Source organism: Elaeis guineensis, chromosome 14 (assembly GCF_000442705.2).
Source record: "Elaeis guineensis isolate ETL-2024a chromosome 14, EG11, whole genome shotgun sequence".
Lineage (NCBI taxonomy): Eukaryota > Viridiplantae > Streptophyta > Magnoliopsida > Arecales > Arecaceae > Elaeis > Elaeis guineensis.
In genome coordinates, this window is record NC_026006.2 from 53,992,238 (window position 1) to 54,130,833 (window position 138,596).

Consider the following 138,596-nt stretch of genomic DNA (forward strand, 5'->3'; position numbering starts at 1 on the left):
GACTCAGGAGGATGAGAGACGATATCACATTGTCAGATTCTTATTACCGCACGAGGATACCCCAAGCAGGTCTCATGTCAGGAAGAGCACAGCATACGATGGAGATAAGATTGAGTGGCCTGACTCGACTCTCATATTTGCCCATCTATGATCAGCAGGAGATTGCCCCAGGACATGGGGGTGAAGAGATCTAAAAGCTTTCAAAGTTAAGAGATGGTCGTATGTCGAGTCGAGATGGAGATTATTAAGATTTGATGTCTCAAAATTCGATCTATACTGAGCTCACAGCGAGATCCAGAATGACGAAAAGAGTCCAACGAGCCCAAGAACAGCCCAAACAGAGTCCAAACGATAAAGTTACACACGAGAAAATCTAGCACGGCCCATGGAGCGACGGAAGCCGCGACGGTGCACTACCTAGGCCCAGGCGGGTGCATGCAAGCACGGCCCGTGCAGTTCTCTCATGCAGTCCACGCACCATAGTCCATGGGGACCCTTGTGGATCATGGGGCATTTTCCATGGATTTCTCACAGTCTGCATGGATCGAACATGGTTTCCATGCATTTCCAGGGGTATTTGGGCATCATATCATGTCAGATTTCGTGCGGGATGCATGATTGAGGGTCTGGGATACATGCGGCTAAGATCCAATGGACAGAAGTCTATTTGAGCTGTGATAGGACTCCTACATCGAGTCTAACTGGGATTCAGGTCTTTAAAAGACCTGTGGTAGAACAGAAGGAGAGCTTTGGCGTGACGTGGTGTGTTCGACCGAGGACTCAGAGTAGTAGCAATCCAAGCAGAGCCATCAGAGAGCAAAAGCAGGGATGCTTCAGGCAAACTGTCAGGTAACAGACAGCAATCACTTCAGATGTTCAGGGGGTCTTCGTAGAGAGAGAGCTTTTGTGAGGAAGAGTTTCTTGTGAGAGAGAGATTGGATGTACGAGAATTGAGGATGTGATCTCTTCTTGTAATTTTTTTTTTCATAGTGAAGTTTATATGTCCCGTGAAGATGAATTTTTCAGCTGATCCACATATTTGATTGTTTCTGTTTTATTTTTTATTTCTTTCTGCTGCAATGTGCAGTATCGAAAAGATCCTGTGATGATGGTGTCCTAATCAGACATCCTCAATATTTAAAATTTTTTGAAGTATATGTTGCTTGCCTCTTTATCATCGTAGCATAGGAATCACTAGCTCTAATGGAGTTAGAGCCTTTTGGCAACCAAACTAATCTAACAATGCAAAAAAAATATTTCGACAATAGATAACTTTCACCTGCTGCACCAATTTAATAGAAAATAATTACTCTAGCATAATTTGCTTCCAAGATGTATTATTGCCAATCAAGTCTGAAGCCATCCATCGTGGAGCTCTTTTCTTAAATAATATAAAAAAAAATATTTATAAAAATAATTCAAAATCTAATTTTTTTATCAAAGTAATACAAAAGGGAAAAACGTCATTTTGAATGGTGTTTTTTCCCCTTTCACGTCACCCCTTTTCCTCCACGATGGCATCGTCCGAAAAAAAAAAAAGAAAACATCATTTAAAATGGTATTTTTAAAAATGCCATTTTGAATGGTATTTTTAAAAATGCCATTCAAAATGGCATTTTTATTTTTTCCATCAAAAAAAAGAAAAAAATCAAGAAAGAATGGGAAAAAATAATTTTTAAAATTTTAAATTAATAAATAAATTAAAATTTTAATTTTGATTAAAATTTAAAATATAAAAATTTGAATTTGTAATTCAAATAAAAAAATAATTTTAGATGATTTTTTTATCAAATTATTTTTTTAAAAAAAATGTCTAAAAAAATTTTTAAAAAATAAAAAGTGCCATTAAAAAATCAAAATTTTAAAAAAATTGAGAAAAAATAAGAATTATAATTTGAAATTTAAAATAAATAAATTTTTTGAAATTAATTAAAATAAAAATATCATTTCAAATTACTTTCTCAAATTAAAATTAATTTATTTAAAAAATATTCGAAATAAATAAAAAAATAGCCTAAAAAAATTTCATAAAAATAGAAAGAAATGAAAAAAATAAAAAAATAATATAATTGTAAATTTGAATAAAAAAATTAAATTTTTAATTTGAAGTAAAATTTGATAAAAAAATAAATGCATAAAAAAGTGAAAAAATGAGGAAAAAATATGAAAAAAGAAATTTATAAATTAAATTTTTAAAAAAATAAGAATTTTAACTTTAATTCAAATAAAAAATATAATTTTAAATTACATTATCTATTTTAAAATATTTTTAAAAAATTATCTCAAAAAAAGAAAAAAAAATATTGTAAAAAAATAAAAAATACCCTAAAAAAGAAAAAAAGGAAAAAATAGAATTGAAAAAAAATAGAAATTATAATTCTAATTGAAAAACAAAATTTATAATTTTCAATTTTAAGAAATAAAAATTATAATTGTAATTGAAATAAAAAATAACATTTTAAATAACCAAATTAATTTAATTATAATTATTTAAAAAATATTTTAAATAAAGAAAAAAAAATGTAATAGAATGTCAAAAAGATAAAAATGGAAGAAAATTAAAATTATAATTTCAAATTATAAAAATTATAAATTAAATTTAAAAAAAATATCATAAAAGAAGTAAATAAAAGAGAAAAAATGGTAATAAAATAGAAATTATAATTATAAATTAAAAAAAATAACTTTAATTTAAATTAAAAATTATCATTCAAATTACTATCCTCATTAAAAAATTTAATAAATAAATTTTAATTAAATTTATTTATTAAAAAATCATAAAAAATAATTAAATAAATTATGAAAAAAATTTAAAAAAACTAAAAAAAGGAAAAAAAATGCTGAAATAAAAAAAATCATTTCAACTTACTTTTCTCATTTAAAATTAAAATTTTTAAAAAAAAATATCAAAAAAAATAAAGTTAAAAAATAAAAATTATCAGAAAGAAAGTCAAGAGGTCGACTCACAGAGTGTGCCAGCCAAAAATTTTGCGTGCCGTTCAGCCCTTTTAGCCATGAGTCGATTCATGGGATCGACTCAAAAATATAAACCTATTTTTCTTATAAAATATACTTCCAAAAATATTGAAATTGCCTCCAATATATTACACATCTTTTGTTCTTGCTCTTGAGACTTTCGAATCAGATCTGATAAAATTATGATTTTACCCCTGAAATACAATAAATCTTTTTTCAAGTCAAATCATTAGTAATCCCCTCAAATACTTTGTAACCATCAAAATCAATTCAAAGAGCAACATTCGATATATTATTATTTATGTTATAATTTTTATAGTCCTTTTAGCATAACTTTTTCTCTCCTAATGTTCTGAGACACGTTCGAGTATGTGTATCCATATGCACAAATCATAATATCCGATCACTTGAAATTAAATAAAATAAAATAAAATCAATATTTAATATTATTAAATAGAATAAAAATATCAAATGTATAAAAAAATAGTACAATAAAAATATAAAAAATACTAAATACAAATATAACAAAGACTAAGTCCCACAAGGACGTCGCAGTGCCCGTGGTCGCTTGGACCTTCTTAGGAAGGTCCTCCCGGCTGCTTCTACTGTGATGGCTCCTCCCCTATATTAGTGGAGGAGATCTGCTGATCATGCTGCTCAGGAATAACTGATGTTGTCGGATCATCTACGGACTGAGAGACCCGTTCAACTCTCTCATCTGGATACACGGATGGACCTGAAAAGAAAGTATCATACTCATATGGCCAACTGGTACCCGATGATGTCATCTGAGGGATGTAGAAAGAAGAAGGCGCTGCCATCTGTGGATCAAAAGGCGGTAGCATCTGTGCAGCATCGAATGATGACATCTGCGGAATATGCGGTGATGGCATATGTGAAACATATGGTGACAGCGTATAACTCATATCTGGGGCCGGAGCTGCTCCATACCAAGGCGCACAGGTATATAGATCAATACCAATCGTCACCAATGTTTCGGAACTTGTTCTCTCTATCTCCCGCAGTATCCGAATCCGCTCGTCCTCATCAGTCGTAGATAAAGCACGACGAGCGTCCAACACGAGATCCGACATAAAATCAGTCTACAAAATAAAAATAAAACAGTCAGTATAGTGTAAAATATAAAACAAAAATATAACACAAATAACATAAAATAATTTTTGTAATCTTACCAAAAGACGCACAGTAGAACTCTCGTCCTCGTATCCAGAAACTGCATACTGAGACTGTCCAATGACTCGCACCGTAATGCTAAAAAACTAAGCCATGTAGTCATCGATATATGAACGGCCTCTCAAAATAGGATCACCATGAACAATATGATCTCGACGTGCATCCCAAATATCGATGTACTCTGTATGTTTGATACGCCAGTCAATACGAGCTCTCCCTCATCGATCAATACGATGAAGTCTCTGGCTGGTATCAAACTGCTCTGGGATGCCCTGAGTCTGACCAAACTGTCGCAGGACACGATCGGAAAGATGCCACTCTACCATATCAAAACAAATAAGTGGCACCCTAGCAGTCCATATATCGTGTCCAACTGTACACATCTGCGGCAGTATAGCCAATATCCCATCTGTATATGGCTCCCACAAAAACTGATATAGTTAAAATAAAAAAAATTAGTAAGCTAAAATTTTAATAGATTATGAATACTGTAAAATGATATTTGCAAAAAATTCAAAATTTATCCGTCTAGATGTATCAACTAATATATCCAACTGGCACCTATAAATCCGTGCCACTCTCGTCGATACGTGATGAACATTGAATGCAACGTTCTATCTATTTCACAATGTATTAATATTAAATAAATTTAAAATAATAAATTTGAAATAAAAAAAATAATATTTCGATGCCTGTATCCCAATGGTCCGTCTAGTCTGAATGAAACATCAGGATCCTGCTGCTCTGATGGCATCTCGAGCAACTGTCATCGTAATGGACTGATAGTCGGCATACGCTCCCATACCCAAATCTGCAAATTTCAAAAATTAAATAAATGATATATCCAATATAAAATATAATTAAATATTAAAAATAAAAATTTTTAATTCACATACCTGTAATAATACGAGATAACCATCAATCTCGCTCTGATCAGCATAAGAACCCCGACACATAGTTTTGTATAGGCAAGCTAGTACTGCACTATCCCAACTGAGTCGACGAGTGAAGTCTAAATCCTCTAATAATGGCAAAAACATCAACTTCATCTTATTCGATGAAGTATTGGGTAACATGACACCACCTAACAACCGCAGCACCTGACCCCTAACATACTGCTGCACCATCTCCTCGATGCATCATCCGCAATATGAAAATGTCGATAACGATCATCCAAACACTCAATCCTGAGTCGTGAATGATCGAAAAAATGTGCGTCGGGCTCAAACCCTAGCAATCGCAAGCACAAAGCCTGCCACTCTGGAATGGTAAGCGTGGGATCAACTCTGATAACTGGATCTCCATCAACTGGTAGTCCAGTAAGGATGCTGACATCCTGTAAAGTGATGGTCGCCTCACCAAATGGAAGATGAAATGTGTGTGTCTCTAGACGCCATCTCTCAAGCAAAGCAGTAATAAGACCAACATCCATATGTATACGACCAATCCGATATACTCCATAAAATCTCAGATATCGTAAATAATCTAACACTCTATGTGGGATGTCCTCTGTCCTCTAAAAATCAGCATCGGATCGTCGTAGACGAAGGTGTCTGGGCTCCTGCAATAAAATATAATAATTAGATAATGTATATGACTTTTAAAATAAAAATTTCAATAGTAAATAAGATTGTAATGCTTACGCCGCCATCTAAAATAGTCTGTGATCGATGGTGCTCCTGCAATGTAAGAATACTACCGTCTCGAAGATCGGGATACCACAGATCGTAAGCCATAATACGCTGTCTCAAGCAATATTATCACAGATGTATTAAAAAATAAGATAATATATTTTTTAAAAAAAATTTTAAACACAATATTGTCACACAATACAACTTAAACATAAAATTCAGTTCATCTCAAGATATTAAACACGTAAATTCAAATACAATCTCACAGAAATACATAAAACAATGACAAAAATAAATCTTCGAAGCCTTTAATTTCTTCCACTGCTTGAAGTTGAAGTATATTGAAGTATCCTAGGACAGTGACGGCGGTCATGACCCTGTTCCCTATAAATGCCACAGTGGTTCTTACTTCTTATTTGCCTATCATCCATCTCATTTCGTAGTCTCATTGACTTTGATCCACTTTTCTGCTTGGGTCTCAAATGATGATGATCAGGAATACATTTGAACATACGTGTATGCATCCAATAATCTTCATGTGGTAATAGATTAAAATCACCGCTCCAAGCATTCATATATGCTGTAATTGTATATGTATCATCCACAAAATCACTAAAATGTACAGCAATTTCTTGACACAGCTAAAACATGTGAACATGGATATTTGTACATGCTCTACTTTCCACAAGAACATTTTCTTTCAGCTAAAGTAACAGTATGGGAATTTCCTCCACCTCGTAACCCTCCGCTTGCTCTCCTCGTAAGCACTTCATATATACCTCTTTGAAGGTTAAATGCTGTTACTCGGTCTGTGGCCGACGGCCAAGGAGAAGGGAGAGAGAGAGGAAGAGAGAGAGAAGGGGGTCAGAGCCCACTGCCCGGATGCGGGGCCCGCCGTCGGGGCGCGCGGCCTACTGCCGGCCGTCTGTGGCTGGCGGCCAAGGAAAAGGGAGAGAGAGAGGAAGAGAGAGAGAGGAAGAGGGAAAAAAGGGGGTCGAGGCCCGCCGTCGGGGCGCGCGGCCCGCCGTCAGGGCGTGCGGCCCGCCGCCGGGGGTCTGTGACCGGCGGCCAAGGAAAAGGGAGAGAGAGAGGAAGAGAGAGAGAAGAAGAGGGAGAGGAGGGGGCCGGGGCCCGCCGTCGGGGCGCGCGGCCCGTCACCGGCCGTTTGTGGCCGGCAGCCAAGGAAAAGGGAGGGAGAGAGGAAGAGAGAGACAGAGAGGAAGAGGGAGAGGATGGGGCCGGGACCCGCCGTCGGGACGCGGGGCCTGCCGCCGGGGCGCACGGCCCGCCGTCGGCCGTCTGTGGCCGGCGGCCAAGGAAAAGGGAGAGAGAGAGGAAGAGAGAGAGAGAGAGGAAGAGGGAGAGAAGGGGGCCGGGGCCCGCCGTCGGGGCGCAGGGCCCGTCGATGGGTCGCGCGGCCCGCCGCCGGCCATCTGTGGCCGGCGGCCAAGGAAAAGGGAGAGAGAGATGAAGAGAGAGAGAGAGGAAGAGGGAAAGGAGGGGGTCGGGGCCTGCCGTCGGGGTGCGGGACCTGTCGCCGGGGCACGCGGCCCGCCGCCGACACGAGAGAAATGGAAAAAGAGAGAGAGGGGAAGAGGGAGAGAGAGAGGGGAAGAGGGAGAGAGAGGAGGCAGCTCACCGCCGTTGAGAGTTCACTGTCGTGCCGTCGGAGAGACGCCGGAGAAGAGGGAGAAGGAAGAAGGAGAAGAGGGGGAAGGGAGAAGGAGAGAAGAAGGGGGGAGGAGAAAACGCCATTCTCTTTGACGTTTTCTTTTTTTTTAATTTTTTTAATTTTTTTTAATTTCTTTAATTATTTTTTTGTAATTTTTTAATAAATAAATTTAATTAAATAATGAGGATAATAATTTAAATGATAATTTTTAATTTAAATTAAAATTAAATTTCTTTTTTAATTTATAATTAAAATTTTTATTTTATTACCATTTATTTATTTATTTATTTATGATATTTTTTAAATTTATTTTAAAATTTTTATCATTTAAAATTATAATTTTAGTTTTCTTCCATTTTTATCTTTTTAGCATTCTATTACGTATTCTTTTCCTTTACTTAAAATATTTTTTAAATAATTATATTTAAATTAATTTAGTTATTTAAAATGATATTTTTTATTTCAATTATAATTATAATTTTTATTTTTTAAAATTAAAAATTAAAAATTTTATTTTTCAATTAGAATTATAATTTCTATTTTTTTCAATTCTATTTTTTTTCTTTTTTTCTTTTTTAGAGTACTTTTTATTTTTTACAATATTTTTTTCTTTTCTTGAGATAATTTTTTTAAAAAATAATTTGAAATGGACAACGTAATTTGAAATGATATTTTTTATTTGAATTAAAGTTAAAATTTTATTTTTTTTAAGTTCAATTTACAAATTTTTTTCCATATTTTTCCTCATTTTTTCACTTTTTTATGCATTTATTTTTTTATCAAAATTTAATTCAAATTAAATTTTTTTTAATTCAAATTTATAATTATATAATTTTTTTATTTTTTTACATTTCTTTCTATTTTTATGAAATTATTTTAGGCTATTTTTTTATTTTTTTCGAATACTTTTTAAATAAATTAATTTTAATTTGAGAAAGTAATTTAAAATAATATTTTTATTTCAATTAATCTTAAAAATTATATTTTTTTTAAATTTTAAATTATAATTCTTATTTCTTTTTGATTTTTTAAAAATTTTTATTTTTTAATGGTACTTTTTATTTTTTAAATTTTTTTTTAATTTTTTTACAAGCATTTGAAATGATGTTTTTCAATTAAATTTAAAATTTTTATTTCTTTCGTATTTCTTTCTCTTTTTTTTCTTTTTCTATGATATTTTTAAATTTTTAATTTCTTAAAGTTTTTTTAGACATTTTTAAAAAAAAATGAAAAAAAATATCTAAAATTATTTTTTTATTTGAATTACAAATTCAAATTTTTATATTTTAAATTTCAATCAAAATTAAAATTTTAATTTATTTATTAATTTAAAATTTTAAAAATTATTTTTTTCCATTCTTTCTCGATTTTTTTTTTTATGAGAAAAATAGAAAACGCCATTTTGAATGGCGTTTGTAAAAATATCATTTAAAATGACATTTTTAAAAACATCATTTTAAATGACGTTTCATTTTTTTTTTTTTGAGACGATGTCATTGTGGAAAAAAGAGGTGACGTGGCAGGGAGAAAATGCCATTCAAAATGACATTTTTTTTACGTTATTTTGATAAAAAAATTAAATTTTAAATTATTTATATAATTAATTTTTTTATATTATTTTGAAAAAGAGCTCATCCATCGTGACTTTCAACAGACAAACACGGCCGGTATCCGTACCCTATAAATAATAAAATAAATATAAAAAATGAGAATAAAATAAATAAATAAGTATATAAGTATATGATTATAAAATAATAAAAAATAGTAAAAGAAGAGAAGAAAGCATCTCTCAAACGGCAAAGAAATTAATCCTTTTCTTCAAAGAAAGAATAATGATCTTCTTTCGCCACGTGAATCCCTGGATCGCGCCCGCACAGCGCTCAAAGCACTACGAGCTCTCTGATTCATCCGCCCGCACTACTATTAAAGTGACCATTGCGCGATCCGACGGTGGATTCGCGCGAAGGAACGTGAATAGTTTTTTCCCGCGAAAGATACAACCCCCGTCCTCATCACAAAGCGTCAGAAACTCAAAAATAATAAACAAAACAAACCCAAGAAGCGTCCACACCTCCTCCTCCCATCCCCTTTTTTAATTTTGTTTTCTTCCTTCCATTTTCTCTCTCTCTCTCTCTCTCGTCGTCATCACCGAATGGTGTTGCTTCTCGAGAAGGTTAGTTTGCCTTTGGGACGAGAGGGAAAGATTCATCGAAGCCCTTCTCCGATCACCTCTCCCTCCCGCCATGGAACGTAAGCGAAACCCTCTGCCCATCGACTCCAGATGGCTTCTTTTCTGAAAATTTTTCTTTTTGGGTTTTGATTACGAGAGCATGTTGCGAAATGTCTCGATTTTCTGTTGGCCAAGAACTCTTTTTTGTCTGCTTAGTCTAGGTTAATTGTTCGATTTGTGTGCACGTTCGGATTCTGATGGTGGAATAATGGATTTGTTTGGAATTTGATTCTTCTAGGGATGTTGTAATGAAACGTTCTTTTTTTTCTTTTTCTGTTTGATAAGAAGTGTTTCTTTGTTATAGGGAACAATGTTAATGTTGCAAGAAGTGCGCTTTTTGGCATTAATTTTGTATATGGTTGTTTGGTAATACAGAATGCATTGTGAATATTGTGATTTTCAAATGAAGATTGTCATTTAATTCGGTAACACATTGCCTGATGATGCATTAATAATGCTAGTAAGATGAAAATGGATTCTGGAATGGTGCTGAATTTGTTTGAAATTAATGGAGTCATTGTCAGGAAGCAAAGTCTTGAGATTGGGATTGGTGCTTTTATGAGTATATGAAAAAATTTTAGAGTGTTTCTTTTTTTCTTTTATTGAACAGAGAAAATTTCATGTTCTTTCAGACTCATAAGATCACTAGAAAATCTACTTTGTAAAGGTATATAATGGATCCATACCGAACATTGTTACCTGTGCTTAGAGTTTAGGAGAAGATGTTCAAGCCTATGGCCATATGTATGTATGTGTGTGTGTGTGTGTACGAGCATCATATAAGAAACAATAGGCAGAGTTCAATCCTGGAGTTGTTTTATCAGCATATTTCCATGTTCATATGATTGATATTTTATGTTCTGTTGTTTTCACGATCTTCAATTATCGGCCTATAAGTGGCAGTTTATTTATTGTAAAGATGCAATCATACTCTTTTCATTTACACTTGAGAGTTGAGAGAGAAGCAACTTTATCCAGAAGCTATATCACACTTATCTCATCCCTTTATTTGAAGAGTTTTTAGATAATTAGTGGTCACTATCTTGTTATTGTTGTATTTGGATTGGTCAGGGAGCTTGATAATTAAAAACAAAGTGAGTTAATATGTTTCCATTGAGGATTTTTTACTTTTCTGATTGTTATCTCATGGCATTATGCATGAGAATTCTATAATTATGTAAAATGAGCACTGAAGTGAATTTTGAGTATGGATATCTTGTGTATTTCTTTGCTGGCCACTAAGATTGAATCGTATTGGAAGGCTATGGCTTCACCTTAGTAAGTTGAGCAGCATGGTGAAAAAACAGTGTATTAAGGCTGCATGCGAAGTTGCTTATGGGCATGACTTGTTTCAGTATCTGCCCAAAAATTAATTAAAATTGTTCTGTATGTGCATATAATAGTGCTGCATGGATTATTTATACACTGCTTTGTGTGCTATATGTGACTATCCTAACAACAAATAATAAAATAATGCATTTCTGTATTAAGTCTAGCTAGATATCAGTTTTCATTTTTGACTTGTAATTTTTGACTGGAGTACTACATTCTATTCTTCTTCTTGCATATGTAAAATAACAAAAAGGATGGAAACAAGCAGGCATCTAAGAACTTCTATTATGCTTGGATTCTCTCCTTCCAAAAACAGCTCCATATAACGTATGTATACATGCATATGCACATGTGTAAATGTACATAGAGTATAAATAGAGATAGAGTTACTATACACCAACCATTAAAACTTTTTTCAAGAGAATGTACAATATGGTGATCTTTTTCTAATTACCTTTACCGCTTAAAAAAAAAAGGCAGCCCAATGCATGAGGCTCTTGCCATCATAGGGTTTGGGGAGGATTAGATGTATGCAGCCTTATTCTCATGGACAGGGAGGCTGTTTTTGTGTTTCGAACCTATGACCTTCATGTCACAATGTAGCAACCTTACCATCGTGCCAAGGCTCATCCACAATTGCCTTTATGATTCATTTCTTTAATTTTTAGGGGCACAATCTGTTAAGCTCTTATAACTTGTGTGACCACAGTCACAACATTGTGGTCCCAATTATAGCTGCAATTTATCTTTTGGGGTTTTCATAAATAACCATTGGTTAACTCCATCAAATTCTCAGGATTCCAGGATGTGTATAACGAAGAGAAGGCACTTTCTTCTGAAAAACCCAAGAGAAAGATGAAGACTCCAGCACAGGTTGAGGCATTAGAGGCATTTTATAGTGGTATTGCTGCTGCTCCTGTCACATATAAAAGTGCCCATTTTTTTTAGGAAAAAATCATTAAGAATGAATATCTACATTTGCCAGAGCACAAATACCCCAGTGAATCAATGAAGACACATTTTGCAAAGCAAATAGGATTGTCAGAAAAGCAGGTCTCTGGATGGTTCTGCCACAGAAGGTTGAAAGACAAGAAAATAATGGAAGGTGAAGTTTATGCAAATGGAAAACATTACAATGGTCTCGTACATGATCACACTAGTGGACTTAGACAGGAATCCTGCAGCAGCACAAAACAGGGGGATAGGCATTTTGATCTGAAAGAAGTCGAAAGTAAAAGGTCTTTTGGCCATAGTTCTTCATCTGCTGTTCCTGCTGTTGAGCCAAAGGATCGGCAGATCAATGCTGGATGTTATGCTAATGCAGATGACAGATCTTCAGGAAGTAGCTCAGCATCGCAAGAAAGGTTACCACAGCACAATGGGGATCCTTGTGCTTTGGCATCCTTAAGATATTCATACTGGGATGACAATTACATGTTGATGAATACAAGGGGTGTAATGAGCAGAGGATCCATGATGGATTCCAGATACTCATATTTTGAGGTTGAGAATGAGCATCCAACTATTTCTTATGTTAAGCGGAAATTAGGAAGACATTATCATGAAGATGGCCCTGCCCTTGGTATCAAATTTGACCCACTTCCACCTGGTGCATTTGATTCACCTATTTGGGATTCAAATTTTGGTAATGCATGGTATCATTTTGCTAAGTACAGTTTTATTGTTGTTGGTGTTCCTTTGCTTATATGTCTGTATGCTTATATTTGGCTTTGTATTCAGTTTTTCATGGTCATGACTCATTATCAACATCATCTTCACAATAATGCTACAGATATTTTAATCATTCTTTTTTTTTTTTATCAATATTTCATGTTTCATTGTTAACATGCTTAGAATTAAGCTACTCAAGTTTTCCCTTTTTTTGTATACAAGAGTTGCATTCTACATACATTATACCATGCAAAGGGCTAGTTCATAGTCAAAGGTGTTCTCATGCATCTTTACATTGTTTACATTATATTACATGTTTGTTTATAATGAACAGAATAGTCAACAAAACCATAAAAATTATAACGTTGTTCAAAGTAGCTCTTCTCTGCAAATATTGGCTAATCCTGGAGTTATTTGTGCAGCTTATAATATACAGGATCATCAAATTGATAGTTTTGATTTTAACTTCTGCAATTTTGCTACAGTGATAGGATATACCCTCCAAAATTAGTTGCTATTCTATCACCATTATATTGTTCTTGATTTCAATTTGCAGTTTACTTGATTTATCCAACCAAGAGGTAAGCGGTAAGTCTGACTTTAGAGTAATGGGCTTTGTGCACAACCCTTTCTTTTAGTTGTGGAAATCATTTCTTAGGATTGTAAAAATTAATGGGTAGAATCTTCTATGTTGTAGTTTTAGCTCTTAGCTGCCTTCATGGGTCTCTTACTGTTGATGAGAATATTGCCATGATTTTTGCTGTAATGGGCCATGAAATCCTCAAAAGAAGCTTTCTGTCAGCTCTACTCGACACCTGTTTTGCATATAGAAAGGTATTATATAGGTCTGCCATTTCAATTGCTTGCCATTTATTCCAAGATAAACGTGATACCTCATGGCTTTAAGCCCATCATCACTTTTGTGGGCCTGGTGTTGTTGAGAACAGCTCCATTGTTATCACTTGTCACCATGCACAAGGGATGAAATTCTCAAAACATTTTCTTGGCAGCTTCTCTCAATATTTTTGTCAACCTCTTCAAATAAACACCATGCTCTGCAGCCACTTAGTGTGATTGTTTGGTGCCCTTTTATGCAAGTAAATATTGGAAACGTGTTTGATTGATTTGACTGTGTGGCACAAGATCCGCTATCTCGGTACTGGATACCGTATCTATACCTTACCAGTTCGGTATAATACGGTTAGTACGATAAGGCATTCATCCTATGCCAAAATAGCTCCAAAATCATTTTTCTCATTTTTTATCTCAATGCATCTTGGTTTAGGTTGATACACCTTGATATGGCCAGTACGGGACTTGTGTTGACTCGAAGTGGGGTTTCGTACCGGTTTCCTCCTAACACGGTATGCTATGCTCCGTATTGGACAGTATGAGGCAGAATGGCAAATCATGACTATGGCATCTTAATTTAAAAATTGGTCATTTATCATTGTTTTTGGCTTTTTGCACGATTACTGTCATGCTTTGTTTTTATACCAAAAATAAAATGTCATACACTTTATCTAGTTGGGAAGAATGGAAAAATTTGTTTATTATGTGGAACTATGAACGAATAATCAGTTTATTATACCAAGCTCAGTTGATCCACAAAGTGGAGCTTAACTTTCCTAAGGATGGCTGATGCTCACATTTAACTATATCAAGCCAAACAACCTCATAGTGTTAGTTTAGGAGGTTCCCACTTAAGGTCTATTTGGGTAATCCAGCAGGATTTAGACTGAATGTTCTACTAGATTCTTGGACTGAGAAGTCCATTTGAGCATGGCCCATATCAACCCAACATCCGCGAGCCCGAATTCTGTGGGAAGGAAAAAAGGACCCCATTCTTCTTGCAGACCAACAGATCCACAGGCTGGGATTTAGGTTGGGTTTTCAGCAGGCTGTCGGAAGATGCTGGGCTGTGTAGGTCAACAGGCCCAATTAGTACATGATATTCCTGCAGGAATATCCAAGCAGGCCCTCAATCCTCTCATTTCACTAGACTACCTTTGGCTGGAAATTACTGTTTTTTTAATCATCAACCCCAGGGAATGGAAACAGTTGTATGTTGACTCTCTGCTTATGGCTTCAGAATGACGCCCGTTGTATATGATCGATTAGCCAACTATATTCTGATGATTTATTGCAATGTCATGGTTTTAAATGATGCTAGCTGTATATGGTCATTTTCCTCTTCTGATTTATCATTCTCTCATGTTAAGGTGTAGGTCGTTGGTAATTGATTATTTAGGATGCTTGTTTAATTTAGATCATATCTCATTTCTTTTCTAACTTATTTGCAGAACCATATCATGTAGGAGATTCTGTGCACCATGGTGCTAGTAGCATCCCTAGGATTACCAGGGAAACTAAGGTAAATTTTCCATTTTTCTAATTTCACTCTATTAGTTTGCTTTGGCACGTAGAAAAAGGAACTTTGTATGAAATCAAAATTTGATCTTCCTTTTCAATATCAACAAATGGTTAATTATAAGATTTAGACATCATCTTTGTGGTAAAGAAAGGAGTTATTAAGTTTCATTTTAATTTTTTTTTAATAGACAAATTAAATACTTATTTTCTTTTTATAAAAACATTGTTCTTAGCTAGCCTAGTAATGACGCCAGTCCTTTTTGACAGGAGGCAACTTGAGAGAATTAGTGTATCTAATTGTTGATTGCTGTTCAACAATGAAGATGGTGTTAATCTCAGGAGTAAAATACAATAGTTTTATTGTGGGAGACTATCATCAAGAGAAAAGAGCCTCTATTTCCCTGACCTGATTTTCATATTGGTGAAATATGCACGTTATTGGCCTAGGAGCAAACTTGTTTGTGCAGATATGAGCACACATAATGCGGATCTGAAATTTATTACAGATTTGCTGTATCTACAAAAATCTAGTAAAAAACACAGATCCATACAAACATCTGCTGCGAGGATAATTCCATGTTACTGGAGTGATTCCTCAAGCTCAAAAGGGCAAGAAGTGGGGTAGAAGACATAAATTATAAATTAAATAGAAATAAAAACGCAAAAATCCTTTTTTTCTCTCAATTCACTAAATTCACTGCTTATAAAAAAAAAATGGAAAAATGTATGGCCCCTTTGTAGGGATTTCAATCAGCTCTAATCGGACTTCTAGTTCTCTCACCCGTGAACAGGCCTCTGGATTTTCTATATCTAAAGTAACAAAGGTATTATTTTGCTCATCACTTTTTTTTAAAAAAAAAATCAACTAAATAACTAATAAGTTTGGCCTAGTGTAGCTGGCCAACTAAGTGGTTCCTAGTAGGGCAAGATACTTTTCTCTTCTTATATCTCAGTATTATTTCCTAATTTCTTCCTCTCCACTTCCTTTTTCCCCTTTTTTCTTGCATCTTATATTTTTCTCTCTTCCTTTTCTCTTCTTTATTGTCTTCTCTCTCATGCTTTATCTCTTCTGTCCATGGTTGTCAAATGCCCAGGTGGTCCTTTAAAGGCTTAGGTAGAATGCATAGGTGGCCAAGCAGGTGCCCGAGTTAAAAAAGTTCCTAAAAAATTCTACAATTGTATGATTTCATATGTAAAGTCACATTTGGTTCATTAAAAGCACATCCAAGAACATGATATAGATAAACAACATGGTTTTATCTACTTGTACAATAATGAAATATCTAATTTAAATGCTTAAGTTTTATTTAATAAAATTTTTAACACATGATTTAAAGTGTTTAAAGCTTTTTAGAAACATAAAATGTCCAAGCATCAAATAGTATGTAAACGAACACCATATAAATGGGTCAGGTTTAGATTTAGGGTCGTGACCTGTCTAGCCATTTTTTACCCATTTCATAATTGGACGGGGTTGGCACAGTTACAATCTATCCCATTTAAGGTCCACTTAAACTGTTTGGGATCTGTTTACTCTGTTATTACGAACCTGACCAAGTCTGACCTGTATATTTATTGGGTTATGTAAGACAGGTCAAGCTACCTGTTTAATAAACAGGTCAGATTCGGTTTTGGATTTCTGACCCATTTAAAAGCTGGGTCATGTTCATGTTGATAGGTTTTCCCTAATGCTTATGTTTCAATCCAACCAGTATATATACATTCATACATACATAAAAATTAGCAATTTAGCAGGGTATACCTGCTGCTAAGTTTTAAGTGGGAGATTGCAAGATGGAAATTTTACTATTGGATAGGATATACAAGGTCAAAAATGCCTATAAGCAAAGAAGTCATGGTTTGGAGATACCTGTGCAACATACATACAGGGTACGCCTGCTGCTAGATTTTAAGAGGGGGATTGCGAGATGAAAATGTTACCATTGGATATGATCTACAAGGTCAAAAATGCATAAAAGCAAAAAAGTCATTGGTTTGGAGACGCCTGTGCATCAAATTATTCCATTTGAATGATATGATACAACATTATATTTTTCATTTTTGGGGCAACTTGATGTATGGGCAACAGGTCTCCAAAATCCATGATTTTGTTTTTTGTGCTTATAGCAAGGCTTCATGTCTTGACTGTATCGACACATCACTCTGGTATCATACCATTTCAGGAAGAAAATGGTACCTGGGACAGGTGCAAGATGCCAGCTGTCTTGTGAATTGGGGTGTCTCAACTGTCCTGGTTGCATTTTTAACACTTGGGTTACACCTGGATGGTCGGGATGGACTGGGATGCAATTTTTCCCTTTTTATTTTTGTTGTTAATGATTCTTTCAATCAATCCAAATAGCACAGTCCCAAAGCAAACTAAGATGGGTCCAGGTAACGAGATCTAAACTTATGGCTTAGAGACATTTTACACCTTGTATATCATATCCAGCTGTTTCAATATTCATTTTGCAACCCCATCTTTGAATTGAACAATGGGTGTAAAATCCTCTCACTCCACCATATATTATCTTTTCCTCGTCCAACACTTGCAATGCAGTCTTAGAGTATTACTTATATGTTTAACTTCAGACTTGTTATTCTTGTTATCTCTAATTGATAAAATGCCTTCAGTCTTCCTACTATTACTCTTCTGAAGCATGTAAACTGTCACTGAGTGCCACATTGCTTTTATCCACTTGGTCTACTACAGGCATGCCATATGGATTCAACATCATACCCAATAAATCAATGCTTCTTCCTATTAAATTGCCCACATTTCAAGTGGTGCAATGTTGTTTCCATCGTTTGTAGGATTAGTTCTTTTACTGGCCACATTTTATTCAAGACTCCTTATTCATAAGCATATACCTAGGTGTCATTGCACTTCCAGAGCTTGCTGCTTTTATGGTGCACCCTAGGCAAGGCTTCAAAGTTTATAGCTTGATTAAGTTGCAGAGCATCTCTTAATGGAAGGCATTGCTCAAACATTATTATTACTGAGTCCCATTTGGGTCATGTACTAGTATTGTTGTTTTCCTTGAATAGGCTAAGTTGTTCTTATATAAACACGCACACATGCTTGCCCACATGCATGCACGCATATATGTATATAGGTATGTATAAATGATTGACAATTTTTCTAGAAGATCATATTTGCTCTCTATATATATGTACATGTATAGATCATTGTCAATTTTCCAGAGGATCATACTGTTCTTTTTTTTTTTTTTCTCTCATCGGCAATGTAGCCTATATAATTTGTAATTTTCTACTCTGATTTTTTCTAGGTTTATGATAAATATAGGCATGAGAAACCTTCAAATGGCCCATGTCCAGAAGCAATTGGCTTTAGAAAAAGCGTGCAAAGATTTCTTGGTCAAGATGGCTTGCCTGGCTACCAGTTAAACTCAAGGGCTTCACCGAGCAAGCAGAGTGATTGTCTCCCAAAACAGACCTGTCTAGTGGAAAAAGTTGAAGATTTTACAGGCAAAGCTTCTGACTATAACAGCCAGAGTAACGAAAGACATGCTAAGTACAGAACTAAAGAGGGTGAAAGTAGTGTTGGGCATCGCTTTCATATAAATGGTCAAAAAGCTTATACCAACAAAGCATGTGATTTTAATCATTATAACTGCAGTTATTGATTATCTCAGAGAGAAGAATTCAAGGAATCCAAGTTTTCAAAATCAGCATGTAAAAGCAATGATTTTCTTGATACTGAGGATGTATTGATGCCTAGGAGACCAGTGAGGGTATTTGTACCACCCTTCTCAGTGGAAAACTAGGGGTTTTACAGTACCGACCATCTGAATACATTTTTATTTTTATGTTTTTTCTTCATGAAAATGTGTCCCTAGAGGTTATCTTATTTATGTCCAGAAGGAAAAGATTTGCAAGGAAAAGAAAGTTAGTGAATGTTCTAGTCCGGTGCAACCAATGGAAGTGAGTGGGATTTTTGTATTCAAAGTCCTCTAATTACCATTTACTCATTTTATTTTCATAACTTCTATATCATCATTTTGCAGATGGGCAGGAAGATGAACGGCCTACAATTTCAACAGCAGGATTACGTAACAAAAAGTTCTGAGAAATTTTCATTGAGAAAACCACTCATAAGGTTTGTATCATTAACATAACTAGAAAAGGGGCATCCCACTGCACAAGGCTCTCGCTACTGTGGGTTTCGGGAGGGTTAGATACGTGCAAAGAGGCTGTTTCCATATTCCAAACTCGTGATTCCTAGATCACAATGGAGCAACCTTACTATTGCTCCAAGGCTTGCCCTCTTATCACTGACATAGGTAACATGGCAAAATAATTCTTTTAAGTTTTTGTATGTAGATTAAGGTGGTTTATATTTTCTTTTCTAGAAGAAAATAGCTTATAATAATTATCCATTTATTGCACCTTCTTTTGTAATGTTCATGTAGCTTAATTTTGGTGGTTGTATCTATAGTCATCATTAGTACACAATCCCATGGGATAAAATCATGCAGGTGGATACTTCCTAGATGTGATATATCGTTGATATTATATCCTGGTTTCTCGCCGGATGTTATGCTAATGTAAGCAGGGTTACCCCCTTTTGTTGGGAAAGGCAGGCGAGATGCCCTAATTTGGTTATCTTTGTGATACTACACTCGGCTGTGGGGAGCCAAGTTTTGGTAGAAATGGTCCAAGGTTGGTTGGGCCACCAAACTTGGTCCTAGTGTAGTATATCTCCTTTTTCCCTTCTAGCAGGGGTTGGATGGATGGAGTGAGGGATGAGGTGTGGCGAATGATGGGTGTGGATGCCAGAAGAGTGAGATGGTTCACAAAACATACACTTGAATATGAAATATTGAAAATCTTTGAGATGCATTATAACTTGCACAAGCCCTCTCTCTCTCTCACTCACTTTTTTGTTTGTTCTTTTTATGACTCAAATGCAAATGTTCGGATGAGCATGATCCTCTATCAGTAAGCCCAAGCACATACATGGGAATTTGCCTGGACCTAATCATATTAGTAATAGTCAATACTACTTTGGAATTTTCATGAGAATGGTGACATCATATTGCTTATCTAATAGGTATAATGGAGACGTGGCGACTAGTTTAAGTGAGGATGAAACTGGTGGCACTACCTCTTCCATAGATTAAGAAGAGTGGCACTTGAAATGGGATACATGCCATTGTTGTGAAAGATAAAGAAGCTAAACTTGTAGATGTACAATGCCCAGAAAGCTGCATTTGACTTTCAAGCGTCAGACTTAGGCCACCCGTTTCAAGAAAACTATTGTACGGATATACTCCCAAAAGTTGCATATGAAAAATCTGATAAGAGGAGAACTTTCAGCCCAAAATCTGTGATTTGATCTATGTTCTCTGCTCTGGTCCTACAATGACGAAGCTTTTGCTATGCATGGTGGCTGCCTCTCGACTCCTAATGTGGACCCTCTCAGATTCTAGTGGAGGAGCTATGTTGATCTTATGTTGTAGAAAGATTCTGATCGAAGTCAGCTGAGATGCTCTTTTGTATAGGTGTCCAATAGATGCAGGCGGCTTTAACTATAAGCAGATAAGTAGTGGCATTTGCATTTGTTTGTAGCATTGTAGATGTGGAAAAGCTTTTAAGATTGACTTGAATGATGAAAGTAGAGCTATTAATCTTGAGTTTGTTGTTCTGACTCACGCTACTCTTGCGCATCTTGTAAAGGATCATCTATTTGGCTGGTAATGGCAATGGAAATGGGATGTATACTTTCTCGATACGATTTGGCTACTCTTCAGTATTGTACATCCAGATACAACTTAAAGGTAGATTCAAGGATATTATACCACTAATTTTGAATTCAAGAAATTTAACAAAATTGACGAATTTATTTTTGCATAAAAAAATAAGTTTATTGTCGTTATATGCAGCATTGTGATCATAGTTTAGCATGCATTCTCTTCTCTGTCTGGTTACTATTTCTACTGTTTTTCAAAGTACTCTGTCTTATTTAGTTTATGTATAAAAGGGGGACGGGAGTTGTTATTTTGCTGGAATTCTTTCTTTTGGTTTTTTTTGTTATTTCCCCTGGGTTGATGGAATTTTCTTTGGGTGTTTGGATTCAAGTAGAATCATTTTGGCATATCACCCTCCGGAGAACAAGCAATAAATGAGCACTTTTATATCCAATAGCTCGTTATCTGTATAAAAGTCAGGTGACCAAGTATCAACACTTACTTACAATTGATTGAATATGACCGTTGCAGAGCGATCGATCAACTTGATGCGCGCACACAAATCTCTGTCTACTGTAAACAAGGATGTCTATGTAATTTTTTATGTGATCTTTGTTTATTTGACACTCTAATTAAAATTTCATGATGGTTTACGTTTCAAGCCTGTAGAATTAGAGATTACAAGGTTAAGCTTTAATTCCTAGCCATGTAGGATAAACTTCCATTCTTAATCATCAATTTTATGAACCCAAGCATCTCAGGGTAGGAGAATACATGGTTTGGAATCACACTAGGAATAATCATTTGTTCTTCAAATGATGGCTTTATGCATCATGCTGCAAACGTGTTTGTCAGCATACAAGAATGGATTACATGATGACATATGTAACTTAAGTTGGACATCTTCACTTAAAGCACTTGGGTGTTCCAAGCCAAGATTCATCGATCGTTTCATTGTGAAGTTTTGAGTGGATTATTAACAAATTGTTAGGCCAAGCAAAAGCTACCCTCTGTATAGATGTCAGGGGTTTCAATCTCATCAATTAACTGCATGTTTGGCATGTGCTGGAAAAAAAATTTAATACAATCTCTTAACCAACAAGAAAAAATTGTAATGCAACAAGCCTTGTGTGGAGGGTTTTGGAGATCACTTTGCATCAATTAATTATGGTAAAAGTATGAACTAATATCCTATAGAGGTGTTTGTTTGGTAAAGAATGTCAGCTTAAAAAGCAATGTTAATAGCAGATTTTGGAGGTTTTATCCTCAGCATTTGTTTCTAGGAGTTGTTGATTTTGAACTTAGCCAAAAATTGTAGCTTGATGATAAAAGATACTGGAACTTGGTTGTTGAGAGCATCACCTTCACCATCATCATGACCATCATAAACCTATAGTCATCATCATCAATGTTATAATGAGATGTGAAGCTGAAGCTTATTTAAGAATGTGACCATCCATGTTCTGCATGAATATATGTTTCACTTTCATATTGCATTGTACCTCATCTATTGCTTTGTTTCTCAATTGTCATTTAATCTGTCCAAATCAACTGAAAAAAGAGAAAAAGAAGGTGTGGTCTTGTTTGTTTTGCAAATAATATGGAGTAAGCCTGAATGAAATTATCTTACCCAACTTTATTTCACCCAACAATTTTCTTCAGCACCGGAATAAAGGTACAAAAAAAAAAAAAAAATCCACCAGATTATCAATTTTCCAAGAAAAGATCAGATTTTCTTTTTTCTTTTTTTTTTGGCAAAATGATACACATCTAGAGGTTCCCAAACAATTAAAAGTACAAGAGGAATAATAATGTAATCAAATATGTATTGGATATTTAAAAATACATGCCCTAGATGTTCAATAAATAGTTATCAAGCACTCAGTAAACATAATTGCCCGTCTTATATTTAGTTCCATGGGCATAGTTATTAAGGGACCACTAAATATATATTAATTTGTAAAAAAAAATCTCTTTTTTATAAATTAATAATTCAGTGAACCTTTTATGTAAAATTCACCAAGCCAGAAGAAGTCTTAAAGTAGAGTTTGTCTTGACCTGGATATATCTATTCCACCAAAGTGATGGAATAGTTTTATTCATTCTTATCCCTTCAGTGGCGTCAACTCATGACGAGTGCACCACAAACAAAACGATTGAATAGTTTTATTCAGCCTCCTAACTCCGTTTTGACACCCAAACTAATCTTCACTTATCAAAAAAAGGGCAAACCACGAAACAACCAAGATGGAGGTGAGTTTTGAGCCTAAATGGAGTGGAAGAACTGCATTTGCCGGCGACAACCAAGTGGAGAAAGAATGGAAGGAATAGTTGGGGAGAGATCCCAATTCATTAGATGATTTCCGAGCTCAAAAGGCAAGCTACTTTAAGGATTTTTTTAAAAAAATGTAGATTGTAAAAACTTCATTAAGATTAGGGGTAAATTACATTTGAAAAACTTTCTTGAGGTTTATTTTTATCCAACATCTTAATCAATAGTCTAATAAAACATTAGTCGAAACTTTAACCTTAAGTTAGGATCCAAAGGTCATGTTAGAAAATTTCAAAATTGACCAAATAATTTTAAGTGATATAACAGTCACCGAAGGACACAAGAAAATATGTGCATCATTTTCTTCAATTAAAGGCAATTTCAACTTTTCATATAAGATCACCGATTTTACTAACACTGTTAATTTAACTGGATATAAATATAAGTTTTATAAATTACTAGATATAAGTATAATAAATATAAATTTTAGAAGATTTTTTTTTTTTTTTGTTATTACCAGCTAAAAAGGATTTGTTGGGGGTCTTGCCAGAGCTAGCCATCCACCCATTCGTCATCCTGTTTGTCCCCCATACTACGAACCGGATGATGATAACACGCGTGTACAAAAGACTTTATGAACGGTTTGGAGGGCATATTCCTTTCTCATCATCAAATTGCTCCTACCAAAGTACTTGCTAGGCTTTTTGAGCTTCTTTTCTCTACCTTTGTTTGCTGTCTTTGTTGGGGACCAACAAGGCTTTTAGCTCATTGTTTGAATCTAATTGGCATGGCCTCTGTGAAAGGATGCCACACACAAACCAAGCAAGATGGATGTAGAAGTGGATTAGGACAGGGGCAAAACAATTCAGCAATATTTTTCTTTCTACCTGCAAAAGCAAGTGCTTAATGGTGTGATTCTATTTTCAATAATCATGCCCGTGCTCAATATAACAATCTATGATCTCATCCAAAAGACTAACAAGAAGATATTATTGGAATTTCTTAATCAGTATTCAAGATCTACTCGGTATATAACTAATATAGAACTAAACATATGCCCTTATGGATCCTCACACTTGTGAAGGTTTGAGACATTTAAACATCTAGTTGATAGCACACAGAGAGAATAACACATAAACAGATGAAGTAACATATCTCCTTGCATCAAGAGATGTCTAGGATACCCATCATTCTTTCTAAAATTATGAAGAGATGCTAAGGGACGCCACTTTCACAAAGTTTTTTTGGAAAACTAGAATGGGAGGATCTGAGGAAACCAGGTCTCATGGTGTGTGTAGGACTGAAACCAGGTAACCAGAATCCAACATAAGGTACCTGTACCAACTATAGTGTGCACCCTTACCAACTGTACCAAGTTTTTAAATCCAAAATGGCACCAGAGGATTGGTAGAATTCACTAAATTTGGTGCAGTATATGAGAATTTGGTCGAATCATCATATAACGGGCCACGTTCCTCAATAAAGTTCCAACGGCTTTTTAAAGTTCTCCAACCTTCTGAGATAGATTACACTGTTGTTAATTAAACCTACTTGGGATAGTATTGATAGTTTGTAGACATAATCCCTAGAACTCAATGCCTTTATACAACTAGTTATGATGGATGTACGAATATGCTCAAAGATTTTAGATATAGAATAAATTTTAAAAATATTATAGTATATAAAGTCTAGATAAGCTCAAGTATTGTTTTGATGCACAAATCATTATAAATTTGGATTTTGAAGGATGGGAGAGTTTTATTATGAACAAAATCACAAACATCCAAACTCAAGGAGAGTTGGAATCCTCTTATTAGAGTTTAGCATCGACTAAACATCTAATGAGAAATCTCATGAAGATCATTGTGGAAATTGAAAAGTTGGGAAATTTAGATATATATTTAGTGTCGGGATAGGATTAGGATATGAACCAAGTCAAGCATAATTCATGGATGTTGGCACTGTTTTGTTGCCATCTATGTTAACCTTCCCCTGGCTAAGCCCAATCATTAAAACCTAGCACCAGTTCTTGTTGTTTAAGCCGAGTTGCACTAGGCTATGACATCATGGTCTCTTTAGCTTCCATATTGGTAAAACTAGGTCTATCCTCTACAACTCAACACTTCTCTAGTGCTACCTACTTAGCTATTGTGGGCCCAATGAAACCCGAATGCAAATTTAAGCAAATACTAAAAATGATGGATAATTATGTCACCCAGAGGCCAATCAGACCATCAGCGCACTAAATAGCTATTTAGCAAGGGTGGCAATTCTTAACCATTTAATTTATTGGACTTGTTTCAACTCATCGTAGATTCGATTAGATTATTTATTAAATAAAATAATTAAATTCATGTTTGAATTTTTAACCTACTTAATAAATGGATCAGAATGTATAATTTTTGATCTATCTGACCCGATCTATATTTTATCTAATCCGAACAATTGCCACCTCTACATTTTAGTCATGGACACGTAGAAGAAATTGGTTTAAATCAATTGAATCCTAGTGGATGCAGTTGGGCTCCGGTTGGTGTGAAGTCAAATCCAATGGCCTCCGTGACTTGCAGTCCTCCCCCTCTAAATAAATAATAACTATTGATGGGATTTGAAAAGATGGGATTATAATTAATCTACTAATATCATTAAAATATCATTACATACTTGCTATAATGTACGCATTGGTTGTATGATTTCTGTACCTCAATATATTTTTTTATCTTATTTATGCAATGGTCCATGTATAATATTAGAAGAAATCTCGCATTGAGATATCTTCGTGGGACCATTAGCTTATCCGTATCCATCCATGGAATCCTCAGAAGTCTTAATCTTTTATGAGATGGCCCAATGGTTGGGCCCCTCTGAAAAAAAAATTTGTTTCTTATTTGATTCGCAAGATTAGTGCATGTATGGATGGCGTGAGGTTTGCCCCTTTTTTTCAGAGTAGTTTAATACATAATGAGCTGCCCCATTTTTCGAACCCACTGGCCCATGGATTAACCTATCAATAAAAGTTTATCCTTTATGAGGCATGCTTCATCCAGCATGTAAATTATATGACTAATTAATAATATATGAATCAAGTCTAACTATGTGCTAGGGAGTAATTGGTTGTTGGCATGCGATGTGCCGGTCATTAGCGAACATGGCCAAAATTAAAAAAAAAAAAAAAGACTATTTGACTCGCTAATAAGCACTATGGCAATGGTGGGACAATGAAAATGGTCAAGTTCATCTATTAGAGCCCCCAGGGATCCAAGGGATTCAAAAGGTACCTTCTTTTTCGTTCGCAGCATTAGCCAGAGCTTAGTGCAATACACAAAGTATCGAGTTGTCTATTAAGAACAGCCGTAATAGAACTAGAGGTGGTAATTGCATTTGGTCAGATCAAATATGAGTATGATCAGATATAAGATGGGTCAAAAATCTATCAATTTGAATCCAACATATTTATTGAATGAATCAAAAATTTAAAATTGAAATGGACTATTTTATTAAATAAATTTATTTTTCGAAAACTTCTATTTTCTAAGATTTTAAATTAATTTTTAATGAATATTTTAAAAGAGGTAGTCAATGATAGAGGGCAAGCTTCATGGTCATAGATCACGTGGTTGGGTCTTCGTGGTGAGAGGTACCAGCGACATCAAGTGCTGAATTGCTACTAGTTTGGAACACCATGTGCTATGGGATGGATGTCTTGGAAGCTTCAAAATTATAAATTGAGGGAGACTCGACAACAAAAATTTGGATATGTTACTGTCAATCTTTTCATCGTCGGTTCGTCGAGAATGAGCATCTGCAAAATAAAATCTGCACTGACCGAAATTATCTCCGATGAGGACCCTTTGATGCCTAAATTAGAGGAAAAGACTGGACAACAGTAGTATGAGAATGAAGACAGAGCTCAGCATATAAAAATTGGCTTACCTCTACTATTGCTTTACCTCTTTTTTTATAAAAAAAAATAGTTGTAACTGTCAAATATGGTCCCACATTTAGTGGCATAGAATCATTAGGCTATAATCCTATTATGGGTTGTCAATCTTTGAGGATTACGTCGTGATATTCGTAGGATAACAGTCTAAGATAGTTATACTATACTTGAATAAGCCGACTGACTAAATATCGGGAGTTGACGTCGGTTAGCAGATTTGAGATACCGACGGTCGTAATCTATTGTTTGTAGAGTCCGAACATTAGCTGCTTACCGATACCAAGTCGGTAAAGGAGGTTCGGTTGGTCGGTTGAAAGCAGTGTCGGCCTGCTCAGTCAACATATAGTCGGTAGTCGCTTCCAGGATTGTCTGTTCGTTTGGTGGATCAGAGTCGGATGTCGATCGGTGTGTGCCGGAGATCGATCGATTTATGGAGGTCAATCAGTTTACTCCAACAGTTGCCCCCCACTCCCGAGTCCAATGGTGAATCATCGCGTGCGTCGTCATGTGGTTAATTATCTTGGACGAAAGAAGTTGTTGTTTATCATGTCGAATCCCGACTGTAACACCACTTTCATTGGAGTACGATCGAACAGTCATTTTGTCGCTTTCGAGCCGTCGTATCGGCAAGAGGATCTGGTGTCAGGCGTCGTATCGGAAATGTGAACCGACGTCGTGGGATTTAATTCTGGCATGTAGATTTTCGCCACGTGTCGGGGTGCCATTGGGTCAGAGACGTTCACGCGGATAGGGATGACATGGTTCAATCTGAGGCAGGTGCGTTGAACCGTCCGATCCATGGTCGGCCCAGATGTTGTCACATGTCGTCATCCGGTAGATCTTTGATTCGACCGCTTTCATCTCGACCGTTGATAAATCCTATATATAGGGTCGCTCTCAACTAAATCTTCATTTTTCTCTATTTTTGGTACTGGGACTCTATCGGATCGTTGCCTCTACACCCAAGGTTGTTGCTTCAGCTCAGGTTAACTTTTCTTTCGAGTCCTTTTTCCTTGAAGTTCTTGTCTTCTTTAGAGTCATTTTCATGACTGAGGTTTCTCCTTCTCAAGAAGATCGGTCAGAGAATCCGACTAATGAGTCCCAATCGAGTCTGGACGTGGAGGCTTATTCACTTTCGGAATCGAATATTGAACGGCTCCGGGAGCAATTTTGCATCTCGGAGCATTTTAACTTTCCGCCCCTGGGGCCGATAGTCGGATGAATAACCCACCATCGAGTCAGGTGGCCTTCTATGTCGAAAATCTTCGGATGGGTCTTCGATTTTTGATTCCAAAATTTATCCAAAATATCTTGGATTACTACGGACTCTATCCGACTCAGCTGACATCGAATTCGATCTGACTGATAATCAGCTTTGCCTTATTGTGTCGAATGTTGCCGACCGTCCCTCGCCCTTCTCTTTTTCGAGTTTTCTTCATCCTCCGACCTCATCCGAAGGCCTGAGGGTGGTGGTTCTTTAACCCCCCCAGAAAGATCTTTCATTCATCACCGGTCTTCCATTGTCCATTCATGGATGGAAGAATCAGTTTTTCTTCGCCTCTTCTTCCCTTCCCTGGGGTTTTTTTCTTGTTGGGGCAACCCCCGAACTGGTCCTAATGACAACAGCCGAGTGGAGGTTGACGACCAAGAGAACTTTCATCGGCTGAAAAATATATCGGTCCCAAAGCAGAAAGAGCTTGTAACCGAATAGGCTCTTTATAATGTCGGCCTTAGTTCAGTTCCTCGTCTAGGTATAGTACAGTACAATTGGTCAGTTATTCTTGATTTTCTTTCTGCTTGCTAACTTACACTGACCTCCATTGTAATTGCAGCTATGCAGCAAAGAGTATGTGTGTCAGATGCCGACATTCGTCAGCACACTGCCAAGAAGAGGGCAGTATCTGAGATTGGGCCTTCACGTCCGTCGAAGAGGCATCAGGCACCAGCTCTGACTGGCGTTTCGACGTCGGCTGTGGAACCCAACATCCCACCGGTATCGAGTTTCGAACCTATCTTGGCACTGTCGGCTCCAATGGTGCTTCCTGCTGTGCCGTCCGAGGAGAGGACGGCAAGGGAGACCACTGAAGCAACATCGATGGTCCCACCATCCGAGGAGGTTCGGGCCGAGGTAAGAGAGCCCGAGCAATCTGCGGCTGCACCGATCGCTCCTTCAGTCGGGGCGCAGTCGAGCTCGAGCTTCCCCTCGCTCTCGAACATGGGGCCGTCGACAAGAGATCAGGGGAAAGCTCCGGTGGCAACGGCGGATGAAGCCGCTTCAGAGGGCCATGCGGTGCACTTCGACCTCCAAGTGCCCAAGGGCGAATCAGCTTTGGTCAATTCTGTATTGGCCAAGTGACTGTGCCAGGCGACCCTTCTTTCGGTTGATCGAGAGCATCGGAGGAAGCGATCGATGGTCGAGATATTCTCATCCTTTTATCCGACAATCATCGGGGTAAGTTTCTTCGATAAAACCCTTCTTTCTTTTTCTTTTTTCTTTTTTAAACTGACTTATTCTTTGTCTGCAGTTGATCCACGACATGTCCGATCTGAAGGCCGGCTACACAAAGTTTGCCGACATTCAGAGTACGTGGAAGAATAAGGTGGTAGCCGCTGATGCCGAGAAGGCGGCCGCGCTTAAACAACTCAAGTCGGCGGTGGAGCGGGAAGCTAAACTTCAGGAGGAGGTTTTTCGATTTACCGATGACTTGGCATCCTCGGGGGCCGAACTTAAATCGACTCATGAGACTATTTCGGCTCTTGATGCACAGGTCAAGAGCAAGAGACATTCTCTCCACCGGCTTCGACAAGAACGAGATGGGTGCATTGAAGAACTCAAAGCCGAACGTGGGCGTCATCGGGCCAGCCTGGAAAGGTTGGCACTTGCCGAAGAAAAATTATTGTCTGCTCGAGCTGATGCTTATTTAACAAAGACGGAAGCAGAGTCGGCAAAAGAAGCACTGGATCAGGCAGTCGAGGATTTTCAAGGCTTGAAAGAGTTCAAGGAAGAGATCCTCGAAGGTGGCTTCGCTTCGTACTGTGTCAGGTATGAAGATGATCGCGATGCAGTCAGAAAGTTATATCTGGATCTCGACTTGAGCAGCATCGTCCCTCCGAAATTAGAAGATGGTGTTGATGAAGAAGAAGCCACCCCGACATAGGGTGAAGCACCGATCGGGTCCAAAATCATTCAAGTTGATGATGCTACTCCTAAACAAAGGAATGATGACGAAGCTTAGTCGGTGTATCTTTTTTTTTTTTGTAGCCTGATACTTGTAGTCGGACTTCGATCTGATTTTGTACTTTCTTTTTTGATAATGAATGAAAATATTTTCCTTCAAGATCGAGTTTTTGTTTGCTGAAATATTTGTGATGTCCGTTTGTAGAATAATCTCCGAATGTAGATCGTAGATCTGACTATTCCGCAGATTGTAAGGTCTGCTAGTCGTGTAGTTTCCAACGTATTTAGTTAGGATAACGATAGTAAGTTGTATATCCATTATCCGAACTTTGATCAGGTTTATACGTTGTATTATCTGATAAACGGTGATAAGCCGAATATCTCTCAACTGATCGTGGCCATGTCAGTATAATTCCAATCCGACCTTGGTCGTTTTGATATTTTGCCTTTCTTAGTTGATACCAAGTCGGCAAATTAACCAGCCATTTGAACGGAAAGCTGACTATGGAGGCGGCACAATTTTTATGGAGAAAATCTGCATGGCCGGCGCTAGCCTCCTGTCGAAGTAGATAGATCGGTTCTGCAGGCGAGTCGAGATGCAGTCGGTGGTCAAGCTGAAGGTTTCTGACTTCTTTGGAAAGTCAAACCCCAAGCCATGACATCGATGATCCAACCTCCACAACGAGGACCGACATTTCATTAGAAGTCTGGTTTACGATTCCAGAACAGAACTGTATTTTCAAGTGTGTATAAGGATTACTGATAGTACAACTTTAGATTGTCAGTGTTTCATGATCGAGGAATAGTCGAACCTTCCAAGGTTTCGAGCCGATAGGCACCCGGTCTATTTGTCTCTAATATCCTGTAGGGTCCTTTCCAGTTCGAAGATAGCTTTCTTTGATCTAAAGGTTTTGAAATTTCTGCTTTGCTCAGAACTAAGTCTCCTGATCGGAAAACTTTCGGCTTGACTTTGGTGTTATAGTACCGAGCTATCTTCTGCCGGTACATGGCCATGCAAAGTTGAGCTTCGTGTCGAAGTTCTGGTAGGAGATCTAAGTCGACTCTCCGACACTCGGAGTTGTTCGGTTCATTGTATTGCTCAACTCTTGTCGATGGTAATCTGATCTCGAGTGGGATCATCGCCTCCATCCCGTAAGCTAAGTTGAAAGGAGACGCTCTAGTCGGTATACGGAGAGTTGTCCAATACGCTTATAAGACTAGATATAACTCTTCAACCTAAAGACCTTTAGCCTCATTTAGTCAGATCTTTAACCTGTGCAAGATTGTTCGGTTGGTCAGCTCAACCTCTCCGTTTGATTGCGGATGCCTGACTGATGTACGCTTATGTACAATATGAAACTTCATACAGAATTTTTTAAAGTTCTGATTATCGAATTATCGTCCATTGTCGGTGATGATAGTATGCGGCAATCCGAATCTGTAGATGATAGATTTTTGGATGAAGTCTTCTATTTTGCGTTCGGTGATTTAGGCCAGGGGTTCGGTTTCCACCTACTTGGTGAAATATTCGTTGCGACCACTATGAACTTTCTTTGGCCAGACGCTAGGAAAAAAAGATCGAGTATGTCGATTCCCCACTGAGCGAAAAGCCAGGGTGCGATAATGGATGTTAGCTGACTGATGGGTTGATGCTGTATGTTGGCATACTTCTGGCATGGTTCGCACCTCCGGATCAAGTCAGTCGCATCATTTTTTATGGTGGGCTAATAATAATCTTATCGTACAATCTTGTAGGTCAGGGACTTGCCCCCCAAGTGGCTTTCACAAATTCTTTCATGTACTTTTCTAAGTGCATAGTCGGCATCGGTCGGTCCTAGGCACTTCAGTAAGAAAAAAGAGAACGACCTTTTGTAGAGACGACCATCCATCATCATATATTAGGAAGCTGTCCATCGGATTCGTTTTGCTTCCGTAGGATCTTCAGGGAGGACTCCGTCGGACAGATACCGGATGATCGGATCCATCCAACTTGGTTTCGCTATTAGCTGCAACACTTTTTCAATTTTATTGATGCTCGATTGTTCTAGACACTCCATGAATGTTCGACCCAGCGAACTGTAAGCAATCGTTGCCAGTCTAAAAAGTGCATCGGCTTGAGCATTCTCGATTCTGGATATGTGAAAGATCTCGAAGTATCTTAAATTCATCATGAGATCTTTCACCTTTTGAAGGTATATTGCCATGATAGGATCCCGAGCTTCGAATTCACCTTTGACTTGTCCTACAATCAGTTGAGAGTCAGTGAAGACCTTCAGACTGTCAATCTCGAGCTCCTTAGTCATTTTGAAATCGGTTAGGAGAGCTTCATATTCGGCTTAGTTATTTGAAGCTTTGAAGTCGAACCGAAGGGCGTACTCGGTGACTACCCCTTCTGAGTTGGTGAGAATGAGGCCAGCTCTACTGCCTTAATCATTCGATGCCCCGTCGATATGCAGCACCCAGGTTGACCTTAGGTCGGGCTCGGGGGTTGTAGCCTCCTTCGTAGTTGCATCTTTCGACTTGTTGTCGATTATTATGCATTCTGTGATGAAGTCGGCTAGAACTTGTGCCTTCATAGACGGCCGTGGTCGGTATTGTATGTCTAATTCGTCTAGCTTTATCACCCACTTCACCATTCATCCTGATGTATCAGGACGGTGCAGGATTGCTTTTAATGGTTGATCAGTAAGGACCACAATGGTGTATGCCTGGAAGTAAGGGTGAAACCGTTGCACTGATATGATCAGAGCGTAGATCATTTTTTCCACTCTTGAATATCGGACTTCGACATTGTGGAGTACTTTGCTGGTGTAGTAGATGGGTCGGTGAATTCTATTTTTGCCTTTTCGAATAAATATCGAACTAACCACCTCTGTTGATATTGCCGAGTAGAGATATAGTGTTTCTCCGACCTTTGATTTTATAAGCAAAGGTGGGGAAGCCAAGTACTTCTTCAAATCTTCAAAGGCTAGTCAGCATTCATCCGACCAGGAGAAGTCTTTCGTTTGCCTTAAAGTTTTGAAGAATGGTAGACACCTCTCAGCCGACCTAGAGATAAATCGGTTGAGTGTGGTGATTCTGCCATTCAGTTGTTGTACCTCCTTCTTTGTGTTTGGATGCTTCATATCGATGATAGCTTTTATTTTCTCGGAGTTGGCTTCGATCCCTCGTTGCGAAACAAGAATCCAAAAAATTTCTCTGAGGTCACTCCGAACGCACATTTGGTCAGATTTAACCTTATTTGGTGTTGTCAGAGCGTGTTGAAAGCTTCTTCCAAGTCTTGAATATGATTCGAAGTCTGGGTGCTCTTCACCAGCATGTCATCCACATATACTTCTATGTTTCGTCCGATCTGTGCTTTGAAGATTTTGTTGACAAGTCGTTGATAGGTGGCTCCGATATTTTTCAGACCGAAAGACATTACTTTATAGCAGTATAAGCCCTTATCGGTCACGAAAGCCGTGTGTTCCTCATCCTCTGGTGCCATGCGGATTTGATTATATCCAGCAAAAATATCCATGAAGTTCAGTAGTCGATGACTCGATGTCGCATCTACCGGCTGGTCGATCTTTGACAGTAGAAAGCTGTCTTTCAGACATGCTCGATTCAGATCAGTGTAGTCGATGCAGATCCTCCATTTTCTGTTAGTCTTTTTCACCATGACTACATTGGCGAGTCAGTCTAGATATGTGGCTTCTCTAATGAAGCCCGCTGCGAATAGTTTGTCGACTTCCTCATCGATGGCTTTTTATCTTTTCGGAGCAAAGGATCGCTTTTTCTGTCTCACTGGCTTGACATTTGAATTGATGTTGAGTCGATGAGTCATTATTTTCAGAGTAATGCCAGGTATGTCCATGGCCGATCAAGCAAAGACGTCAGTGTTGGCATTGAGCAATTTGATTAGTTGTTACCGCTCCGAGTCAAACAATTGTGACCCGATTCAGATCATTTGCTTGGGATTTTCTGTTATCGGGATGGAAGTCAACTATTCAGCTGGCTCACCCCTTTTCTGGTTTTTTCTTTGGTCTAATTTGTTGGCCGACAGGGAGTCCTCAGGTTTATTATTCTAGGAGGAGATTGTGAAATAACGTCGTGCAAGTTGTTGATCTCCGTGCATTTTTCTGATGCTGTTTTTGATCGAAAATCGGACCAACAGATGGTATGTCGAGACTATCGCTCTCAAGGCATTTAGTCTGGATCTTTCGAGTATGGCATTGTAGGCCGAGGGTACTCGGACGATCGTAAAGATTATGAAGATGATGCTTTGTTGTGGTTCAATCCCAGCAGTTAGGAGAAGGATGATTTCTCCTTCCACTGTGACTGCATCTCCAATGAAGCCGACTAACGGTGTCGAGATTTTTCTGAGTCGGTCAATAGGCAATTTCATTCGGGAGAAGGTCGAGTAAAACAGAATATCAGTTGAGCTTCCTCTATCAATAAGTATCATTTTTACATCATAATTCATTATTGTTGCTGAAACAACAACAGCATCATTATGGGGAGTTTGAATTCTCTGAGCATCTTCCTCCGAGAAGGTTATTACATCATGAAGTCTTGGTCGCTTCATTGACACCTCATCGGAAGTTGCCCTCTGGTCCAGCCGTCTAGTAATCATATTGATGACTCCCGCTGTCGGTTGGTTATTCACAGCTTCCTCAGTCGTTTGGGGTCGTCGATCGGGAGGGGATTGAGTCGGTGGCTCCTTTCTATCTTTTTCGAGATAGCCATGTCGTATCAGGACTTCTATTTCATCCTTAAGCTGGATGCATTGTTCTGTGTCGTGGCCATGGTCTCGGTGAAACTGACAATACTTCCTTCGATCATGGTTTCTCGCTTTCATCGACGGAGGATGTCGTAGATATTCTGCCCCTTCGATCTCCATGAAGATCTGTGCACGAGGAGCAAAGAGAGAGGTATAGAAATTATACCTGTTATGTGTCAGCCTCGAACTCTGTCATCGGAGTGAGGCTCGCTTATTGGATGGGGGCCTACTTGTTTCTGTCGAAGCCCTACCTTTCTTCTGCTTTTTCTTCTAACTTTTGTTTTCTGTCTGACGTCGATCAGAAGCTCCTTCGTCTGTGCGCATGTATTTGTACGCGCATTCTAAGAGTTTAGCATACATCCGAGGGAGGATTTTATCCAGTGAGTATGTAAATCGGGATCCCCTCAAACCTCTTTTCATAGCCAATATGTGAAGCGAAAATTCAGTGCAGGGGCAAAATGGTAATTTTAATTTTTTTTTCAAAATTACTATTTTACAGTGAAATTATTAATTAATCTCATTAATTAATACTAATTAATCCTACACTAGGATCTAAATATGATACAACAGCATGCATTTAAATTTGAAATTCAAATTTGAAACAGTAAACTTTTTACTGTACTGTATTCAGAACACATCACCTTTTGTGGGTAGTCGATCATCGCAATCTGATCATCATCGAAGGGCTCTGATTGTCACATCATAGCCATACTAATGTCAGACCTCTGTGGATCATCCACACGAAGCTCCCGTCTGATCGACTCCTCATGAATGCTAGTTCGTGATTTTACCCTTTTGATGGCTGATGTTGATCGAACTCCTTCGATCGATGTGTGCCGACTCCTCGAATGCTCCGAATTATCTGCACGATTGGTTGAGAGGCTGATGGATCTCTCTCTAAAATTTGATGGACTCATGACACTCGTGGTACACCAATCTCACTTCTCGAACCCTAGGTAGAAACCCTAGGGTACACACCAAAAATCCTGCGTCCAATTTTCTTTCTTTTCTTTCTTTTTCTCTCGAAAGATTTTGGACCTTCACCTCATGCACAAGGCTTCCTCACGCCCCACTTTCTTTCTCAAAATTTTTCTACGCACGCCCCAGCTCCCTATCTCTTTTAAAACAGTTCAAAACGTGTCTTATCCGTGTGAGAGGATAAAGACAAGTGGTTACACATTTGAATTCAAATCAAATTTGAATTCAAACTAAAACTAACTCGTCCCTATCCATTTGGATGTGAGAAGAGAAGGTGCGAGTCTGCTTTGTGCGTAGAAAGGTTTCATGAGAAACTCTTTCTCGTGTGAGATGTGGGGCGCTAAAGTGGATAATGTCATGTATGCGCAAAAGATAAGTTATCCATTCAAATTCAAACACGCTTTGAATTTGAATGACTAACTAATTAACTTTATCCAAATATTGGCGCACAAGAGTGGGCGTGAGAAGGGCTTTGCGTGAGAAAAAATTCACGAGAAGTTTCTTCTCGTGAATTCAAATGGGCGCAGAGATTTAAGGTGGTGCAGGGATTCAAATTCAAATGGTGGTTTGATCTTAATTGAACCAACCTAATCAAAATAGGTTAAGCACAATTAGACTAAATTAAATTCAACTTAATTAGGCTCAATAAAATTTTAATCAAATCAAAAATTGACTAAGCCCAACCCCTGATCAAATCAGGGACCAAACTATCTCGACGATTAGGTCAACTCTTAACCTAATCGGGTCAAACCCAACTGAATCCATTTTAATTGGACTTGATCCAAAAATAATTACTCAATCAAATTGAGTTAATTAGCGATCAAATCACTAATAAAATCTCTCATAATTATTGAGTCCAAATTCGATGGGCAATCGGGTATCAAAGTCCATCAATATGAAACCTTGATCGAAGAGTTCAAATTTCAAATTCAAAATTTGAAATTCAAAATTTTGACCCCGGTACCCAAAATATGTGGAACTCATGATCAGAGAATCCTAATTCTCAATCATAGAGTCCCAAACACATAAGACTTATAATCAGCCATCAGATCAGAAAGGAACCTCTAATGTGTGTGACCTCGTAGGTTCGAACCTAAGCCGGTAGCACAGGAACCAATTCCTATACTAATCGAAGTGACCATCTAGCAATGGTACCCGATGTCCGGATAAGTTGAATAGTTACAATCGCAACACTCAGAACCTACGTGAATATGGTTACTGTATAATTCATCCCTTTTGACCCCTGTGTTTAGGACGACTCAGGGTTAAACTGTCAACCCTGATGAGATCATCTGAATCGTGCTCAATTCAATTAGTCCTGTGACTCCTCACTAGGACTACCCTGGCCAAGATTTTGCTAAATTGAAACATGACTGTACACAGCTCCTAAACTGGAGTGGTCAATCCCATCTTGACACACGCACCGATAAATCAAGTACTTGACTACACCCAGCAGCCTTCCGTCACTGAATTAGAAATTCAGGTAGTCTAGTACCTAAGTGCAGTGAGTTGCTTGTAAGTCACCGTGGCGGTCTCAGGTCGAAGGGACATTTATACCCATATCCCATCGGAGAAAATCTTGACAGCAGAAATAGCTCCGGAGTCGGTCACATTCAGTGCAGATGTCCATTACATCTCACCTGTATGCCATACCAGTGTCTCTACACTCCTTGATTATGAGGACAACCAACCCATATGGCACACAACGATCTATGCTCGATAAACGTTGTCGTCTTTGGTAACAACGTATCATTTGATCGCGAACAGATTTAAGGACTAAGCGACAAATCCTCCTTTGTCGAGTCTAAATAGTCCTAAGGACTTCACCACAACACAAGAGTTCATTAGAAGATAAAACATTTATAATGAAAAAATATCAAAATAACTTTTATTTATTTATAATTCGTGTACTAATATAAAAGGAGCACAACCGTCAACAGGCTGACGATTGGCTTTGGGATACTATTCCCAACAATATGGCCATATCTTCGTTGAGGTCCCTGACCTCAAGCGTGGTCGCATTGAATCGGACCACGAAATCTCAGAGTATTTCGATCTCTCTTTGTTTGATCGAAAAGAGACTATCCGAGGTTCGTGGTAGCCTTCGGCTTGTGCTGAAATGGGCCATGAAGGAATGTTTCAGCTATTTGAAGGAGTGAATACTTTCCGACCAAAGCCCAGAGTACCAGGTCTGAGCAGCTTTCCAAAGTGTAACCGAGAAGCCGATGCACAGAAAGACGTCGGTTGCTCCCTGGATTGTCATAAGAGCCTTGTAGCTCTCGAGGTGATCGATTGGGTTGGTGGAACCGTCATAGGGCTCCACATGCGGCATCTTGAATCGAGTCGAGATCGGTTCGTCCAAAATAAGTCGGGAGAGAGGCTGGGCAGTATGAAAATTGAAGTCGTTTGACGAGTTCTGACCATCCGTCTAGAGCTGGACGAGTCAGTGGTTGATTTTTTCGAACTTACATTCGTAGTCTTCAAGCCGTCGGTGGTAGGAGACTCCAAGAGTTGATCCTTCTGATGAATTAGAGGGAGAGGCAGATGGTGTTTGCAGTCACTTTCCCTTCCTTGCTCGATCTAACTAGGAAGGAGAGGGGTACCGTGAATGGTGGATGATGCGTCGAGAGTGTCGCGAGTATCGCTGCTCATCTCGTTGAGAGAATCGAGATTGCCGCTTTGATGGAAGAGATAGAGATCGTCGTGGATGACGGTGGCTATGCCTGAAAGGCACTGAATGCGCCATCGATTGCTCCGTCGGTAGTTGTGGTGGCTGGGTTTGCTGTTGTTGGAGGCTTTTGACTGCCTCCGTGAGAACGTTCATTTGTTGCACGATCGTAGCAATCTGAGCGTCTATGGTAACCACAGGGCATGGAGAACTAGGCTCTGCTACCGGAGGCAGGGGAGGGGCCTCTTCCCGATGGAAAGAGTATCTCGTCGATCCGATCATCGTTGATCGTTGAGCTCTGGTTCTCGTCATTGCGAGTTTCTTTCTTGCCGCTGTCTTCTCCTACCTGGTGCGCCAATCTATTGCTACCAATCCTCTCATCGCCTGTTTGTCGGGAACGAGCACCTACAAAATGAAGTCCGTACTGATCGGAGTTGTCTCCGATGGAGACCCTCTGATGCCTAAGTTAGAGGGAGAGACTGGACAACAATAATATGAAAATGGAGACAAAGCTCAGCGTATAAAAATTGGCTTACCCCTACTGTTGCATCACCTCTCTTTTTGTAGAGAAAAATGATTGTAACCATCAAAAATGGTCCCGCATTTAGTGGCGTAGAATCATTAGGCTGTAATCCCATTATAGATTGTCAATCTCTGAGGATTACACCATGATATTCATAGGATAACCACCTGAGACAGTTATACTATACTTGAATAACCCGACTGACTAAATGTCGGGGATTAATTATCGATTAGCAGATTTAAGATACCGACGGTCGTAATCCGTTGTCTGTAGAGTTCGAACATCGGCTGCTTACCGATATCAAGTCGGTAAAGAGGGTTCGGTCGATCGGTTGAAAGCAGTGTCGGCCTGCTCAGCTGACATATAGTCGGTAGTCACTTTCAGGATTGTCTATTTGTTTGGTGGATCAGAGTCGGACGTCGGTCGGTGTGTGCCGGAGATCGATCGATTTATGAAGGTCGGTCAGTTTACTCCAACATAACAGTTAGATGAAACTTATTTCCTTTGGTTCTTGGATGTACGGTATTTGTAGAGATCACTTGAATATCTCTATTTCTCACCTAGTTTGAGACAAAAAAATCAGCTCATTGAGTGAGCTGCCAATTTTCCTGCAAGCTATGGCAGATTTGTCATCTTGGTTGATGGTATATACAGTGAGTTGAGCAATCTTGTATTTATTGATAGATGCGGTTTTTACTTCCAAAAAATAGCTTAATCCATCTATTCATTCAGCAAAAAATGAAAAAGATAAGACCGAGCTATGTTAGATCACGTCGAACTAACCACGGAATCAAACCAAAAATTGGTACTTGCCATTATTTATCTTTAGTTCATGAGAGCTACACAAGACTAAACAACATTGTAAATAAAACCAAATATTCGAATATCGATTAGATAGATATTTATCTATATTTATTATATTTTTCTTTGATGGATATAGGTATAGATATAGATATTAATCATATGCTTAAAATCTATATTCATATCCTCATAGATTTAGATATGCAAATGAATCTAGACAAGCATTATCCTGTCCATTTTTATCCCTACGTTGGAAATCCAATTTTAAATAAAAACATAGTGAATTAACATTAAAGGTTTATTCATCCATGCTGATAAGCACGTGCACAATACAATGCAATGCAACTTAGTCTTGCCTAATAGGCTACTAGTGTATTGAGTGCATAAAGCACATATACAAGCATACATCATATATTGCTCCATTTATTTTATGTTTATTACCTTTCTCATTCTCTTATTTCCAAGCTTGAATAAACATGGATGATAGTCTATTTTGGAGAATTTTGCAGAAGAATATTATGTAAGGGGATTTCATCCTTCAATGTCTCTTTGATCAAATCTTATCCTAATGCCCTTTCAATTCTATTGCAGGTTATTGGTTGGTCTAATCTATCCAATCTTAATCATTAGAGGTGCTCTTAAGTTTTGAAACATTGGCTGTAAAACATAATTTAGGGCGCAAAGTTTTCTGTCTTGTCTAATTTAGCTCTGACTACTAAGTGGGTTAAGAGAGAGCATTTAAAGCCTATCTCTATATTAGTAAGGTGCTTGTAGGCCTTAAATCCAATGAAGGGAGAAATTGTGCAACATTTTCTTCTCTCCCTCTGATCTCTCTCTCTCTCTCTCTCTCTCTCTCTCTCATCGCTTAACTTTGATGTTTTGTCAGCATTTTTAGGTTAGTTAAGTCAACATTAGTTTGAGTTTTAAATGACTAAATTATTAAAGTGTATTTACGAAAGATGGTCATAGTTTTTGACTATTGTAAAAGTACAGTATTCCCATATTTTATAAAAAAAATCGTTCCATACCAACAACAGGCAAATGCTCTTAAGAAAGTTGCAAACTATGGCATGAGCCAAATTTATTGAGGATAATTTCTAATTCTTACATTTCATTGTTCTCCAATAGGAGTATATATAGATTACAAGGTCTAGCTATTGTAGCAATTACAAGAAGAAGGAATATCTCGATTACATACTAAGTAAAGAGAAACCAAATGTAGAATAGCTAAACAAGGAGAAAGACCAAATAGGAGTGCCAGCCAAATATGAATGTGTTGACTTGCTAAACATAGGAAAGAGCCAAATAAGACTGCAAGCCAAAATAGAATGTTGGGTTGGAATGATTGTGTGCTGATACACCCCCTCAAGATGAAGAATCGGGAGCACGAATCTTCAGCTTGTCCTTTAGGAACCTAAAATAGGAGGTACCCAAGGGCTTGGTGAGAATATCGGCAAGCTGATCTTGGGTGGAGATGAACTGAACAGATAGTTGATGTCTTGCAACACGTTCACGAACAAAATGAAAATCAATTTCGACATGCTTCGTGCGAGCATGAAAAACAGGATTGGCCGACAGATAAGTGGCCCCAATATTGTCACACCATAGAATCGGAGGACCATGTAAGGGATGGCCAAGTTTCTGAAACAATGACTCAAGCCAGATAAGTTCAGCTGATGCATCTGCTAAGGCTTTATATTCAGACTCTGTGGACGAGCGGACAACTATTTTCTGTTTACGAGATGCCCAAGAAATGAGGTTGGAACCGAGAAAGATTGCATAGCCTCCAGTGGAACGCCTATCAATCCTACTACCCGCCCAATCTGCATCCGAGAAAGCTTGGAGAGAGCGAGAGGTGGATCGGCGAATGTGTTACCCATGATCAGCTGTAGCTTGAAGGTACCGTAAGATGCGTTTGACCATAATCCAGTGATCAGTATTAGGAGACTGCATAAACTGACATACTTTATTCACTGCAAAGAAAATATCCGGACGTGTCAATGTAACATACTGAAGAGCCCCACAATGGAGCGATACTGTGTGGGGTCCGGATGGGGAGCACCTCCTGAATCAGAATCCTTTGTCATGGCCATTGGGGTCTGAACAGGTTTACAATCAACCATGCCTGCCTTTAAAAGAAGATCTTTAATGTAGCGGTTTTGAGATAATAATAATCCAACAGAGTTCCGAACAACCTCAATTCCTAAGAAAAAATGGAGATCACCAAGATCCTTAATAGAAAATTCCTTAGCAAGCTTTTGAAGAAGAAGAGAAATCTGACTGGAGTCATTGCTGGTTACCAAAATATCATCAACATAGATGAGCACATAGAGGACATGAGACCTCATCCTTAAAATAAATAATGAAGGATCAGTTTTGCTGGCAACAAACCCTAGTCGGAGAAGAAATTGGGAGAGACGGTGAAACCAGGCATGGGGTGCTTGTTTTAACCCATATAAAGATTTGTGGAGATGACAGACATAATCTGGATGGTCGCGATCCTCAAACCCTGGCGGTTGGGACATGTAGACTTCTTCTGTTAGGTTGTCATGTAAAAAGGCATTATGAACATCTAATTGCCGGATGGACCAACCTTGAGAGATTGCAATACTTAGAATAGACCGAATGGTGGTAGGTTTGATAACCGGACTGAATGTCTCGTTGTAGTCGAGGCCAAGTTGCTGATGGAACCCTTTAGCAACTAGACGCGCTTTGTAACGCTCGAGAGACCCATCAGCTTTTCTCTTGATCCTGTACACCCATTTACACCCGACCAAATTCTTTTGATGAGATGAACGTGGAACAAGAGACCACGTACCATTGCGAATTAAGGCATTAAATTCTTCAGTCATTGCAGCACGCCACTCAGAGTGTTTAGAGGCTTGAGTAAAGCAAGTAGGTTCTATGGTGAGGATAGTGGTGGTGAGGATGGATGGCTGGTTGGAACGGGGTCGAAGTACCATGGAATGTGTACGGGTGGGTTGGGCAGGTAGGTCAGGGGAGGTTTTGTCTTGCAGGGAGCTAGTTGTAGGGGAAGGCGTAGGAAGGAAAGGTTTTGCTGATGAGGGGAGGTCAGTAAGTAATCTGGTCCGAACAGGTGCAGAGTCATTAATGCTAAAGGGGCTTGGAGTGGGATCGATCATAGGAGAAGGTGTTGAGGCAGACCGAGAAAAGGGGGATGCAGCCGATGATGAGTTGGACAGACGATGCAAAGGAGAATGTGGAATTGGTGGAGGAACAGATGGTAGTGGGGTGGCCTCTTGTAGAGGGTGAAGTAATGTAACGCCCCAAGGTAGGAAAGAGGGAGATGATGGTGGTGGACAAGTTAATGAAGACTGAGATTGAAAAGGAAAGGTAGATTCGTCGAAGCGAACGTGCCTAGCGATATATGTACGATTTGTTTTTAAATCGAGACATCGATAGGCACTATGAGAGGGACTATAGCCGAGAAACACACACGGTTGAGACCGATACTCCATTTTATGCCGATTGTAAGGACGAAGAAGAGGATAGCAAAGACATCCAAAAATTCGTAGGAAGGCATAGGATGGTGGTTTGTTGTGAATGAGTTCGAAGGGGGATACATCACTAGAGACTTTAGATGGCATCCTATTAATGAGAAAAATAGCCGTTTCAAAGGCATAGTGCCAGTATGACATGGGCACGGATCCATGAGCAAGAAGGGATAGACCGGTTTCCGTAATATGACGGTGACGACGTTCGACAGCCCCTTGTTGCTCATGGGTGTGAGGAGCAGCAACACGATGGGTAATGCCAATTTTTCGAAAAAATTGAGGAAGAGAGCGAAATTCTCCTCCCCAGTCAGTTTGGATTGATTTAATAGTACGAGAGAAATGCCGTTCAACCAAAGCTTGAAATTGTAAGAAAGTAGAGAATACATCAGATTTGCGCATTAATGGATAAAACCAAATATATTTACTTTGATCATCAACAAAAATTATGTAGTAGCGGTGTCCTAACAAAGATGGAATAGGGGAAGGACCCCAAACATCACTATAAATAAGATCTAATGGAAACTGACTGCGATGATGGGACGGAGGTAAATGCAACTTACTAGACTTGCCTAATTGACATGAGGGACAAAGGGAACGAAGATGTGCAGACTTGCAGGGTAGATTATTGGTCTTCACCATGGAGCGAAGCAAGCGATAATGGGGATGGCCCAAACGGTTGTGCCAGCCATCAAGAGTGGTGCTCTCGGCTACGTGAACAGATGCAGACAACGGAGAAGGGCTGGAATGGAGAGTGTATAATCCTCCTTTACTCGGACCGGATAACACTATGGTCTTGGTAGTTCGATCCTTCACAAGAAAATGAGAGGGGTGAAATTCAAAAAAGACATTGTTATCTTTTGCAAACTGTTGTACGGAAAGTAAATTTTTAGAAATAGAAGGAACGTGTAAGATGTTAGATAACTGAAAAGAAAGAGAAGAGTAGGGAGAGGAAAAAGAACCATGACCAATATGTGATATATGTAATCCCTTACCATTGCCTACATGCACCTGATCAGGATCAGTGTACTCATCATAGGAGGACATAGAATGAATGTTAGGAGTGATATGGTGAGATGCTCCTGTATCTGGGTACCAAGTGAGGGCAGTGGAGGGGTGAGGGGTAGGGAGAAGTGGTGGATTAGGGTGATGTTGAGATGGATTTGGATTTGAATATGGTGAATATGAGAAATTGGCATTGGGTTGTGGAGAGAAAAAGTGTGGATATAGTTGCTGAGGGCGATAGAAGCAGGTGGCATTAGAGTGGTTGTTACGATTGCAAAACGAACACCATTGAGAACCACGGCCACCAGGTGGACCAAAACGACCACGATCTCGACCAAACTTGCCACGTCCTCCACGACCTCTAGTAAAGCCACGGCCAATAGAGGGCCTAGGGTCATTAGAAGAATGGACAAACCGTTGAGCAATATTGACGATAGGATTGGTAGGAGTGGCATCAGCAACAGTTAATTTTCTAAATACCCGCATGCTTTCATGGCTAAGTAACAGCCCATGAAGTTCAGTGTATGTCGGAGGGGTGTGTCGGTTGAGAATGCTAGGGACCGCATCCTGTAGATCATCACATAGAGCACGCAATACATGAAGATTAAATTCGGTTGGCTTGAGGGCATTACCAGAGGCAGCAAGTTCATCAGCCACAGCTTTGGCACATCGGAGCAGAGAGGTGACGGTCTCATCTGATTGTTGACGTAGATTCTGCAACTCTAGATGCAGAGACATGAGCCTGGTAGGAGATGCTGAACCAAAGGCTTCATGAAGAGTGATCCAGCACTCAAAACTAGTCTCTTTGTCAAGAAGAAGAGGAACCAAATCTTCAGATAATGAAGCAACAAGAAGGCTTACGAGTTGGGCATCTTGTTGTTGCCAAGCAGTAGCGGCAATCGGATCGGTGGGCTGTGGGTGCGAGCCATCAAGGAACCCAAACAGGCCTTGACCCTTTAAGAAGGGAGTAATTTGCTTTCTCCAGATCAAAAAATTGGATGCATTTAATTTGATAGATAGAAAATGTTGTGCCGATGGAAAGGTGAGAGGGGTCGTTGTGTTGGGTGGAGAAGGAGAAGAGGGATTGGAGGAGGTGGAGATAGATGAACTGGTGGCCATGAGAGAGCACAGAAGGAGGAAGAAGAAGAGATGCTCGTTGGAGCTTCAATGGCTCTGATACCATAAAGAAGGTAATATCTTTATTGAGGATAATTTTTAATTCTTACATTTCATTGTTCTCCAATAGGAGTATATATAGATTACAAGGTCTAGCTATTGTAGCAATTACAAGAAGAAGGAATATCTCGATTACATACTAAGTAAAGAGAAACCAAATGTAGAATAGCTAAACAAGGAGAAAGACCAAATAAGAGAGAAAGACCAAATAGGAGTGCCAGCCAAATATGAATGTGTTGACTTGCTAAACATAGGAAAGAGCCAAATAAGACTGCAAGCCAAAATAGAATGTTGGGTTGGAATGATTGTGTGCTGATATGGCATGAGCCAAATTTAGATAACTTTTTTATTTTTTCCCCTTGAATGTAAGAAAAAGAATAAAGATTAGATCAATTAATAAAAAATAATTCATATTTAATCTATCATTATTGTTACTTCTAGGAACAGAACCCTACCAGTAAACTACAAGTTATGAAAAGTATATATAAAGTAAAGATAATTAAAGACAAGCAAAATTTTTTGACACATCTAAAAATTTTTTTAGATTATAATCAATTTATATACATTGAAAAATAAATGGTAAGTAGTTGCCTACTCTAATGATGATGCTAGCTATATCTAATTTCTACTTTCTTGACAATTGTAATAACCGATGCCTTACTGTTCCTCACTATTCAAATTTATGATAATGGCCGGATTGTGTATTGCCAACCAGACAGATCATTATAGTTCATCGCTCTTAATCCAATCATTATCTTAACAACATTTTACATAAATTATTATTTTATTAAGATTTCAATACTATTAATTCTTTATTATGTATAACAAAATTATAATAAACAACATTCATGAATAAGATACCTCAGAACGCCGCTTTATCACTTTTACAATCTGCCTATTAGAATTATTCTATTTTTTATGAGAGTAATATTTCAGTTCCAAAACATATTTTATTTTTTATAAGAAAGAAATAAAATTAAAAAAAATATCCTTAACAAGCAATAAATATTTTATTATAACTGCAGCAAAAATTTATTTAAAAATAGTTTATAAAAAGATATTGGGTAAGAATTAAGAAAGAGAAAAAGGAAAGTAGGGAAACAAAAGGAGGCACTCCAAAGGTTTCCACAATGGGCAAAGACACTTCATGTTATAGTTCGTTAGCAGAACACAAAGTCCAGATCATCAGCTGCTCCCCTCTCATACATCACATCAAATCAAATCAAATGAAAGTAGCCCCTCTCACACAAGGGTGTTTTTTTTAGTACTTTTATTTAATAGTCAATAGTTTTTTTTTATATGAAACCAAATCCCTAACAAAGCTCACATTAATTAATCCCACCAAGCCACTAATAAGCTCTGTTTGATTTGACGTTTACGTCCGGACTCTCCGAAAGCGATCCGCCCGCGGGCCCAAAATCATGCACCCACGATTCTCCCCCGACCCGTGGGCCCCGCGAGAGGGTAATCCAACATGGCACCTCCGTCCTACGTGGCGGCGTCCCTGCGGGACCCACTCTGCTGGCCATTCTTCCTAGCGTCCTTCCGTCAACTCGGCCACCCAAACAAAACTACGGAGCGCAGCAACGGAAGCAAACTGCTTCCTTTCAAACGTGGCTCGGGATGAGTGGTGATTCAGAAGCATCATTCAACTCATGCCATGTCAGATTAGAGTCAGGTTGGGTCCAGAGTTGGGTTCCAGGAGTTTATGCGGCAGCACGTGCGCCCCAAAACGCAAGAGCGAGACCAAAGTCCCCGGTTCCGTTTAGGAATTTATAAATACACTCCCCCTTTTTGTTCTCAATGGATGAACGCTCTGGACCGCGTCCACGTGGGTAAATAGAAAAAAGTAAGGCGTGCATATATCAGCTTCTTTATCTTATTCTTTTGGACCCTGAATGCAACCTACGCAAAAGCCCTTGATTTAGTGGAATGACGAGAATGCCACTCGGATTTTGGGACGTGCCGGCAAGTGAAAAACTGCCATCCCAGTCCTTGTACTGCGTCCGGCGAAGCGCGTATCTCCGTCTTCTTACGCAAAAGGTGTCAAAGGATTGCGTTGGCACGGAGAGACGTACGTATGACGTACAGAAATAGCAAAATACGATCGAATCTATCAATTTTATTCGTAATCAATTTATATTAAATAAATTTAAATTTAATTTAAATAAATTTAAATTATAAATAAATTGATTTATTTAATCACTTTATTATACCGATCGAATTTGAATTTAAATTTCTCAATATATTTAATATATTTAATTTATTTATAATTTTTATTTAAAATATTTGGGCTATGGCAAAATTTGAACAGTCCATTTCAATTTTGATCCATTCTTGTGGCTGTGATCCACTAAATTTGAGCAAACCGATTACACACTCGACATCGATGACCCACCGACCGACAGAACTCACTCCGCTTCATCTTTTTTTTCCTCTTCTTCTTTCTCAAAAAACTTTAAATTCTCACAGCCTCATCTTCCATCGCCTCTCTCTTCTATGCCGATGCATTAAGATTCGCAAGTTCCTTGATGCCGTCACCCTCACAATGCCGCCCCTACAGTCACTCACTCCCACCAACCCCTCACACCAATCATCACTATTGCTGACTGCCAGAAGGAGCTCGATCGACTCCATCCACAGCCAATGATCCATTGTCGGTCGCACCATCGTCACCCCTCGGCCCGATCGACTCCATCCACGATCAATAGTCAGCCGTCGGCCGCAACAGCATCACCCCTCGACCCAATCGTCTCCATCCATGGCTAGTGGTCTGCCATCGGCTGCACCACCATCACCCCTTAGTCCGATCGGCTCCATCCACGGCCGTGATTGATTTGCAACAGCTTCCTCAGTGTCTTCGCGACAATCACCTTCAGGTGCAAGGTGGTGGAGCCTTGGGCAGCGGCAATCTGTGGCTTCATGGCCGTCGGGTGTTGATCCACTTGGACAAGCTCACGATGAAAGTGAGGTCCCCTCTTCAGTCTCTATCTTTTTTTTTATTTTTTTAATAGCCCAATTGGGCTCCATCCATAATCAGATTGTCAGTGATTTGCCATTGGCCGCACCACCGTCACCGCTCAGCCCGATGGGCTCCATCTACGTCTGTGATCGATCTGCAACGGCCTTATTGGCATCTTCACGATGATCACCTCTAGATACTCGGTGGTGGAGCCTTAGGTGGCAGCAATCTACGACTTCATGGCCGCCTAAGTGCTGATCCACCTAAACGTGCTCGTGGCGAAGGTGAGGACCCCTATTCGATCTTTCTTCATTTTTTTTTATCGAGCTACCTAATAAACAAATTATACAAATCAGGCCAGATAACCTATTTATTAAACAAGGCAACTTCGGATTTCAAAACCTGATCTGTTTAATAAACAGATCGGATTCAGATTAGATATTTTCTGGCTCAATCCATATATAATCTGACTCATTTATATCTGATTTGACCCGATTGTCACTCTTAATGATATGGCAATGAAAATTGAGAGCCATAGCTTGAAACTTGGCTTTGTTTTTTCTCCTCTTCAATTGATATTTTTGGATTAGAAGGTCATTGTTACAACTAGCTGGCAAGGCAAATAGGTTGGACTGTTAAAAATTTTAGTGCATGATTGATAAGAAAATTAATGGGGGTACCAATTTATATCAATCTCGATGGAAAGCTCAAGAAATTTAAAAAAGAGAAAGTAAGATAACTCATGATCTTTATTATTATTGAAACTGTTGCTGTTAAAATCTGGTTTGAAGCCACCGAGGTTGCAACCCAGTGAAACAGGCCATTTATTTCCAACCAAGTGATCCAAGTTCGAGTTACGGTGGAGGTCGAACTTCGATTAAATGCCATGGTATGAATGATTGAGAGGGAGCGTATCCTGACGACCTGGACACGGGATCTAGAAATAGCATATGATCCTCTGACCCTTGATGCTGGGGTGATGTACTCACCTGTTGGGTTCGCCCATATGATGGAGAGGAGGCTGCTCATTCATCCAAACTCTGCCCCGAATTGAATATTCTCTAGCAGAAGTTGGGGCTCTATGGTCATGCCCAAGGGAGCCAGTTGCGCCAGATCACCCCCCCTCCCCTCCAACTCCCTTTTCTGTATCAAAAAAAAATCCAGCTCGAAAAAACAGAATGAGTTGACAAATGGGGAGTGATTGGTCCTACTGAGATTGTTGTGCTCCGGCAAAAACGGACTATTTAGAGCTAGGAGTCCAATCTAAAATCCCGAGAGAAAATACCAAAAATGCCAAACCTTATCCAATGGGGACTCTCAATTGCCATGTCAGGAAAAAACTTTAAAGAATAATTGAGATTTGAGAGAGCTATGAAAATAAGAGTAGCACAATGTCAATAGCCACATATCTAGAAAGATGTTTGGTATGCGATGATCCATCGAAGATCAAAGATAATGTAAGTGGAGATGATGAAATCACTGTGTTCGATTGTACCATGATGATCTTATGTGGCAATAATTTTAAATCACCTCTACTTCTCAAATCACTCTCCAATCCATTAATGGAATATCTGTCTTCAAAGTCAGGAGTCTAAGATCACCCCCGGACAGTGATCTTAGACTGAAATATAAAGATAAAAATATCTCTCAATTTAGTAAAAAAATTGACATATCAATATATCGTTAATATACTATATCCATATTATATATATGATATTATATTATATTTAATATTATATATTATATTTACAATATATATTATATTATAATATATTATTAATCATATTATTGTCATAATATGATTCAATGATAATTTAAAATTAGAGTAAAAATATCTTATTATACTTTATATTTATATAATAAAAATATTTAATATATTACTTTTATTTACCTTATTTTTTTAATCAAAGTAAATATTTTTATTAATAAATAATAAATTATAAGTATAAATAAAAAATATTAATTCTATAATAATAATTAATATATTTTTTAGGATTAATAATTTATAGGACTAATAAATATATTTTTATAGAATCTCTTCATTATTAATATATTAATAAATATAGTAATATTTTTTTATAATATATTATTTATGATTAATAAATATATATTTATGAAATATGTTATGGATAGTTTTGATATTATATAATCAGTAATTTTGAATTTTCATAGAATACCAAACAGGTTATTCTTGGATATATGAGGATCTTTAATCACCAAATTATAGCTTATCAAACATAGTGATCTTAGATTACTAGTGATCATATCACTATAGGATTCGGATCATCGATAATCTTAGATCATAATGGTGATCCCATATAGGACACCAAACGCTATCTAGAGGTTCTTCAAGTGTCGATTATATAAAATGCAAGTTGGTGTTGGTTATCGAGAAAGATGGGCATATGTCTTAACTGTTCAATAAGTAATAAGTGTTCGCATGTTATGCATGTTGTAAAGCCTAATTACGTGGTATGTGTGTTCGCGGGTCCAACAGTAACAGCAACCCATTGGACAATCTTTAACTACCTTCATAGTGCTTTTAGTGGATGCCATATGACGAGCTTTTATTGGTCAGTCTAATTAGATCAACAATGATTGGATCTAAGACATATCAAAAATATCAAAGTCATAACCAAAATGTTTGGATTTGAAGAACAACTACTATTTTAGGGATGTTATTTTCAATAATTACTAATTAAATAGAAATCTCTCACAAATAGAACGGGATCCTCTACAATACTCAAAAAGTACTGCAGGATGCTGTGCATGCTTCGGGGATGTCCATAAAAAAAAAAGATGATTATGTGATGTTTATCTAAACTATTCAAATATTTTTAGGATTTATCCATTTCTCTTTTCTTAATATTTTAATACATGTGCGTAAGCACGCGCAGCCACTCATCTTTTGATAAACATCTCCAAAATATGTACAGCATCTTACGATATTTTTTGAATACCGCAGAGGATCCGTTCCCCTCACAAATAGTATAGAATAAGTAAAAGTCCTTTTAGAGAAATTTGGCACCATCTTTTGGAGAATTCAGATCTTCTACTTGTCAACGTCAAAGCATCAATTGATGATGTATGATTGAGCAGAGCATGTACATATAATGAAAGTGTACTTTCACAATATTTCTTGCCGGTTTGATCATCCATTGTCAATGAACATGTGGATCACCGGCAATTGAACAGGATTCTTCATCAGATTTCAAACCATGTTGTTCACATAGCGGAATTAAGGATTTTATCAACAAAAAAAAAAAAAAAGTGGCATGAGGGTTAGATCACATGGCAGTGAAAAATATCTATAGACCAAAAAGGTAACACACCAAATACCACTTTCAATTCACTTGCCTTGGCCTGCCTTTAGAAAGCTTCAGTTCAGAAGGAAACGTTATGGGCGCACCAAGCCCTCCCTTGGCATGGGGGACCCTTGATGGAAAGTGGAGGAGCTGCACGCTTCAATTGCCTCCCACTCCCTTTTCCTCTGAAGAAGTGATTTGATTGTGGGTAGGCTAATTGATAAGGCCATCCACCACACAACGCCACATGAAAGAAAGAAACCACCTTTTGGCCTTTGGAAAGAGGTTTCACCTAAAGGACCCCTTTAGTTGCATAGAAAGGAAAAAGAGGAAAACATAAAAAATAAGAGAAGAAAAAATAGATAGGAAAAGAGCTCAAAGTAGGCTAACTTGGAGATTTACGAACATACAAGGCTTTCTTTCCGACGTATTTGAGACTCAAAATTGAGAACTCTCTTATAAGCTCCATCCAAATAAACCTCGGATAAGCTCATAAAGATCTCAATGACTCTCTCAACGACAATGCTTACACGTTGCACATAACATGCCTGCATGCCAGGTGCATGGCCGATCAACGCCAGTGAATCACTTCCGAAGTTGGACTCAGTCTGAAACCACTAAATCAATAAATACAAGTATATTTTTATTTTAATATCTAACATGAGATTATTAAGAATGGTTTTTTTAAAGGTTTGAACCTTTTCAAAAAGGAAATCCACTAAAATTTCTATTTTAAATTTAAACCTTTTTAAAATGGAAATTAAATTCTCCAAACAAAAAAAGCAATGTTGATATATTTATCCAGGATGGCCCACTATTAGAAATATAGTCACAAGTTTGATGTTCATGAGCAATCCATCTAGAGTTGGAGATTTGAAGTTCCAGAACATATGCAAGAAACTCACAAAAGTTTAGTTGGAATCCTGACAATCAGAAAAATTAAGAAAACACAAGTTCACAAGCTTTTATATATTTGTTCATGTAAAAATAATGCATAATGAGGGTGGTAACAAAATAAACAATAGCAAAGACAATATCATTAGCAACTACATACAACATCATTGATTCGGAACTTGCAAAGATATTCTCAACTAATCATGAGTAATTAATATATCGTAAGGATTTTCTTTACTCAACAGATAGAGAGACATATTCCATTTTTTTTTTTTTTGTAAGAAATATTCCATCTTTTATATTGGGTAAGGTAGAAGTTGAATCCAAATCTCCGGTATCAATACTGAGAAACTTAACCGATATTTTATCTCAGAATATACGACTGTGGTATCAGCTCTTGAGGGTGTGACTCCATCTTTGAATTTAACCATACTTCAGGCTCACAAACTCTTCACTTTATGTTCACAGGACTCCACCTAAGAAATGGAATAGAGGAAAGATGGAGTATTTTCGCATCTCGAGAGAGCTTCATGAGACTCCTCCATCCAAGAGAGGAGAGAGAGAGAGAGAGGGAGGAGGGGAGTATTTTCTTACCTTGAAAGAGTTTTGTGCTGTCTCTACATTTGTATCCATTATATTGTAAGAGTAACAGTTAGGAAAACTATTTGACCAAATAAAAAATTATGAATAATTTCTTTTGAGAAGTGAGAACCAAATCTAGTGGAAGCTTAGCCTCGTATTAGGGTGAGGGTAAGATCGAACCTGGAGACTATATGCCTAAGCCGGCATATTTAAATCAGGAAGAATTAAAATTTTTTCATAGTCAGACCGATCATAGAAAAAATTATGATCGAACCGTCATCGCCTGCCGTGTCTCTGAAGTATGCGTGCGTTAAAATACGAAGAAAATCAGAATGGGTAAACCCAAAAATATTTGAATAATTTTGATAAACATCACGTAATCTATTAAGATTTATCAATTTTTATTTTTTTAATATTTTAACGAGTGTGTAAACTCGTGCGGTATATTTCAAAAACGTGGCAGGTGATGACGGTCCGATCATAATTTTTTTCACGATCGATTCGATCATAAAAGTTTTATCCATTCTAACCAATAATTTTTTTTCTGTGTGCCTCTAAGATCAACCATATGGTAGATTTTGATTGGTCGGTGGAAGATTATTAGCAAGCTCTTATTGATTGACCCATGATGCATCAAGTTCTGTTAAAAAATTCAATAATCAAAGTGAAACATCCTTACAATGACCCCACCTCGCCGTGGGTTGACCATATTCACATTCTCATCCCACGACTCCCAGGCCTCCGGCTAACGGGCATCAGCTGGCGGAGGACCAGACCGGCATCCGGTAACTCCTGGCTTAAAAAACAGGGGCACAACCGCAAATAACCTACAAATACAGGGCAATTGCATTCCCATTTCCATTCCTCGCCTTCTCGGCTTTCCATTTTTACTCTCATTTCTCCCCCTTTATTGGATCCACCAGCACTAATACCACTGGTATCATCAGTACACTAAAAAAAACATACGGCGAGAAAAAAAAAATTTAAAGAAAAAAAAAAAGCTAAGAGAGAAGAGGACACAGCGCTTCTCCTCATCTATCTCTCTCTCTCTTCCTTTCCCTTCCACGGCTCGGCCACTGATCTCTTGCCTTTTCCCTCTCCTCGATTCCCCCGTACACTTGGAGCTCGGAGCTCTCGGCATTTGGATCCGAACAGCACTCCGAGGAAGCGAGGACTCTGATTTTGGAGAGGTTTTGAACTGAATCTGTCGCCGGAGAAGAGGAATCGGGACCGACTTCGGTGGATCCTGGAGGCATTTGGAGTGTCTAGAGGCTGACTCGGTTTCTGGAGGACTTGGATGGATGGGTGGATGACAGGTCCTAACTTGGAGACAATGGGTGCGGGGTTGGATTCGGTCGTGGAGAAGCGGAGTAGGCACTGCTAAAGGTTGGTTGTGGCAGAGGGGATGTCGGCGGCAGCAGCGGCGGATCATGGCAGGGCGGGCCCTGTCGAGAGGGATGTCGAGCAGGTAATGGCTTGTTTGGTCGGAGGAATTAGCTGTTTTTTTTAGTTCTTAAAAGTAGAAATTTTTTAATTTAGATTGTTGAATTGGAAGGTATTCTAATGTTGGTGGATAAGGATGTGTAGGGCAGTTTACATTGCTTTAAGCGTTATTGTTCATAAAAATAACATTTTGCCTGCATTGGGATTTTATAAGAATTTTGGGTTGGAATGTATAGAGTAGACCAGCTAGTGTCCTGGTAAAAGCTTTTCAGTCTTTTGTTCACGAACTCATGTAGCAAATTTGGACGGATATATGATGATGTTTCTGAGAGTCACAGGAGTTTGGTAGGTGATTGCAGCTGCCGAGCATAACTAGCGAACTTTCTTCTTAGGTTGTACTGATGTCTTGGTAGTTTGCAGTCATTTTCCCACTATGCATCCATTCTTCTCAAAGGAGTTTTTTCAGTCATTTTATTTGATTGCAGCCACTGAATTCTCCAGGGACTCATTTGGTTCTTATCATTCTTTATGATGCTACATTTGATACTTTGATGGTTAACTGGAAGGTTATAGGTTAAGGGATAGCCAGGTATGTCTGTATTAGGGTATAAGCAGGGTGGATGAAGTCAACATACATATGAATGTTATATGCTCAAAGCAAAAAAGTTCATAAAATAACTAAGACTAACCCTACACTATGGATCAAAGTGTTGGCTAATGAAGGAGTTCCATTATCATAAAAATGACATGACAAACATGAGAACTATGAGATGGTTGTAAGGTAAAACTATGATATACGTTGCTTAAGGTGACATCTGTTAGGATAAAGAAATAGAAAATTGTTGGTGATGGTTTGGACATATGAAGCCTAGGCTAAAGACGGTGTTGGTGATAATGAAGTTGCCAGTATTGCTTGAATTTTTGGTCGTGAGGAATTGGAGACTAGAGAAGACTTTAATGGAATCAAGGCAGCTAAAAGGGTTCACAAAGCAAGGACCCCTCAGTGGTGCTTAGATAACTAGGCAGTCCACATAGGTCAAACAATTTTTCTCTTTCAAAGAAAGAAAATGGAGAAGCTGTGGACAAACAAAAGGAAGAAAAGGAGAGGGGAAAAAATCTGAAAAAAGGAAAACGAAACAATGTAGGAAGAAAGAAAACAAATAAAGAACAGAAGAAAAGAAAAAGAAAAACAGGGAAAAGGTAAAATTTTCTCTCCTTGATATTGATAAAAGAGAAAAGATGGATGAAAAGGAAAAACAAGAGAAGGAAAGAGAATCAATAATATTGAAGAAGGTTAAAAGGGGGGATCAAGAATAAGAAGAAAGAAAGGAAGTTTTAGAGGAAGAAATGGAAAAATCAATATATCTATGTTAGTTAAAATGGAGTTAGATATATCTAAATTATAAAGGTCTTTTTACAGTTAACAACAGTCTTCTGTCTCCTCTCACAAACTAGGGCAGCATGCATGAACTTGTTGACATGTGCTTGTATGCCAACTCAAGGCTATATAGCTTAGATATATCATGGTAACTCAGCAATCATTACCTAGAATGCTTAAGCACCTGGTTTAGGTGGCGACTTGTGGCGAAACAGGATAGAGTAGTGAGAAATGCTTTTAAGAAAGTATCTATTTTTGAAGAGTTGGCCTTAGAAATCATGATAATGTCATGGATATAAAGATTATATAGTGCTTTTAATTGTCGATTCTGTTCCCTATTACTTTGCGTGGGATAGTGAATGGTGTAAGATTCCTTGTTTCTTTTGATCTCTGGTCATTCTTGACTGAATTAAAGTTGGCAAATCAAGGATTTTTCTTCTGATTTATGCCAATAGTTGATTGTTGTTTCAATCTCTCGCTCTCTCTCTTTTTTAAAAAATTTATGTGGTAGACAACATTTGTTCATCTGTTGATGCAAAAAATGCTTGAGATGATTATTGTTTTGTTGGCTTACACCCATCAAATTATAGTTTTTGATATATAGTCTCAATGTGTCAGCCTATTTGGTAGATAGATAGATATGGGTTGTTTGGATCCCTCAATATCCTATTAGTATGCTGTCTTTTGTATCAGTGGTAAGTCTACCTTTTACATGGTTGTTTTACAAACTTTAGTACCTCAATAACCATAAATGTGCTTAGTGGGTCTGCCATGCATGCAAGGGATACTCACGCATGTCATGGTTTGCATCTAAATAAGACATAACAGGAGGTGCAGCAAACCTTTCTTTGTCCCATTATTAGGGTCAATGTAATGGCGTTCTTTCTACGATAGATTCTTATCCTTGACCATTCTCTCTAGCCATTGATAAGATAGAAGCATAAAATTCTGTCACCTGAAGTTCGATTGCTTTCTGTATTCTTTCCCAAAAATTGATTCCGTTTTCTTGGGCCTTGCAGGTTCTGAATTAAATTTTATCTTTTACATGATTGACTAAAGCCATCTTTTGAAGCAAATAATCTGCTTGTCCTCTGTTACTTTTGCCGCCAATATGCCTCCATATGATCAAAAATGTGTTATCTAGTATTATTATTGCCTAAGAAAGGCTTGACCTTATTAGCCTGATCAGCTGGGTTTACAAGCAAATTTGGGTGCAAAAAGATGGAGTAGTTCTTCTGAAAAGATTTAGGAATCAAATTGCCAGGAGGTGTATAAAATTAATTGAAGTTACTAAATGTCTTATCTAGTGTTTTTTTCTTCATAAATCCTTAAGAAAAGTTGATAAAATGGTTCAATTATGACAAAAGATTAGAAGTGATTCAACAAAAAAAAAAAAGTACACCTTCTTGGGAGTTTTCAATTTTCGTGTATAGCAGAATAACTGTAAGCAACAATTAATTAGCAAGGGGTTTGGAATTGTTACAAAATGAATGAGAAAGTAGGACTGAGATTAGAGTTGGGGGGGGTACCGTATTTGGAGGATTTCAGGTATTAAGAATTCACTATATCTGCATCTATTAATATTGCTTCATTCTTGATATTTGAAATATGATTCGATACATCACGTAAGCTATGTTGTAGAGCATGTTTACCCTTATGCATATTGTTATCATCACACCTAATAAATATGGGTAAAAGCAACACATCCCTCTCTAGGGTTGTATTAATATTTATAAAGATATGTATAGATAACTTAGCATAAATAGACATATACAAATAAGACATATAAGTAAAAAATAAAATAAGCCTAATATTCTACTGTCATAAATACATCTAATACCATAAATACAATAATACTCTAACATCCCTTGCAATCTGAACATCCCGTGGTCAAATGTAAAGATTGGATCGAAGTAGAGTAAATCGGAAAGTGGACAATGGCTTTGTAAAGATATCAACAAGTTGTTTGTCAGAAGAAATGTGAAGAAGAGACAAATCGTCCATTTAAACTCTCATAGGAAGTGATGATCAAGCTTAATGTACTAGGTGCACGCATGAAGAACTGGATTGACCGTAATATAAGTAGTGCTGAGATTATCATAATAAATAGAGATAGGCTACACAAGGGCCATGCCAAGATCTTGAAAAAGATGGCGAATCGAGATGGTCTCAGCAAGTGTGAATGCGACAGAGCGATATTCGACTTCGGAGTTTGATCAAGAGATAGTCGATTGTTTCTTAGCAGATCGAAAAATAAGATTTGCATCCAGAAAGATACAAAAATTAGAAATAAAGCACCGAGTATGAGGTTATCTTGTCCAGTTTGCATCTGAATAGGCCACTAAGGACGGATGCTGACGTCAAGAAAACTAAAGCCCATAGGACAAAGTACTATGAATGTAGCGAAGGATGCACTTAACAGCTTGGAAATATGGTTCATGCAGAGCATGCAAAAATTAGGCTATGAGGTTGATAGCATAAGAGATGTCTGGATAAGTGAAAATAAGATATTGCAAAGCCCTCATGATCTGATGATAAGTGTAAGAGTCATCAAGCAAGCCACCTTCATGAGTGGATAGATTGGTGTTAAGTGCAAGAAGAGTAGAGACTGGCTTGCTAGAGGAGAAACCTTGGCGCTACAGAAGGTTATGAGTATACTTTTGTTGAATAAGGAATACACCACTAGTTGAATTAGATACTTCCACTCTTAGGAAGTAATGAGGAGGGCTTGGATCTTTCATGGCAAACTCAGCATGCAAGATGAAAATTAAGGAAGCCAATAGAGAGGAGCTATCAGTAATGATAAGATTATCAACATATAATAAGAGGATAATGATCTCTTGTGCAGAACGAAAGACAAATATGGAAGGATCGGTTGTACTCTCCTGAAAACCCAACTCAGAAAGAAAAGTAGTGTTGAAATCAGGCACCTGATGCCTGTTTGAGCCCATAAATAGTCTTCCGCAAGCGATAAACATAGTGGGGGTAGGATGGATGCACAAAATCAGACAGCTACTTTATGTAGCAGACAACATCCCATGAAGGAAGGTATTGTTAATATCTAACTGTCGAAGAAACCACCTAGAAGAGATAACAATAGACAAGATAGCGCAAGTGGTAGTGGGCTTAACTAGGGTTGAGCACGGATCGGGTTCAGTCGGATTGAGAGAAAAATTTATTCATCCGAACCCAATCGGGTTGAAGAAAATTTAACCCGCTGCTGACCATTTATCATCTATTAACCGTTTGAAACCGAAGTGAATGGTTTGCAATGGGTTTGGGTAGGTTGTGTCGGTTTGAACTTCAATGTTGATCCAAGGTTGATTTTAAGTCCAATATTGACCCACTTAAGCTTATTTATTTTTTTTTAATGTCAATTTAATGCAAAAAAGACCTAAACCTTTCGAATAAAGTCTAAATAAAGTATTGAAATATTGACGTCTAAACAATGCCGTCCAAAATAAAAGTGAGTTTGTGAAATACTACATCAGTTGGGTTCGGTTTCATATGGATTAAAAGTGTAGGAACCGAATCCGACCATAAATAATCGATTTTTTATATACCCCAATCCGATTTCACCCGATTTATGTCTTTCAACCGATCGAAACCGATATTTATTGGGTTGGATTGGATTGGGTGGGTTTCTTCGGATTTCGGTTATTTGCTCAGTCCTAGGCTTAACTATCAGGGAGAAGGTCTCATCAAAGTCGATCCTTGGTTGCTGTTTATAGCCTTGAGCAACCAACCAAGCCTTAAAGCACTCCAAAGAGCCATTTGCCTTCTCTTTCATTTTGAAGATCCACTTGCAGTCGATGAGATTAACAGAGCGCGGTGAAGGCACAAAATCTTAGGTATCATTGGAGAGTAAGGCTTGATATTCATCCAACATTGCTTATCGCCAATCTGCATGCTGAAAGGCTTCAGAAAAAGAGTTAGGTTCGGTAGGTAAAGTAGAAGATATGAAAGCCAGGAGGAAAGAGGACATATTTCACTTTTGGACTAGTGACCTCATGAGCATAAGGTGGCTGCGAATGGGAGACAATGCAAGAGCGATGAAGCATATAGATGAGGGTGGCGGCTCGATCATATTAGAGGAACTGGTCCCAACAACTGGATCGGTCTCAACTGGTCTGAGTGAGGGATCAGTCCTTGTGGACTAGTTCGATTTGGGAATACAGGCTTGGGTGTGGTTTCAACTATGATTGGGGGTTCGGTTTTAAATTTGAGAGGATGAGATCTTCTAATATAGACATGAAGTTGTTTCGGATTATCAGACGAGACGTGTCTCTGTCCTAGGTGGGAGGAGGTAGAGATCTCATTGATAGGCAATCTTTCCAATCATAAGGAATTTAGTGAAACATTGCTAGAGTATCCAGAAGAATTCCAAGCAGAATTGTTGTTAGAAAAAAAAATCAAATTATGAGATTGCTTTGAGGTAGAGGGATCACTACCTAACAGAAATGGATTTGACAAAAATTCTTGAAATAATTAAAAATTTGAATGAGAATGTGTAGAGTCGATAAATTTGGAGAGACAAGAGTATGGAAAAATGGATTCAATAAATGTAATATGTCGAGAAATATAAACGTTACCGATACTTGGATAAAGGCATCGGAACCCCTGTGTGTTTATCAGAAATTCTCAAGTAAACACAAGGTAAAGATCAAGGAGAGAGCTTATGATCGGTGATATTCTGTAGATCTGGATAGGATAAGCATCCGAATATCTTCAAAAGTTGCAAATCATGAAAAGGATAGCCATACAAGACATAATAAGATGATTTGCCTTTTAAAACAGTAATAAAGGGAGTACGATTAATGAGAAAAATAGCAGTTTGAATTGCATCAGCCCAAAATCTAGCAGGCATGCAAGATTGAAAGAGTATAGTTCTAAGTTCTAACAATTTAGCAATGTGTTTATGTTTTCATTTAGCTACCCTATTTTGTTGTAGTGTATGTAGATAAAAAATTCTGTAAATTATACCATATTTATGAAATAAAGTAAGCAACTTTTCATTATCATACTCTTTCCCTCCATCAGATTGAAAAGATTTAATTTTCTGTTGAAAGATATTCTCAACTAAAACCTTAAATTCAAGAAATTTGTCAAACATCTTATGCTTGAATTTTAATAAATATACCCATGAATAGCAAGAATAATCATCCATAAACAGAACATAATACTTGAAACCAGAAACAGAATTAATAGGTACTTGCCATACATCATAATGAATTAGTTGAAAAGAAAAAATCGAAAAGGACTCAGATTCGTTAAAGAAAAATTTCACATGTTTGCCAATATGATAGGTATTGGAATGAGACAAATTTATTTTAGATTCAAATGGCACATTATTCTCTTTCATAAACAGACAAAACCAATTGACTCGAATAATCTAACCTCCTATGCCAAAGATCGTTACTAAGTGTCATAGCAACCAAAGCAGATTTTGGCTTATTTTCTATGCTTGCTACTCTCGAAAATAAATGATTAAGTGATGTTTCCGGACTACTACATCGTAGAAAATCCATCCCAGTTTCCTTGTCCTTCACAAAAAAAATTAGTTGAGTCAAATTCGAATGTTGAGTTATTGTTGCGACAAAACTGATGAACAAAAAGTAAGTTGCATTATATAGAAGGAATAGGAATAACAAGAATATTTTTTTAAATCAAAAGATCGAGTAGGAGTATTCAATTTTGTTTCACCAATTTTTGCAATAGAAAGTAGTTGACTATTATCAACAAAAATTCTATCTCTTCTACTATAGGGCATAGAACTCAAAAGCATACCTAGATCTGTCATCATATGATTCAAAGCACTAGTGTTAGGATACCAGACCTCCTCAGGGGATTCATGAAGGTTCATGGCCGCAAAAATTTGTGGAAGGTTGTCAGAGACAAAGGCGTGATTAAACCTCTGTCTGCATTGAAGAGCAGTGTGATTGAATTTGCTACATATTTAGCACTACACTCCAGTGCATGGTGATGAAGATGTCGGCTGATGTGGTGAAGTCAATGGCTTGTTTTGCATCTGTGGCTATGGAAAAGAATTAGAAAAAAAATTGGGATTATATAAAAAAGGTTGCGAAGAATATGTTTCTGGAGATCCTCGACCATACGGCTGTCCACGACCTCTTCTCTATTCATGGTCTCCATGAGATCTACCACCACGGCCACCTTGATTTTCTCGGCCTCGGTTGCCATAAAGGGCACTGGCATCCTATGATGATTTTGCTGGATGATGACTTTTCGTTTGTACTACGGTCTCCTCTTGCATGAGAGGAGGGAGTTGATTGAAGGTGGGCTTAGCTTGGTAAGTGTTCAATGCACTCACAAATTCTCGATATTCTTCTAGAAGTCCTGAAAGAATAGTCATCATAAGATTGTGATTTGGCTCGTCTTCTCTAATTGCATCTAGGGCATCTCTGATAGCCTTGATCTTCTGCATATACTCGATCATGCTCATTATTCTCTTCTTTACATTCCGAAGTTCCGACTTGAGAGAAAATGTGGTGGATACAATTTTATCTAAAAAATATGCCTTACTCGCCATCCAAGCCTCGCGTGCTATCTTTGGTGAAGTAGATATCACCATCTGTAAAATACTCAGAGGCAACGTTGCGTTAATCCATGACAGTATAATTGTATCTTCCTTCTTCCAAATAGAGGAGGCCAGATTGGCCAAAACTTTGTTGTCGGTTCCCTTAATTGTTTGAGAAGGGACGATGGCCATGCCATCTACATGTGAGGAGACTCCAAAACTTTTAAGCACGTTTAAAAACACTTGTTTCCAAATAAGATAGGTAGTGTTGTTGATGATAGGAAGTAGTGAAGACATGTTAGCTGTTATAAGTTTGTTGTAAGATGATAGAATAAAAGTCACACCAAGGAATTAATAGTTGGTACTGTAGCAGGATTTACTGTAGCAGACTGGTACTCTAGCAGTACTGTTGCGATGTACTGTAGTGGTACTGTAGCAAGTAGTAAAAAAGCAAGAAAAATAATATGAAAGAAAAAAGATTTGATGATGGGTATATGGATCCAGCGGAGATGATCACTTATGGCAGCAGTTTATCCTAAGGTTAGGGTTTTGGCTCTGATACTATGAAAAATATAGGTAAAAGCAACACACCCCTCTCTAGGGTTGTATTAATATTTATAGAGATATGTCTAGATGACTTAGCATAAATGGATATGTACAAATAAGACATAGAAGTAAAAAAATAAAATAAGCCACCATAAATACAATAATAGTCTAACAACACTTTTATTGGCGATTGAAATAGGTATGCTCCCACCTCCTTTTGACCTATTGTGTTGAAGTTTTCCCCTCGAAGTATATAATTCCTCCCCATTATTCTGCCCTTGCTATGCTTCTTAAATTTCAATGTTTTAATGTTGTATTAAATAAACTTATTGGCTCTTTTTTGCATGTTGAAATGTTTTGCATCCATATCTTAGCCCCTGAAGCAGCTGGTTGTTGTGGATCCTGTATCATTCCTTTTCTCATTGATACCAAAAGTTTTGGACTTTACGGTATACAGATGATTGGGGTGAATCTAGCTAATTTATCATATTTCATTGACATCAGCTGACAGCTGTGACTTCACTTCTGAATCAATTAAACTTTGTCTCAGGTCTTGTACAGTTTTTTATTTTTCCATTGATAGCTGTTTTGGCTGCTAGAAAGATTTGTGCAGTGCTAGCTAATTGGACATATTACATCTACATTAGCTGCCCCCCCTATCTTCTGGATCATTTTGAATTTGTTTGCAGTCTATGTTCTTAGTGTAGGCTTAGGTGTGGTGCTCCCAAGCTTTGGGAGGCCAGGTGAGGGGCTATGGTGTTGGCTCTATGAATTTAGGATTGGTTTGGATCCTAGGACTAGGACCGGTTTGGTTCTAGAGTGGAGGTTCAGCCCTCCACAGTCATAAGGCTCAGGGATTTGGGTCTTGAGTCGGCTAATCCATGTTTGGACTAGGTTTGGGTCCAAGGAGGTGAGAGTATGTCAAGTCATGGGTGTACATAGGCTTGAGTTGAGTGCAATCACATTGAGTTAGCCATGGGAGCTTTTGAGCTAGGGTTTGATCTATTTATAGAGGTATATATATACATGTAATTAGGTCAAATGTAATAAGAAAATGAAAAGAGCCTTTTTCCCTATCTCTCTCATCTCTCTCTTGTTCTTCACACCCTCTCTCTTGGAAAAATCCTAGCCACCCCTAGGGTTGAAGGTGGACACCCCAAACCCTAGCACCTAGATCTTGCTGCGCCTCTCTTTGTGGCTGCCATCTCCTGCTTGGATGCTCTTTCTTGGTTGATTTTGTGCTGGTTCCAGATCTCCACGCCCCTTTGGAAGATCCCTAACAATTGATATTAAAGCTTGGTTGGGTGTGGAAGAGAAAAAGAAGAGTCTTTGAAGGACTAGGTGCAGCACAAGGCAGTAATCAAGGAGTCCTAGTCCCAGCAGAAATCCTTGTCCCCTCCTTTGAATGAATCTTCTTGATGTTTTCAGGTTTTAAAGGCCTGGTGAGGACCTCTACATGTGGTAGAAGTCAAGGAGAATCCAGATTGAGCGTGGAAAAGAAGGAGAAGCCCGTGGAGCACAAGGCTGCCAATAAGAGAAGTCCTAGTCACATTAGGAATCCCTGTTTACATCCTTTTTAGATCTTTTTCTTACTAGTTCCAGGTATTTCAAATCTTGGTGAGTGCCTCTACATTTGGTAGGAGTCAAGAAAAGAAGCCCCCCAACATCTGGTTGTATGGGGAGGAACAAGAAAGGAATTTCTTCAAGAAAAGAAAAATCTGCAGACCCTCTTTCAAGATATACCTTCTCAAATCTGATCTACCTTTGTTATGATTATGATTGGTGCCAACCATGAGCAGTGGGCTGAAGGTGCAGTTTGAGAAGTTTGATGGAAAGAGAAGCTTCTCGATATGGAAGGTTAGGGTGGAGGATCTGTTGGTCTAACTCGGGTTGGATCCGACCTTGGAGGAAAGACTGGACGATATGACGGATAGACAGTGGAGTTTTTTGAGAAAGAGGGCATGTTCAACGATTAGAGGCTGTTTGGCGGACTCAGTTTTGTATGACGTATTAGAGGAGAGGTCATCCAAGGGGTTGTGGTCAAGGTTGCACACCATGTATATGGGGAAGAACATGTGCAACAAGTTGATGCTGAAGAAGCAATTGTATAGTCTTCGGATGTATGAAGGTGGAGATATTATGAGTCATATTCAGCGGTTCGACCAAATGAGCATGGATTTGCTGAACCTTGGGGTGAAGATGGAAGAGGAGGACAAGAGCTTACTCTTGCTATGCTCGCTGTCCGGTAGTTTTGATCCATTGGTGACGATCCTGCTGTATGATAAGGAGATGCTGAATTATGAAGAGCTGGTCTCAGTTCTTAGGTCCAATGAGCAGAGAGAATGGATGACAAAGGAAGGTGTTTCCTAGGAGGGCCTCATCGCAGGGAAGAGGCCCAAGAAAGGAAACGATAAGAGCGAGCACAAAGGGCGGAACAAGTTTCGAAAAAACAGCAAGGAGGCAAGGTGCTTCAAGTATAATGAAGCAGGGCACTTTAAGCGAGATTGTCCGCTTTGGAAGAAGTGCAAGGGAGAAAGGAAGGGACTGATTTTCTTAGTGCCGTTGCTGATTCAGAGGAGAATTTTCTCTTAATAGTTCGAAAGAGTCCGCGGTATGTGGAGGATCTGAAATGACAGCAGTAGCGATGGAGCAGCAAGAGGCCCAACAAGACAGTATTGGGCAGTTGACCTCATTTTCAGTTTTGCTTTTTGCAAGTGCATCAAGAGGACTTGATATTCAGGTGGAGCACCATCCAAAGGTGCCTCCACATGTAGAGGGAGTTTTGGCACAAGTTCAGGGCCGAGGGGTGCAAGAGAAGGAGAAAAATTCCAGCACCAGTGGTGGTGTTGCACTGTACAAGTCAATGCAGAATGTGCGGCAGTCGGAAAGGAATGGCTTTAAGGAAATGGTGTCATATGCATTGGTTGCAGCAAGAGGGGATCCTGAAAAATGTAAAGAGGCTAAGGCAAAATAAGGAGAAGATAGATAGGTCCAGGGCATACCAGAAGAGTTACAGTTCCTTCAGGAGAACCTGAAATGATGGTTGGTGCAGCTGTCCAGCAGAAGGAAGCCTACAGGACGTAAGTGGGTGTCCAAATGCAAGGAAGGATCTTCAGCCCAAGAGAAGGTGGACATCTCAGAGGCCTCCAAGGGAGCTCCAAGGCTAAAAGTTTTGGCATTGACGATGGGATTTGCACATAGTGCTGTCAGGGTGCACGGCGACAGCAGGTTGGTACAGATGAACCACGCGAAGTTTGCCAAGGCTTTGGGGCATCAAGGTGGAGATTATAGGCTTAGGTGTGGTACTCCCAAGCCTTAGGAGGTCAGGTGAGGAGCTATGGTGTTAGCTCTATGAGTCTAAGACTGATTTGGGTCCTAGAACTAGGACCGATTTGGTCTTAGGGTGGAGATTCAGCACTCCACGATCATGAAGCCCAACGATTTGGGTCTTGAATGGGCTTAATCCATGTTTGGACTGGGTTTGGGTACAAGGGGGTGAGAGTATGTCAAGTCATGGATGTACATGGGCTTGGGTTAAGTGCAATCACATTGGGTTAGCCATGGGAGTTTATGGACTAAGGTTTGATCTATTTGTATAGGTATATATATACATGTAATTAGATCAAAGATAATAAGGGAATGCAAAGAGCCTTTCTCCCTACCTGTCTCCTCTCTCTCTCTCTTGTTCTCCACGCCCTCCTCTCTCTTGGAAAAACCCTAGCCGCCCCTAGGGTTGAAGGTGGATGCCCCAAACCTTAGCACCCTAATCCCTAGCACCTAGATCTTGCTGCCTCTCTCTTTGTGGCTGCCATCTCCAGCTTGGACGCCCCTTCTTGGTTGATTTTGTGCTGGTTCCAGATCTCCACGTCCCTTTGGAAGATCCCTAACACTTAGTCCACCCTTTCTCCCTATTAGAGACTTTGTTGCATTTTGCCTAAATCAACTCCTAAAATACTAGATAGTTAGGTAAGTTTGGGTTACATAAAATTATGATACTTTTTGGTGTGATTCATGGGTAAATTGATGATAGGATAAGGGCCTTTCAAAAGGAAGAAATGATCTTCTACTATTATTAGCTTCTTTTTTATCTTTACTTAATTATGTTGATTGTTTCCTTTACCATATTGTTTATCTTGCATGAGCGAAGATGGGTGCCACCATGGTATTCTGTACCAGTTTGAACCGGTCGGTACATCCCATACCATATCGTACTGGCGGAGAACCAGCACGGTTTAGGCCGATTTTTCGGTACATGGCCCAAACTGGACCACACCGATCAGTACGGTATGGTATGGGCCCGAACCGTGCGAAACTAAATGGTTCGGTTTGGTATGGGGCCGGTTCAGTACGGTTCCATGTTTTTTTTTTTAATTTTTAAGTGGTGGTAGGTGGTATTTTTTTTGATTTTTTAATGTCGGTACGGGATGGTACCGTATCATACCATACCAAACAGGAACTAGTATGGATCTCGGTAGCGGTTCCTGAAACCTTGGGTGCCACCATTAACACTTCTTTGATGAAATGAAGTGGTTAAGAGAGAGGGGCTTAAAAATAATAGAGCCTTGAGGTACTTGTGGAAATGGTAGAGAGATAAGAGAGAGAACAAAAGAATGACATGCTAGATGATACATTCTAAACATAGTTTGTGAATGGTATTTCTAGATAACATCTGTCCACCTCCATTTTGCTTCTATACTGGAAACTCATGGTCTACAGAGACAGCTGCCACTGTGTTTTGTAGCTTTTTCCTGAAAATCGTGGCATGTCTAAGTTGACATACTCCAGCATATTGCATTCATAGCTCAAGTTCTTAACTTCAACAACATATTTTGTGAACTTTTCCATTGACTGATTTTTCAAACACTTCTTGAATGTTGTAGGGTCTTGTGACATTCAAAATTTCAGATCCTTTCAATTTTCAGATAAACTGGAAATTTTCTTATAGTGTACTGGAGATTTGTATATGTCTGTGTATGTCTGAACATTATATGTTGTATACATATGTCAGTATATTTGTTTATGCATACTTAAATTATCTGTATTGGTGTGGGACAGGCTTTCCACAAATAGATCTGAAATACAATAAAATTTGTTTTTATTTTCTAGATTCCTCCCCTCATCTTCTTTGACATGGAATCCAGCATGATGAACTTGATGAACTCTGTCATGTGCTTGAGGACTAAAGGGTTGAGTTGAGACCACACTAGCAAATCATTGCTGTATTGACATGCAACCACATTCATTAACTATGGCACTTGGCACAACCTTTAAAAGAACAAGAGATGTCCAATTGTTAGAATATCTTAGGGCAAAAGTTGCATTAGAAAGTTTACTGCTCACATCATAAGAGCTGGCTGCTTAACAAGTTTACCCCTGCTACAACTTTTAAAATGGATAAAACGATAGGACCAGACAAGAGACATGTATGTGAGCCATGTTAATTGATGGACTACCCTTCCCCCCACCTCTCTTTTACTGCTAGTGCCCATCTAATAATGATCCTATTCAACTTCCACTAATAATGATCGTTCACAGGACAAGAAGATTCAAATAAATATTTGTAGCTTTAGTCTTGTAAAAAGTCTTTTTAGGAATATTAGTAGCAATGTTAAGGAACAGGACATGGGAAGAATCTTTTGCTATACTATAGGCAATACTTCCCTGCTGGGATACCCAAAAAGGAGTGGTGCTATGAGAAATAAAATTTGTAACCAAGTTTGCATAGGTAATGATGAGCTATAAAGGCATATCTAGGATGTGATGTGACCCAAGGCTATCTATAAAAGGGAGCAAGCATAATAAGTGTTAGAAATGTTCGGGTTGAGGATGAGATAGTGTTAGCCAATCTCAAACCTGTATATGCAGTCAATTAGCTTCCAAGTCTTCACAGCCTCTGATGAAACAAAATTCTTAGCAGAACCATAGTGAGCATAAACAGCTGTAGTGGTGGAACATTGCTGGCAAAACTTCTGCTTGGAAAGTTTGTTAATAGCATGCTCCATTTCAGAGCCGACTAAGGTTCCATAGGTATTGCCCAAAGAATGGAAGGAGCCTGATCTTCAGGAACTGGATGTGGGATGACAAGAACTTGAGGAAAGTTGTCTTTAGCAACCATCTCTTCTAGAACAAAATTTAAAGGGAGAAGAGAAGATGTAGAATTTCCATGAGGTTTGGCCACAAAATACAGCCTTAGATCATTAGATGCATTAGAAACTGATCGAGATGCCTAAGTATTCTCTCATGTAGGAGGTTGGATCTGTAGCTAAAAGCAACTATCAGTAGTCCAAAACTAATGTTTCCATGATAGATTGAATTGCACATGCAGATTTCATACCATCCTTCGATCAATGACAGTAGACATGATAGCTTGTTAATAGATCTTCTATGATAGAACAAATCACCCAGCATAAGCATACCTTGTACTATTGTATGCACTGTGCTCCATTGAAATGTGTGCAATATCTAATATCATGTCGGGATTCAAAATCTTACAGGAGTAATGATGATTACTTCCTTAAACCACCAAAAGGTTAACATCAGGCATGAAATAGACAACTTGCATCTCACACATCATTATATGCTGTGAAGGAGACAAGATATCTTACTGATTGGAACTTGTGGACCAGTATAATCTGACAGGTTTGTCACCAAATAATTAAAATATTGGTTCTGCTTATGTTGTTACCTCATGCATTGTTTTCCTATGACATCAAAAGTCACTCGAATGCTCTCTTCAATTTTTTTTTGCTTTGCTGTTACATCTTATTCATACACTCCTTTTCTTGTTATTGCATCTTTCCTGATGATTCTTATGCTTTTCTCTCACTTACGTTGTTGCATTGTGGTGCGTAGTGTCCAGTAGTGCTGCAGCTGTATATTATGCGTTGTCTGGGTCTGATATGTTGCAATCATCTTTTATTTTATTTGATTCTATAGTTATTCTGAGGCAGAATCTTACATATCTCACTGGACCCAAGTTCTTCTGTGATTCTTTTTCAAAAGATTACATCAATGTATTGTTGATATAGAGTATATGACATTTTAACAGACTTTTTTCTATTACAGGCTATCACTGCTCTTAAGAAAGGAGCATACTTGCTCAAGTATGGACGCAGAGGAAAGCCTAAATTTTGCCCATTTAGGCTGTCCAATGTAAGCTTATTTACATTGTATTTTTGGTTATTCAGTTTTTTTCAGGATGGTTAAAAAAAATCCATGCACTGCGTTTACAAGATTTTTAGTTGTATCATTTTTTTAGGTGGAAAATTTATCAAGCGTGGGTCTTCCATTAGTGTTCAGAACTATGTTGTAGACTTGTCCATTGAATGCAAATATCACAAAGAAGAACTATTTTAAAACTAGTGACAATGTTTTAGCTAATGTTACGAGTGTCATGTAAGCTCCATCTGAAAAGGTAACAGTATTCCAAGAACTTGTGTTCGCTACGGAAATGGATTGACAAGGTCATGAAACACCAAAGATACAATAGAAACATAACTTTCTAAGCCATTCTCACCTTTCTATGTAGTTATGAATTGTTTAATAGTCAAAGAAATATCCCACTTTTGATGAAGTCATACATTGTGAATTTCTGATATATATGGGACATGCAAGTTTGAGCTGATGAATGTAACCCTCATTAAGCTCTGTTGACAGGAATCAGGCAATGCTGACCTGATTATGTGATCTGCATCCCTGACACCCTTTCTAAGTAATATTATATCATAATTTGTAATGCTTGATTCAGTGTGGGTGTGAAGATTATGATTAATTAGTTGGTATTGGCTATAAAACCCTACAAAGGATGCCTAATAATAAAACAAAGAGCATTGTGTAAAATGACTATCAACTTGGAGGATGTTATCACTATCCTCTGCCTCCCATTTGATGAATTGGTGGTGGTAGGGGCAGTTGATAATCCATCTTGGATGTTACTAGACCATCTTGGCAGGGCACCACCAAAGGACAAGATTAGGAGTCGCAGAGTGACCTAGACATGGCTAAGACAGATCTTTAGGGTGATATAAAGTCCATCAGTAATTTAAGTAGACATCCTTCATCCGGTTTGGAGCATCATATTTTCAAACACATCTCAAACAATGTATTCCTGTAGTGGCTTGCTTACCCATCACGTACTTGCTAACCCAGCATAGTGGCATTAATTCAGAAAAACATACAACCCCATCCTTACAAGCAATGTTAATCACCCATTTCATATAAGGTCAATAACTAGATGAAAGGAGACTGACTTAAATGATGATGGAGCTTAAGTTGGGGTTCCAATTTCTAAGAGCTTCCTTTAATTAGCATGCATTGTTTCCTTTGGTTCTTTTTTGTTCCAAATTAAGACGGGTTAAAATATATTGTATCTTATGTTGCCTCTTGATATAGCTAAGCATCTTTCTGAATTTTGAACTCTTGCAGTAGGTTTCTCTAGATGCTCCTTAGGGTTGTCGAATAAGTAAACCTATGGTGAGCAGCAACTGTTAAGCCTGAAATTCAGCATGATTTGGCTCCTTAATTAGCAGATGAATCAATGTTTAGCCTTGAATATGAGCTTGAAATTTAAAATGAGTGAGCTTGTGATTGGCCCTGCTTGCTTGTGTTCAGCTCAATGAATATTGTTTTCACATAGAAATAATTTTATTAATATATAGATATGCAACCATGTTAATTATTAAGGAATACTTAACCCTTAGTTTGTAGTCCAACTGCTGAAATATTTGGACATTAGCAACTGAGATTAACATCTCAGATGATGGTTTACCTGCTGATCAGAGTGGGGGCATACTGGTTGCTATGTACTGCAGTTATCAGCCTGTACTGCTTGTACCACACTGGTGTGCCTGCCTGTGTTGGTACAAGGGCATACTGCAGTATCCACTGTACTAAACCATGACTGGTACAAAGCCCATCCTTTGGTATTACCTTGTCTCAGTCCTTAAACCTGGTTAAACCCTGACATCTCTGTTTCATTGGGCACAGCCCTATTTGGTTTCTCCTTTTCTTGTTTCCTCTCTCAAAACCCTAAGCTAAACCTCTTCCAAAAGTCAATGCCAGCAGCCTACAGTCCATAGGAAGTTTGACACCCGCCAAATGATGCCTTTCCAACTTCCACCTCCAATTTCTCTCCTCTCTCAGAATTCCAGTGCTCCCATTCTGCTCTCACTCTTTCCTTTCTCTTCTACACCGGACTCTGATAATGTGAGTGCCAATGACCTGCAAGCTGCAAATGATTCTACTCCAACCAACTGGTGCCCCAAAGCCCATCTCATTTGATCTCTCCTTCCTTCTTCAATCTCCTCTCTCCATACCCTTTGTTGTTGATTGGCGCTTGGCTGGAGCTCGACTCATGGACAATTTGAGCCAAACTGAACAGGACTTAATATTTGAAGTTACTGAACCAACATTGAGCAAGCTATGCTTGTCATGAGTGTGAACCAATTTCTAGTTAGTTTGGTTGCATAAATATAACCTTATGCATGCATTCTTTGAGTTGACAAAATGGCTTAATATATGGTTCCATGAACCTCAAATAATTAAATCTGGAAAGTAGAAGAGTGAAGATTATATAATTGAGGACTCCCTATTTATTGCTTGAATTAGAGCACAAAATCAATTAATTGCCTATGGATGCTTTTATTTGTAATGGTGCCATGATGCCATAGTTATCAATTGATTTTGCCATCATTCATGTCTGGTTTCTCTTGACTGCTCCCCAGTGTTTAAGAATTTATTGGTTGTCACTAATTATGTGAATTGGTTTCTTTTGCGATCAAATTCTTTAGTAATCCGTTATAACAGATTACAATATGTATCTTTTTCAACATGGCTTTGCTGACATTATGCAATTTCAGGATGAATCGGTATTAATATGGTTCTCGGGTAAAGAGGAGAAACGCCTCAAATTAAGCCATGTATCCAGAATCATGCCTGGACAACGCACTGTAAGACTTTATATTTCAAACTTCAAGTTTTCAGAAGATTGCATCCCATGATCCCATCCTCCCAACCCTCAACCAAAAGGGGGGGAAAACACTTATGACCTAGCAGTTCTAAGAAAACAGAAGCTGTGACATTTTATGAAGCTATTCATTTGAGTATGATATTTATGCAGAAAAAAACTACTTTATCACATCAGGCAGAATCAGGATGTTGTGAGTTGTGAATACACTTCTTCCTTCTGTCTATATAAGTGCTTCAGTTTCCTGACATTTGCAAGTAGTCTATTTTATTCAAAAATATTGTCAATATATTTTATTTAAATTTAAAATTATAATTTATTAGACAGAAGAAAAATTTATGGAGGAATAGAAAAATCTATGGAGGAATATTCTGTATAGTTCATTAATTTCAAAAGTGAGCAGCAAATCTATGCTACCACCTTTTAAAAAAACTTTTCAAAGCAAAAAAAACTTGCATTAGAGAAAGATGCACTATGGCATCACCTAATTTAGGTAAATTACCACATACATGTCTGACATGCTGCCTGATTTCTATCCTTTCATATTTTCCATGACAACATTCATGTCTTGTATGTAATGTCTGTTTATATGTTCTTCTATATTTTCGTCATGTAGTTTCTCAAGGAATAGGGTGGAGAAAAAGTGGTGGCTGCAGTGACTCTTTAGGACTCATTACGCTGTAAATGCAATGAGGTAGTCTCCATTGACTACCGCAAAACCTTCGCAAAGACCTCTAGAGGGACACTAGGACACATCCTAGTGCTCCCTAACTTCCCATAATGGATTTTGAATTATGTACTGTCTCCCAGAACATGTGCAGATTGAACTTCTGTTAAATTTCATTTGGTATGGGGTACTTGATACCTTTGGAATTGGGACAAAGAGTAGGCCTGTAATTTGATTGGATTGTCTCTGATCCAAATCTGAACAAAATTGACCTAGTCAAGACTAAAAAGGAACCATTTTGATTCAGCTCAGGTCCAATTCAATGATATGTATTATAGAGTTATTTCCAGACTTTGCTTCCCCATCTCTGTCATAAAAAGATTTGTGATAGTGATGCTTGATGACAACTGGAGGATATTTGTAGGATTGTCGTATTTTATGTATTTTTTTGTTCATCCTTGAAACTCATGTTTGTGATTCCTTTGTGACTTGGCATCTATTAGGTTTATACTTTAGCCCCCTTCTTCGAATATATTAAATATTTATTGAAAACATTTCTATTTTTCAGGCAGTCTTTCAGAGGTACCCACGGCCCGAGAAGGAATGCCAGTCATTTTCTCTTATCTATAATGATAGGTCGTTAGATCTTGTAAGTGTTGCTACATCTTGAGCATTTTCATGGTTGTTCTTGCTTCAATTGACACTTGGGTGCACCTATTCTATCCTGCTTCCTCATTTTTCTGTTCCCATTTAATCATTTTCACAATTGAAAGCTGAATAGTTGGGCTGTCATCTCACTCTAATATATGCCAGATATGCAAAGATAAGGATGAAGCTGAAGTCTGGTTTGCTGGTCTCAAAACACTGATCTCACAAAGCCATAACCAGAAATGGAGAACAGAATCAAGAAGTGATGGAGTGTCTTCTGGTACTAATAGTCCAAGAACATACACCCATAGAAGTTCACCTTTAAGCTCTCCTTTTGGTAGCAGTGATAGTATACAGAAGGTACTTCATGTTCATCTTAATTCTTTCTCTTTGATGTTGTTATTGTATTCTTTAAAAACAGGAAATCCTTGGCTTTATTTCATTCAGGATAGCAGTGAAACCCTTCGACTTCGAAGTCCATATGAAAGTCCACCCAAGAATGGCTTGGACAAGGCATTTTCTGATGGCTTATTATATGCTGTGCCTCCTAAGGTTTTCTTTCCTTTAGATTCTGCTAGTGGATCGGTGCACTCTCTGTCATCAGGATGCTCAGATAATGCAAATGGGCATACAAGGGGCGTTACAATGGACGCATTCAGGGTAAGTCTGTCAAGTGCTGTTAGCTCATCAAGTCAAGGCTCTGGTCATGATGATGGTGATGCTTTAGGTGATGTTTTCATATGGGGTGAAGGAATGGGGGATGGAATTCTGGGTGGTGGGGGTTATAGAGTTGGAAGGTATTCAGGCACTAAAATGGATTCTCTTGTGCCAAAAGCCATAGAATCTGCTGTAATACTTGATGTTCAGAACATATCTTGTGGTGGCAGACATGCTGCACTTGTCACTAAGCAAGGAGAGATCTACACTTGGGGAGAGGAATCAGGAGGCAGGCTTGGGCATGGAGTAGATTCTGATGTGGCTCAACCAAAACTTGTTGATGCTCTTCTCAATATGAACATTGAACTTGTAGCATGTGGGGAGTACCATACTTGTGCTGTTACACTATCTGGAGACCTCTACACTTGGGGGGATGGTACTTATAATTTTGGGCTTCTTGGGCATGGAAATGAAGTGAGCCATTGGGTACCCAAGAGGGTTAATGGACCTTTAGAGGGAATCCATGTTTCATCAATCTCTTGTGGACCTTGGCATACAGCTGTTGTTACCTCTTCTGGGCAATTATTTACTTTTGGAGATGGAACTTTTGGTGTTCTAGGTCATGGAGATCGCAAGAGTGTCTCTGTGCCTAGAGAAGTAGAATCCCTAAAAGGACTACGCACAGTGCGAGCAGCTTGTGGCGTTTGGCATACTGCTGCAGTTGTTGAAGTTATGGCTGGAAATTCTCGTTCTAGTAACTGTTCTTCTGGGAAGCTGTTTACGTGGGGGGATGGAGATAAGGGCCGCCTAGGACATGGTGACAAAGAACCAAGACTTGTGCCTACTTGTGTGGCTGCCTTGGTTGAACCAAACTTTTGTCAAGTTGCCTGTGGGCACAGCCTAACTGTGGCACTTACAACATCAGGCCATGTCTATACAATGGGCAGTACTGTATATGGCCAACTTGGAAATCCTCTAGCAGATGGAAAGCTCCCTGTCCGTGTCGAACGTAAGCTACTAAAGAACTTTGTGGAGGAGATATCATGTGGGGCATATCATGTTGCCGTCCTAACCTCAAGAACTGAAGTGTACACCTGGGGTAAAGGAGCAAATGGCCGATTAGGTCATGGTGATATTGATGATAAGAATACCCCAACATTGGTCGAAGCTTTAAAAGATAAACAAGTCCGAAGTGTTGTCTGTGGCACTAACTTTACTGCAGCAATCTGTATTCATAAGTGGGTGTCTGGTGTTGATCAGTCTATGTGCTCAGGCTGCCGCCTGACATTTAATTTCAAGAGAAAATGCCATAATTGCTACAACTGTGCACTTGTCTTTTGTCATTCCTGCAGCAGTAAAAAGTCTCTTAGGGCTTCTATGGCACCAAATCCTAACAAACCATATCGTGTCTGTGACAGCTGCTTTAACAAGTTAAGCAAGGCCTTGGAAATGGATTCATCATCTCATTCTGCAGCAACTAAAAATGGTAGTATAATTCAGGGGTTCACTGAAATGATTGAGAAGGAGGATAAGTTGGATTCTAGATCACGTGTACAAATCTCTAGACTTTCTTCATTAGAGTCGTTTAAGCAAACAGAAGGTAGATCTTTCAAGAGAAACAAGAAATTTGAATTTAATAGCAGTCGCGTATCTCCAATCCCAAATGGAAGTTCACATTGGGCTGCCCTTAACATCTCAAGATCACTGAATCCGGTATTCGGAACATCAAAAAAGTTCTTTTCTGCTTCTGTTCCTGGATCAAGAATTGTTTCTCGTGCAACTTCACCGGTATCAAGAAGGCCTAGCCCCCCTCGCTCCACAACACCAACACCAACTCTGGGAGGGCTGACATCTCCAAAAGTCATTGTTGATGAAGCAAAAAGAACGAATGATAGCCTGAGCCAAGAAGTGGTTAGGTTGAGAGCTCAGGTACATGCTTTCCAGATATGTCACGCATATCTTGAGTTTCATGTGATCTTTTCTCTGTTTTATTATTCTACTCCATTGAGCATGTTACTCATCGATAACCAAGGAAAAACACTATATCCACTTCTAGTATCTGTAATATTGGGCTGTGCAAGGATGACATCTTCTTCTGGAATACATCGACCTCCGATGGGTGCTAATGAGAAGAGTCAGCCACCCATTAATTAGGTATTTAAAGTTGACCTTTTTGACTCAGGTTTTAGAGATAATGTGTTATTTTGGATGAGGTAGAAATTACCATAGTTTTGATACCTATCATATTGAGAAAAGCCCAGTTCTAATAGTTGAGATTCATCATCAATGATACATGTCTACGTTTTTAATTTCTGTCCAAAGTATCTTTCACATTAGGCAAACCAAGGAAGAACTCTCAGTTCAGATATTGCTTGGTTTAATTATAGGTCCTGAGCACATTGCGCAACTTCTTTCGTCATCTGCATGTAGATCTCTTACAAATTTATGAATTTGATCTTCTATTTTTCTATTTCAATATGGTTATTAGAAAAGTATTTGCATGGATTTTCTTTGAAATAACAAACACAGTGATTTAAATGTTTAAATCTATTAGTTCATTGGTTCATCCCCATATAGCAGTCCAAAGATATTTTCTAGTATAAAAAGTTAAAATTGCTAAAAATCTCAGCATCTACAGATAGCATCATGTCTCTCTCTGTTTTGGTGCATACCAATACCTAACATGATATGGAACAACGGTTTATGTCATATGTGGATGGCTGATTAGTGTGGGCATGGTGTCTCATACTTTGCACCTTGTTTGTTTTATATGTGGATCCATGTCACTTTTTTCAGCAATCTGCTACTTGTACTTCTTACAAAGCAAGTGTAAAACACTAAATTTTTTAGGGATACCAGCATGTGTTGAGATGCTTATAATGGTTCCTGATGAAGCATGTTTTGTAGGTGGAGAATCTTACGTGTAAGGCCCAGCTTCAAGAAGCTGAGTTGGAAAGAACAACAAAACAGTTAAAGGAGGCTATTGCAATTGCAGGGGAAGAAACAGCAAAGTGCAAAGCAGCAAAAGAAGTTATAAAGTCACTTACTGCACAAGTAAGGATCATCATTTTGAACGATGATATGTTTGCAATCCTCATTTATTACATATTCAATTTGCTGATATTGTTTCTTAGGGAGTGAATAACATTATTCGAATTACTTTTTACTGTTTGAATTTTGAGGGGTTGGTTTTTGGTTAAAGCTATATGTAGGATTTTATCATAAAGCATGCTTACAGATATTTGGACAGTTTGTACGAAATTGTAGACTGAAATAATTATAGATTATAGATATTTATAGTTTTTTGGTTTTGAAACTGTTGTTACATATCTCTACTTTAAAATACAGACCAAGGTTCAAAATATCAAAATATGGAGGCATACCAAATAGGAGTGGGTACAATATGTGCTGTATCAAGGATTGTGCTGATGAAGAGTATTATGGGTACAGATAGATATGGCTGCTACACCTTACTACAGCCTTTTCCGCATTATTTTCAGATTTACACAAGCTTTGGCTGTAGATTTGGGTTCAACCCAAACCTCAAGGATCATTGATTTTTTTTGATTCTAGACGAATGCATTAATTCATGCTTTAACGCATAAATCTGCTGATTAAAAATTTCTATCTTGACAAAATTCCCCATGTTTTTATTTCAATTAAAGATGAATTTTCAGTTGAATTTTTCAGAAATAAGAAAAAAGAGAAGGAAGAAAATTCACCTAGCTAGGATGATTTTATAGCCCAATAAATCGAAAACCAAGCTTCAATCCTATAATAACTTACCCCTCTTTGTTCCCAAATTCAATTGGTGAAATATGATTGCAAAAGAGGTTGTTTTAGTCATCCAACATTGCAATTCTAACTAGTTCAAGCTAAGTGTGGGGCAAATCAACCTCAATCCACTCCAAACGGGTTACTTTGAGATAGACTCAAGCAAGGTTTTACGTTCCGCTGGGATGGGAGGTGTCCCAGCCGTCCCATCTCATTCCTATGAGAAAACGGGACCGAAATGGGGTCAGGACTCCAAAACCCATCCATACAGAAGAAGAAAGAGGAAAGAAAGAAAGGAAAATGAAAAAAATGAAAGGAAAGAAGAAGAAAAACAAAAGAAAGAAGGGAAGGGAAAAGAAAAAGAAAGGAAGGAAAGAAAGAAGAAGGAAAGAGAGAAGAAAAAAAGAAAAAAAAAAAGAAAGAAAGAAAGGGATGACAAAAAGAAAGAAAAAAGGAAAGAAAGGAAGGTAGAATAAAAAGAAAGAAAAGAAGAAAAGAAAAACAAAGAAAGGAAAAAAGAAAGGAAAGATATGGAGGATATTTATCAAGATGTATGACCAAATGGCTATCGGGATAGAACATGACAACGAAGCATCCCGTTCTAAAGAGATACCGGGACACCTCCATCCTATGAGATTTAAACCCTTGGACTAAAGTAGTTTGACACATAGATAGGTTAGAGGCATGAATTACATATCATTTATTACAACACATACAACATAAAAAGGCATAGAAGAAAACCAAAATGTCAATTAAAGATGTTCAAAATACAAAATTAAGATGTCTTATAGGAAAAAAAAAATGTTGCCTTTTTGTGGGGAAAAAATCCCTTTGTTGCATTTAACTATAGTATTTCTTGAATACAATTAAAACCTAAAAAAATAAAGTTTGCACCTAAGCCACTCTCCCAGAAATCGTAGCAGATTCTCGTATGCATCTTAGTCTTAGTCATTTGTAACTTGTAGATCCCCTCAAATTTAAATTGTGGACATTGACACTTCATGCTTAGCATGGAACTGTTCATGTTCATTGAGGAATGGAGAGTGATTAGACACTGCCAAAAAAAAGAATGTGAAAATGCATCTATATCAGTGATATGAATTTGTTATCTATGGATGTATGAATTATATGTACCATTAGCAAAATAAAATTGTAGATTTTCTTTGTTTTTGGTTTACTTTTCATTGGCAAGAGATATTAGTTAAGTTTGATCAAAGGAGATGTACATCACAGTTGGAATTATATATCATATAAAAATCTGAAAGATTTTTTACATTGTGTTTTATTTTTTTATTTTGGTGTACACGTTGATCACCAAAATCAGTAGTTTTGTCCAAAAAAAAGAAGAAAAAGTTCTTCATATGGGAGTCCCAAAGACCAATATATTTTGTTTGAAATGAAATTTCAAACTTCCTCACCAAGCACAACTGATAATTGATCCTGATAGTTTTTTAATGTCCTTCTAGAGCTTAATATGTTGATATAGTTCGTGATTTCAATCATCCAGAAAATTTTAGGTGGCTCTTCTGTAATGGAATGGCATTAACCTCTAAAATATATGAACTCAGGCACTCACCTCATCTTAAAACTTTAGCTAATCATGAACCAACAAAGGATGTTAAGCTCATTTTAACTATTTTCGCGAAGAAAATTGGCATTAGCGAATTTTGCCCTTTTCTATTGTTAAGAAGGAATTTGGTTTGTGTTTAGTGGATTAACACAGGATTTTAAGTTCATGACCACAACTAGATATGGAGAAGCTACCAAATATGTTGGGCATCTCTACAAGGATCCTGTGTAGGCCTTTTCTTCTTCATGGAGCTCTAGGATGTTGAGCAAAAATCTCCTGCATAAGTTTTGTGGTCTGGTGAAATCTGTAATACACTTGCCAAACAAACCTAGGGTCATGTCCAAGATAACTTGGGCTTCTTTTTCCCTGCACCTCCATAAAACCCTCATTCTATATAAAATATATTCATGGCCTACTAGGTCTTGTTGCTTTCTCTTGTGCTAATTTAGGTTCTTGTGTTTGAAGAACAGTGAAACCTTCAAGACACTTACTGATCAATTTAAAAATTTTGTACAAGGTAAATTCCTGCTACTTGATCATGTCTGGCAAAAAATGACTTTTCATTTAAATCTCTAGTTTCAGTTTCACCACATGATAATGCATATTGATATGTTTGATAACCATCCGTACCCATTGCAGACAATAATCTAAGTTTCTTGGGTTTGATGGGAGAGTTACAGAGTAGGATATATTAATTTTAATCTCTTCAATGCACTAGTCATGAATTTGAGCAGTGTTACTGTCATGATAGATAATATGTACTGGTTGGACCTTTCTAAGATATTTTCTGGTTGTACAAGTATCACTTGGGAAAGTTGATGATATGGTTATATCCAAACTTGGCTTTGAGGGGGATTTGTCTTATGCTATCAACTTGCTAGATATTTTGGCCTCAGCTCATAAGATGAACCAAAATATTATATGGCTGATTGTCTTTGCTCCAATTTATCCTAGGAGTACAGCTTTCACATGCTTCGTGCAGGGTTGATCAAGCAGCTACCTCCTTGGCAGGGGACTTATAATCATATAAGTGGTTAAACTGGTACTTCATATTCTATGGGATGGACAAGGATTTGCAATCACTGTAGTAGTTAAACTGGGACTTTGATTGATATGTGGTTGTTACTGCTAGTGATCTATACCATATGCCCCATATTGCATTGTGATCGAAGATTTTAGATTTGCATTTCAAGGCAAAAGAAAGTGCCCTTTGTACGTGCAACCTTTTTCCTACTTTTAGTTCTACTAACCTTTTTCCTACTTTTAGTTCTACTAAGTAGCAAAAACCATTACCAAATATGGATGCAATTTCAGGAGGAAATTTCTGTTGATGTGCTTATTGCTGTTTTTTGGAATATGTAGTTGCATGTTCCATCTTGTTTCTGACATAAACTTCTTGTTTTGAGCAGTTGAAGGACATGGCTGAAAGGTTACCTGTTGGAGCAGCCAAAAACAGTAAACTCCCTTCATTGGCATCCTTCAGTACTACTGCTTCAAGTGATATTTCAGCTGCAGTCGTTGATCGAATGAGCAGTCCTGTTCCATCTCTTGAACCAGAATTAAATGGTTCAAGTGGATTATTGGTTTCTAATGGAGCAAGTTCTATCAGCAGCTGGAGTAATGTAGGTCATTCAGAAGCGGTAAGGAATGGAAACAAAATGACCAATGCAGACCCCAATCAAGAGTCTGAATGGGTTGAGCAAGATGAGCCAGGCGTATATATTACGCTCACTTCTTTACCTGGGGGTGTCAAAGATCTCAAGAGGGTCCGATTCAGGTATGTCTGAAGTAGTGATATTCTGATTCATGTCCTACAATAGAATAGGATAAAATTATCTGGCACATAGTTACTTCCAGAGCATGTCTCCTCTTTGTATAACTTCTACTTGCTATAATATTGGACTAGAGTCTGGCATGTGCACGTGCAATTATTGTGTGTGTGTGTGTGTGTGTAGCTAGCAAGGGGTGTGCTGCCTTCTTGAAATAGGATCCCCCCCACCCTCAGCGATTGGCAAGAGATGCCTCTGTCCAATGGACAACTGGATTTTTTTTTTTTTTTTTTGTCGAAAGAAATACCTTAGGTCTATAGGAGAGAGAAAAAACAATTTTTTAGAACCCGGTATATGTTATTTTGGAGTAGATGTGCATGGGAAATCTGAAAAACCAGAATTTTTTTTTTTTTTCTGGGAACTGTAGAAACCATGAGGTTTCAGGCTCTATGACCAGAAGCATGAAGCTAGCCTCAAGCTTTTCTCATTATATATTAATAGAAACTGCAAGCACCAAATGACTGTCATTGGAAAATTATGTACGTGTGTGGTTCATTGTGTGATGTTGGGGATGATGATTATGGTAGACAGAGAATATCCGTCATAGAAGTGTATAAATTGCCTCCTTTTTCTCCACACAAAATGTTTTTCATTTTAATATGCATTAGATAACAGTAATATTATTGTCAGCTCCTTATACTTTTATGATTAAATTTGTACTTCTTTTTTCTTTTTTTTTCTGTTTAAAGAAATCATATACTTTATAGCTGGTAGTTAATTGGAGTTGATAGTGTAGAACAATAAGTTGGCCGTTGGGAAACCAATGTTATGATGTAATGGTGCTTTCAGAATACAAATCATCATGTTGATTTGTGACTATTATGGCATTTGTGACTATTATGGCATTTGTGCTGCTGGCTATACACATAAGGTTGTAACAGATCACATTTTGTTCCTTATGTTATTCTCAGACATTTAAGAGCAATCCTCTAATTCTTTGTTTGGATTCAGCCGGAAGCGGTTCAGTGAGAAACAAGCAGAACAATGGTGGGCTGAGAACCGGGCACGGATATATCAGCGGTACAATGTGCACATGGTTGACAGATCTGCCTCAAGTATTGGGAATGATGATGGATCTCATTGAAATTCAATTGACTTGTAAGTATCAGTTATCTGTATTGGATCCAAGCTGCAGCAATGAGGAAGCTCTCACTGATCAAATGGCTGTAAATGTGAGTATATTTTGTTTAGCCCTATGAAAGATTGGAGGGCCCTGATTATAAAGAGATGTGGTTGGAATTCTACATGATGTCCCCCCTTGTGTGGGAAAGTAGATTGGGTTTGTGAGGAATGTAAATTCTCAGTAGGCAGCTGGCAATATCCTGCCTTGTAAATTCATAAGCAAGTGCATCATCTCTCTGTCACCCCCCTTTTCTTGTGTTCTTCCAATAACCAATGAAAGGAAGGCACACTGTTTCAGCCAATCTAGCTGTTGAAAATGTTTGTGAAAAGTTGGGCTCTTGCATTATTTCAGTCTCAAGAGCTCCAGTGGAGATTTTAAGTCTAGATAAGTTGTTATGGAAAAACAGCTGCTTTGATTGCTGATTTTAGAAAACACTTATGCTTGAAAACATCTGATAATGATTGACCACATGGTCCTATAAAAAACAAATAAAGTAAAAATGAATGTGTGATTCCTAATGTAATTTTTTGAAAGATGATTTCTAATAATTTATTGTATTGTTAGCTCCATCCTGATTCAATCAAGACTACAGCTTTTACAGGTGTGGGTAAACAAAGAACCTCCATAGCAGCTCAAATCTTGGCTAGCATCATCTGGTTTGTTAAAGAAAAATATTGCCTTGCTGAGGAAAATAGAAGAATTTCAACAAATCTTATTGTTTTGATGTAATTTTTCATTTTATGAATGGCTGATGGGGCTCCTGTCTTTTACATCAAAAAGAGAATGTATACAAACACCTTAATCAATTTCCCTGCACTGGAAACATATGCTTCATTCCAAATTGGCATGACGGCTGAAGTTTACTTTTCTAGGTGAAGAAATGAGGGGTAAATTAGCAAAAGAACTGAGGGGCAAATTAGCTTGTCATTGTGCAATGCCGGGTCTTATCTGCTAGAATAGCAGTAAACCTTTTAAGAGTTTTCTCAATCAACTTCAGAACACCAACAATTTCTGTTCTTTGAAAAAGATTTTGCATTGCAACTCAATCTTTATGGAGGCAAGCTACAACTATTTTTCATATAAGTCTGCATTAAAAAGTAAGAGGCCTATTAGTAACTGGTGGAAGCTAAGTCTGGTCGCTTTCTCCAAGGAGATCTTAGAAGCAAATGTGTGCGTATTTGCTTTTTCCAAAAAAAAACAAAAGAATAAAAACTAGAGATTGAGAAAAGAGATCAAATCTAAAAGCCAGGGAGAAGAGGGATCGACCTTTACCTCTGCCTGCACTATCTTGCCCATCTATTCCGACGCCACAAAATCAAGATAGTTGGATTTGTGATTTACATTCCATAGGTACTCAATAATATCTTGTGCAATTTTTTTCTTTGGATAAACCTTGCATAAACTTGAAGTTATGCAACAAATTAAATTTGCACAAGGAAATTATCACATTTAGCCCCGGGTAGAGAGATATTATATAATATTCTCTGAAGCCCCGGCAGGTTGCATGTCAGACTAGTTCATCTTTCACAAAGACACTTATCAGGCAAGCTTCAACTCGACAAATTCATATCTTGTAAATTCTTATGGCATGTGGCTTGCCAAGACTAGTTCATATTAAAATCCTATTTCAAGTTTCTCCTAGCTCATACCCTTTGCAGCGATTCTCCTACAATAAACTTTGACGATTGCCCGTATGCCAAATGCCAAGACTGGTTCATATTTGATGGAAACACTTCATGGTCAGTTTCAACTAGTTTTGGCGATTTGGATGCTTGACAAAAAATAGTCTCATAACTAGTTGAAACGAGTCCAGGGACGTGAGTACAGGCTTTATTTTTGCTCCAAGGATGTATTGGTTCGTGATCAGAATTGGAATGACCATATCCTGTTATATTTAGTTTATGACTAATATCGAAATTAAAATTGAAATAAAATTTAAACATTAAGAAAAAGCAGGAATTTAATTTTGGGAGATTGGGATATCTAATTTTTCCTTTGAAATCAAAACAAGAATGAGACTCCCCAATTAAACCACCGGAATTGGAGTCCTTTCAATGGTCCTTTCCATGAGATTGCCTTGTTCAACTTTTTTTTTTTTTTTTTCTATTATTTTTTTCTGAATTCCCTCGGGGATAATAACACACTCAATCACCGAGACTAGTTTTCAATATTACATGAAAAAATCTCTTTTCATGAGTTTCAACTAGTTTCGGCAAGCAGGATACCAGGATTAGGTCATATCTAATGGATAATTTTATGCCGAATTTCAACTAGTCTCAGCAGGCAGCATTCGACTAGTTTTGGCACACCTCATGGAAAAAATAGTTAATATTTTACAGAAATTATGTTATTGCACTTCGTAAATCCGAAAAAATTACCACAACCATTGCAGCTATCAAGTATAAATTGAAATTAATTGAACCGGATTTTGAGGTTAGAAGTTTACCGGGAAAGATGCCTTCCCTATCTAATCCTCTCTCCACTTCTACCTTCATCGGCTTTCTTTTTCTTAATTTGGCTATTTTGTTAGATTCTTAATTCCTTATTTAAAGAGGATCTGGTACGCTACATGCTCTTCGTGCAAAGCATGTTTTAATGCACCCAGATCCCATGACAGGTTTACTTGGCTGATCTTTTTTTTTTTTTTTAATGACTTTTTTTTTATGCAATTCCTAGGCTGATCTTGAGAGATAGGGAAGCAAAAGAAAAGAAAAATGCGTACCGATCACAAGAGAAGTCCATAGCGAATGGCTTAGAGCTATGATTTTGGTACTAATACATGCTGTGATCGTCGAGCATTCCCCCATGTCTTAATTTCTCTCGTATCATGTTGAGTTGGCAACATCCTTCGGGGCTGGTTCCCATAAGAAATTTTATTCAATCACATTTCTCCAAAGAAAAATTATAGCACATTCTCAGTTAATATCATGAGGCTCCAGTAAGTTCTTTGGAATACCATGGAACGAGGCTTGGAGCCTGGAAGCAAGAATCCGGTGTGACAGTGAACAGAGAAGACAATGGGCACCACAGAAACAAGCATCCCACTAGGAAGAAACACATAAACCTTATTCCCTGTCACCATACAATTCTGATACACATCGACCTGGCAAATTAGCTTGCACAGAGGCAGGTCTGCATTCTCTAGTTTGTATAAAGCAGTAATCTTTCACATCAGACATGTGGAGGGGACTTAAATCCAACCAATATGAGGTTCATGCAATATCCAAGGACTGTTGCTATGTACAAATAAAATAATTTGAAAACAATTTGTACAAATAAATGATACAAATGTGCAAAATGAAATTTCTGATTGCTGTTTTGACGCAGAACCTGACAAAAATATTCAGCTTGACAGAGCGACAAGGGAATGGAGAACAAGAATTCCTTGAATGTTCCAGCTTCTTATGGAATATATCCTGGCTGCAACACTTGGAAGGCACCTTTGTGAATAATTACAAAGAAAAACCAAACCAAGCAGGCAGCTGATTTCATAGGATAGCCTGCAATAACAAGTATCTGAAGGCTGTTGCATAACCAAAAAATAAAAAATAAAATAATAATAATGATGACGATGATAATAAAGACATAAAGATAGCATAGAATTAGATAAAGAGTAATTGCATCATCAAGGGCAGTGTGATGTGTAGAAACTTCAATGCTGCGTTCAATGTCCTCATAACTGAAGAAGATTAGAGCTTAACAATTTTCAGCCTTTCGGTCTTGTTCATAAGGTGTACAAAATTGGCTTTAAGCCACTAGTTAAATTAATTGATGATTGGAGCAGAGCAAGGTGCTTTAATCATTGATTGACAAATTTTGCATTGTGCTTTCATCGTTGTAAGCATGTAATTTCATAACAATACCGGAGAAATACTGAAGAAAATTTATTTTGAGAGGCATCTGATAGGATTTCACTGTTGATTTCAGCGATTTTTAATCATTTTATCATGAGTTTCATGGATTTGGAGTCAAATAGATCAGCTAAAAAAATTACATGGGTCAACATTTTTGCTTGATTCTCTATTAATATCAATGTGATTCCTTCAATCATCTTTTGGGATTGAGCAAGGAGGCCCAACCCCTTCCCTGTCAGTACTCTTAGAAGAGTGGTGGAGAATAGGCCTCCGAGTGGCTTTTCAACATAAAGAAATCAATCCCGCTAGTTTAATATGCAGATGACAGAAATATTCTTTGTAAATCATGTTTCATTATGCAGGTACGTCATGCTTGTCTTTCAATATTTGATTTGAACAAGGGCCAAAAGGAAAAGGCAGAAGGCAGGGTTCTTTTGATATCATGCAGGTAGGTGCTGGATGCATGACAAGACGGACGTGGCCTATGTGCGAAGGATTATGTAAAGTTGGAGAAGTTGGTGGCAATGCTCAATGTTGCCACATTCTGTTCGAAAGTTTAAGAAGCATGACTGGTAATTTGATGATCAAAGGACTCAGAAAAGGCTAGTATCTCCATTTCCATTTACTCATCTTTCATGATTTCAAGTTTGACAGTTAAACCAATTAGATGAGGTTATTTCTTTAGTGACATCAGGTGAACCTCCAGAGAATTTCTTTGGTTCTTTGAAATGAAGCTTGCCTAACAAATGCGCCGAGAAATTTAACACTTAGGCATTTAACTGTCTTCAATTTTTCTTTCTTGGTTAACTGTGGTCAATGTAAAGAAGCAAGGGAGTTGGTATGTAGAAATCTTTCAGATTTCAATCATGAGTCTGGCATGAAATGAGATTAAGCTGAGGGTGACGGAAGCAATTGAGTTGGATTTTAAGGAGTTGTTTGATATTCTTAGGCTTTGTTTCCCACATCTTGTCATGGTAAAAAGTGTTGAGCAACCAAGTATATATGCCTTGTTTAGTGTCCTCTATACAATAAATTCTTCTTTGGTAAGTTGAGTTAGAGTCAGGTTTTGAACTATCTTGATTCATCACCAGTGCCCGTAACCTGAATCAACTGTCAAAAGGAATGCAGAGTCAAAACTCCATGCCTCTTGTCCAGTTGAGATTTCCTTGATTTTGTCATGTTTAGCTTCTTGTCTTTCTCCATTTTCCTCCACCTTGATGTCCTAAATTCTGTATCTAAAGGTGGAGTGTCATGGGCCCATCTATCACTTTAATCATTTTCAAATGATGGAAGACAGTTTTGGCTTTAACCAGGGCTGTGAACAATGCAGTTTGCAGTTAAATGCGTTAAGTGGACACTTGAACAGCTGTGGTATCATACTGTTTAAGCGAAATCCATTCAAATGTTAAGAGATAAGTTAGTCCATCTAAACATCCATTTAAATGATTAAGTGGCCATTCATTCTGCTTAAACAGTAATTTACTTTGCTACCTCTAAAAGATGGTTTGGAACATGGATAGAGAATCAATGCATACAATGTTTAATGCATTTGATTATTGATGCAACAGAATATATGTTATGTAGCAGGATATGATTGAGAGATTATATCTCTCTGATTTATAAACATGCTTCTCCATGGTGTTGCAATGAATTGACAACATGGTATAGATTATGAATAACCAACAAATAAAGGTATGGCATGCAATATCATGAATACCTGTCATGCCTTAACATTTGTCCGTACAAAACTGAGTTCAGCCAAATAATTGCTTTCAGCAAAATCATGTAATGTACGATGACCTCGTGATCCCCCATGATCAGTTTTACTACTTTCTGCCCTCGGCATTCTTCTACATGCACTAGCATCCTGAAGTAACAAATGCAGTTAGTGATGTACGCTAGCAAATATTACACTATATTTCTGCCAAAATATTACACTAGCAAATTGTAGCTTCATACATATTTTTTCACCAGGGTGTTAAACATGTTAGAATAAATCACGGTTGTACGTTCTAAGATGAAGCCACAAAGGATAAAAATTTTAATGTTTTTTGAAAAAAAATGCATACAGAAAAAAAACTACTACATGTTTGTGGTCCTGCACATACTTCACATAAAAATTTATTTCTGAAAAAACCTGGAATAAACAAACTATCAAAAAAAAACATGAAGTCGGGTAAGGACCCGTAATCAAACAATGCTAATTGCAAATTTCATTTTTTGTTAATTTTCTTGGATGTTACATATATTGTTCTCAATCGCCTCAAAGGCATCTTTATCTGAAACCACAGACAAGCAAAGATACTCCACACTGCACTAAGGGAAATCATGTCACTTGGCAGATGGCACACTTGGCACAATAGTGATGGAAGACCAGAACATCCACAAAGCCAATAGATATGCAAATTACAACTGAATTGAGAACTATGTCTCCATTAGATGTGTAAAAAGGACCATGGAGCAAGTAAATATCCAATTATGGTGAATGCCATAATTCAAGACTGAATAGAAGATGAAATCAGAACAACGTGTTGGAGGGAATTTCCTTATGGTTATTGAATTGGAGTAAGAAGCTCTAGGTGCTACAATGCATTAAAAGATGATTTTCATCATCCAACAAATCCTGGAATTGTAGGATCAAGTCCCTCCAATTCTTACTTCTATTTCCCAACTTGTCATCCCCCCTGAATCAAACTCCTCAAGTTGTGTTTTCCACTCATGTTCGGAATATCATACTAATACTATAGCCAGGCAGCTAAAAATCTACTGTATTTAATCGGTATAAAGACCTAACAGCACTAGGAGTCATGTGAAAAAAAACGCACAAGTTTGGAGCTTGGCAATGTAAACCATAAATTTGGAGAAACAACCAGTATCCTCGAGTTACTAGGCTTGATAGGTCCAGGAACGGGGTGATGGTGGATGAAGAGAAAAACCAAGTTTCCTGTACAGGCAGCATTACAGACTGTGCAGAAATAAGATACTTCAACAAAATAAAATGTCTATCAATGATATATTCATATATCATCACTACTGGTGCATCGGTTTTGCATCTTTTAAAGGAATTTGAATCCTTGTGCAAGAAAATTCTGAACAAATGATATTTCCTGATACAGCAAGCAAATACTGTAAGACATCATTTGGAGCAAAAAGTTATAGATGAGTGTAAGATTCACTCTTGAGTTAATCCAGGATATGCTTAGTGGCTCTCTTGTCATGATGTTGTTCAATGAAAACATTGTAATTTGATGTGATGCAACAGCACTGAAGCAAAGTTTGGAACAGTAGAAAGAACTATTAAAGGTTAGGTTGAAGACTTGCTTATTGTGACAAAAAGAAGCAAATTGGCATTGTTGCTAATCCTATCCATCATGAGAAAACCAATCGCACGGATATTGATAATCATCGTTTTCATGAAAAATCTAAAGATTTTTAAAGATGCTACATTGACAGGGCAGAGAAACTAGCTAACATTTTCATGAAAGGATTTTTTAAATGATGGACATCCTAATTTCAAGGTGAAACTATGTTCCATCGATCACTACAAACATCTTATGGTACAGTAAAATTGTTTCATGACTAGTAGAACATGTATCAATGAGGCAAACAATATTTTATAATACAACTGTAAATTTGCACTATTAAATTTACAAAGGAGAAGGCAAGAGGGAATAGTTGGGATGTCATAGCCAATGTTGGATGGACACATATCAGAATCAGATTTGGACATGTATCCAAGTGTCTGACTCGGCAAGAGGGAAAAAGAGAGATACAGGGATACATAGGATAACATATATATCTTTAAAAAATATATATTTATACCTTTAAAATTATTTATTTAAACATAAAAAAGAAAATGTTGAAAAGATATAATTAGTTAAGATCTTTTAATATACATGTTTCTAATTTGAAATTCCCAATTAACTTAAGGATATTAGTAAAATAATATTTTGCAAAGTTATTGCAATACCTACATCCTTAACAAATCTCAAAAAAAGAACAACTACTCATTCCTAATATCAAATTAGAATATCAAACTCATTATTGGAAGAGTTCAACTCTTCCTATCTTTAAAAATGGCTACCAAAGAACTTATATGCATCCAAGCACCCGACATGTAAGCAACTCGGATAGATATGTGACACGGATATTTGGAGCTTATCCAAGCATCTGACATGTAACCAACTCAGATACACATATGACATGGATTTTTGGAGCTAGATGCGAGTGTCCAAGTAACAGTAGTCATACTTTGACCCTATTTCCCCCCATCATCTTCCTCTCCTTTATAGGAATGCCATCTCCCCCATCTGCCATGCATCTAGATAGCATACATGAAGCTCACATCTTGCAAGATTTTGGTAGGATTAATTGGATGCGCCTTAGCAGAGTGCGACAAGATAGTTGAGCAGATGTAGTATCCAAGGAAGAACATGTCTGGTCATCTACAAGTTTTTCAAAATAATATATTGATTATTGTGTGCAAAAGATTCAATAACCTGAGATTTATAGTAACATATGACATGGGCATCAGCAAAAAGGTAGCTAGTTTAGAAATCCACATACATTGCTTCATGGAGAGAAGCCACACTAATCTAATATAAGAGTAGTGTGCTTAACGAGCAGAAGAAAGTTGATTGGTACAGTAAGAAAACAAGTGGTTTTTATGGGACATATACTCCTTATTTGTACCAAGAATTAACTAAGATCCTGCTGTGCTATAAACCCCTGTTAATTCTAAAGGACGAAATTTGGTTTCCAAGGAGATTACCATCTAAAGAAGGATGGAAAAAGTTATAGCTTATTAGAAGAATAAAAGTATATCAAGGTTGGCAGTGATCTTTGCCTCATCTCATAAACTCATTATGAAGGAAAGGTGTAGTCAAGAATCTATAAGTTGTTTAATAAATGTATTAATGACTTCTGGATATGAAAATGGATGGAAGGAATTATCATGGTCGCCTTTCAAGAATTTACTGTCTAACTCTAACCTTTACCATTGCCATCCCAATATTCTTTTCACAAAGAATCTTTAGGAGCAGTTCTATTTTTAATAATGGTGATGTTCATCATTATAGCCTAGTGAACTGGCAGAAAGGTTTTTTAAGGGTGGATAACATAATTATAGGAAGATTCTTCTGAGATAGAGGGAGAAAAAAACACTTGGCCTGTAAAGGAGTTCAGTTTGAACTTTGAAGAATAGAAAATACTCCAATTTTGGCTCAACTAGGCAATGCTTCATTATGTCTCGACAGATCCATCCTTTATACCTAATGTAGAAAATCAACAAGCTTTTGGTATGGTCCTAAGAAACTAAAACATCAAGATATCTAACAAGAGAGGAGATCATGCAAAGACAATGGTTGATGTGCCCAGGCCTAAATAACTATCTTGTGTAGGTAAGAATAAAGGTTGAAGCATAAGAAAAAGAGAGAAAAAAAAAAGAAACCTTTGAAATCTGATTGATAAGAAAATCGCCACAATCAGATCACAAAGGGGTAGAACGCCACACTTAAGAAAAGAAAAATGTGAGTGATAAGTTCTAGGGTTTATAACTCGCCACTAACACACAGGGGTTAGATAAGAGAAATCAGCAACACTCATTTTCATTCATTGAAATCTGAATTAAATACATAGGTCGCCTCCCTTTATATAGATAAGAGAGAGAACATAAGACAAATTCAGTAAATGGAAGGAAATAACAGAATTTGACTATCACAGAAATGATGGTGGCTATATCTTGCTACAAAGGAAATGATAGTGGCCGTATCTTGCTACTATGGAAATGATGGTGGCTGGAGATCATGGTGAATTAGGAAGAACAAAATAACTTTGGCTGCATCTTGCTACTATGAAAATGATGGTGGCTGGAGATCATGGTGAATTAGGAAGAATAAAACAACCTTGATTGCGTCTTGCTACTATGAAAATGATGGTGGCTAGAGATCATGGTGAATTAGGAAGAACAAAACAAGCTTCTAAACTCAGTCTTTTTTTCAAGCAATAATTTCTTTCAAATTCCTGCCAAATCTGATTCGCACCACATCATGCTTCTACGCACGTGAGCAAAATCATCAATTTGGCTCTTGGATCCATATATGGCATGTGATCATCTCTTTCTTCATGATGGTGCACATCATTTCCCCTTTGTTGAGTAAGATTTGCCCTCAAATCCAAGTCTTCCCCATTATCCAAACTATCCTCCAAGTAAGAAAAAAGATCTCGAACATTGAATGTAGCAGACACATTGTAGTCACCAGGCAATTCAATCTTGTAAGCATTGCCATTCACTTTCTCAACAACTCGGAATAGACCATCAGCACGCGACATGAGCTTAGATTTTTTTTGGTTTGGAAATCATTCTTTGCGAAGATGTATCCAAACAAGATCACCTGGAGCAAAGCGAACTTGTTTTCTTCCTCTGTTGGCTGCCTTCTCATAAGCCGCATTCTTCCTCTCAATCTGCTCCTTGATGCTCTTATGCATGGACTTAACCAACTCAGCTTTCTTCTTCCCATCCATACAAACTCTTTCGCTGATTGGAAGTGGTGCCAAATCAAGTGGGGTGATAGGATTAAACCCATAAACCACTTCAAAAGGAGAATGCTTAGTAGTTCTATGAATACTACGATTGTAAGCAAACTCAACATAAGCCAAACACTCATCCCAATTCTTCATATTCTTGTTAACAACAGTGCAAAGCAAAGAAGAGAGGATACGATTTACCACTTCGATCTGACCATCGGTTTGCGGGTGGCAAGTCGTGCTGAAGAGCAATCTAGTACCAAGCTTCTTCTACAAGGTCTTCTAAAAGTAACTCAAGAACTTGACATCTCGATCAGACAATGCTCTTTGGTACACCATGCAGACGTACTATCTCTTTGAAAAATAATTCTGCAACATGTGAAGCATCATCGGTTCTGTGGCATGGCACGAAATGAGACATTTTTGAGAATCGATCCACAACCACCAGAACCGAATCCTTCCCCCTTTGTGTTCTCGACAGCCCAAGCACAAAATCCATACTCAAATCTATCCATGGTTGATCTGGTACAGATAGCGACATATACAACCCTTGTGAAGTCTCTTTGCTCTTCGCCTTCTTACAGGTAACGCATCTCTCAATGACGTGATGCACATCACGAATCATAGCGGGCCAATAAAAGTGCTCTTTCACCATCTCCAATGTTTTTTCTCTCCAAAATGACCCGCCAATCCGCCACCATGAGCTTCTCTCACCAAAAGCTCTCGAATGAAACTGTTAGGAATGCACAGCCGACCTGACTTAAACAAGTATCCGTCATGCCTGTAATAGCCATTTACAGCTCCTTTCTCGCACTCTTCATAAATATTTGTAAATTTTAGATCGTCCTTGTATCGATCTACAATCAACTTAAATCCCATTAGTTTAGCATTAAGTAATGAAATCAAAGCATACCTCCTGGAAAGTGCATCAGCCACGATATTGACATTCCCTTTTTTGTATTTGATCACATAAGGAAAGGTTTCCAAAAATTTCATCGACTTGGCATGTCTACGATTCAGCTTGCTTTATCCTTTCAAGTGCTTCAAAGACTCATGATCAGTATGGATGACGAACTCCTTTGGCAATAAATAATGTTGCCAAGTCTCCAAAGCCCGAATCAGAGCGTAGAACTCCTTGTCATAGACAGAGTAGCTCAAGCTTGCACCATTCAACTTCTCACTGAAATATGCTATGGGACGCCCTTCTTGCATCAGAACAACTCCAATGCCCACACCGAAGGCATCACATTCTACCCCAAAAGTCTTGAAAAAATCGGGTAGAGCTAGAATGGGTGCTGAACTCAACTTCACCTTGATCAACTCGAAGCTCCTTTGGGCTGCTTCAGTCCATTTGAATTCTCCTCCTTTCTTGATGCATTCAGTGATAGGAGCAAGAATAGTGCTGAAGTTCCTCACAATCCTCCGATAAAAGGATGCTAAGCCATGAAAACTCCTCACTTCAGATATATTAGTAGGAACAGGCCACTCCTTGATCGCTTTCACCTTTTCCTCATCAACTTCCACTCCATGTTGTGACACAACATAGCCAAGAAAGACTATGCGATCCTGACAAAAATGACACTTTTTGAGGTTGCCATATAGCTTCTCTTGTCGCAGAACCTCAAAAACACCCCTGAGGTGCTCCATATGCTCTTCCTGATTCCTGCTAAAAATTAGAATATCATCAAAATATACAACCACAAAATCACCAATAAACTTACGCAGTACATGATTCATCAAGCTCATGAATGTGCTAGGTGCATTGGACAAGCCAAATGGCATGACTGTCCACTCATACAATCCGAACTTGATCTTGAATGCGGTCTTCCATTCATCACCTTCCTTCATGCGAATTTGATGGTATCCGCTCCTAAGGTCTATTTTTGAGAAGACCTTAGCTCCATGCAACTCATCAAACATATCGTCCAGTCGCGGGATTGGATAGCGATATTTTATTGTGATCTTGTTTATCGCCCTACTATCCACGCACATCCGCATAGATCCATCCTTCTTTGGTACCAACAGAGCTGGTACTGAACATGGGCTCATAGACTCCCTCACATAACCCTTCTCCAAAAAATCCGCAACTTGCCGCTGCAACTCCTTGGCCTCCTCGGGATTGCATCTATAGGCTGGTCTATTTGGTAGGGCAAACCCTGGAATGAGATCAATCTGATGCTCGATCCCTCTGATTGGTGGCAATCCTTTTGATAACTCTTCCGGGAACACATCTGTAAATTCCTCCAAGATCTCCTTCATTTGCGGTGGTTGCGGTGGAAGGGAGAATTCTTCACTTGGAACCTGCTTAGCTACAAGAACAAAAATAATTTCATGGTTAGTCAAAACTCGCTTCACTTCCCCCTTGTTGGCAAATAGGTTCTCTTTCTTGCCCTTTTCAATCACAAGCTGATCCTTCTGGACCTGTTGCGGGCTAAGTGGTGCCAACACTATGTTCTTCCCATTCTTGACAAATGAATAGGTATTTTTGAAGCCGTCATGAATAGCTCTCCGATCGTACTGCCAAGGCCTTCCCAAAAGAAGATGACTGGCTTTCATAGGAACCACATCACAAACAACCTCATCTTTGTAGGACTTGCCAATAGAGAAAGGTACTACAACCTATTTTGTAACCTTCATATCACCATCGTCAGTAAGCCATTGCAATCTATAGAGACGGGGATGCTTCATAGTCACCAGATTAAGTTTTTCCACCAAAATAATAGAAGCCACATTGGTACAGCTACCCCCATCAATGATAACACAACATACCTTATCATGGATGGTGTACCTGGTATGGAAGATATTTTCGCACTGCTCATCATCCACTTTGGCTTGTAGGTTCAGGTTGCGACGAATAACCAACAGCTCTCCTTCATCTGTAAACTTCACATAATCTTCTTTTACCTCTTCCAAAATAGCCTCATCTTCACTTTCAATTTCTTCTTGTGACTCCCGAATGAACATCACCCTCTTGTTTGGACATTCAGAGGCTATATGACCGTAACCAAGATACTTGAAATACTTGATATCTCGACTTCGTCTGGGAGGTTGTGAATTCTCCACCTTCTCTTTTTCTTTGGCCGCATCTGTGACTTGTTTGCTAGAATCATCTTTTTTAACTTGTTTTGGAACCGCCTTAGGGACGGACCATGGTGATAAGGAAGACGAGTTGGTAGTCTTACTTGGCTTACTTGCACCACGCTTGCGCTGTCTCTCCACCTTAACAGCAAGTTTGATCACATCGTCAAGGAACACATAAGATTGCAACTCCACCGTATCAGCAATCTCCTTATTCAAGCCTCCTAAGAACCTTGCAATGGTCTGTTCTTGAGGTTCTCGCAAATCGTATCTCATCATCAGCATCTCAAATTCTTTGACATAATCCTCAACACACATCCCCCATTGTCTCAAGCTTTGTAACTTGATGTATAGCTCCTGCTTATAATATTGAGGGACAAATTGCTTCTCCATGATCCGTTTCATAAGCCTCCAGTTCCGGATCTCCTCTTCTCCATCCCTCCTACACTGAGCTTTCACATTCTCCCACCAAAGATTAGCATAATCAGTGAATTCAAGGGTAGCAAGTTTATATTTTTTTTACCTCAGAATAGTCTTGACATTCAAAGACCTCCACACGTTGCACTCATTTCAGATATTCTTCGGGTGAGCTGGTTCCTTTAAAGGATGGGATCCTCATCTTAATATTGTCTCTCGAACTCCTTTGCTGCCGCCTTTGCCATGGGTGTTCCTCCACACCATCATCATCTCCGGATTCGTCATACTCCTCTTCATCATCGCGATCAACTCGTCGTGATGCTGGATGGCCATGCCGCTGTGGTGGTGGAGAAAGTATTGCCAACCGCTCAAACGCTTGTGTTAGGCGATTGAGTTGCTCCATCATCTCTTCTTGACGCCGCTGGAGCTCCATAATCTGAGCTTGTTCCAGACTTATGCCTCTAGGAATGACAGGGGCCTCGTCTCCTCCAGACATGATTTGGATGTCAAACACTCCCTCAGACTCTGATACCAAACTGATGTGCCCAGACCTAAATAACTATCTTGTGTAGGTAAGAATAAAGGTTGGAGCACAAGAAAAAGAGAAAAAAAAAGAAACCTTTAAAATCTAATTGATAAAAAAATTGCCACAATCAGATCACAAAGGGGTAGAACGCCACACTCAAGAAAAGAAGAATGTGAGTGATAAGTTCTAGGGTTTATAACTCGCCACTGACACACAGGAGTTAGATAAGAGAAATCAGCAACACTCATTTTTATTCATTGAAATCTGAATTGAATACATAGGTTGCCTTCCTTTATATAGATAAGAGAGGGAACATAAGACAAATTCAGTAAATGGAAGGAAATAACAGAATTTGACTATCATAGAAATGATGGTGGCTATATCTTGCTACAAAGGAAATGATAGTGGCCGTATTTTGCTACTATAGAAATGATGGTGGCCGGAGATCATGGTGAATTAGGAAGAAAAAAATAACTTTGGCTGCATCTTGCTACTATGAAAATGATGGTGGCTGGAGATCATGGTGAATTAGGAAGAACAAAACAACCTTGATTGCGTCTTGCTACTATGAAAATGATGGTGGCTGGAGATCATGGTGAATTAGGAAGAACAAAACAAGCTTCTAAACTCGACCCTTTTTCCAAGCAATAATTTCTTTCAAATTCCTGCCAAATTTGATTCGCACCACATCATGCTTCTACGCACGTGAGCAAAATCATCAATTTGGCTCTTGGATCCATATATAGCATGTGATCATCTATTTCTTCATGATGGTGCACATCAATGATCAAATTCACAAATGGCATGGTTGAAAAAGATGGCAACGACCACCTTTTTCATGATGTTACTTCACAAATAGATGCTTCATTGAAAAAAAAGGGCCTTGAGCAGATGACACCTTTTTCATTTGTTAAGCCCAAATTGAACTGCAAACTTATGGGTGACTGACTTGGAGGAGAGATACTAGATGCAGTATGGCTAGAGAAGAAGCCCTCGAGGGCTAAAGGGCTGCATTTCTTTTTTCCTCTACATGCCATGAAGCAAAGACAACATCAAGGGATTTATGAAGGAATAAGGAGACATCTTATGATGATGATCCAACATGTGACAGATTGTCCTATTGATTTACTGAAAACAAATATGCTTGTGGACTCAAAAATGGCCTTTACACCCTCTTGCGACTTGAAGGTATTTATTATTTGGTTGCTTCATTTTCCTCCACATTAGCATACACTAGCATGGTAGATATCTTTTCTCCAGAAACATATCAGTGCTTGGCTGCTAGCATAGAGTAAGAGTACTACTGTACTAGTATCTCAAATATTATAAATAGGTTAAAAAAACAAAAAGAAAGGATTTGGCTTGGGGTCTTTTGCATTGGTTGTATCTGGTTTATTGCATTTCTCATTTCATTCAATTCTCCAGAAATATAACCACTTTCTGTCGCCAATCCGAAAATTAACCTCATAATCAGTTGATCTAAGAGCATGTTGATCCACTTATGCTTTTTCATAAGCCAAATGAGAAGCAGAATGGATTATCGTATCATCCAATTATAAGGCATGATAAAGAGCACAGCTTTAGGGATATTTCCATCAAAGCAGACTAGCAATAATATCAATATACAGTTTTCTATACTCAAAACTAACCAAATTTCTGTAACAGGAAAATGGCCTCAAATAGAAAGAGAATCTGTGATCACCTGCAAAAATTTCAGCATTTGCTCTTCAATGGTACCACGCATTGCCAAAGTTTCAACATAAATTGGACGAGTAGCACCCATGCGATGAGCACGACTAATCACTTGTTCCTCCATGCTGATTCAATATAATAAATTCAAATTATTGGTCAAACGATGCACAGGTGTGTGATGAAAAACTGGACAATGATGGGTCACAGAAAAAGAAGAATATGAGAATGAATGTTCCAGCAGAATAATGTCTACTTATTGGATGTTAAATGTAGTTGCTTCCCCTTAACGAAATGCTAGAGTAGGGCAGGGATCTGCCACTAAAAGCATGGAAGAATAAGATTAGAACTGTTGATAAATGACATTAGGTTAATCACAATTTTCTTTTCATGCATGTTCAAACCTCAAAGGTTTTCAATTTGTTTATATAAAAAAGGCATTACCTCCTGTCCCAGATGGGTTCCATTAAAAATACATGTGTAACGAAACTCAAATCAAGGCCTAATGCTGCACTTCCATCCATTAGTAAAGCCATGCAATTTGGATCTTGTTGAAAAATCAATAACGACTTCATCTGCACAGAACAGGAGGGATTAAGCTGATCAAACTATAGAAGGATAGAGGGGGAAAAAACATTTCATAAAGGCATACCTTGTTGCATGAATGCATCGGACTGTACATTCCAGCATATCTGATGCCAGCAATTGCCAGCTACAAAAAATAATATAATAATAATACATAGGAAACTTTCATTCTTACAAGACAAAGTATATGATATATAAACAAATTATATTCAGTTATGATTACCTGCTGCTCAATGACATGTATATGCTCAAGAAATTGAGAAAATATTATAACTTTCTCAGGTAACATATTACAAGATTCGCCATATGGCCTTGTAGCAGTCTCCTGATATGTGAACACACTGCAAGGGCTCTTTTGAGAATTTATGAATGTCTTTCTATCATCCTTTTCATCTAAACAGTAGCCTATTTTTATATTAGATTCCTGTAAAACCTTTAAGCATTCTATCAAGTATGCAACTTTGCTACTTGATGTTGATTGCCAATCTGGATCCCAGGCATCCTGCATAAAAGCATAAAAACATGAGGAAAAAAAAAGGTGATGGAAGGGGGAGATGGAAAGGTATTATGTCACAAGATGACATGCCTGCTTATATGAAGGTTGCAACTCAATAAGATCTTTAGGCACAGGCCACTTAGGATTTGGATTTTCTGGGCGTGTTAATATTTCTGGAGACTGCATCTCATAAGGGTTGTCACAGCCAGGAAAAGTGCACTTCTCACTGTCCAGAGCTACACAATCAAGGCACAGTAAATGCCTACATGGGGTGATAACAGGTAAACGGCACCAATCTTTGCACCTAATAACAGCATCCATAAGAGTACTATCTTGAAACATGAATAATAGATAGAATGAGAAATTTAAAATGCATTAATTACCTTAAACAATAACATCCATTCAGAAGAGAAAATTTGATGAGCACATATTCTTCTGAAAGAGGATCAAGACCTTGTTGTGCCAGAATATCCATTGTTTCCTGGATATCCTGACCAGCATCTGTTACTTTAATATGCCCAGCCACACAACAAGACAATCTAACATTCATAATTGTGGTGCCCCGAAACTTCCATTGTTTCGGGTTCAAAAGTGATTCAACATGAGAAGGATCATTCCAATCAGCCATCAAGATATTTCTTCTGACTGTAGCAACCAGTTCATTGTAACTCCTTGCATGCTCCTCAGTAAAATGTAAAAAAGTTACTTTTTTAATGCAAGGGGGAATATTTTTCAGATCTATTTTTCTTGCACTAATCATCGTTCTTTGAAGCAGCTGTAGAAGACGCAATCGCCCCTCCTCCATTTGCGACTCAAAAGGCCTAAGTATGCCAGCCTCCCATGATTCCTGGTTTTGTCCATAAGCTTCTTCATGAAGAAATTTGAGCATGGGTTGGAGATGAGCCACTTGACTATTTGGTGTATTTGGTGTTGGTGTACCAGTTAAAATCCAACGATTTGAAGCAGCCAGAGAGATAGCCATCTGCAATTTATTTGTCAAGCTGAGACTTGAGCCAAGAGTGTGTCCTTCATCTACAATTACCCTAAGCCAGTGAACTTGCATTAATACGCTCCTCTTGCGTGGGCCCCATTCAGCACTTAACCGGTTAAAGGTGGTTATCACAATGTCATAATCCCATGCAAGATTGTGAGCACATGGCTTTTTATTGTCGGCCCAGACATATACTCTGAGCTGCCCATCACGGACATGTTTCTGAATTTGGGTTTTCCAGTGATCAACTAAATTTGAAGGGACAACAATCAGGGTTGCACTGGACAAATACAACCTAAATAAGTCCAATGGTTTGGTGAGAGCAATTCTAAGTGCAGTCAAATCAAATGCCAAGTTGTCAAGCTTGGATGGATAATACCACCTACTTACATATCTTTCAACCCTTCTTACAAGACCAAATGCTTGAAATATCTTGTGAAATCCACAGGAATCTCTATCTGAAGCCATTCGAGAATCTATTACTGGAAGTGTCAAGCCAACTGTTTCCATCTCTATGAGTTTGTTATCTGAAAGACTGGCCAACCAAGTTAATGCTTTCCTTGTTTCCGAGTTCAACAATGTAAAATTCTCCTTTAGTACACTAGTGAAAAAGGATATATTTTGCTCTTTCCCTTGTAAGGTTCCTTTTGTATAAAATCCAGGCAGATTTGTTATTCTCCTTTTGTAGTCCCAAGATTCCTCTGGAGCAGCACAATTCTGGTGTAAAGGATCATTATTCATGCTACAAAACCATGCTGCTGTAGCATCAAGTGTAGTTCTCTCTGATAGCTTCCGCCACTTTCTACAAGCATCGCACTGGACCCAGGTCTCACTAGAATCAGAGCCAGCATTATCTTTCCTAGGCTCCTTGTGACTGTTGCACGATCTGGGCATGACAATGTCCTTTGCAAAGTGATCTAATTTTGGGACTCTTGGAATGTTTGTGCTGTCAACAACATTTTCTGTAGCCTTTCTTTTCTTGTTACAGCCTGAAATTTCTCCATACGTGTCCAGAAGATTTCTCTGCACATGACTCAGGCTTCTGGTGCATCTAAGAACACGTGTTACCGGCCTTGAGTGTGTGTCCGTGCAAGATGAAATGCCTGGTTTCCCACAGGAAGAAGCTGCCAGGCCCGCAGACTGTTCAGGGCCCACTGATCTGCCTCTCTTTCGTAAGGAAGATTTAGACATCTCAATGGAACTAAATCCCAGTGATGGCATACTAGAACAGACCTTCCCCCTTCGCAAATTCTGCCCCAAAAGTCTTTTCCACATTGACAAAAAGTTGCCAGGCGCAACATTATTAGCACTAACTTCATAATAGCCACATCTTTGGTCAGAATCATGCATGCACCATATTACATCTACTCCATGTGGTGGGTCAGCCAAAGTTCCATGTGTTTTCAGAATAAGAGATAGTGCAGTTACTGTCTTCCCCAATCCAGGTTCATCACAAAACATTCCTCCACGGAAATCATTTATCATAGGCGCCATTCCAGTGGATATTTCACCAGTAACAATGTTTATGTAAAGAGAAAATCCATCCTCTGTAGAAAAATGCATATATAAAGGATGTGCTAGAGTCTCACCATTTCGCTCACGTTTCAACATCCACTCAATTGCTGCCTCCTGATGGGGAAAAAGTTTATGTTTCATACAAGGCATGATAGATGTAGCCAATGACCTCAAATGACGACATGTGGCTGAAACCCTAACAAGGTCCTTTGAGCAAAGCTGAGTTAACACATTAGTCAACAAATCATCAGCTATCTCCCAGATACCACGATGTAATGATGCATCTTCAGGCTTTATTCTAGTAGCCTGCATCTTCTTTTCCTTCGCTACACTAGGTAGGCTCTTAAAGATTTCATAAAGATCAAATAACCTTTTATTGCCAGAATCAGATGAGCTACAATGCATCTCACATCCAAGGACATGGCAATCAGTACAGCTCCAAATATGTTTATCATCTGCATGTGAATGCTCAGTCTTCCAATCAAAAGAAAGCATCGAATTTCTGATTTCCCAGTTGCAACTGTAAACTTGTTCACGTTAGCAGGGCAGCTAAATAACTTGAGTTTTCACAAGAATTCTCAAAAAGCAGAATAAAAAGCACCACATCAATCAATCAAAAATTCAACATTATAACCAATTTCATTAAGCACTGCAATCAGTGACCCTATGATAAGCATTTAATGTCACAGAGAAGACCCCCATCTGGAGCTAGAGGAAACAGCAGCATGTAAGTGCTCATGATGCTTCCAGCATAGTGTATGAACAAGCTTAAGACTAAACCCACAAAATGATGGGACTTTAGTATTAAAGGAGATACACAAAGATGATTTATGAATAGAGTCCCTTCTATGATCAGATGCACAAATTTGTAACGCTCTCCCTCTAAATAGTGCTACGAGAGAAACAGAGTGATTGCAATGATAAAAGTAGGAGACTATTTATTAATTCCCACTAATAATAAAAAGGGCAGCACGAAATAATGTTAATTGGAGTCAACAGACACACACTCAAAAAATGAAAGAAAGAAAGAAATATGACATAAATTATATTTCAAAACAATAGCATTCAAAAAAGAAAATAATTAAAATATTCATTAAAATTATATGACTTGTACTAGACAATTAAAATTTGATTTGCAATATTTATGTAGTAGCATTCTGGCCAAAAATGGATATTACTCAATTTTTCTGTTATGGCACTGCTCATTATTCTTTGCAAAATCACAATAACCTGAACATGATATCTGATGACAACATATACAAGGAATGAGCACCCTGAAGTGTGCTATGCTTATTCTATATATTCCTACACTATGAAGTGTGCTATGCTTATTATATATATTCCTACACTATGGAGCATATAAATTCATTTGTTGAATCACTTGTACATATACACTATTACACTTGGTAAATCTTTAGTATATTCGTTATTTACATGCCCCTCCAAAATTGTACAATGAATTCTAGGTTTACTTTGTGGTGTTAATATGCAAAAATAGTCACATAATGTTAGTTTATCTAGTTGATCACTTAAAAGGCAGTTGTTAAGGACATCTAAGGATGATTTATCATGAAAATTTGAGATTCATATGTTAAAAATCAAAATTATAAATTTATTGTTAGAGTAGGGTATTGCCCAAAGAGCAATTTCTATACAAATTTGAACATTGGTTGGAATATAGCATAGAGATTTCATCTGCATGATCACTACAAAGCATTGTGTATGAATCATAGATCAGCCTTAGAGCCAAAACAGAATCCACAAGTGTTCCTGGGAAATTATCCAAGTCATTCGAATGTTTAACACAAGGAGGATTGGATATTCTAAACATTCCTAAGCTGTTGAAGTGTACAGTAATTACCTGGAGTCCCTCCACCAAGATAGTGACCTAGCAGTGATGCTCAAGTGTAAAATCATATTGAATGGTCAACACTCGTAATCTACCTAAAAAATCATTATCAAGATTGAGGTATGAACCAGGTATACAGCTTGTACATGGTCCCATGACCTGAAGGACGGTACTTGGACCCAAATCCGTGTATTCACCATGATACCCTAAATTATACCCTTGATAGAAAATATACCAGGTTACTGGGGTTAGATGCGAGTGAGGGTCAGGCTGTCCAACAAGGAACCATCATATTGTATTGTGTTCATATTAGCATAGAGACATATTCAAACACAAGTCTTGGAGTCCTAGCAGCTACCTATGTTTCTGAAATTTGATTTGTCAAAATCATTACAGTTAATAATTAATTATTTTACAAAAGGTCTCGCATGAACAATTTTATTTAAATGTGTCTAACATGATCCAAGATCCTAATAGACCACAACATAGTATCTCTAAGGGTTTGACAGTGCCAATGCTCATGCAAGGACACAAAAATGATGAGGAACTGAATTGCACCATCTACCTGATGCAGTAACAGGGAGACTGTCGGTTTCATCCTAGCTCTATAGGGGTTTGGTAATGCATATGGGCACCATATCTCCATGCACAGGCATGTTACTAATTTTGTATATAGCACACTTAAAGAGGCATGTTTTGGTGATGCAAGAAACCTGAGTTGACCTATCCCATTAGGCTAGGTTTATGGTAAACCATGCCAAGCTCAGGACCATCTATGGCCCAACCCAGCTTGCATAATCGACATCTCTAATCAAGGAAGCATCTGTATGATCCAACTATTCAATGATTTTCATCAAAATTCAATAGTATCATTCCTTGCCAATTTTACAAATCCATCATTTCTATACCATTCAAAGTGTGATAGAATGCCCTGTGAAGGCTGGTCAAGGTACAGTGGTGCACTAAAGCCACCATATAATAGTTGTCACAAGAAAATCATAATTTAAAAAACTGAACATGCATATAAACATCATGAACATATCTGTAACAAGATCTGCCTAGTGAAAGTAGATGATGTAGCAATAGGTGAGCGAGTAGTTTTGGATTAGTTGAGTTTTGAGCTAGGATTGCCAAATAGGTCGGGCGAACCCAAATGGACCGAAAACCCAGTCCAAGAAAATACAGGCTCAAGTTCAAGTTTTAGGCCTGCAGCACAAGCTTAGGTCTGGAAATGTAGGCCCGAAGAACTTTCAAGCCATGCCTGAGCTAAAAATTTGGTAAAGAAATAATACAAAGGGCTCGTTCTAAGCAATTGGCCCCATGAAAGCATATGCTGAGTCAAGTCAAGCTCCAGCCTAATACTCATGGGCCAAATGAGGGCCTAGCTAGGCTCGAGCCTGAGGTTTAAACCTGAGCGGGCCTATGCCTGATCCAACAGATTGGCAACCATATTTTTAGCTTATAATTTAACATGAGAATTTTTTTTCACTATTTTCTAATATAATTATAAGCATAGCTTCCTACATGCATAACTTGATTTTCTCAAATTCATTTCATTTACATTACATACATCTTTTCAGAGTCCCCATATGAATGCGAAACATCCAATCAAGTGTTTGAGTATGCTAAAGAAATATAATTTGATGATTTTGCCAGAAAGTTGTGTTCGTAGGTTGAGGAAAACAATTTTCATATTCTTCTTTTTTCTAGAAGGGCTCAGATTAATAAATGAAATAAGTTATTCAGTTGAACTCTTGGGATCTTAGGATTAGTTTATTATGATCTACAAGGCCAACCACAGGATGGAGAATTGTTTTTAAAAAATAGAACAATCCCTAGCTTCTCTCTCTTCACTCTCTTTCTCTTCTTTATTTCCTCTTATCTTCTTGTGGATACTTTAAATGAATCTTTTTATTCAGTTTCCTACATAGATCTGATCTCAAACTTTCAGATTGCAACAGATATAGCAAACCTGAACTTAAACTCAGATTGGACAAAAAAACAAATTCAATCACCTCAATCTTTTTCTACATTAGCAATCACCTTTTTTCTAAGGGAAAGAGAATATGAGCTAATAATATCATTCTTATTCTAAACATTAAACAAGGATTACAAAAAATGCTTTGCTTATAATCTTTGGCCAATTATTTAGGTCCCATTCAATTTCTTATAAATAACTAAATTCTCAATTATATCTAGGTCTCTTTGATAATATTTAGTGAAATGGTGTAAGGCACATCATCCAAAAGAAAGAAGAAAAATTAAGAATATCTGAAATTTGGTGGCCAGCCACTTAATCCCCCTCACCTTCATGTGAAGTAATTGCAACCCCCAAAAACTCTTCTAAAAATCTGCCACTCCACTTTTTATTGTATAAATCTAACAATAACCATCAATCCCTGTCCCAAGTTCCAACTATTTGGGGTTGACAAACTTTAAGAAAAGCTAAACAGCATAAACAAGAAGACAAACATAACACATTATAGTCTGTGTTATATAAAAACAGGAAAACCAAACAAAAATCAAACATATATAAAAAAGTAAGATAGCAAAAACTATGCATCATCTTGAGGTCCACAGTCTTGGTATCGAGTATCATACCAGTAAGTTACCAATTCACTGCGGTACGACATGCAGCCCATATTGAAACAGCTTTCTAAATATTTTTCTCACTTTTTTATCTCGATACACCTTGGTATAGTTGGTACACTTCAATACGGAGTGGTACACCCCTTGGTATGTTTTGTGCACCCCAGTACATCTCGTACAGGGTGGTACAGGGTCTATACCAATCCAAATGAGTTTCATACCGGTTTCGACTGGGTACAATATTGTATGTCCCAAATCAGGCCGTCCGAGATGATACAACAGTATCACACCTTTGGCTCCAACAAAAGTTCATAAAGTATCATTACAACTCCTAGCAGTTAACCATATGTAAATTCTAAGCAAGCCAATTATATGGACCGACGGTAATATAATGGAAAGCTTATAAAAGATAATTACATAGAGCAATAGTTTGTTGATTACTCATCAAGGTTCATGAAACCATTCTTATTGGTTACAAATAAAAGTCTTGTAACCCGCCACAAAGAAGATTCCAAGAATAGCTCCATACTACATATATTGCAGAACCATCTCATCAGCCTTAGGCATAATACTAACGGTTTAGCAGTTAGCAAAATCTTGCAAACTAATTAACCAGACTATGCTCACGATTGGAGCGAATTAAAATCATCAAATGCAGCTGGAATGACTTCCTCAAGCCTTTCAGAGAAAAGGTTGTCCAAGAAGACCAGATCCCAGCCCACAGAAACTCAGCAACAACCGCAAATGCAGGCCGTACTTACACTAATTAAATTAAAGAAGTCCCACCACATCTTCACCTTCTCACATATGCTCGCATAAACCATCATCCTTGCGTATGCGTAAAGTCTTGATAAAAAAAGGAACCGACGGCTACAGTAGCTTCTTAAGCAACCAAAGTTTTAAAAATAACGGTTGAATTTCCAAATTTTTAGCAAAATTAAATCTTTTAGCAATTAAAGATTAGAACTGAATCAGGAAGATGGGAAAAATCAGCCATACCGCACATGCTTGAACAAAGAAGCAGCCAGTGCCCTCGACCTTGGGAATTGCCAACCAGACCACACCTCTATGGGCAAATAGATATCGATCAGCACCACCGCCCTCGCTTCCTCATCCCCTCGAACCGAAACCCTAACAACCCTGGCCTCAATCTCCAAGCACTTGTGAGCCGTCAGCGCGTGCAGCTGGTGTACCACACTCATGCTCCCGTTCACGAGCACCACCCCCCTCCTCCTCCTCCTCCTCCTCTTCGAATTCGAGGGCGAGGTCCCTACACCACCACCGAAGCCCCCAATCTTCGCCTTATCTGGCGCCAAAAACTCGGTCTCTTCAGTCTCTGCCTTCACATTGCTTTCTTGGAGGGCCAGCAGCAAGAGTCCATCTTGGGATCGGAAGCCGACAACGGCTCCATCGCTGAAGAGGAAGCAGGGCGTGCCGGGGGCTAGGGTTGGGGGAGGGGGCGCCGGGTCTCCGCGGGGCTCCTGGGGGGAGTTCACGGAGACGACGACGGGGAGGAAACCGCAGAGCTTGTGGTGGTTCAAGTGGTCGTCCTCCATTAGAGGAGCTCCCCAGGGTACCGAATGGGGATTAGGGTTTTGGAAGAGGGTTAGGGTTTGGAGACCATGGGAGGAGGGAAGCAAGTATGGTGCGAGAATTTGAGGGCGATTTGGGAAGGGACGGAGAAGAAGGAAGAGAGGAAGGGAACGACAGGTGAAAAAAATTAAAAAAAAAAATGATGACGAACAGGCGAGGGGGAGGTAAAAGGAATTACAGAGCTAGAATCGAATCTAAAAGACGCAGGCGCAAATCCCGAGGGATGATGTCGCGACCACAGCCCACCGTATCGCGGAAGAGCCCCTGCGGCGCGCGGGTTGCGCCGGGTCCGGATGTTTGTTAGGTGTTAACGCTCGCGCTTGTGCTGGAGTGCTTCTCCGTACCTAGCGTTCCTTCTGGCGACGCCAGCCTCGATCTGTGTAGTGTGAGCCAAAAGCCCGGTTACTTAAGGCCGGTTGGGGTATATCAGATTATAAAATAATAAAAATATTTTTTATTATATTTGATAAATAAAAAAATTATTTTAAAAAATAAAATTTATAAAAAATTACTATATTTGATTAAAAATAAATATATATAAAAATATGATCAAATTTATAAATATATTTATTAATATAAAATATTTTTTTAATATTAAAATTATATTATGATATTTAATTAATTTTTATATAATGATCATAATCATATAATCTTTTACACAATGTCACCTTCATCTTAATTATTTTATAAAAACTGTTCATTGAATGAATTTAAAAAAATATCAAAATAAATTCAATAAATATATATGCAGTTTTATTAGAGATATTTTTATCAAGTATAGATTATCATCACTTGAAAACTTACCAAATGCCAACATTCTATCATATTTGTTTTACCTTCTCTTCCTGAAAAATAAACAGAGGACTCATCAATTTTTTTATCATCTCTATCTTCAAAATTTTATACCAAACATGGTAATCTAAAATAGAATTTAATTTTTCATACCAGGTAATCCCCAACCAAATGGATGTTTATATATAGCGGTGCAAATAGATCGAGTTGGATCGGATCATGAGTAATCTCAATCCGATCTAATTTTTGATTGAATTCTAATGTCGAATCCGAATCCAATTTAATAAAAAGTCTAGTTAAACTGGGTTGGATCAGATTCATGGTCAAAATTTTCAATCAATAGGACATTCGGGTCGAATTAAGTCAATGTATAATCTGATTCTAATCCAAAAAATTGAGTCAAGATCAAGATTAGATGAAACGAAGCCAACTATACTTTAATTACTATATAACCAATTACTATTAACCATATAAAATATATAATAAATAATAAAATAAAAAATAAATTTAAATCTATCTTTATGTTAAAGATATTTCTTATATAAATTTTAAATCATAATACAGAGGATCAAACAAGTTCGGATCTGATGGAGTCAAGTCTAAATTTACTAAACTCAGATCCGATCTGCAAAATATAATGGTTTCAATTTAAAAATCCGATCCACTTTTATGGATCTCTTAAAATAAATTGAATCGGATCTAAATAGATCAAGCCAGATCGGGACATGAATGGACCCAACCAATTTACAATCCTATTTATATCCTAGTGCGTGACGAATGTCACTATGCACATAGAAGATGTGGGTGCATATAGTTGGTGATAGATAGTGTCGATAAGTTTTACCAAGGAATTAACCCAAAGAAAAAAAAGCATTACGTAGTTACGGTCCTAAGAACTAGATACCCCGGATCCTAAGTTATAAAAGAAGCAAATTAGGGAGGGATCTAATCGATGGCGTGTTTTTATACAAAGCAATTATTCAAAGATTCGAACCCATGCCTTTGTGCTTTGTCGACCCAAGCAACGGCTTCTTAGGGGAATAAAACATGGAGCAAAAGCTAAACAAACATATCTTTACCAAAAAAACAAAAAACAAAAAGTTGATCAAACAAATGAGATGGGTAGCTTCGAGCTCTTGTTTCTATTTTTTGGTTAAAATGAACACCTCCAGCTCTGAATAGAGATTTTGACCATGTGAGGGATGGCTAGCTTAACTAAGACCAAAGTTTGGCGTGCTGATCTTCATTAGGTATGCTACAACTAAGTCATGGCTTGGCATCAACAATTAAGAGGACCAGGTACTCGCACACGCTAGTAGACGCCAAACATAGATATCACACATGATTTTGGCACAAGACACTTAAAACATCAAATATAGTCAGATCTTAAAGACAAATTTGTCATTTTACCAGTCTTTAAAAATCCCGAACAGTTTGATTAGTGTTAACATTCATAATGCATGCACTGATAGGTTGGTAAAAAATAAAACTGAACACCATTTATTGTCATAAGTTAGATTTGAGTATCAATAATGCTTTATACACTCACGCAAATCAACTTGCTTAAACTTAAGTTTGTAGTGTTAATTAGAGGATAGAAAGATATTATAATTGTATTTGCTTCATATTTATTAGTCATAATGTTTCAAAATATGATAAACAGTTATATAGCTTAGCTACTTAGCATCTCTTGCTACTTGAGAGAGGTCCAGCATTCAAATCCTCATTGAGGCATCTCCATTGTATTTCTATAAGAATATTCTAGAATAATTATCATCTAATGATAGGATGAAGCCTATGTGAAGAAGTCCAGATCCAGACCCAGCAGTCAGGTTAGGCCCGGCCCAGACCCATGCTCGAGCGCAGCCCAGCACGGGCGCACGCGGGAGTGCACGCGGGCCGACCCAGCACTCTCACGGGCGCAGTGTACCACGATCTACCGCATTCTCACGGTCCATAGTAGGCGCGTGAATCGAGTGCCTGTTTTTAGGACATTTCTCGTGGTTCATAATGGACCGGCACCCATTTCTCCGGTGTTTCTTGCGGCCTACGGGAGTTTTGGTGGACCGATGGCACGATCGGACGGCTCTCTTTCTTCCCGATGATGATCCGATGGTTAAAGGCATTTTCGAATTATTTTAGACGTGATCCAGATGTTTTTTGTGCGCTGTTTTGGACCATGTGATGGAGATCGGACGACAGGGAAAGGTTTTTGATTTCTACATTAAAATGAAGTCCTTTTTTTATGCAGTTTGGACCGGTTTGCTCCAGATTACGAGCTCAGCAAAGGTCTTGGGAGAGTTTAGTAACAGGTTGAGAGCAGAAAAAAATAAAATCCAAGCGTAGAGGAAGAATAAGAAAGATTTTTCTAAAGAGATGTGAGACTCCTTTGAGAGAACAAAAGGGTATTTTTTTTTTGTAAAAGAGAATCTATGTGAGCTTCTTATTTTCTTTTTAAATTTTGTACTTCTTTATACCTTGGATTATTAATAGAAGAACGTTGAGGAGGTCTTGCCCATGGAAGTAGGCCAATAATCGGACTGAACCACATAAATTTGGTGTGCTTTCTTTTCTCTTATTTTTATTGCTTAATTATCTTTTCTATTTTGCGTTCTACGTTTATTCTAGTTATCTTTTCTCTAAAAAATGATTTTATTTTCACTGTGCTTGTGTGTCATGTGGATCGAGGTGTGCTCGATTATTCCACGATCGGTCCTTTTAGTTTGGTATTAGTGCAAGGAAATACTTTTGTAGCTAGTTTGATTTGAAACAATGGCGGACAAAGTGACGACAATAAAATATGAGATACCGAGATTTGATGGATCAAACTTTATACTTTGAAAGATGAAGATGCAGGCGATATTGATTAAGGATGGTTGTAAAGTTACTTTGCAAGAAAAAGAACGCAAACCACAAGAGATGACGGATGGACAATATGAGAAAAAAGACAAGCTGGCAATGACGAACCTCTATTTGGTGTTGGATGATTCGGTATTATTCAATATCAAGATCGAGACTACTGCAAAAGGAGTTTGAAAAAAATTGAAGAATCTCTATGAAGAAAAATCTTTGATAAATAAAATCTATTTAAGATGGCAATTATACAATCTAAAGATGAAGAATGGAGGATCAGTTCAAGAGCACTTTGGTGTATTCAATTCCATTGTGAGCAAGCTTGTGGCCCTAGATATCAGAATTGATGATAAAGAGAAGGCTAGCATTCTATTTTGTTCTATGTCGAAGTTTTGGGATAATCTTATCATGAACTTGAATCACGTTGAAATTCTTAAGATGGAGTCAGTTGTTGCATCATTGCTTACAGAAGAGATGAGGCGGAAATCTAGCCAAGGAAGCTCTTCAGGAGAGGCCATGGTAGCACAGGGCAAACCTTTCAAAAAGGAACATGGTGATCGAGGAAAGACAAGATCTAAATCCAACGACAAGAAAAAGATGAAATGCTGGAATTGTGAAAAAATAAGATATGTAAAAAAAGATTATCAGGCTAAAGGAGTTGATACAAAATCTGAATCGAAAAATTTTCAAGGCAATATAGCAGAGAGTGAAACTAGCTCGGCCACTTCAGATGACGGAGATGCATTGACGGCATTAGAGAGATCCGAGCTCGCACATCATTGGATTTTAGATTTAGGGGTATCTTTTCACATGACTCTTTTTAGGAAGTGGTTTCATACATACAAATCATGAGATGGAGGAGTTATCTATTTGAAAAATAATACAACTTATCCTATGATTGAAGTGGAAAATGTTCGGATCAAAATATTTGATGGTATAGTTCGGATGATTTCTTATATACGGCATGTTTCTGCACTGTGCAAGAATCTACTGTCACTCAAAAAATTTTGTAAGCAAGACTTAAAGTTTATCGGAGAGAAATATCAATTGAAGGTGTCCAATGGGTATTTGATGGTGATAAAGAGAGTACAAATAAGTGGTCTTTATAAACTGATGGACGAGACTCAGGTGGAAGAGGTGGCAGTAGCAAGTTCAAAGATAATATCTCCGACGGTTTGATATCGATATTTGGGATATATGAGCGAGCGTGGGCTACAATTATTATCAAATAAGGAGCTTCTTTTGGGGTGCAAGTCAGTGCCATTGAAATTTTGTGAAGATTGTATCTATGGTAAACAAAGAATGATCTCTTTCTCTTTATCACAACAGCAGAGTAAGAAATTTTTTGAGCTAATCCACTCAGATACTTGAGAGTCGCCTGATAGATCATTGGATGGATGTTTCTACTTCATCTCCTTCATTGATGACTATTTTTGAAAGGCTTGGATATATATTTTGAAGCGAAAATCTGATATTTTTGAAACCTTTAAGAAATTTAAGACTCTGATGGAAAATGAAAAAGGTTTATGAGTTTGATGGGTTTGATGAAGGAGAATATTGTTCCAAGAAGTTTGATGAGTTTTATGGTGAGCATGAAATTCAACGACAGCTTACGATTTTCGAGACACCACAGCAAAATGGTGTGACAAAGAGGTTTAATAGAACACTCATAGATAAGGTTTATAGTATCATGAGCACTGCAAAACTTGACAAGAGATTTTGGGTAGAGGCTGCGAACACGGTTTGTTACTTGATCAATCGAGTACCGACAAAATCTATTGGGTTGAAAATTTTAGAAGAACTTTAGAGCGACAACCCAGTAAATTATTTCCATCTCTGTGTCTTTGGATGTGATGTATATATATGTGGATTCCAAAAGAGAAAAGGACAAAATTGGATAAAAGCTCTCGGAGGTGCATCTTTCTTGACTTTGCTAAAGGAGTAAAGAGGTATCGGTTGTCGGACCCTACTATCTACAAGATCATTGTTAGCCGAGATGTTGTTTTTAATGAAAAATTCTTTCAAGGCACTAAGGAAAAGCAAGATGATGAAGCCATTATTTCTATTGAGTTCTTTGATGCAGGTGATGAGGTGCAAGCAGAGCAAGCACAGGTGAACGATGAGGTAGTTGATAATGGACTAGGTGTGGAGTCTCCACAATCTTCTGAGAATGCTATCTCATTACAAGAGCCACCAACGGAGTCTGAACAGTTTAAGAGGGTCATTAGACCTACTACCATGTATGATAACTATGTCACTTCTTTCATTCCTTCTGCTAATTATGTTTGTACTTATATTGCTTTGGCGGAGGAGGACGAGCCAACTTCATACAGGGAGGCATCTGAGTCCACCAATGCTGAAAATTGATATTGTGCTATGGATGAGGAGATGGAGTCACTTCGGAAGAATAAGACATGGGAGCTTGTAGTTCTATCGGAGGAGAGGAGTCCGATCGGATGTCGGTGGGTATATAAAGTGAAAAAGGATATAGATGAAAATGTAGAAAGATTTAAAGCGTGGTTGTCGGTGAAGGTTTATGCTCAAAAGCGAGAAATTGATTTTGATAAAATCTTCTCACCGATGGTTCATCTTACTACTATTTTGATTGGTTTGGTGATATATCTTAAATTTACTGTAAGCGTACGGTGTACAATGTAGCACGTCTGACGAGTATGGATCGATCCCACGAAGAATTGGATTTTAAACTGTATTCAAATATTTGCTCAGACGAGCTTTAAAGAAAAAGAAGAGAGATTGTTTATTGAATTACAAACTACTAAAGCAGTAAACTAATCAAATATAAAGGTAAATTATCTAAAAGATCTAAGGCATTGCAATCCACTAGACCAATGAATTAGAGAATCTTCATATGATTTCTCTTATAATGTCCCTTGATTAAGATGTAAAACATGAACAAGCATGGATGATGAAGAGATTTAACTCAACTATGATCCATCAAATATTTTATTTTTATCCTAATTAAGAGACTCTTCCTTTCTTCACTTTTCTTATGTTATCCAAATATGGACTGCGAAGGGATTCTGATCCAACTATAACCCATCAAGATTTTCATAAGAAAAGAGAAGAAATTATTTAGAAAATTATGAGCCTTCTACCAATTATCCACTCTTGCACCGAATCAAGTATGGACTATGAAGGGATTCTGACCCAACGATAGCTCATCAAGTTTCTTGACAAGAGAGATGAAGGAAGAAAGACTCTAAAATTATAAACTCAAAAAAAAAAATTTAAAGGAGAAGGCTTCTATTCATGGTCTAGCTTCATCGTAAATCTCAGAGAAATTGCTTAGCCAAACATAATTAATTTGAAGCTCGAAAAAAATTTAAAATAATATCTAATTCTACTTGCTGAAATTTAACTTACGAAGATTAAAAATTATAGAATTAAAAGATACAGAAATTTAAACTATCTTTTTGTAGACATTAAAATTGCAGAAATTAAATAGAAAGAGAATAAATACAAAAATTTTTAACTCCTAAACCATTAACAAGACTTGGAGTTGGAACAAAAAATAAAATTTCTTACAGAACCTAGCTTCTCTCCCTCTCTTGGCTTGTGGCCAACCTCCTCCTGACTGACTCTCCTTCTCGTGTGTTGGAAGGGTGGAAGAAAGTGAAAATAAAATGCCTAAAAAGTTTAAAAGATGGTATGTTTGTCTGTCACACAGACTCCCTACAAAAATTATGGAGTAGAGAGAGATCAATCTAAGAGCGGAGGCATTGAGGTCTTTTTATACGTATCAGGAGGTAGAAAGTTTTTGTGAGTTTTAGATGTGGGACTAAATAAAAAAATAAGAATTAAGAAATTTGAGAGGTGAGTGAGGATAAGGCAAACCGTTCAAATTTAAATCTTTCTCTTTAAAAAATTTCAAAAAAAATATATTTTTCTTTTTTTTTTCTCGACTGCATCCTTTCCTTCACATTAACGTGCACAGCCGCCCAGCTCCTTCTCATGCCCATTCGATCCCTTCGGTCATGCGCCCAGCACCCTGCACCATGCCAGCACATCTTATCAGCTCAAAGGTCATTGTGCGTGCTCCTCTCTTTCTTTTTGAGTCCTCAGCCACTTCATCCCATGCGCCCAACTCATTTTCACATGCTCAAACCCAAACACCCACTTTATTTTGAATCTCGCTGTGCATCGCTCCAGCATTTAAGCCTCGTGAAGACCAAGGCCAAGTGGTCCACGGTGGTTCATTAATTTATAAATTGATTCGATAAACTTTCGACTTTGATTTTAATTCTATTTTGACTCTTTTTTTTATTCCGTTTGATCCCTTTAAACCTGCAGATTGGGCTCTTCATGTTGGTGCACCTCTTTTCTATAAAATGTATAAACAAGCATCAATTTTAAAAAAATAAAAATAATTTTATCAATAAATTAATATTTCTATAGACAAATTTATGCTCTTATCATACTCTCTAACTTATTTATTGCTTGTCTCTTAGCAATACAATATAGATTTTTTTCTTAATAATATTTTATTAAGATCATCTTTGTCAAAGAGCTTAGCAAGTATCACTAACTAAATATTAAATTTTAAAAGTTAGTACGATCAGAAATTTTCTTAGAATACATCGAAAGATCTACAGCACTTGTATTTGTGATGACCAACTTAGCATTTGAGTGCTGGCTTGTAAAAGACAAATGTATCTTCTCTTATTACCTTATTTTGGTTAATTTTTTATACACCCCCGAATAAAATTTATGAACTAAGGTAGCTTTCACACTGTCTTCTTTTTCTTCTCTCTCTTTTTTTTTAGTGCTGAGCATCCTGGCCTTTTCTTTATCATTTGATGCGAACCTCCACGCTTGACTTAGATGCAAAGATCCAATTACTAAGCTTAAAGCAATCCATATATACTCTGTATTTTATATTTTTATTTTAGGCAGGTAGCTCTTTTCTCAAATTCAAATTTTTGATTGGAGTGTACATCAATTATCAATTTTAAGTGATAATTGAGTCCTCAGTTGGCCTCATAATCAGTACCTATTTGCCTTGCCAGCGTGCATGTGTAATTAGAAGTGCTAATAGTGATCTAAGTAAGCTGCTAAAAGTCTGTCCAACTAATTTACTTCTTAACTCGCTACAGTCATTAGCAAATACTCTCTAATTCTTATTATTCTTTTCCTAGTCTATTTTGCTCAAAATACGATTTATTCAAAGTTTTTTTTTTAAAAAAAAAATAATTTTTTTTAAAAAAATTTTTTTTCTACCTCCAACTTAAATATCATTATTTCTAATGAAGAAGAAAAGATAATGTAATGCAAGAAAAAGAAAGATGTCACCTGATGAATATGTGATCTTTGTTGAAGGTGATCTGGTGCGATGTTGGCTTGAAAGTCCGAAGTCCGAAGATGGATATCTCTGTTTATTCAATAGAAAAAAAATTAGGTTGCCTCCCAGATAAAATATTTCAAGCAATTTAATCATGATAAGTTGGTTCATAAAGAACCATGGTTTCGTCAGTAGATTTTTTGGGTAGTTCCAAGAATGGTTTTAATCTTTGATCATTAACTTTAAACACAACACCATTACTTAGATTTTCAATTTCTACAGCTCCAAGTAGGAAGACTTTTTTAACTAAGAATGGTCCTATCCATCTAGATCTAAGTTTTTCAGAAAAAAGTGTAATATAGATTTATACAAGAGAATTTTTTATCCAGGAGTAAAAGATTTTCTCATAATTGCTTAATCATGAAAAACTTTGGTTCATTTCTTGTACACCCTAGCATTCTCGTAAGCTTCATTTTTAAGTTCTTCTAATTCATTAATTTGAAGCTTCCTATGATTTTCAACTACATCCAAGTCCATATTTAAATTTTTAATGGCCCACATAGCTTTGTGCTCTAGCTCAACAGGCAAGTGCCTAGATTTTTCAAACACAATTCTATAAGGGGGACATTTCTAGGTTGGTCTTGAAGACGGTTCGATATACCCATAATGCATCAACTAATTTTAAGGACCAATCCTTTTTATTGGTATTAACAATTTTTTTCAAAATTTATTTGATCTGTCTGTTGGATACTTCTACTTGTCCACTAGTCTGAGGGTGATAAGGTATGGCCAACTTGTGGGTGACATTATATTGTTTCATTAATGTGGCATAGGGTTGGCTGCAAAAATATGTCCTTCGATCACTAATGATTGCTCTAGGAGTGTCGAAGCGGGAGAGAAAAATTTTTTTCAAAAATTTTATGATCACTTTGCTATCAGTAGATCTACAGGGAATAGCTTCTATCCACTTTGAGACATAGTCGACAGCTACTAAAATATATTTATTTTTAAATGAATTTAAAAATGGACCTATAAAATCGATCCCCCACACATCAAAAATTTCAACCACCAAGATTAAGTTGAGAGGCATCATATTTGTTTTGGTGATTCATCCCATTTGTTGACATCGAGCACAACTTTTACAGTACTCATGTGTATCCTTAAATAAATTGGACCAATAAAATTCACATTGGAGGACTTTAGCAGCTATTTTCTTAGACGCAAAGTGACCACCACATGCTTGGTCATGACAGAAAGATAAAATACTTCTACCCTCATTGTTCAGGACACACCTTCTAATGATTTGGTCAGAACACTGCTAAAAGAGGTATGGATCATCCTAAATAAAATATTTTACTTGATCAAAGAATTTGTGTTTGTCTTGAGTGGTCCAGTGAGAAGGGACTTTATCAATAGCTAAATAGTTGATAATATCAGCATACTATGGTTCAGTGGATACGGACATGAGCTGTTCATCAGGAAAAACTTCATTGATGGGTGGTTCACTAGATGGTGCGACTATAATTTGGGACAAGTGATCAGCTACTGCATTTTCTATTTCTTTTTTGTTCCTGATTTCTAAGTCAAATTCTTGAAGGAGTAAGATCCATCGTATCAAGCGCGTCTTGACATCTTTCTTTACTAAGAGATGCCTAATGGTTGAGTGGTCAGTATAGACAATGATGTGTGATCCAACCAAATATGACCTAAATTTTTCTAGGGCAAAGACAATGGCTAAACCTTCTTTTCAATGGTAGTATAATTAAGCTGTGCATCATTTAAAGTTTTGCTTGCATAGTAAATAATTCTAGGCAACTTATTAATTCTTTGACCTAAAACTGCACCCACAGTATGATCGGAGGCATCACACATAAATTTAAAAGATTCAAACCAAACAGGAGGATAAATGATGGAAGCTAAAATGAGTACCTTCTTAAAAAATTCAAAAGACTCTAGGTACTCAAGAGTGAACTCAAACATGACTTCTTTTGCTAAGAGATTTGTTAATGGGCGAGCCACTTTGCTGAAATTGGCAATGAATCTTCTATAGAATCCAGCATATCTTAAAAGTGAATAAATTTCTTTGACAGACTTGGATGGTGGAAGACTTACAATCAAGTCTACTTTGACTTTGACCACTTCGATTTTTTTTTTTAAAACTATATGGCCAAGAACTATCCCTTCTCTAACCATAAATTGACATTTTTTTTAGTTGAAAACTAAGAACTTCTCCTTACATCTTTCTAGAACTAATCTCAGATGATCTAAGCATTCGAAAAAGGTAGGGCCAAAGACTAAAAAGTCATCCCTAAAAATTTTTAGAAATCGTTCAACCATATCAGAAAAAATGCTAATCATGCATCTCTGGAAGGTTGTCGGTGCATTATATAATCCAAAGGGCATACATATAAGCGAAGATTTTACATGGACAAGTGAATGTAGTCTTTTTCTGATCTTCGGAGGCTATGGGGATCTGATTATAACCGAAGTATCCATCAAGAAAATAATAAAACTTTTATCCAACTAATTTCTCTAACATTTGATCAATAAATGGCAATGAAAAGTGATCTTTTCTTATTGCAGCATTGAATTTTTTATAGTCTCTACAGATCCTCTATCCTGTTTGGATCCTAGTTGGGATAAGTTCGTTCACTTCATTCTGGACCACTGTTATCCCAAACTTTTTGGATACCACTTGTACAGGGCTTACCCACGAGCTATCAGAGATGGGGTAGATGATTCCATTATCAAATAGCTTTAAGATTTCTTTTTTGACTACATCCTTCATGATTGGGTTAAGTCTTCTTTGAGCATCTCTAATTAATTTGGCCTCTTCCTTTAGGTGTATCCTGTATTGAACTATAGAAGGACTTATTCCCTTAATATCAGCTATGGTCCATCCTATCACTTTACGATTCTCTCTCAGAATTGCTAACAACTCATTCTCTTGTTTAAGATTTAGGTTAGATGCAATAATTACAGGCAAGATTTTCTCTAGACCTAAATATGCATACTTAAGGTGCTCAGGAAGGGATTTCAATTCTAATTTGGGTGCCTCCTCTATTGATGGTTTGGATGATGGTTTAACCATTTTCATGATTGGTTCAATGGGAGGCTCTTGTCTCTGGCTATTCCTATTATTTATAGAAATTTTATTGATGTCCTCAGGATTATTAATTGATCAGAAACTAGACTCAAGATCGACTTCCTCGTCGTTAATGTCAATGGATTCATAAATTTTTTCTTGAATTACATTTACATCAGCATGCTGGTTAGATTCCTGTTCTAGATTAAATATATTCAGTTCAATGATCATATTTCTAAAAGATAGCTTCATAAGTCTATTTCGATAGTTGATTTCAGTATTTGCAGTAGCTAAAAATGGTCTTTCTAAAATAACAGGGATATGACATTTGGGATTCGCAATTGGTTCGGTCTCTAAAATGATAAAATCTATAGGAAAGATAAAATTATCAATCTTGATTAAAATATCCTCTATCATTCCTTTAGGAATCCTAAGAGTTCTATCTGCTAATTGTAATATGATTTTTGTCAGTAGAAGTTCTCCTAATCCTAACTGCTTATAAACTGAAAATAGAAAAATATTTATACTAGCCCCTAAATCTAGCAAGACCTTCTCAATATGAGTTTCTCCAATATCACAAAAAATTATTGGAGATTCTAGATCTTTATATTTTATTGGTACATTACTAGATAAGTATGAGCTCCACTTGCTGCTAAAAATACTCTTTTGGATACATTGGTGGTTCTTTTCTTGGTACAAAGATCTTTTAAAAATTTAGCATAAGTTGGAACTTGTTTAATCATGTCTAAAAGAGGGATATTCACTTGGACTTACTTAAATACTTCTAAAATTTTATCCAAATATTTTGATTTTTTATTGGACCTTAGTCGATTTGAAAAAGAAGCTCTAGGGATTGTGAATTTCAGACTTGATATACTATCAGTTTCAGGAGCTTGAGTTTGTAAGGTAGGTTGTTCATAAGGTGATTCAATAAATGAGTTCTCTCTATCATCAGATGTACCTATCTTATTGTCTACTTATTTTTCAGATCTTAAAGTGTGAATAACATTCACATGATTGACTTGGTTTTTTTATTGGGGTCGTGGATCATTTTGGTTTCTCGGATTAAGTTCGAGTTGGCTAGGTAGCTTACCTCGTTCTCGCTCACTCATAGCAGGGGCTAGTTGACCCACTTGCATTTTCAAATGGATAATGACTTGGGTGTTAGTATTTATGAGTTGGCCTGTGGTTTGTATGAAATTACTTAGTGTGACATTGGTGTCAGCATTGGATTTGGCCAGGACTTCTAAGCTTTTCTTTAGAGAACTAAATTTTTTTCTCATTATTATTGAAGCCTGGTGGGTTGTTTGTCATAGGGTTAGGCCTTGAATTTTGCTGGTTGAAGCTAGGACCACTTACATTTGGGTTTTGTGACCATGAAAAATTGAGATGATTTCTCCATCTTGGGTTATATGTGGGTGCATAGGGATTGTTCACTGATCTCTGGTATGTAGCATTTACCTGTACACATCTATTTTCTATTGAATTCATCAGGAAGGGACATTCCTCAAGGACATGGTCAGGTGCACTACATGCGTTGCACATGGGTGCAGAAACTTGGTTTACACTGACTGGTCTCTGTAGCTCTAAGGTATCTAACCTACATGCTAACGTTGCAATTTTCACCTTTGTAGCTAGGAAAGTCTGAATTTGGTGTATTTCTCCTCTTGAAGGTATTAGTCTCTCAAGTCTCTAGTTGTTTCTCATTGTAAATTTTTCTCAGCTAGGTCTTCTAGAAATTATCAGGCTTCAGTGGGTTCCTTGTATATGAATTGACTCTGGCGTATGGACTCTAGTATGGTTCTAGAATTTGAATCTAGCCCTTCATAAACTATCTGGCATAGCCTCCGGATCTCTATTCCATAGTGTAGGCATTGGGTCAAGAGATTCTTAAAGTGGTCGAAGTATTTTCAGAATGATTCTCCAACTAGTTAGTAAAATTGATTTATCCATTCCTAATCCTAGCTATTTTGTGATAGGAAAAGAACTTCTTTAGGAACACTCTTACAAAGCCCTCCCAGGTTGTAACAGATTAGTTTGGAAGACTATAGAGCCACTTTTTAGCATTGTCTTTTAGGACAAAATTGATCAGTCTTATCTTAACCTCATCCTCTGACAGTTGTTGCAGTCTCATGGTTGCACAAACCTCTTCAAACTCTCTAATGAATATGTATGCATCTTCTATTCCCATGAATTTTGGAAGCATATTGATAATTTGAGGTTTAATTTCAAAGTTGTTTACAGTAGATTGGGGCAACCTGATGCAAGAAGGTTGGACGGAACCGACTGGATAACATAAATCTTTAAGAGTTTAGGATTGATTGGGTTCTCCTATTGTAGAAGTTTTTGGGTTTGAAACAGAAATTCAATTAATTCTTACTAGTCAGCCCGACACTTTTCTCCATGAAAAAAATGAAGAAAGTATTTTTTTTATTTTTTTATTTTTTTTTATTTTTTTATTTTTTTTTATTTTTTTTTCAATCAAGTTTTCAATCGAAAGAAGAGAAAAGAAAAGAAAAAGAATCCTAACTAAGATTTTTCTAATTTTAGACAGCTTCTAACTGCCAAGATTGTTTTTGAGCACTCCAAATTCGAAATCGACTAATCGAATCAGTCAGGTAAGTATAAGATTGGTGAGAGATTCCTCATGCTTTCACAACAGACCTAATTAGATAACTACCTTTCTTCGAAATGTAGTTTCTGAACCATTTTTTTAGACACCTACGGGCTAACCCACTTGAACTCGATCCAACTCTTGGGTTTCTTTGTCCTAATGAGCTCAGATGTCCCTAAGGCTGACGTCTAATCAATTTTATTTAAGAGTTAGGTTATGTAGATGTAAGAAAATGATTTGTGGGCTAAGAAAGGGTGATCAAATTTTTACCTTATCTGATTAATGGATGATGCCCTTTAGATATATTATGAAAATACAATGCAAAGAAAGCAAAGTGATCAAATAAAGTGGAAGATTTTTAAAGTTTAGGTATTTCTTTATATTAGTTAAATCTTATGCGATTAGTATTTTCTTTATTTTCATGTTAATCTAATTACATAAACTAAAGTAAATGTTGAGTTTTGGATTAGTAAGTTATGAAAGAAATAAAAAGATTCAACTAAAAAAAAATTAAATCAGCTAATAAGAAAATAAAACTTATGCAATCTAAATATAATGAGAGAAATATAATCTATATTAAAGGTAGAAAATTAACTAAGCAAATAGAGCAGCAATTAAAGGAGAAATCTAAGAATTAAAAATAATAATTTTTTTTAAAATATAAATCAAAATCTATCTTAGGACAACCATATAACGTAACTTCCTGTTATGTCAGGACAACCATATGTCAAGATAGATTTTGGATCTGACTAAAATAACTAAAAGAAGATAGAAAAGAATTACAATAACTAAGGCTAAAAATACGAAGAACAAAAATTTGAAACACAATTTAAACACGCCAAATTCTCTGACAATGGCACCAAAAATTTGATGTGTCTTAAATTTATCGCAAGCATACGGTGTGCAATGTAGCACGTCCGACGAGTATGGATCGATCCCACGAAGAATTGGATTTTAAACTGTATTCAAATATTTGCTGAGACGAGCTTTAAAGAAAAAGAAGAGAGATTGTTTGTTGAATTACAAACTACTAAAATAGTAAACTAATCAAATATAAAAATAAATTATCTAAAAGATCTAGGACTTTTGAATCCACTAGATCAATAAATTAGAGAGCCTTCATATAGTTTCTCTTATAATGTCCCTTGATTAAGGTGTAAAACATGAAAAGCATAGATTATGAAGAGATTTAACTCAACTATGATCCATCAAGCATTTTATTTTTACCCTAATTAAGAGACTCTTTCTTTCTTCATTTATCTTGTGTTGTCCAAATATAGGCTATGAAGAAATTCTGATCCAACTATAACCCATCAAGGTTTTCATAAGAAAAGAGAAGAAACGGTTTAGAAAATTGTGAGTCTTCTACCAATCATCCACTCTTGCACCGAATCAAGTATGGACTATGAAGGAATTTTGACCCAACGATAGCCCATCAAGTCTCTTGACAAGAGAGATGAAGGGAGAAGGACTCTAAAATTACAAACTCAAAAAGAAAAATTTAAAGGAGAAGGCTTCTATTTATGGTTTAGCTTCATCGCAAACTCTAGAGGGATTGCTTAGCCAGACATAGTTGATTTGAAGCTCGAAAAAAATTTAAAATGATATTTAATTCTATTTACTGAAATTTAACTTATGAAAATTAAAAATTACAGAATTAAAAGATGTAAAAATTTAAACTATCCTATTGCAGAAATTAAAATTATAGAAATTAAATAGAAAAAGAATAACTAATTATTGCTGAATAAAAATTCTGATATAAAAATTTTTAACTCCTAAGCCATTAACAAGGCTTGAAGTTGGAATAAAAAATAAATTTTTTTACAGAACCTAGCTTCTCTCCCTCTCTTGGCTTATGGCCAACCTCCTCCTGACTGACTTTCCTTCTTGTATATTGGAAGGATAGAAGAAAGTAAAAATAAAATGGCTAAAAAATTTAAAAGATGGTATGTTTGTCTGTCACACAGACCCCCTACAAGAATTATGAAGTGGAGAGAGATCAATCTAAGAGTGGAGGCATTGAGGTCTTTTTATACGTATCAGGAGGTAGGAGGTTTTTGTGAGTTTTAGATGTGAGACTAAAAAAAAGAGTAAGAATTAGAAGATTTGAGAGATAAGTGAGGATAAGACAAGCCATTCAAATTTAAATCTTTTTCTCTAAGAAATTTTAAAAATATATTTTTTTTTCTCGATCGCATCTTTTCCTTCACATTAACGTGCACGGCCACCCAACTTCTTCTTGTGCACATTCGATCCCTTCGATCATGCACCCAGCACCCTGCACCATGCCAGCACATCTTACCAGCTCAAAGGCCCATTGTGTGTGCTCCTCTCTTTCTTTTGAGTCCTCAGCCACTTATTCCCATGCACCCAACTTATTTTCACATGCTCAAATCCAAGCGCCCACTTTATTTTGAATCTTGCTGTGCATCGCTCCAGCATTTAAGCCTCACGAAGACCAAGACCAAGTGATCCATGATGGACCATTAATTTATAAATTAATTTGAAAAATTTTTTACTTCGATTTTAATTCTATTTTGACTTTTTTTTATTCTGTTTGATTTCTTTAAGCCTGCAAATTAGGTTCTTCATATTGGTGCACCTCTTTCCTGTAAAACGTACAAAGAAGCATCAATTTTAAAAAAATAAAAATAATTTGATCTATAAATTAACATTTCTATGGGCAAATTTATGCTCTTATCATTTGGCAATCACAGCAGTCATGAATTTGAAGCTTGAGCAGATGGATTTAAAGATGGCTTTCTTTCATGGTGGCTTGGAGGGAGAGATCTATATGGCACAACTTGAAAGTTTTGTTGAAAAAGGCAAAGAGGAGTTGGTTTGTCAGCTGAACAAATTGTTGTATGGTCTCGAACAGGTGTCGAGGTGTTGGTACAAATGATTTGATTCTTTTATTGTGAGTTTGAAATTTGATCGACTGGAGGCAGATCATTGTGCATATTTCTGCAATTATGATGACGGGAGCTTTTGTATCTTGCTATTATATATCGACGGTATAATGATCGTAGGGCATAGCAGGAACCAGATATCAGATCTGAAAACTTAGTTAGTTGGGGAGTTTGAGATGAAGAACTTCGGAGCCATGAACCAAATACTCAAAATAAAGGTACTACAGGAGAGGAAGGATAGGAAGGTCTGGCTTTCACAAAAAGGATATGTAACGAAAGTTCTACGGTGCTTCAATATGCAGAATGCAAAGTCGGTATCTATCCCATTTTCTATTCAATTGAAACTGTCAGCAGAGCAATCACCCAGCATGAAAGTAGAAAAGACTGACATAGCTCGGGTACCATATTCATCAGTAGTAGATGCCTTATGTTTGCCATGGTAAGCACAAGACCAGATATTGCACAAGTAGTGAAAGTTGTGAGCCGGTATATGGCCAATCTAGGTAGCGACCATTGGACAGCAGTAAAGTAGATCCTTCGCTATCTAAGGGAGATAACTGATCATTCACTCTGTTACAGTTCCGCAGATTTGGAGTGTATTGGGTATGTTGATTCTGATTTTGCAGGTGATCGGGACAAGAAGAGATCTACCACAGGCTATGTGTTCTTCATGGGCAGTGGTGCTATTAGCTGAGAGTCTAAACTTCAATCAGTAGTGACATTATCAACAACAGAGACAGAGTATATTACAGTGGCACACACATGTAAAGAAGCTATCTAGCTCAAGAGACTTATTGGAGACTTCAAGGTGAAGCAAGATGTAATGAGGGTGAATTATGATAGTCAAAGCGCATTGTACTTGACGAAAAATCTGATGTTTTACTCTCGGACGAAGCATATTGATATTCGCTATCACTTTATGAGAGATATGGTTGATGATGGTCTAATCTTATTATTGAAAATTCACACTAATGCAAATCCAGTAGATGTGTTGACAAAACCGGTGACTCGGGAGAAGTTCAATTAAAGTAAAGCTTCTCTCAGTCTTGGAGCTGCATGAGGAGTGGGAGATTGGCAAGACCTCTAGGGACGACGTTCTTGTCAGTTCAGTATATGTCTTCAAGTGGGAGAATTGATAGGATGAAGCCCATGTGAAAAAGCCTAGACCCAGACCCAGTAGCCAGGCCAGGCCTGACCCAGACCCACGCTCGAGCGCAGCCCAACACGGGCGTGCGCGGGAGCGCGCACGGGCTGGCCTAGCACTCTCGCGGGTGTGGCATGGTGTACCATGGTCTACCGCATTCTTGCGGTGCATAATAGGCATGTGGACCGAGCGCTCGTTTTCAGGATGTTTCTCGCGGTTCATGATGGACAGGCGTCCATTTCTCCGATGTTTCTCACGGTCTATAGGAGTTTTGGTGGACCGATGGCATGATCGGACATCTCTCTTTCTTCCTGATGATGATCCGATGACTGAAGGCATTTTCGAATCATTTTGGGCATGATCCAGATATTTTTTGTGCGCTATTTTGGACTGTGTGATGGAGATCGAACGACAGGAAAAGATTTTTGATTTCTACACTAAAATAAAGTCCTTTTTTTATGCGGTTTGGACTAGTTTGCTCCAAATTATGAGCTTTATTTAAAGGGGTGTCTCGAGAGAGTTTAGTAACAGGTTGAGAGCAGAAAAAAATAAAATTTGAGAGTAGAAAAAAATAAGAGAGATTTTTCTAAAAAGGTGTGAGACTCCTTTGAGAGAATAAAAGGATATTTTTTTTTGTAAAAGAGAGTCTGTGTGAGCTTCTTATTTTTTTCTTCAATTTTGTACTTCTTTATACCGTAGATTAGTAATAGAAGAATGTTGAGGAAGTCTTGTCTGTGGACGTAGGCCAATAATCAGACCGAACCACATAAATCTGGTGTGCTTTCTTTTCTCTTATTTTTATTACTTAATTATCTCTCCTATTTTGCGTTCTACATTTGTTCTAGTTATCTTTCTTCTACAAAATGATCTTGTTTCCATTGTGCTTGTGTGCCGTGCGGATCAACGTGTGCTCGATTATCCCACGGCCCATCCTTTCATCTAATTAGTCATATTATTGATCTAGTGCTAGTTGAATCTGAAGCTTTAGTTATCAATTTTGATATTTTGCATGGAGGGAAATTCTTGGTGCACCGCGGGTGGTGTAGAAAATCTGATGAGGAGCACACTTTCTTGTCCGATTGATCTACTTAGTCATCATTTTTTAATATACATTTAATACTTTTAATTTTATTTTTTTATTTAAAATTTTGAATGACGAAAATGCTCCTATTTTTTGAAAAAAAGTATAACATTCTATGTCTATATTATGATATCCTGCATCCAGAAAGTCATAATTTTTGTCCATAAAATATCGTAATATAATGCAGGATATCATAATATGCATAGAATGTTATAACTTTTTTCAACAAATGAGGATATTTTTGTTATTCAAAATTTTTAAATGAAAAAATAAAATTACAGGCATTAAATACGTATTAGAAAGTAGTTAAATAAAAATATTCCTTCTATATTATGATATCCTGGGCTATATTATGACATCCTGAGCCATATTATGACATCCTGTATGCAAAAAATTATAATTTAATGCAAGATGTCATAATATGCATAGGATGTCATAATTTTCTAGATTATATTATGATATCCTGCATATAGGAAGTCATAATATGCTACAGAATATTATAATTTTTTCTGATGGACAAGAGTATTTTTGTCATGCAAAATTTTTAAACGAAAAAATAAAATTGCAAGCATTATATGCGCATTGGAAAGTGATGGCTATGTGTACCAATTACATAAAGCGGTGTGCTCCACGTCGGATTTTCTATACCACTCAAGATGCACAAAGAATTTCTATTTGCATAGAATATCCCAAGTATCCCTCGTCATCATAAGCTTTCCTAGAGGAAAATGGGAATCGCACTACAAACATGCAAAATATTTGCTCCACTGCATGTTAGCTACTCAAATGAAGTAGTGCATCAATACTAAAAATCTATAAGATAACAAAAGAAATAATTATATGCATATCCCAATAAAACTTAAGTGCCGCTGACAAATGGGGGGGAAGGATGGGATATTAGGGATGTATCCCTTCTATTAGGCCAAATAGAGCATGGTCATGGTCAACTTTTCCAAAGGAATGTAATTCTTGATATGACTGCAAATAGGAGGAGATTTTGATAAATGGTAAGATGAGTGAAATTTCTCTTTGCACTTTTGAGATTATTTTCCCATGTTGAAGTCCATTAATTTTTTTTTCTACATTCTATTTTAGTACTCCCGAAAGATATGTTTATATATCCATCCCCCAAGAACAATGTGGTGGGACTAAATCCAAGTTTGCATGAAAAATCAAGTTGAGGGGTCCATGACTCTCCAGCTCAAAAAATTATATCCTATTATGATGTTTGGTGATCCAAATGGGATCATTACGGTGATTTAAAATCACCGAAGGTTCAAATTATGAGATGATTTGATCACTAGTAATCTAAGATCATTGTCTTTTAGCAAGCCATGATCTAATTATTAAAGATCTTTAGATATTCATGATTGCTGACCATATAATATCAAAACTATTATTGATATATTTCATAAAAATATATTTATTAGTCTTATAAATTATTAATCCTATAAAGATATATTAATTATTATCATAAAATTAATACTTTTATTTATACTTATAATATAGTATCTTTTATTATATAAATATAATATATAAAGTTATAGAAGTAATATATTAAATAATTTTATTGTAGAAATATAAAATATAACAATATATTTCTACTATAGTTTAAAATTATCATTGAATAATAATAATAATACGATGATAATTTATCATAATATAATATATAATTTTAATATAATATCATATATATGATGTTGATATAATATATTAATAGTTTATTGATATATCAATTTTTTTTACTGAATTGAGAAATATTTTTATCCTTCAATTTTATTCCAAAATCACTGTCTAGGAGTAATTTTAAATTTTTAATCTTAAAGATGGGTACTCCATTATTGGGTTAGATCATGATTTAAGAAGTAGAGATGATTTAAAATCACTACCATATAGAATCAATATTATGCAACAGAATATGGTGATCTTAAGGAGTGTTTGGTTGGGGGAGTTGAGGTCTGGAATCGGAATAAGAATGGGTTATTCTCATTCCAATCGTTTGGTTGAAAAAATTTTCATTCGGATTTTGATTCTGAAAATGCACGGGTATAATCCAATCTATCTAACAAGGTATTTGGTTCGCGACTGAAATTGAAATAGAAATAGAAATCCGAATAGATTAGAATTGGAATGGCCAAATCTTTCGAAGCTTTTGATTTATGATCGAAATTAGAATCAGGATCGATATGAAAATTTGAATCTTTTAAAGAGAGGGAAGATTGAGTTTTACATAGATTAGATTATTTTTATCCATTCTAAAATCTAAATAGGAATGGAACTCTTCCCAATCAAACAGTTAGAATAGCAGTCATTCATTTTCATTCTGATTTCAAATCTCAATTTTTCTTAACCAAATATATTCTAAAGCTCACTCTCTATTCTCTTCTAAAAATTTAAATTTTTATTTTAAGTTTAATTTTGATTTTAATTTATTTTAATTTTTATTTTAATTTCGATCCCGATCTTGGAAACAAAGATTTTCTTATTTTCTCCATGCGTATCATCCTTGATCCCAGGACATACCACATGTATCATGTGCATCATATGATCCGTGATGAATGAGGTATATGTGATGATCGGCGATGTGCAAGGCCGCGTGGGCACGCGCAAGGATACAATTTGTACGGCCGGACGGAGAGCGGTCCGCTACAAGGAATCTCTATTTTCTGCGGGGGTCATAAAGTAGATTTGGTTATCAGAGCTGCGGGTAGTGGGTACAACCAAGATGGCACGGGATAGCTGCTTGGCTCGCGTCACCACCGGAGCTGCCCTCGGCGGCGCCATCGGCGGCGCCGTTGGTATTTACTCCCCCTTCTCTCTGTCTCCCTTTCTCCTTCTGGCTATCCGACAATCACTTAAAACCCTAAACCCTAAATCTATAATTCCATGCTTTTAGATTTCTCAAAATAGCCACAGACTTCTCTATGAAATCCTTCATAGTTTCGGATTCGTGTGGCAAAAATTTTCCTTGTTTTTATATTAACGGAGGTGACGATCTTTGGTCGATGGGTGAGATTCTCGTCATCTTTTCCCCCTTTTTGATGCCATTTAGATATGGGGAGCGGAATCTTTATGGTGGTTTATGCTTCAATTTTTTTCTGTATGAAAAGAATTGGCATTTAACATCAATAGATTGTTTATAACTGCACGATTTGTTGGAATGAAAGCCAGTTTCTTTTTTTTGGAATGAGCTAGTATGTGATTTTTCCACCGCATGATATGCTTGCATGCCACGATTATTTAGGACGTAAATTAGGTAACTAGAACAATAAACTTTCTTTCTCCTCTTCCTCGAATTGATGCTTTCGAGTTTTATTTCGCAAACGCAACAAGGAGGAAGAAGATGTAACATTCTCCACCTAAACCCGACAAGGAGCATGCCATGTATCCATTTTCATTTCCCTTTTTCTGAATAATCTTCCAAGTTTAGGAGTTATTTTATTGTTTCAAAAAATTAGCTGATTGATAAGATCATGCCATCTTATATCTACATACTCTCCTTTGGGATGAAAAAGTATATAGCATGTGAATAGTCCTCAAGGATACTCAATAGTGATATGATTCCGTAAATTGACTCATATAATTCATTGCATGCTATGAAAGCTTGTAGATAACAAGAGCTTCCTCTCCCCTTAAGCTGCTCGCTTTACCACATTTTTACTCCGGTTTCTCTAATTTGTGCTTCCAAACTTGATTCAAACTCGTGAATATGGAAGATGAGGTTCATTTCTCTCATCTCCTGTCCTTCTCAAACTTTCTACAACCGAATTTAAAATGTTGATATCATTGCATTAACTTCAGTCATGAACCCTCTATGTGATCCTTTAACCTAATTGACTGAAATGTTTACTAAAGTTTCTAATTCTTGGATATTCTAACATTCCATTCTAATTCACAATCCAAGTCCCTAACCCTCTATTTCTACCTCTTAGAGTCTTTGATGTTTATCTAAAAACCCTTTCTCATGAGTTATGAACAAGTAAAAGAACAGTCTCCCAACTCCCAGTCTTTGATATTCCAGCACTTGTTGCATTCGGCACATGCTCATTTAAAAGTGCTTCCCCTCTCCCATGGTTTGATTTTCTTTAGCTTTAATTTGCTCTCAATTTCATTACAGTATTGTTTTAAATTTGTTGATATGTTTTAAGAGGCTAAATATATCTTAGTTTACTGAAAATGGAGTTTGAGTAGTATAATTTTTTGCAGGTGCGGTTTATGGGACCTATGAGGCTATTAGATACAAGGTAATATTCTTGTGCTTGTATCAGATTATGCGTATACTTAAAATAATATCAGCATTGTAGTCTGATTCAGGCAAAGTTTAATGTCACTGAGTGGATGGGATCATGTGAGTTTGTGGGAACTTTGCATGTTAGAAAATAAAATTTCTTTGAAGTCTTAAATGAATCGTGTTTTTTTTTTTCCTGATCACATGCTGACTGTATGAGCTGAAAGGATAAAAATAGTGAATGGTTTAACTATTTCTGTATGTTATGTAAATAACATATAGGATATTGGGTGTTTAACTATTTTAGTTTGGGCACATGGGTGGGAAGTGGCCTGAGCATAGTTTGGCCTTATCTGTTAAATGTAAACCAAATCAGAATGTTTTTCAGTCATTTCGCTGCTTTGTCTAAACATTATGGATATGGTGTATGTATATTATAACTTCGTTCACACGCATATACTCCCCCTTAATTATAACCGACATTGCTTATAGCAACAGTTTGTGGGTCAAATTTAACATTCTGATTTTGCCATATGAACATGCTATCTTATTTTTTGTCGGTTTAAGTATCTCAAATCCTTACAATTTTCATCTGACGTGCTTTCTGCTTTCTTTCTCTCATGACCCCTCAATACAACTTTGATCCCCTCTTTTCTGCGATTTATGATATCCTTCTTGTGCAGACCAGCACCATCAATACCACTTGAAGCTCAGTTGGTTCAGATGATGTACTTATTTTTTTCTCTCTATTTTTCATTGTTTTTTGCACAAACACCTCAATATTTCTCCATAACTTTTTGAAGGCATAGAAAGAATAAAAAGCAAATGATTATATTTTATAATGATGATTAAGTGTTTAATAGGAGTCATGGAACCAATTGATTATGCCATTTGAACGCTTTTAGTATGGTCACTTGCTTTGCAAGTATGAAAGGAAGGATCTAAATTTTCTTACTGTCTCTACATATTATATGTGTAACCTAGAACTCTTGTTCTTGTGGCATTTTTTTCTCAAATGCTTGTTGCAAGATGATAAATAACACATGGTAATTGAAGTTAGTAATGATGATGTTGCATCATGTACACATCTTCATATCTTATTCGTATGATGTATGGTTCCATTCACATGTATATGCCCATGCAGTGGTTATGGATGGATGTGATTTATGATTATTGTTGTTAATGAGTGCTTGCTTTTCATTTATTCGGTGGGCAATATATGATATGGGAACAATAGATGTATAGTTTGATATTTGGCCATGGTAATTAAGTGATCAATGATTCATTGAATACATAGTTTTTCCCACATGATCCATCTGATCTTTGAGCATCTTCATGATTTTTTATATCGGTAAATAATGAATTTTCAAGTGGATGTGGAGGAAATTTTAGTGAATACTACTAGAATTATGATTACAACTATCAACTAAAAGGTGGCAATAGAGGACTGTTGCAAATAATGAACTTAAAATTAGATGAGGTGAGGATGCATGATCAATTGAAAATGCGTATGAGAATTGGAGGCATATTTTTCACACAATATGTCTCTCATGTCCTCTGGGTATAATATGATAGCAAATTGTACACATCAGTAAGTTCCCAAATTAATGAAGACCTTATCTATTGTTTATGGTGATGTCAGTTATCTAAAATTTAGGTTTTTTGATGTATCGAATCCTTGGACATTGGGAACACTTCCTGACACTCCCAGAAACTCAATGCAGATTCTGATGCATCGTTATTACATCTCTATTTTTGGCACTTATACGAAAGTTTTTAATTCTAATATAATAATCAGCAAGTGCTTGTACAAATTTTATGAACTTAGGGAGCATAGGTCTAGCTCATTATTCAGTACGTGCATACATTAATACATATCTATGGATTCATATGTAAGATACAGACATGTCCGTGTTCAATTTTTAGAAGATTCCCCTGTTAGATTCTTATGGCCAGATGACTCCATGTTGCATGTCAAAGTAACATTGATGGGAATTGATTCTTTGCAACTCTGAAGTGTTGTCTCCATTCTCCATCTTCATATCTGCTTTAACCATGGGTATCTCATCTCATATAGCTATCATGAGGCCCCTGAAATTTAGACATCAGTAAACCACGACTAGCATAGATCATGGCATTTTTTGTAATCTTAGGTTTTTACAACTGCCCAAAAGTGTTGTCCACATGCTATACTACCAAGGCCATGAGCATCTTTATAAAATCACTATGTAGTCTTTTCTTATTCAGTGTTTATGGATCTAAGTACATTTAGCACAATATTTAGCATCAACTCAAGGTGCAATTTTTGCACCCCTCACAGGGCGTGTGGGTTTTTTTTTTTTTTTTTTTTTTGTGGGTGTGGGGGGGGGTTGTGCATCGGCTTTGAGGGGCACTATATTGTCTGGTATATCATCCTTATTCATATACAACCAAATTGTGCTTTGTTAATAAAATTTCAACTTTGAAATCCTTCATTTTTTTATTTTTACATTCATTTATTTGCACAAACACAAAGAAGGGATATATATTGAGGAGCAGTTAATCTTGACTGCCTCGGTCTGCTTTAGGCATTAGTGTTTCTTATGCATTAGATTTAGGGTAGGTTAGCTAGTCTTGTTGATTTTAATCATCAGTGGAGCTGAAAGGCATGGGTGGACTTCAGAAGGTGTTTTCTGGCTGCTATATGGCATGGTCAGGGAAAAATGGTGGTCAATAGCCTGTAGCAAGGTTGAAAGTTTTAATAGCATGAGATGGTTGAAGAAGGACATCAACCAAAGGAAAAATGCAAATAACATTGTGTAAATATAATTATGAACATGGAACATTGTACCACCCCATACCGTCCCATACCGTCCATATCGTACCATATCGATCTCGTATCGGTATACCATCTCGGAGTGTACCGACATTATCGTACCGTACCGACCGCATACTAATATTAAGCAGAATTTTATCTGTATAGGGTCCGGTACCGAGACGGCGAATCTTAATTATGAACGTCTTCTACATGTTGAGAAACAACATTTGAAACTCATTTTCTACCTCTATTTATAGGTTTTATAAGGATGCTTGCCGAATTTTGTTTTTGGGATGTAGCCTTTTCTAGATGAAGCTTACACTGAATTTTGTTCTTTTATTCTCTTCTCTCTCTCTCTCTCTCTCTCTCTCTCTCTCTCTCTTTTTCTTTTTTTTTTTCTTTTTTTTTTAAGTTACATGTTTCTAACATGATGCTAAGAATGATATTGCATATCTCATAGATCTTCTAGGGACAAGACAAAGAGCAATCTTAGTGCCTCAATGCAAAATGATGTGTAATATGGTGTGTTATAGGAAGGGCTGTATCTTTTGGACATGATTTCATTTGGTTTGGGGGCTATCGTAGGGAGTTCATGGACCCGCTTTGTGCTGATTGTATGGTTGTTGCTCATTTATCAAAATTAAGAGTTTCCTTCTCTACCAAAAAAAAGGTATGTTGCCAATATAATGCATTCATCTTTGAATTGCCAGCCTTAAATTGGCAACAGACATGAAATTGAAAATAGGGATCTATTTCTAAAGCATCATTTTGACTTGACTGAAATTGACAAGCTACATGTCCATGAGATGAGCATTATACATATGAATTAGGATGATCTAATGATGAATAAGGTGGATATAATATGTGGACTATTAGGAGAATGCATAGTACTAGGTGAAGGACCAATGTTTAGGTGGTCTCCTAATAAATTTAATTAAAATTTGTAATATATAAAATAAATAAAAGTTAGAAAAGAATTAAAAGAAACCATAAAATCAAGGGATTAAAGAAACACTCATATGTTTGCTTAAGAACCTACTTCAGTGTAACATGATGTGTGAACAAATTACAAACTCCCCTGCAAAGTACAAAATAATATATATTTAATTATGCGTAAAGAATCTCAACAATTCAAGTTAATGCAACAAAAAAAAAAATGCAAAAGATGAGAAATCAATTTAAAATTGAAAATAACTAAAGAATTATTGTAACTTGTAAGTTGTAACTCAGTGCTTGGGAGGAGCAATGCTGGGCATGCCTAATAACCTAATCCAACTTATCTGCTACTAAATGTGCTGCAATAGATAATCCAAATCAAACCTTCCTTGGGTTCCGATGCTTAGGCAGGTCTTGAGCACTTTGCAGGCAGCTAGTCTGCATATGTAGGTTGCTTGAATTACTGAACCTCAAATGGATTACTGTACGATCTCCTAGATTTAGGAGAGTACCTTGTAAAATTGTCAGATGATATAATCATGCATGAGAGATTTCCTGGATTAGGTCGCCTTTGAAGCAAGGAAAGAGCAATAAATACCTTGACGAGTGGTGAAAATGATATAGAGATTAGTCAAAGTGAAGCACACAAACATTTTCTTTGTTTCCAGCAAAAAGTGACCCATACTGTGGTTAGTTTCCAGTTTCCAGTCCACTATCTGATTGAACTTTGAATTAAAACAGATTAAATGTTTTATTGCTATTAAATGTTTTATTGCTTCAACTATTAGTATATTGCTTGCACTTGACATTTGAATCTATGATTACAGTAATGAAGAAATTATAGTGGAATGTAAGTAGGGAAGGAAAGGAAGGAAGCAAATTGTCAGGAAGCTACTGCCCTTTTGGATACAGCACAGAACAGGGCATGTTCCAATTGGAGGTCATTATTAATTCTGGGATCCTGCTGTCGTTTATCATCTAAATGTATATTTGGAAGAAAACAGACATGGGAGATGACCATATCATTAAGCTTGATCTCATGGAACCACAAGCTTAAATGTAATGTAAGTGTTGACTATGTATGGAAGTTATAATTGCTTTGAGATGAAACATGAAGTTTATTTGTCTTTCCAGGGTGGATGGAGGAACTGGATGCTTGGTATTTGCAAAAAATGAGAAGATAATGGAACCAAGATTTGAGCTGATGATCTAAAGATTTGCGTGACCCATGACTTTGAGTGAGGTTTGACCCATGGAAAGCATACAAGAGGTATTTCAGAAAACAGCACGTAACATACAACAAAAGGAGAAATTAAGGACAACCTTTTCTATGTTTAAAGAAGTTTGGGTCCATTATCAGATCGATATCTTATGAATCATAGGATCCTACGTTCGAGTGACTTTTGATTATCTTCCCCTGGAATGTGAAGGGTAACAAGACCCATGAATTCGAGTAAAGTTCGAGGAAAAACATGCAAGAAGTATCTTGGAAAAAAGATGTCAACCTATCACAGAAGGGAAAACAGAGGATTGTCTTTCTGGAGAACAAGGTTCTCTGGATTCATCACCACATGGATAGTTTTTAAACCATAGAAACCTTACCATGATTTTTTCTCCCTTTCCTTTTTTTTTTTTTTTAATAAACAAAATGGAATGGCGAAAAGGG

At 37.4% G+C, this 138,596-nt stretch overlaps 3 protein-coding genes and 1 pseudogene across 8 annotated transcripts in view; 3 read left to right on the forward strand and 1 right to left on the reverse strand.

Annotated features, from left to right (window-relative positions):
• The first annotated feature begins 9,523 nt into the window (after positions 1-9,523).
• Positions 9,524-20,832, forward strand: LOC105057617 (uncharacterized; annotated as a pseudogene).
• Positions 20,833-54,284: 33,452 nt separating this feature from the next.
• Positions 54,285-83,786, forward strand: LOC105057618 (PH, RCC1 and FYVE domains-containing protein 1). Of its 3 annotated transcripts, XM_073248534.1 has the most exons (10): positions 54,288-54,816; positions 69,748-69,892; positions 70,319-70,405; positions 73,111-73,200; positions 74,453-74,533; positions 74,698-74,892; positions 74,980-77,118; positions 78,097-78,243; positions 81,943-82,310; positions 83,314-83,786. In XM_073248534.1, the coding sequence occupies exons 4-10, from the start codon at positions 73,183-73,185 to the stop codon at positions 83,444-83,446; spliced, it is 3,081 nt and encodes a 1,026-aa protein (XP_073104635.1). In that variant the 5' UTR covers positions 54,288-54,816; positions 69,748-69,892; positions 70,319-70,405; positions 73,111-73,182; the 3' UTR covers positions 83,447-83,786. The 3 variants fall into 3 exon arrangements, with proteins under 3 accessions (XP_029124090.1, XP_073104635.1, XP_010938572.1); XM_010940270.4 differs by lacking the exon at positions 69,748-69,892; XM_029268257.2 differs by lacking the exons at positions 69,748-69,892; positions 81,943-82,310; positions 83,314-83,786 and having other exon boundaries at positions 54,285-54,816; positions 78,085-78,243.
• Positions 83,787-86,675: 2,889 nt separating this feature from the next.
• On the reverse strand, positions 86,676-109,542 carry LOC105057619 (F-box protein At3g54460). 4 transcript variants are annotated; one of them, XM_073248436.1, is made up of 9 exons: positions 108,599-109,541; positions 101,039-103,681; positions 100,746-100,959; positions 100,383-100,661; positions 100,227-100,286; positions 100,019-100,149; positions 99,588-99,702; positions 89,057-89,206; positions 86,676-87,008 (listed from the first exon to the last, which is right to left on the reverse strand). In XM_073248436.1, exons 1-8 carry the CDS (start codon positions 109,153-109,155, stop codon positions 89,060-89,062), a joined length of 4,146 nt encoding a protein of 1,381 aa, XP_073104537.1. In that variant the 5' UTR covers positions 109,156-109,541; the 3' UTR covers positions 86,676-87,008; positions 89,057-89,059. The 4 variants fall into 4 exon arrangements, 3 of the variants coding, with proteins under 3 accessions (XP_073104537.1, XP_073104536.1, XP_073104538.1); XM_073248435.1 differs by having other exon boundaries at positions 86,676-86,985; positions 108,599-109,540; XR_012136736.1 differs by lacking the exon at positions 86,676-87,008 and adding an exon at positions 91,591-91,784 and having other exon boundaries at positions 89,067-89,206; positions 108,599-109,542.
• Positions 109,543-131,612: 22,070 nt separating this feature from the next.
• LOC105057620 (uncharacterized) overlaps positions 131,613-138,596 on the forward strand; it is a 7,744-nt gene continuing 760 nt past the window's right edge. The window contains exons 1-2 of the mRNA XM_010940273.2: positions 131,613-131,767; positions 133,176-133,213. Coding sequence (XP_010938575.1) covers positions 131,695-131,767; positions 133,176-133,213 — 111 coding nt within the window. The 5' untranslated portion in view covers positions 131,613-131,694. The remainder of the gene's footprint in view (positions 131,768-133,175; positions 133,214-138,596) is intronic.

Excerpts from the sequence above, each read along its gene's own strand:
- LOC105057618 (XM_010940270.4), top strand. The coding sequence starts at position 54,754 with ATGTCGGCGGCAGCAGCGGCGGATCATGGCAGGGCGGGCCCTGTCGAG. Across the intron at positions 77,119-78,096 it reads TGGTTAGGTTGAGAGCTCAG|GTGGAGAATCTTACGTGTAA; the intron begins GTACATGCTTTC and ends CATGTTTTGTAG. Across the intron at positions 82,311-83,313 it reads CTCAAGAGGGTCCGATTCAG|CCGGAAGCGGTTCAGTGAGA; the intron begins GTATGTCTGAAG and ends GTTTGGATTCAG.
- LOC105057619 (XM_073248436.1), bottom strand. The coding sequence starts at position 109,155 with ATGGAGGACGACCACTTGAACCACCACAAGCTCTGCGGTTTCCTCCCC. Across the intron at positions 100,960-101,038 it reads AATGGATGTTATTGTTTAAG|GTGCAAAGATTGGTGCCGTT; the intron begins GTAATTAATGCA and ends TGCTGTTATTAG. Across the intron at positions 99,703-100,018 it reads GAACCCATCTGGGACAGGAG|CATGGAGGAACAAGTGATTA; the intron begins GTAATGCCTTTT and ends ATATTGAATCAG.